Source organism: Bos indicus x Bos taurus, chromosome 13 (genome assembly GCF_003369695.1).
Source record: "Bos indicus x Bos taurus breed Angus x Brahman F1 hybrid chromosome 13, Bos_hybrid_MaternalHap_v2.0, whole genome shotgun sequence".
NCBI classification, from domain to species: Eukaryota; Metazoa; Chordata; class Mammalia; order Artiodactyla; family Bovidae; genus Bos; species Bos indicus x Bos taurus.
In genome coordinates, this window is record NC_040088.1 from 17263120 (window position 1) to 17383978 (window position 120859).

At 42.0% G+C, this 120859-nt stretch overlaps 2 protein-coding genes and 1 non-coding gene across 9 annotated transcripts; 1 reads left to right on the forward strand and 2 right to left on the reverse strand.

Annotated features, from left to right (window-relative positions):
* Positions 1-1970: 1970 nt before the first annotated feature.
* On the reverse strand, positions 1971-73011 carry RPN2 (ribophorin II). Of its 6 annotated transcripts, none has more exons than XM_027558592.1 (18): positions 72987-73011; positions 52184-52377; positions 42764-42859; positions 42064-42239; positions 37253-37328; positions 36104-36238; positions 33829-34005; positions 32259-32377; positions 31458-31563; positions 18963-19054; positions 17128-17242; positions 12992-13186; positions 11631-11717; positions 10036-10131; positions 8634-8709; positions 6641-6770; positions 5088-5135; positions 1973-2291 (listed from the first exon to the last, which is right to left on the reverse strand). In XM_027558592.1, the coding sequence occupies exons 1-18, from the start codon at positions 72994-72996 to the stop codon at positions 2279-2281; spliced, it is 1941 nt and encodes a 646-aa protein (XP_027414393.1). In that variant the 5' UTR covers positions 72997-73011; the 3' UTR covers positions 1973-2278. The 6 variants fall into 6 exon arrangements, with proteins under 6 accessions (XP_027414394.1, XP_027414395.1, XP_027414393.1 ...); XM_027558597.1 differs by lacking the exon at positions 72987-73011 and adding an exon at positions 56540-56645; XM_027558591.1 differs by lacking the exon at positions 72987-73011 and adding an exon at positions 56263-56556.
* Positions 44576-44706, reverse strand: LOC113903739. The gene has a single exon (XR_003514281.1). It is a non-coding gene; the product is annotated as a small nucleolar RNA SNORA38 (small nucleolar RNA).
* On the forward strand, positions 54858-96627 carry MROH8 (maestro heat like repeat family member 8). 2 transcript variants are annotated; one of them, XM_027558598.1, is made up of 13 exons: positions 54858-56409; positions 61540-61661; positions 63932-64077; positions 67695-67817; positions 75257-75336; positions 76104-76248; positions 77071-77166; positions 81080-81184; positions 86063-86198; positions 88046-88164; positions 90796-90948; positions 92614-92774; positions 96480-96627. In XM_027558598.1, the coding sequence occupies exons 1-13, from the start codon at positions 56123-56125 to the stop codon at positions 96625-96627; spliced, it is 1821 nt and encodes a 606-aa protein (XP_027414399.1). In that variant the 5' UTR covers positions 54858-56122. The 2 variants fall into 2 exon arrangements, with proteins under 2 accessions (XP_027414399.1, XP_027414400.1); XM_027558599.1 differs by lacking the exon at positions 81080-81184.
* The last annotated feature ends 24232 nt before the right edge of the window (positions 96628-120859 follow it).

Here is a 120859-nt window from a genome sequence, read left to right on the forward strand (position 1 = left end):
TTCAGTGTGAAACTCCCAGGTGGGTGGGCTCTCCTGCTCTCCCCTCTTCCCCACCACTCTGAGCTGTTGAGGTCCCAGCATCCCTAAGTAGGGACACTAGGAGACACCCCTTGAACAGCAAGGAGATCCAACCAGTCCATCCTAAAGGAAATCAATCCTGAATATACATTGGAAGGGATGATGCTGAAGCTCCAATACTTTGGCCACCTGATGCAAAGAACTGACTCATTTGAAAAGACCCCGATGCTGGGAAAGACAGAGGGCAAGAGAAGGGGACAATAGATGGTTGGATGGCATCACTGATTCAAGGGACATGAGCCTGAGCAAACTCCAGGAGATAGTGAAGGACATGGAAACCTCGCGTGCTGCAGTCCTTGGGGTCGCAGAGAGTTGGACACAATTGAATGACGGAACAACAGCATGGGAAACCAACATCACTTTTTCCCATCAGAGTGGGCCTCCAAGTCATACGTCTACGGCAGCCAGGCAGGTGCCAATCCCATGAAGTTGGTAGGGGGAACAGGCCCAGGGTAGGTGGAACTGACACCATCTGGGGCTGGGTAGGGGTGGAGTGGGACTATGGCTGGCGGAGAGTGCAGGCCCCACTCAAAGGCAAGAGCTACTCAGCTGCAGCTGACTGTTGCCATTCAGAAATCAGGCCCAATGTTGCCAGCTCTGATTTTCCTTTTCCAGAGAATCCTAAACCCTAGACCTGGATTTTTATATGAATTTTCTCAATTTGTGAATGTTAGCAACTGACTCAATCAAAAAAAAAAATTATGGATCAAATAAAACATGGGTCACCAGTTTGCAACCTCTGGGAAAGGTGAAGTCACTTTTCCATCTTAGAGGCAGTCCTGTAACTGCCCATATGGGCCTCGCCCCCGCAGAATCCCATTCAGAATTAGCCCAGAGTTCCCGAATCACCTTTCCTCTCTCCCCAATCAAAACCCCCATTCCCTCACTGTAGCGAAGTCCAGCTAAGCTGGAAAGCAATCTGATTAAAGTCATTTCTCCCCCGACCCCAAACTCAGTAAATACTCTGAGGATTACCTGTATTTCAAAAGTTACCTTTTATTATGTTTGTTTATTTTTTTAGGCTGTGCCGAGTCTTCGATGCAGCTCGCAAACTTCTCCAGTTGCAATGCATGGGCTCAGAAGTTGCAGTGCTCGGGCTTAGTTGTGGTAATGTGGGCTCTTAGTTCCCCAACCAGGGATCGAACCCGGGCCCTCTGTACTGGGAGTGCACGGTCCCAACCACCGGACCACCAGGGAAGTCTCCTATTATTTTCAGTTAATGGAAGTAAAGGCAATGAGTCCAAGTGTGTAACTATGGGCCAGTTTGGATAGATGCCAAGCACTAGGCCAAGATTTCAGATGCATGAAACTCCTTCAGTCACGTGAGAAGGTACCGTCATTATCTTTTACAGAAGGAAAAAAAAGGCAACTTAGTGACATTAAGCCACTTGCCCAAAGTCCTTCACCCTGTGGTGAAGTAGGCTTGCCCAACACTCAAGTTTGCACACTTGGAATACACAATTCAATATTACTTTCCTAGGTGATACCATATGACCTCTGTGCAATGGTGGTCCTGGGTACAACTCCAAAGGGGCATTTCCAAGATGCGTGTGTCCCTCTCAGCACCTAAGATGGCTCATGGGCCCAGCCTTCTTTTACGATATTCCCTTCCCTTCCCCACTGCACGCCAAGACCAAACTTTCCAGAAGGCAAAAGCAGAGGGGCCTTTAGATATCAGCAGGGCATAGGTGGTACCCAGTGCTGGACACAAAGCAAGGATGCTGGCTTTTCTAGGCAATTCTCACTTCTGTTAGGAAAAGTGAGAAGGACGAATGTCAAAGGTCCTGGAGAATCACCTCGCCATCACGTCAAGCATACTTTCCAACTAAGGCCTCATGTCATGTGTCCTAGAGACCCCACCAGCCCCAAAGTACCAAAAAAACCCTCTCAGGTCTTTGTTCCTGTTATTCTCTTTATTCCATTAACAGATTAATTACAGATTTCAACTTTTCAATGCAACAAGTGGGTAAGCCAGAATATTCACAGCATCTTGCTGGGGCACCATGCCAAAGAAACCAAGTATCTGGGTGCCTGCTCTGTGCTGGGGATACAGAAAAACAAGCAAAGTATAACCACAATTTGGACTTTCTTCTTTTTAAATAAAGGGGTTTTTCATTCCTCTTTTCAAGCTGTGAATTGTCCTTAGCTTCTTTTATCAATATTCACTTCAGCCTTCAGAACTTCCTTCCTTTTTCTGGAACTAATGTGCTGTTCTGAAAGAAAATGGAGACAAACACAAAATTATCGATGGTTCCAACTCACTGTTACAGCTCTTAACTTGGTGACAACAGAGAAACCAAGGTCCTTTCCCACTATGAGATCCCATTTGTAAGGGAATAATCATTCCTCTATTAGTCCTATTTATTTATGTCCCACCTCATTTCATGAAAAATGAAAGACAGCTCAAACTAAAGCTGATGACAACTTAAATAAACAATGAAACACACCTGATGATACCTAAGTAAGCGTGATATGTGAAAACACAAGATGAGGTAATTAATTCCAGGCACACCTCTCACAGTGTAAGGCCAAAAGGACAGTGTACACTTCAACTAGAGGAAGGGTTTAAAGAATGCTCATCTTCAACTTCCCAGACTCTGGGTCCACCAAACAACACATGGCCCTCATGTAGCTTGGACAATGACATCCTGACCTTTTGGTACAGAAATCTGCACCATATTCCTGCCATGTGGTCATGTTCTTGTCAATGATCAGACTGGATGTCTAAACTTCACAGAAAAAAATTAAATCTACATCTCACTAAATCTCTTTAGCCTCCCCTAGACTTCAAGAAGTGACAGAGAAACACAAGAAGGACAATGATAATCTGGACAGATACTGTGCGACCAGAGGGTGAGAGCACCCAGGAGGTGATCTGGACGGTTCTGGTGACCAGAGGCGAGGGGCTCACACACATGCTCTCCTCACAGGCAGCTGTCCCCAGTGGTGAGGGCTGATGCGATGACAAGGAGGTCTTGCAGAATGGCATGCTCCAAACCCAGTAACCAACAGCCAAGGGGCACACACGCACAGGTGTGGAACTCGTCCTGAGTGCCTCTAATTCTGTGCCAACATTCAGAGGTTCCCAGGTGCCTCAAAATGTGTGTGTCCCAGGAATTCCCTGGTGGTACAGTGGTTAGGATTCCTCACTTTCACTACAGGGGGCATGGGTTCAATCCCTGGTCAGGGAACTAAGATCCCACAAGCCACATGGTTCAGCCAAAAAAAAAGTGTGTGCTCTGAAATATTTATGCAGAGAGGACAGTATAATTATGAAATAAGAACAGGTGAAAGCATGGTGACCCACAAGCCTCCACTGTGGCTGAGAAGCTAGCCCTCTATTATGCCTGATCAAGTAGATACCTGTCCTCAGATCAAAAACGCTTGGCTACCAGGGACTCTCCAATAAAAGACGAGGGCCCGACATGAGGAAGTCCCAGATGCCCAAATGATCAAGCGACTTTCCTCTTTCTCAGGAAGTATGGTTTGGGGCTAGCAGGGTCGGGGGTTAACTATCTAAAAGGGGGTTAACTATCTAAAAATCAAGAAAAACAAATCTAATCCAGTTAGTCTGAAAGAATTAAAGAGCTCAATATGCAGGACTAGTTCCGAAAGCAAATCTCAAAGAGAGCGACTATAATTCAGGACAAAACCAAATGGGTAACGCTGAGGAATGGGGCGGGAGGGGCAGACCACAAAGGGACATGGATGGAAGCTTGCTGGAGGGTGGAAACAAGTTTGTACCTTGGTTGAGATAGTATTTACTACAAGATTGTCTACGTTTTTCAAGATTCACAGAATTATACACTAAAAAGGGTGAACTTTACTGTATATGAATTAATACTGAAAAAAAACCCAAAACATGTGGTTGCTTTCTATGTTGAGAACGAGATGGTTCAGCTTCTGTTCACACATCAGTGCAAAGGCTCTACATTCTATGCTCTTGTGAATTTCTGTTTCCAGAGGAGTGAGAATTAGATGGCTCCATTGCTTTGGCAGCAAAAGCCATCTCCATGGCAAAGGACAAAGGGGGAACATGACCTGAAAACTCAAATACCCCCCCTCTCTTTGTTGTTCTAGTTCAGGGGTCAACACGTTGTGCCCCAGGGGCCAAATTAAGCCCAGCAGCCGTTTCTGTAAATAGCATCTCACTGGAGCACGGCCATGCTGGCTTGTTCACGTGGACTGGGCTGTCCTCACACTATGGTGGCAGAGTTCAGTAGCTGTAACAGAGACCGCACGGCCTACAAAGCCTCAACTACTACCTGGCTCTTTCTAGAAAACATCTGCCAATCCCTGGACTACAGGAGATGATTAGTGAAGCATCAGACATTCTCCTTTCACCTTGCCTCCACTCCATCCTCATCCGAGGACCTGACAAGACGGAGTATGGGTGGTACTTCACTGGGCATTTTAGCCACACAAGGAGCACCCCTGAACCATGTCCTGAGCTCTAGGAATGTGAGTTTGGATGCTGGCTTTGATCTGTGGCCATCAGTCTTTATAATTTAGTGTCTTACCAAACCCCACTGTTTGGCCCAACCAGGGGATAATACTACAAAAAGGCCTAGAACGGTGACCAGGTGTGCCGGGATTTTCCATGGGACCATCATTTAATGAATTTAGATGTCCTGAATGGGGGGTGGGAGGGGTCCCCTTTAAGAAGTACTAAAGTTAAATCAGTCTTTTCCTCAACTCTGCTCTCCTATGAACACAGAGAGGGGCTGTGTCTATGAAGTACCTGTGGGACATAAGTGAGGAGGAAGCCTTACAGTCAAAGCCAGGTCCAGGCTGCTGCGCTGCCAAGTTACCACCAGCTAGGCTAACTCAGGGGGCTTTGGCTTTTGCCCTGGTCCAGGAGGTGGGGAAATGGCCTCAGAATTCAGCTCTGGGGTAGGGGGGATGGGAAGGAAGAAGTGTGCTGAAAATAGGTAAGTAACTGACATGCATGGACGTGGGCAAGGTGGAAAAGGGGCCCTGCTCCTGGGTTGAGTGCCCCTCATCTTTACCGTAGTGTCCTATATTTTGCCAATCTACTGCTCTGCTCTGCAGCGATCCTGCCAAAGGAAAGAGGGTTTGAGAGTCAAGAAAGGACAGTGAGAAGAGAAATAAGCTGAGGAAAGAAATGGCAAACAACCAACCAAGAGCTTTCGTTAATGTCACCGCTTTCCCCAGGGGCAAAGCCTGATTCTAGAACTCATGAAGACAGCAACAGACAGCTGTAACTTTCTATATAGGATGGAGGGGGCATGAGAGCCATGGTCTTCCTCCCCAGAAAATGTACTCCATTTTATCTGTATTAGGAACTCCTGCTGAGTGGGATCTAAATCAAATGGTTTCCACCCCCATCTCCTCTCAATCTTGTTCGTCTTGTGTGAGCAAACTCCAGAAAAGAGAGCTCAGCAGAGGACAGCCTTTTGGCTCCCGGGGGCCTAGACGGGCTGCTCTGAGAAAACAGGGCTCTGCTGAGAGAAAACAGCTGAGCCCCTGGCTCTCTCTCAGATGCAGCACAGAGCTGCCAAGTTAGGGCTGCTGCAGGGGCTGAGAATTGAGCCAGCTGCCACTGCTGGTGCTCTGGGAAGCCCCAGCAGAATGCGGGCGACCCCGGGAGAGGCAGGGAGCACCCTGGGCCAGTATTCCTGGGGAGGCCCTCAGAACACTCACAATGGATATCTGGGCAGGAAGGAGACATGTGGCTCTCCCACCCATATGGTCTCTGAGAAAGCTGCTCTGTTGATCTGCCCAACTTAACCAGCAGCAGCACTGAGGGTACATTGAGGGTACTAAGATACATTCTTCTAGCAAGAGTCCTGGAGAGGAGAACGCAGGGCACGTCTGAAAATGTTAACTTCCAAAGGTGAAAGCAATTCTGACCTTTTCTTATTGACCTTTACGTGGTTGAAATCACCCAAGTTCTAATAAAGTCAAATCAATGAGAAACACCAATGTGACATTTAAATTTACTTCTAATTCAGGTTCGAAAGTCAAGCTGCCAGCTAGCCGCCATCACGTTGGGCCCTGACCCTTTGTGTGAATTGAAGTTGTCTGGTTCTCGGGGACATGATGTGGGCCCCCGTGCAGTGCTCCCTGCCAGGGGCCTCTGCCCGATGCTGTTTTTTGGAGGGGAAGAGCATGGACCTCATGCTTAGGAGGAAAAGCTCTGGAAGGCCGTTGGGGTTACAGAGGAGTCCCTCTCTGGGGCATGGGAGAAGCATGGAGAAGGATTCTCTGTGGTGGCAGAGGAGAAAATGGTTACACTGCTAGCACTTTAACTACAATCTTCTGCCACCTGTCCTGATCCACTTTAATCTTCACGAAGCAATTATTTTCTTCTCTCATTCTAATGTGTCAGGGCATAAACTGTTGTGGTTTTAATATATTTAAAGCTTACCATCACAACTGATTTAAAATGCTTCTGTTTCAGGCTGGATTGAGGTGTCACAATGGCCCCTCAGGATATGAACCTTTTCACCACATACTGTTGGTTCAAAGAGCTGGGTGGACAGAGCTGACAAAAATATTTCTAAACCACTCTGGGCCCCTGACCTGCCCCAAGCCTTACCTCTTGATTGCCTGCTGAGCCAGCATCCGATTGCCAGCCAGAAACGTCACGCTGCCTAAGATGGCCAGGTACTTCAGGGTCTGGAACATGTTGAGTTGTGTCCAGTAGACATACATGAGCCCCAGCATAGCTACAAGGACAGGCGTCGTGAGAACCAACTGAATAAAACAGTGACACTGCCCAGGGCAGAAGACAACCAGAAGCCAGTAACTGCGGAGCCCCAACAGGTTTGTATTTATAGACCAGCTGGTTTTATTCCTTTCCTCTGATGCCAGAAAATACGTAACTCAATATACTTGCTTCTCAGTCTTGACTACCAAGAAATTCGGAGGTAAGAACCAGATCTCAGTGATCTGATTCCACGTTTTTGCATCTCTGTTCTTAAATGACGGCTTTGCATTTGTTTTTTAAAATTGCTGTCAGGTTATATTGGGTTGGCCAAAAAGTTCATTCGGATTTTTCTGTACCATCGTCTAGAAAACCTCCAATGAACTTTTCGGCCAACCTAGTAATTTGGGATTCAGCTGATTTTTCAAATTCTGAATGAAAGCCCTCAGAATTAAAGAAATAAATCCTTTTCCTTTTTACTAAAAGTGAGAAATAGAAAAAAAAATTAAGGCTAATTTGCCATTGAAACTAGGAAGGAAGCAAGGAGGGCAGGAGGAGGGTTTAGCCCAAAGGGCTCAGGCCCAGGGATTCCCTGGTGGTCCAGTGGTTAAGACGTCACCTCCCAATGCAGGTGGAGCAGGCTTGATTCCTGATGCGGGAGCTAGGATCCCCACATGGCTAGTGGCCGAAAGACCAGTACACAAACAATGCAAGCAGTGTTATAACACATTCAATAAAGACTTTAAAAATGGTCTATATTAAAAAAAAAAAAAAGGAAAATATTACAAAAAAAAAGCAGCTCAGGTCTGGGCACTGAGAACCCTGGGTTCTGACCCAGCCTCTGCCCTTCACAGCCACTTTGTCTGAGCCGAAATTCTCTCACTCGTCAAACCAGGATCATAACTCCTGCCCTGGTCACCCCCATCAGGGTTGTGATGAGTCAAATGCGGGAATGTGCACAAAAAGCACTCTGGCACAAAAAGTCATGGCTCTAAACAAATTTATATTCAGGTTTTGTTTTCCCTGACCCAGGAGGACTATCACTCAAATTCAGTAACTGGGCTGGAGAGAAAGGTCATCCTGTCGATTTTGCCCAGAAGGATGATGGATGAACTACAGCAGGGCTTCTTAGCCATTTTTGAGGTCACGGACCATTGTTAGAATTTTGATCAAAGAGACAGACTCTTTTTCCCCAGGAAAACAGAGATACACATTTGCCTAGAGTTTCAAGTGGTTCATCTGCGGACCCCTAAGGAATCTGAACACTACAGAAATGTGGGAGGGCTCCTACAGAAGTCAAAGAAATCAGAAAAGAATATTGAGGTCTTGGTGAAATGCAGGGGCCACCAATCCAATAGTGTCGAAAAGTTTCTGAAACGCTTAACTAATTTGTGAATTTACTGTCTTGTAACGTTTAGGTCCTAAGTTCTCTAGGGGACAATGCAAGAGCGTGTTTGATTGTGGAAGGGACTGTTTTCTGTTACTCTCCGGACACAGCCGCCAGCAAATGTGAAGATCGATATGGTGGGGGAAGATAACCTTTGGAAACTGCATTAATGCTCTCCATCCAGGAAGATGGCTCAACGTAAAGATGCGATAAGTGAGTAATCTCTGGAAATGAACAGAGCTATTAACTGAGGGTGAAATGGTCTGCCAATGGCAGCCTCATACAATGAAACCCGATATAATGACAGCTGTTCTAAGCTGATGGGCCAAATAGGTTTATCATCATATTAACCGTTGTAAAAGGCCAGGAGGAAGAGGGAAATGTTATGCTATTAAGTCATTATAGTTAATAGGTTGTGGGTCTACTTAACAGGGTTTTGGCGTGGGCAGGCGAAATGTCAAAGGAGGTTAAACGGAATTAGCAGCCTGGGGCGCTTACCAGCATGTCCCAGGTGAAAGACAATTGTGCTGGGAGCAAAAGTGAAGTTGGAGACATTGGCACCAATCCGGATCCACTGAAAGATGGGGAGAAATAAATTAAGAAGACATTAGAATGTGAAAGGGAGGCAACCCACACTGTGCCATGCTAATCCAAAAAACAGCCCTAAGGGCTTCAAAATTCATACATACTTGAAGGACAGGGAATTTGTCCAAGTGACAACCACCCTATTGTGAGTCCTAAGGAAAAAAGGCATTCCAACACCTGTTCGCAAAAGTGCTTGAAAATCATTTTTAACGACGGCAAACTTTTCTATTTTAAAACAGGTGAAGCCATGGAACGGAAAGGTCCAAAACTGTATTGATGATAAAGTGATGACACCCCTGCTAATGTCTCTAAGTTTTGGTAAGATAAACCCACTGGCAGCTGGGAGGAGGTGTGCTCACTGTGGGTTCTTTGCCTTTTGAAATTCTGATTACTCAAAATAACAGGTGCCTAGGGTTGGTTTCTGAAAGCTTGTGGCATGCCTTTCAGATTTTGACCAAGCAATAATTCTTTTATTAAAATCAGAGGATTAGGAACATCGACAATTTTCCAAAAGTAAAATCTAATGAGTTTTCTATATGGTTCTCAAAATTCTCTGAACTTGGAGGATCTGCATCTACGTTTATAGATTCTAAAGAGACAAGGGGAAAAAGAGATAATTAAAAAAAAATATTCAAATAGCATGTTAAAATGGTAAAAATGTCCTTTCTCTATACTCCCTAAAAGGCCTTCTCCTTAGAGGTGACCAACACCAATAGTTAATGCCTTTTTAAGGTTTTTAAACATAGAAGATGATACCAAACACCCTATCCTACCACTTGCCTTCTTCACTCAATAGGACATTCTTAACAACCTTGGCATATCCGTTGACAAGTACATAAATTTATCCATTGTTTTAGTGAGCTGCATATTATTCCATTGTGTGGATGTACCATAATTTATTTAACACTTGCTTTTATGAGGACTTTAGGTTGTTTATAGTTTTGTGCTCCAAACAGTGTTGAAATGCACAGCCTCTGTACTCATTTTTTCTACAGCTATCAGCATCAGGTCTTGCTTTTTTCACACTTGGCTTCATCTGAACATTTGTACGGAGCATCCGTGTCCATATTTTGACCATTTATAATGGCTACCAGGTACTTTATCATGCCCCTTGTTAAGGGATCAGTTTTTTTGGCAGGTCCGCTATGGTAGGTAGTTTTATTTATTCTAAACTTTTTGGACCATCGGTTCAGGTCACAGCTGCTGGACCCCTTTGGAGCTGTGCTGAGGCCAGAGCACAGTCTCCTTTGGAACGGCTACATCTGTGGAGTCTGGCACCAGACACACGCTGCCCATGCTAATTACAGCAACTCACCAGAGCAAAGAGCAGGAGCAGGGGCGAGAGGATCAGCGCGGTGAATGTATTGGACACCACTGTGGGGGGCCTCTTCTCAGGCTCGCGGAACAGGTGCTGCCAAAAGAAGACACACCAGGAATATTCTACCATGTGTTCTTCCCAGCGGGGCTGCCATGTATACCAGGAGCCAAAACCCCAATGACAGTCAAGAGGAGGAAATGCCTTCCAGAGGCTGAGCCTTCCTGGCCATGAGCACCCCGTTAGCCTTTTCCCTCTTCCCAACACTGGCTTCTGCTCCCACTGGTCTCCTTCCAGGGACATCATACCAGTCCCAGCTCACAAATGGCAAAGTCTCTTTTCCCCTCCAAAACTCACTGCCATTTAGAGGCTAGAGGATGTAACCTATCAAGCAGCATCCACCTGGTAACAAAAATGGTACCCAAGCATCTGGATGACTAGGGTGACACATCCCAGGCAGGACGCTGGATTTCACAATGTTTCTGAGTTCCCAGGGTGGTGTCATCATATTTTGCTGACTTAAGTTAGCTAACTGCTGTATTAACGATTTTAAATTTTGAAATTTTCTTGCTTGCCAATGTCCAGTCAACCCAGCTCCATGACAAGGCAGCTCCATGTGAGACTCCTATTCCCAAATTTTTAACCTCAGCTCCTCTTTGCTGTCACTGTCACGAAGGGACTTCTAATATGGCCCGTGGCAGCTGCTGCTGCCTACCCCACCCTACAAAATCAGTTAGCACCCTTTGTCATCATGGTTATACGTTCCAGTGTTTAACTGCATTCCACATTCTTAAATGATGCTATAGCAACATCAGGAAGAATTTTAAAAATACTACTACTACTCTACCTTTTGGGCCCTTGGCTTTTTTCTAAGTGGAGTAAGAGTCAGTAGTCTGCTTGGAACACTTCACCATTATTTCAGATTGTGAGTTTCCCTGTTACTGCAGTATAATCATTTCTGAGGACTCCAAAACAGTACACTGAGTGGATCCACTCAGTTTCCTTAACCAGGGCTCCAACTGTTTAACAATTATTGTGTTCATTTTGTACACTGCTTTAGAAACTTTTCAAAGCTATTCTTTCCTTATCTGGGAACTATTTTGAGCCTCACAACAGTCCCATGGACTGGGCTGGGCAGGGATTTCTAATATTTGTGTGCAAGGAAGGTGAATCCCGGGAGAGAGGAAGGGCTGGCCTAGGGGGTGAAAGCCCTATGCTCCAGCTGAGTTGGCCACCTGTGGGCTCCATCGGCCCTGGTCTATGCAGGAACACAGAGGAGCAAAGCCAGACCCATCTGTGCTGTGGCATCAAGCAGTGATCTGAGGAATGAACCTCCTGCATGTTTAGGAAAAACAGACATAGGTTCTGATTTTGTCTCTAGTTATCTGCTTTCTGGGAACTGGCCGGCAGGCAATCTGAGCCTGTTTTTTTAAGCTCCAGGATGGGGCTGACATTTGCCCTGCCTGATCCACAGGGTGGCAAAGACCAAGCTACAACGTATCATCTAAACCACAGCCAGTGCCTGGGGCTCTGCTGCCCTCTCTCATGTGTCCATTTCTCCTCTGTGTTTAGCGAAGAAGCCCTTTGGGATGTACCTGAATTTCCTGTTTGGGGGTGAAAATGTTCTTGGACAGGACAGTTGACGGAACATCATCTTCAGGGAACCTGATGACCACATCAGCCTAAAACAATAAAAGCAGTGATGAAAGGCCCAGGGGCAGAGAAAGGGGTGAAACTCATCAGCAGGACAGTATCTCCCAACTCCCATCCAGGACTGTGACTGAAAGGAGCTCCAAGCAGTCCAATCACTTCTGAGTCATTAGCCAACAAATTGAGGCAGTAAAAATTTCAAGAACAAAATAAGTATTTGTTGAAAATGCTTTTTAGAGCAAGAGTTCCAATTTTCTACTGGTCTGGTGAGCCCCACAGGGCTGTTTAATACAAAAATCCCAGTTGGTACTCAGGCTGTTACAGTAGCAATCAGAAACTGCTCCTGGGGAAGTATAATTTAGTCTCAGACAAAGAAAAAAAAGAAAAAGAAATGAAAAAGTGCTCTCATACAAAAACAGCCCAAAATCCGAGAAGAAAAGGAGCTTTGACTACAATAAGAAAATGCAGCTGCCCCTTTGTCTTGCACAGGGAGCCACCCATCATTCAAGGCCTGGCATCTGGCCTCTGCTACCTTCCCCACCTCACCACCTCCTGCCCTTGACCAGATTCAGGTGCTCCAGCAAAGCGGACCCACTCGTATCTCACTGAAAGCACCTCAAACTTTCCTGGAGGCTGTCCCCCAGTGATCATCCAACAGCCCCTCGGATACAATCCTGAAAAAGCCCTGCAACTCTTCAACCCTGGCTCAAATGTCATGTCTTTTAAGAAGCCTCCTCTTATCCCACCAGCCCAAAGTGAGTTATGTACGTGAAATGCACTATGCAAACTATGAACACACCATGCAGCTGAAGGGTATTAGTTTATCCTGGTTATCCTAGATGGTTATTAGAATATCCTGCAATTCATTAGTCCACACCATAATGAATTGGAACTGGATTTCAAACCTCAGGCTCCTCTCCAGCCTACCCTGCAAGGGCACACTGTACCTCAAAAGCTAGAGACTTTATCTCTTATATCTGTGTATTCCCTGCAGTGTTTTGCCTGTAATATGAAAACCTTCTTCAAGTACAACTTTTAAAGAAATCTGCTAGAACCCATTAGGGCAAATCGATATACTTCATTCATTCACTCAGTCACTATTTATGAAGCCCCTATGACATGCCAGCCAGGCCATGTGCACGCCCCTAAGACTACCAATGGGACGAGCATGATGTGTACTTATTTATGGCCCTCTGGGTGGCATGGGAGAGGCCTGGGTACAAAGCCCACGCCCTGGAGAGGGGCCATCTTTGTCTGACTGTGGCATAGCCACTCCTGTCTGGGTGAAGTTAAAGGAGGCACATACCACATTCCACAGGATTGGGTTCTTCAAAGTTGCATCTCCGATGATCAAGTAGAGTGTGTAGGTGCCAGATGCAGAGTCAAATTCGAGCTTTCTCTCGGAGGTGTCCAGTTCAAACTTGTACACATTCTTGCTGTCCGGCTCTGCAACAAACACCACTTCCTGGCCAGTCTTCTGGTTGTGGAGTCGGACAAATGTCTGGATGGAATAATAACACAACTTTTCATCTGATGATTTCAAAACTCCCTCTGGGCCCAGATCCCTGAGGCAGTAGGCTGTCAGCTCTTCTGTCCCAGTGGGAGTTCTGAGGTCAGCCAGCCCCACCCTGCTTATAGCTCCGAGATCAGACAGTACTTTTTGCAAGTACAAGAAATTTAACTTAGGGGTCCGGCCAAATCTCAACGACTTGTAGGCCGAATGCCCAGTTTGTGAATGATTTAAGCCCTTTGCTGAGGCTGTAATTTCCTCTTCCTGCCAGCCTTTTGCTGCCCAATTAACTTCTTCACTAGAGGGTGAAAAGAAGGGAAATGAGGTGAAACTGTAAGAAGCCCATTTTCAATTTCCTAGTGCCTCCAGCTAAAGATTTAGGAGAGGAGGCATGGGGATGGATAGCAAGGCAGAGTTCTCATCATGCAGGGCAGCCCAGTGTCAGAGAGAACCCAGGCTTGAAGACAATCAGATATGATTTCACTACTTAAGAGCTGTTATTTAACCTCCTTGAGCCTTGATTTCTTCATCTTTAAGACAGATTTAACTTCTACATGTGTTGTATCCGTATGAAGACTCACAGTAAAGTACGCAATGCATTTAGCGTAGGACCTGCTATACACTATCTAGTCAACAAACATTTATCAATATGATGATACAAGTCTAATCACATAATCCCCCAATGGTATAAGAAAATAAGGTTTCTGCACATAAGATGCAGCAAAACTTAATACACTCAGCTTTGCTTTCAGAAGTTTCCAAATAAAGAATTCAACAAAGCCGGTAGATTGGTTCCATTTTACAGATCATAAGGCATGGAGGATTAAATGAGTTGCCGTGGTCACACAGGTAGTGCTGAATCCACAGGAAAAAAATCTAAATCTCATTCATTACTCTACACCTGGGCAACAGACAACAACCATCAAAGTATTTAGGGAAAGAGACCCAGAGTTGTGAAGCCTCCTGGTTCCTGCAATTGTGGCCAAGAATGGGATTTAGGAGCCTGGATGCATGATCTTCCTCCTGTCACAGCCAAGCACAGGCAAGCAGCCAGGCTCACCCGCAAAATGCCATCTCTACCTAGGAGGTCTGTAAGCCAGGCTTTCTAGGATCTTGGATAAGACAAGTCTTCAGTTAAAGTTTTACTTCCTCACTAGCTCTTCCTGCACTAATCCTAATCCCACCAATTTTGTTTTGTATAATGACTTCTCTTCATATTCCTTCTTCTCTTGGGCTTTCATTGGCAAGTGTCATTTTGAGAAGGGCCTGGGAGATGCTACGGAGTTGAAGCAATAGTCATGGCTAAGTGGGGCTGACCCAGCTCTCTGGAGACTGGGGGTGGAGGGGAGAGAAGTTGAGAAGGGCAGGGATGGTGGTGCCGGGGCAACCACTCTGGGCCTGGGCACGAGTGCAGCAGCTGCAGCAACGAGAAACAGAAAGCCAAAAGGTTTCCAAGTAAATCCACTCAGCTCCACGGTCTGTTTTGATGCTGCCTCTCTGTGTGGATTAAGTCTGCTAGCTCCAACTCAAGGACTACTACTAGAAAGCACCTAAGCCACGGCCACTAGGGCCCAGGTTCTTTCCTGTTTTTCCACACTCAAAGTATTTCTGGGATTTCCCTTTACAATACAACCATGGATGAAGCCGTGCACAGAACAGTTATTCTCAACCAAGTGGGAAGACAGAGGTAGGAAAGGAGGGAGTCTAAGAGAACAAAAGCTATATCAGATTCTCTGGGAAAAAGATATGGTTTGAGAATCTTTTCAATAATAATCATTATTTTACATATGGAAGACAGAAATGAAGCCTATTGCTTTCACCATACTTAGTAGGCACAAGTTAAAAAGTGCTGTTTTTGGACTTCCCTGTTGGTCTACTGGTTAAGACTCTGAACTTCCGGGGGGAGAGGGGCTCCAAAAAAGGAAAAAACTGCTAGTTTTCAGATTCTTACAAAATAGAAAATCTGTTTTGGCCAGAGCAAAACATACTTTGGTTACACTGCCAAAGTTTTCCTTTTTTCAAAATTATTTCAATATATGTTTTTATTATAGTCAGAAAGAAGAAAGAAAAAAGCTTCAATTAAATGCTAATCTGCCTTAAATATCTTTCGTACACTAGCTAATCTCTCTAAAAGAAGGCTCAGGGTTACTTACACACACACACACACACACACACACACACACACACACACACAGAGAAGTCGCTCAGTCATGTCCGACTCTTTGCGACCCCATGGATTGTAGCCCACCAGGCTCCTCGGTCCATGGGATTTTTCAGGCATGAATACTGGAGTGGGTTGCCATTTCCTTCTCCATGAGCAAAAGAAGCCAGACACAAAAGACAGTATACTAAATGATTTCATTTACATGAAGGACAAACATAGGCAAAACAAATGTAGGATGATAGAAACCAGAGAGTGGTTGCCTTTGGGGTGGGAGAAATTGGACAGAAAGCAGATGAGAGAATTTTTGGGGCTGATAGAAATCCATTATATCTTATTTCTGGTGGTGGTTGCACAAACTGTATTAACTATACTTAAGTAAGAATACTTAAAATCTGTTATTTTATTGTCTGTAATTATACCTCAATTTAAAAAAAGACATTCTAGGATAAAAGAGCATGGTATGTTTATAGGTGCAAATGACTAAGATACTCAGGGCTGATGGTTGCTTCTTTTATTTAATTTTAGCCTAGAAACCAAGAGTTCAAACCCCTGTCCCCGTGATAAATTATTCCTGTGTTTTAATCCACAGCAATGAAAGAGTTATTTATTAAAGCCCTTTCTCATCATTATATGTGTCATATAGGGGACAGGGGTTGAAAACATCAAAATTAATGAAATAAATTTTATCTCAAGTGGAATAACTCAGGACATGTAAAAAAAAAAAATGATCAGCAGCATGTGAGAAAGGACATGGCAGCTGGTTTTAAAAACTTTGGCTGGTGGAATAAGAACAATTTGAGTGGGGAGGATTACTCAAGTAAGCCTCTGTACTCTATTCCTTCTACCTCCAAGTTATACTCAGTAAGTTTTACCCCCCAAAAAAAATTAATAAAAAATGATTGGTATCTGAAAAACAAATCCTGGGACCACACATTATATTATGATATAAAGAACTTAATTCATGAACCTTTCTTTTGAATCATGATTTACTTCTACAGGCAAGGCACTGTGTCTCCTGCAACTCATCTTTATATCCTTAGAAGAATCTAGGCCAGGATCTTGAAATTAATGGATCTGCATAATCATTTACTGACTTGAATTAATAAATAAATGTACTGACTAATTAGTTAGAATTTAAGTCCCAATTACACGTTCTTGTAATGGGAAATTTACCAAAATTATTTTACAATATCTTCATATAAAATGTTTGAACCAGCAATGATCTCATTTGGTAATTTATGAGAAGTATATTTAAAAGGAGTACATGAAATGATATAGAAGTCCAACTCACCCCAGCTTAAAAATACAAGCATACTGTAACTATCTTCCTGGGTTTTTGAAAAAACTTATTTAAAAAGTACAATTGCTAAAAATATAAAAAACAAAAAAACCCACCAAGTCAAGTTTTGGTCTCTGTTTGGATCTCTAAATGATTATAAGAGCGCGAGTATACTATTTTGCACTGAACACCACACTGGCAAGATCAGAAAAGCTGTGAGATGAGAAGGAAACTGTTATTCCAGTGATGGAACCTCCTCTCCTGAGTATCACTCTGCCAGCAGCTGAGACTTCAGAGGATTCTCACTATGAAAATCAGCAGTCCTTAGAGTGTCACAGGGGAGAACCTGATAGACCGTGAGGGTTCAGAGTGAAGACCTGAAAGCAGGAATTCAGAATTTTCTTGACTCTGTGTTAAATACCACATCCACACAACTATCGTGTACAGCAAGGTTTCATGCTAAGAGAACTGTCTGGGCTTTTTCCTGACCTGGTGAGGGGTGAGTTCAGCGCCAGTGTTCACATCTACCAGCTGGAAGAATAAGGCAAAGTTCTGGTGGCTGTCCGCAATGAATGTGCCCTTGGCTTTGGCTGGGTAGGTCACCCTGAAAGAGACATTTATATGGTAAGTCTTCAGAGAGGATCTCTGAGAACAGAGGGAAGGAGACCAACTTTGCTTCGCTGCCTAATTTTCTCTCTCCCAACTCTGTCTCTCAGTTCTAACACTTCTGTGGTCAAAAGAATGGAGAACTGTCTATGGCCCGAGGGCAAATGGGACTGATAAAGCTAAGATGGAGAAAAGCACAGAATCAACTTCCATCAGGGTCTGGGGAAAATGCTATGTGTGAGTCTCCAGGCTTTCACTTCAAGGATCTAAGGATTCAACCAAGCCAGACACCAGAGAGACTCACATGCCCTGCTGGAGGCTCCCGGGCGAACTGGAAAGCTGGGCTAGCAGAACCACAAAGATTAAAAAAAAAAAAAATTAACAGGATGGACATTAGCAGCCTACGTGAGCATGGTTGGGAAACCAGGAGGTGGGAGATGCAAAAGAATGAGGGCTATTGACAGCTTTTTCTTTTTTTAATGCTGCATTTTTTTTTTCCTTTCACACTGTTTCAACTATTTTTCTGCCTGAAATTGAGCTTTAAAAAGTCATTTTCTCCAAAGGCAGGAGTGATGAGAAAACTTTTCTCAGCTATCCCCTGAGATTTTAGGTTAAGATGGCCGGAGGATAAAAAAACAATCCCAATGGTTATAGAGCTCACAACTGGCTATATTTCCTGCTTATTTACTTATGAGTAATACCAACTCTTTATCTATATAGAGCATTAAACTCTGGAAAGCACTCTTACAGACATCATTCCAGTGGGTTCTCAATAGTGCTCTCATTTCTAATGTCACTATAAAAATATACAAGCCAGAGACAGAAAGCCTAGCCCTTTCACATGACTTAAAAGGAGTAAATGCCTGGATTCTAGTCTCTGGCTAACATCCCATTTTCAAAATGACCTTGAGGGTCCCCCTCCTTTTTGTGATATCTACAGCCACCCCAGTTGAGTAAATTTGGGGTCTGAATTCTACCCAGAGGTCTAGATGGGCATTCTACCAAGGATCTGGAAGAGAACTAAGAAGTGGGCTTCATACAATGTTCCAGACGAACTCTGATCAGTTACTAATGGTGACCTAGAAGTGTGTGCTAAAAAAGATGCTAAGTTCCACAATCACCAATGTTATGACTGATCAGTGATCTCCATGGACTGGAGGAAAGCAATCCCAGCCCTAGCGCTGGGTACCTGCCATCTCATCTCTAAGGACCTATGAGACATACAACTGATTTCAGACCCACTGTGGGCCACAGAGTGTGGCCATGAGGACCCTAAAACCAAGTTCAAGATTGTGAGGAAAAACAGATAACACCAGAAAATAAATTAATACACTGCTTCCTCCATCAATAAAGTTTTTTTTTTAATTATCATCTGAACTAAATAGTGTGCTTGGGAATAAATCTGATGCAGACTTACATTCTGAGGCGAGCTCCTTCCCAACTTGTGGACTGTTAATAGTTTGTATAATGTATACAATATACATACAATACAATAGTTTGTTCAGGGACTGATTGCCAATATAGACAAACCCCAAGTTTGTCTGGATGCCAAGCGGCACCCTTGGTGCGGTCCCAGAAGAATAACAGCCACTTTAATTTGGAGTACAAGCTGGGTCACTGCTGACATGGAAAAGATGGCTGGAGGGCCTCAGGGCCTTGGCATTGTCCTCCCAGCTCAAGCCTGGGTTCTCCCTGGACCCGGGAGGCATCCCACCTACCGTGTTGTTTTGGGGGCGATGCTCTGATCCTTATCCACAGTGGAGAGATCGACATTTGTGATGCCAACTTCAGTGGAAATCTTGACTCTGAGCTAAGGTGAAACACGGAAGAAAATCGCCAGGTCAACTGGTGAATATACGAGTAATCAACATACATATCCAGCGTTTTCTCTTACTGGTGAGTCAAGGCAGGAAAAAATCCTAGGACAGGAATCTCCAATAATTTTAGTAAAACTGACCCAACCAGGTAGTATTTCCATCTCTTCAATCCAGAGGCCTAAAAGTAACTCCTTGATTCTTATCCCATCTTCCATTCTTTGGCTTTGGATGAATGGTATATATTAAAAAAGAAATGAAAAGAAACAAAGTGGATCTTTTCACAGGTACTTTAAAAAAAATAAGGGGGTAAAAAGTCCTTAAGTAGTAACCTTCAAATAGTTTAAATTAACAAGTACTCAATTCTAAGCCACTGAGATTTGGAATTTGTTACAAGCATAACCAATCCCTCTTGACTCTTTCAGTGTTTAAATTCTATACATTCCTTATAAACATTTTCACAAAGAGGAGCTAGCCAATGCTATTAAACAAGAAATTTTTTTAAAAATTAGATTCAAATAAATGTAAATTTCCAAAAGAGAAAACACGCTAAAAGTCTACTCAGGGGAACTTTTTTATTTAAAATTTTTATTTAAAATCAAAGTTAGAATGTGCAAATTATGCAATACCAAAGCACTTCTAATCTGTAAACATATCTATGAGACTTTCAAATATTTGAAAAACTTGAATGTAATGCTTAAGGTAATCCTTGCCAAATCCACTGGTTTACAGCCTAAGTCAGGATGAAGGAACAGAGAGAGAAGTCTGGGCAAATAACTGAAGCAAAGCTTCAGCATTTTTCTCAAACACATTATGAAGGTGTGACAGCCTCAAATCAAGGGCAAAGAAGAAAAATTAAAAAGGGATAAAGATAGCTATCAAGTAATTCTTTTTAACAGCCTCTCTCCTGCCTCTATAATAACTATTTTGTGACAATAACCTCAATTATCAGGTTGAATAGGGGGTGTTCTGTTTTGCTCAAAAAGAAAAAAAAGAAAGCCCTAATAAAAGATTTATTACCAAAGGCCATAAGGATATTATTATCTCCTACTTTTGAATACAAAGCCACCTATTGGCAGAACTATGTTTAGCATCATAGTCTGTCACTGAATCTAGGCAACAGGGTGAATTATGGTAGGGGGAGGGGAACCGCTGGTCTTCAAGTTGAATAAACCATCAAGGAGAGAGCTACAGCAATCAGAGCAGAAAAAGAAATAAAAGGAATCCAAATTGGAAAAGAAGAAGTAAAACTCTCACTATTTGCAGATGACATGATCCTCTACATAGAAAACCCTAAAGACTCCACCAGAAAATTACTAGAACTGATCAATGATTATAGTAAAGTTGCAGGATATAAAATCAACACACAGAAATCCCTTGCATTCCTATACACTAATAATGAGAAAACAGAAAGAGAAATTAAGGAAACAATTCCATTCACCATTGCAACGAAAAGAATAAAATACTTAGGAATATATCTACCTAAAGAAACTAAAGACCTATATATAGAAAACTATAAAACACTGGTGAAAGAAATCAAAGAGGACACTAATAGATGGAGAAATATACCATGTTCATGGATTGGAAGAATCAATATAGTGAAAATGAGTATACTACCCAAAGCAATTTATAGATTCAATGCAATCCCTATCAAGTTACCAACAGTATTCTTCACAGAGCTAGAACAAATAATTTTACAATTTGTATGGAAATACAAAAAACCTCGAATAGCCAAAGCGATCTTGAGAAAGAAAAATGGAACTGGAGGAATCAACTTACCTGACTTCAGGCTCTACTACAAAGCCACAGTTATCAAGACAGTATGGTACTGGCACAAAGACAGAAATATAGATCAATGGAACAAAATAGAAAGCCCAGAGATAAATCCACACACATATGGACACCTTATCTTTGACAAAGGAGGCAAGAATATACAGTGGATTAAAGACAATCTCTTTAACAAGTGGTGCTGGGAAATCTGGTCAACCACTTGTAAAAGAATGAAACTAGAACACTTTCTAACACCATATACAAAAATAAACTCAAAATGGATTAAAGATCTCAACGTAAGACCAGAAACTATAAAACTCCTAGAGGAGAACATAGGCAAAACACTCTCTGACATACATCACAGCAGGATCCTCTATGACCCACCTCCCAGAATATTGGAAATAAAAGCAAAAATAAACAAATGGGACCTAATTAAACTTAAAAGCTTCTGCACATCAAAGGAAACTATTAGCAAGGTGAAAAGACAGCCTTCAGAATGGGAGAAAATAATAGCAAATGAAGCAACCGACAAACAACTAATCTCAAAAATATACAAGCAACTCCTACAGCTCAACTCCAGAAAAATAAATGACCCAATCAAAAAATGGGCCAAAGATCTAAATAGACATTTCTCCAAAGAAGACATACAGATGGCTAACAAACACATGAAAAGATGCTCAACATCACTCATTATCAGAGAAATGCAAATCAAAACCACTATGAGGTACCATTTCACACCAGTCAGAATGGCTGCGATCCAAAAGTCTACAAATAATAAATGCTGGAGAGGGTGTGGAGAAAAGGGAACCCTCTTACACTGTTGGTGGGAATGCAAACTAGTACAGCCACTATGGAGAACAGTGTGGAGATTCCTTAAAAAACTGGAAATAGAACTGCCTTATGATCCAGCAATCCCACTGCTGGGCATACACACTGAGGAAACCAGAAGGGAAAGAGACACGTGTACCCCAATGTTCATTGCAGCACTGTTTATAATAGCCAGGACATGGAAGCAACCTAGATGTCCATCAGCAGATGAATGGATAAGAAAGCTGTGGTACATATACACAATGGAGTATTACTCAGCCATTAAAAAGAATACATTTGAATCAGTTCTAATGAGGTGGATGAAACTGGAGCCTATTATACAGAGTGAAGTAAGCCAGAAGGAAAAACATAAATACAGTATACTAACGCATATATATGGAATTTAGAAAGATGGTAACGATAACCCTGTGTACGAGACAGCAAAAGAGACACTGATGTATAGAACAGTCTTATGGACTCTGTGGGAGAGGGAGAGGGTGGGAAGATTTGGGAGAATGGCATTGAAACATGTGAAATATCATGTATGAAACGAGATGCCAGTCCAGGTTCAGTGCACGATGCTGGATGCTTGGGGCTGGTGCGCTGGGACGGCCCAGGGGGATGGTATGGGGAGGGGGGAGGGAGGAGGGTTCAGGATGGGGAGCACGTGTATACCTGAAATTAAAAAAAAAAAAATAGAATCCTCTACTTTGGCCCTTGGGTGCTCTGCTGAGCAAACAGCTTCACAACTCATACAGGGCTCACAACCAGAGCCAACTTTGCTATTACAAAGCTCAATCCAGAGAGGCACTGACAGGACTTCCATTTGGAGAAAACCTGGAGTGGAAGGCTCAAGCAAAGTAGTCAAGAGCTTTGCTTAGCAATGCACCCCACTGAGATCACTTCCCCACAACCCCCCAGAGCATCTGGAGCACCCAGGTGCAGGGACAGAGACAGCGAGATGCACTTCCTATCCTAGAGGGAAGCATACAGGCAAAGCTAAATTACAACGGAGCAGGCTGCTGCCTTGGTGGAGGGAGGGACAAAGTGATACAGAAGCACAGCAGGAGGATCAGGGACCCAAGTCAGCAGCGCTTGGATGGGGAGGGAAATGGGTAGCAGGAGGGCTTAGGCAGGCCTCCAGTTTAGGGAGAGGCAGGACCTGAGCAACCACTCCATGCTATAATCTGTTTTCATAGGTAATTACTTTGCAATCTTCATCAACATCAACTAGATAATTCCCTCTTCACTTCTCACTCTCTTACGGACTCATTTAATCTGTAAATGTGCTTTTAAAATCATCATCTCACCTAAATGTCCATAAACAGGAGACTAGTTAAATAAATAATGGGATATTCACGTACACTTTGAATTACTCTGGAGCAATTAAAGAGAACACGGTAGGTATCTATGGACAGATAGGAGATATATCTCCTACTTTTGAATACACAATCACCGATTGGCAGAATTATATTTAACATCACCTGTCACTGAGTTCTGGCCACCGGTTGAATTATGGCAGGGGAGCGTGGAGGTGGGGAGTAGTGGGAGGCCATGAAGCTGAACAGACCCCAAGGGGTAAGCTGGGAGGCTCTACTTTGTAACAAAAGCAAAGAATGTAACTTTATAGAATGATTGTTTTTGTGTAAATAAGAAAGAATGTGCATACATTCAATGATATGGGCATTCTTCTTTTTCAAAGTAAATACAGTTAACTGTTACTAAAGGAGAGGGACTGGATCAAAGGAATGAGAGAAGGCTTTTATATTTCATTACATACTTTCTTACACTTTGAATTTTTAAACTACATGCATAGTCCACTATTTTTTTTTTTAAATAGGGCTTACCTGAGCAATGACACTGTGTGACAAATACTTTCTTCTTTATAAACAGTTTTGTATTAAAAAGTACCACCCAATAAATACAATTAAAAAAAATTGCTCTCCCTTTCAACAGATGGATAAATACAAACAGATGTTTAAAGATATGTATAAGGTTCCTCAATGTATCCTAATTATAGTGATAAAGAAGCCATCAACTTGCGGGTTTTTACTTAGAATCCTGACTATAAGCTTTCAATAATAACATGGTCACTAAGGCCTGCTAATCAAGATTCAACTGTGTGTTCGTTCGGAAGACTTAAAAGCATTCACAGCAGAGACATGGAATAATGAGGGCAGACTGCAGTGAGCTCCAGTCCTTCTGGGATCGCTCTCAGCCCTAATTTTAAAAGGCCCCCCAAGTTACAGCTTCCTGTGCTGCACAGAAACCATAGGGCTGCTCTTAAATAGGGAACAATTTGAAACAAGTCCTTCTGCCCCTAAAATCTTAACTGCAAATGGGTCTCTGGAAACATTTAAAAGAAAAGCTTTTTTATGCTACTCTCTTAGAGCAAACTGAGAAATAAAAATCACGGTAACTTTTTTCAAAGCCCTGTTGTAAAGAGTTCAGAGGAGGATCCCTGTCGATTAGCTGCTCCTTCTCCTTCCTTCAAACTAACACTGCAGGATTCATTTTTTTTATAATAGGAAAGGGACTTGTTTAGCCACTTTAAATGCCACTAAGCCTGCTTTACAGTGAATCAACCAGTCCTTCCTTTGCCTGTGCTGCACGCCACATACACCTCAAAGTTTTAATGCCAGGAAATGCAGTCTTTCTGCTGAGAGTAATAGCCTCCCTGTTTAGCTCATTACTGTCAAAAATAATGGTGCATTAGGGGCAATTAATGCTAATGACAGCTTCTAAAACCCATGCTTCCCCTGACAGCAAGTCTAATGTCAATGAGTGCTATTACAGGCCTTCCACACCAAACCACTCTTAATGCACTCTGACCAATGTCAAGCATCTCTCAGGAGAGTAAACAGGACCTGCTGACCCGCTCTGAGGTTCTAAGTGTGACTACTACTGAAATTACAAAGTAAAGTTGCATATGTGACAGAGCATGCACGTGCGTGCACACACACACACACACACACATGCATAAAGCTTAATAAAATGAAGAGGAAGAGAGGAGATTTGTAAGACTTAATCACTGAAAAGAAAAAGGACAGCAGTGGCCTCAATGGGAGCTTATTATCTTTGCACGAGTAACAGAGCTATAAGGCATTTCTGCTATTCTGTACTTATTTAATTTTTCCAGCAACCACAGAAATACTTGCACAAACACCAAATTTGATGTTACAAAAGGTCAAGCTGTTCCAACAATCAAGATAGTTAGGTACTGGTATAAGGATAAAAGTATAGATTAATGGAATAGAACCGCAAGTCTAGAAATTAACTTTATATTTACAGTCAATTGGTTTTTGACAAGGATGCCAAGACAAATCAACAGAGAAAGAACAGTCTTTTCAACAAACGGTGCTGGAACAACTGCTCATTTACATGTAAAAGGATGCTGGATCCCTACCTCACACCACACAGAAAAATTAATTAAAAATGGATCAGAAACTTAAATGTAAAAGCTAAAATTATAAAATTCTTATAAGAAAACATAGGAGTAAATCTTCATGATCTTGGATAAGGCAACAGTTGATTAGATATGGCACTTAAGTCAGTGCTTCTTTCAGTGAAAGAAACAATTAAAAATATTGGGGCTATTAAAATTAAAACCTTTTGCGCATCAGAAGACAACATTGAGAAAGGGAAAAGACAGCCTACAGATGGTGAGAAGATATCTGCGAATCATATGTCTGACAAAGAACCTGTATTAAGAATATACACAGAACTCATAGCTCAGGAATATAAAAAGACAGTGGAGTAACAAAAGGAAATAAGAGCTATATAGATCCAGTTCAGTTCCGTCGCTCAGTCGTGTCCAACTCTTTGCGACCCCATGAATCACAGCACGCCAGGCCTCCCTGTCCATCACCAACTCCTGGAGTTCACTCAGACTCACGTCCATCGAGTCAGTGATGCCATCCGGCCATCTCATCCTCTGTCGTCCCCTTCTCCTCCTGCCCTCAATCCCTCCCAGCATCAGAGTCTTTTCCAATGAGTAGGAAGGAAGAAATAAAAAGACAAATTTTTAATGGGGAAAAGATCTGAATAGACATTTCTCCAAAAAAGATATACAAATAACCAATTAGCACATAAAAAGATGTTCAACATCATTAGATATCAGAAAAATGCAAATCAAATCATAAGATACCACTTCACACCCACCTAGGAGGGTCAAAATGAAAAAGACAGAAAATAACACGAGTTGGTGAGGATGCAGAGAAATTGGAATGCTTATACATTATTGGTGGGAATGTAAAGTGGTACAGCTTCTTTGAGAAACAGTGCCCGTTCCTCAAGAAGTTAAACGTACAGTTATCACATGACTCAGTACTTCCATTCCTAGGCATAAACCTAGAAGAATTGAAAACAGGTGTTCAAAAAAACCTGTAGATGAACATTAACAGCAGCATCATTTATAATATCCAAAACGTGGAAATTTCCCCACATGTCCATCAACTGATGAACGGATTAAAAAATGCAGTATATCCACACAAGGGACTATTCAATTATTTAGCCATTAAAAGGAATAAAGTACTGATACATGCTACACCATGAATGAACCTTAAAAATATTTTGCTAAGTTAAAAACACAAGAAGCAAGATATTGTATTATTCCAGTTATATGAAATGTCCCAGACAGGCAAACCACAGAAATACAAAGTAGATCAGTAATTGCCAGGACAGAGAGGAGGATATATTCTTATAGAACAAGGAGTGTCTACAAATAGACACAGGGTTGCTTTTTGGGGTGACAAAAATGCTGTGGAATTAGATGGTACTGATAGCCACACAACTCTAGACATACTAAAGATGCTGAATTATACACTCCTAAAGGGTAATTTTCTGGTATATCCTCAATAAAACTTGTTTCAAAGAAAAAAGAAAGCTGCTTTGTACAGAATAAAAGGCTCACCCCTAAAAAGATGAATTACCACAGTTCTAAGGGTCTTGGAATGCGGGAAAACATCTTTAATCTTCAGACCACTCCATCCTTTTCTTCTCTTAAGTGGTCTGAGATGGAAGCTAAGCACTGAAAAAACAAGAGTTGGTCTCTGCCCATAGGGAGCACCCAGCTCAATGAAAAAGCAAAACTTACAAGCAAACAATGGTAATACAATGCAGTAAAAACAATTATGGACACAATATAAAATACCATAGCAACAAAAATAAGCCAAGTAGACTGAAGCCCTAAATATAAGGGGAAAATAACTTAAAAACTCTTGGAAGAAAATACTAGAAAATACTTTTTGGATCTTGGAGCAATGTAGAATTTTTTAAAGACACAAAAAATACAAACAATCTAGGGGGGAAAAAAAGACTTTTAAATTAGGCTTCACTGAAATTAATTTCTGGGCATCAAAAGATGCCATAAAGCAACACTAAGGAATTATATCTGATGCTTATAACTAAGGATTTACTAATACATACTGCTTCAGAATATATGCAGCACCTAAAAAGAAAATCAGTAACTAAAAGACTAACAAACCAAAAGAAAAAGACAAAAGATACATGGCAATTCAGACAAGAAACCTAAATGGCCAATAAACACAAGAAAATATGCTCAATCTTACAAGTAACCAAAGACAAACATTAAAACAACAACATACCAGTTCATATTTAACAGATTATCAAAACTCATCATACCAGGTACTGATAAGAATATGAAGAAAACAGCAATTTGGCAAAACATAAGAAAGCTGCAAGATGAACATATCCTATGATCCCACAACTTCACTCCAGATAAATAAAACATGCATGAAAAAATGTACTAAGATGTTCACAGCAGCACTGTCTGTACCAGTGAAAGTCTAAGTGCCCAACAACAGAAAATGAATTAATAAATCCAATGCATTCATAAAAGGAAGACAATTTTATGAAAATTATTTATATTTATGCATAGCTCTAAGTTTGACATGCATAAATATGGCTGTCATAAAATTAATATTGAATGAAAACAAGCAAATTGCAAAAGGATGCATATAATGAAGCATATAAATCTGGGGAAGATGCAAATCAATGCACTATACTGCTTAAAATGTAAAAACTGGCGTTGGAATATACACTTCAAATGTGGGCAAAGAGGAAAGAAAAAGTGAAGAATATACAGAGAGCTTAAGTTCAATCTATAGGGTTTTATTACTTACCAAAATAAAACAAAATGAAGGAGAGGGGTTTCCCTGGTGGTCCAGTGGTAAAGAATCCACCCGCCAATGCAGGAAACACAGGTTCGATCCCTGCTCCAGGAAGATCCCGCATGCAACCAAGCTGTGCGCCACAGTTCCTGAACCTGTGCTCCTGAGCCCAGGAGCTACAACTACTGAGCCCATGTGCAGCAACTACTGAAACCCAGGTGCCCTAGAGCCCATGCTCCACAAGAGAAGCCACCGCAGTGAGAAGCCTGCCTACCACAGCTCGACGGTATCCCACTCTCTGCGACTAGAGAAAGCCTACACACAGCAATACATACCCAGCACAGCCAAAAATAAAATAAATAAACAAAACAAAGGAGAAAATATAGCAAAATGTTTGGGTTTGAGGGAGACAAATAGCTGGTAGGTATATACCAATGACACTATTCTCTATTCTTCTCTATTTTTGAAATAGTCTAAACTGAAAAAATAAAAATAAAATTCTAAGGGAGCACTGAAGGAGCAACATTTGAATTAGACCTTACAGGATGAGTACTTCAGCAAGGGAGGGGAAGAACATTCCCCATGGAGGAAACAGATGCCCAAGTGCATGTGCAGGTGGAGTATAGATGAGGACCAGTATGCAGTCAACAGCAGCTAGAGCTGAGCGGATGAGGATGTAACCACAATGAAGGATGCCCATGTGCCTTGCGTGGGGGCCTTCAAAAGGCACACCGAGGCGTCTAGACCTTATTCATATGCAATAGGGAACCAAAGAAATGTTTAACCACAGGAACACTGTGATTTTTATTATTCTACTGGTGTTTATGGCGCTTATGAAGTGGAAGGGGGCAGAGACGGAAGACAATGAAACTTGCTGGAAACTACCTACCTATTTACTTGGGATCTACCCAAGTGGGACCAAAGAACAAAGGAATCACGGAAAAGCCATTGAAAGGTGGACTCAACAGGGCTTGGTGACTGACTGAAGTCAGAAGTGGAAAGGAAGAGAGAGATTAAGAATGGCCGTGATGCATGGGTATGGCACTTAAATTGGGTATATCAGTATCAAGATTGTACAGGCAGAAGGAAGGTTTCAAGCAAAAAAAAAAAAAAGTTTGCCTTTCAATGAGTTCAGCTACAAATAACAAAAATAAGGCAGGAAACTAAAAGTGAAAGAATCTGACTTTTAAAGGTTAAGGCTACAGTCCATGGGTCGCTATGAGTTGGACACGACTGAGCGACTTCACTTTCACTTTTTCACTTTCATGCATTGGAGAAGGAAATGGCAACCCACTCCAGTGTTCTTGCCTGGAGAATCCCAGGGACGGGGGAGCCTGGTGGGGTGCCATCTATGGGGTCGCACAGAGTCAGACATGACTGAAGCAACTTAGCAGCAGCCGCAGCAGCACACACTACAATACTTTCTATCCAAATCTGTGTTAGTGAATGAACTAGGATCAGATGTCTCCTGCCTAAAAGGGTCAGACATGAGGGAGAGAAAAGGCAGAGCGATTAGAGTTCCAGAAAACATCCTCCTTTCTACCGAACTTTTAATCTAAATGCTGAATCTATGTTAAGTAATGGCCCGCTTTTAAAAAGGTCAAACTTTCTAGCTTTGTGTCCTTTCATTAAAGAAAAGTGACACAAGGCCAACCGGAGGAGCTCTCCAAAGGCTGAATCTGGGATAAAATGAGCAAAAAATAAATGATGACAGTAATGGATTATAAAATATACAGTAAAATAAGAATCCATGAGTAACTAAATACAGGGAGAGGTGGACAGCGTTTTCTTACAGTGAAATTCCAAGTAATAAATGTAGACGGAATGAAAGAGAAAAATCACCTTTTGGCATACACCATATTAATAACTCTTGTAGGCAAAATCGTCAGGGTATGTACAGTCTCAAAATATCACTATCTACAGTCTCAAAATATCACTTCAGCAGACACTTAATTACAAAGCAGAAAAAACAGCAACTTTACAATAGAGAAACCTAGTAGATGCCACCTTAACCAGGAGATGAAGGTTAACATCACCAGCAATGAGACACACCAACAGCATATACTTCCTAACAGGACACACTGGGAAGGAACATTGCTTTTAGAGTATTTTTGCATGACCTGAATTTAATTATGAGGAAACAGCAGACAAACCCAAAGTAAGGAACACTGTACAAACTAACTGGCCAGTACTTTTCAAAAGTGTCAAGGTCACAAAAGACAAAATACCCTAACTGGAGGAGGGTAAAGGGTCATGGCAACTGAAGGAATATGTGATCCCAGGTTGAATCTGGGACCAGAAAAGGGACATTAGTAAGATACCTAGTGGAATCTGAATTAAGTCTACACAGATCAGTTAATAGTATTGTATTAGTGTTAATTTTCACATATTGAAATTATATTAGTTATATCAAGTATACATTTGGGGCAGCTGGATAAGGGGTATACAGGAATTCTGCATACCATTTTCGCAATTTAAGACAGAAATGATTTCAAAATGAGAAAGTTTAATTAACAAAGTCAGTGGAAAATGACATCTGAATAGTGAAGAAAACAGCTGTCGCAAATAGATATATGTAACTACTGAAAAGGCACTGTAACACCACAAGTTCCCCTGACCCAACAGAAGGTGGGACAGTGTGGCCAAGGAGATGCAACAAAGACAGTGGCAGAAACATGAAGAAATGACAGCTCCACGGACAAAGTAATACTATGAAGAGGCCGGCAGGTACAGCCGCACACAGGCCTCAGCCTCTGAGCTAGCTCAATACTCACCAGGGCACGTAACTACACCAGCACTGTGGAAGGGATTCACCAAGCACAGACAGGCTAGAGGTTTTGGACAAATTACTTTACCCCTCATCAGTGAAAGGAAAAGGACTCCACGCATCTGTTAGGACTGTTGTAAGAATAAAATAATACAAGCAAAAGCACAGAGAACTGTGCTGTGTATGTCACATGCTTTCATGCTGATGACCCTCAGGCAGAATCAGAAAGGTTAAACCGTGTCTCATAGTTCAAGAAAGTAGGAAAATGTGTAATTCATCTTCAATAAACTTTTATCCAAAAAGATAAAAATGAAAACCACAGTGCCTGGAGGGGCAAACGTCAATTAGCTGAGAAAACCACTAACGTGAAATAACTCCTTCTCACAAAGCATCAGATAAATGAGGCAGAGCTTTCCACCCTTAAAACCACTTGGATCTTCAACACAACTCAAGACAGCTAAACATCTGAAACACAGTTCATTAGGAAGGATTACCGATTTTCTTTGGTATTTCACCCAGACAGCCTCGCTGTGCTGCTACAGGTCACTTGATGCTTTTGGTCCCCTTAATTAGCACCAAGCGCATCTGTAAATCTATCAAGGCCAACCATAGAAAACATCAAGAATATTTATATCTCAGGGGAATTAGGGATGATTTTAATTTTCTCTACTTCCTAAATTTTATGTTAAGAGAGTAAGGCTAAGTTACAATGCAAAATGAATAACTGACAAATCCAGCTGCCTATGATCAAGTTCTTGGCTGAGTCTGTCAAAGAGCATAGTTCAGACCGACCTCTCTTAACATATTCATTTTAACTGGGTCATAAGAGAGGTCAACACATGTAAATGGTTAATGCCATGTGCCTGTATGGTCATTTCCTTGGGTGTATTAACACGGCAATGGGGATGACAAGAAAGCACTTACCTCTACAGTATTTGCAATGTAACGGTTGTCACCTTCAACTTTGACAGAGAAGTCATAATAACCACTGGAAAATTTGACATTCATGAAGTTTAGCTCAAAAACATCCCTGTTAGGAACGACAGTGGGGTTAGCAACAACTTGCACAGGAAAATCACAAACGGACACAACAAACAGGCTGCAAAGTGCAGCATTCCAGGGATGCACCACTTTTTTTTACTTTTCCACTTCCCACCCATCTTGGGCCACCTCCTGTTCAATCACGTATTATTATGAGGGGCAAACTTCAAAACCACCTAAAATGACCTTCTCTTTCAAGTCTCTAAAGTCTTCTTTTTCTATTCCCTACCCACCCCTCCTCCCAGCTCCTAAAAATCCCACCTTCTTCAGGTAAGTCTTCCACAATTACATTTTTTTTTTTAAAGTGGAAATGTTCAAAGAGATTGGTGTAGGGTAGTATAATTGTAGGTAATTTTCTGCATTAATTCTACTTTCCTGTGCTTTTTGAATTTCCTAAAAAGGGCATATCTTACTTTAACTTACTAATTCAAAACTTAAAAGTTTCCTACAAAAACTAACCCTTAATTTTTTTTTTAATTACCTAACAATAACACGCAGCCATTGAAGATAAGACTACGGAAGTATATTAAGCCTATGGGGGAAATGTTCCTGACACATTGTTATTAATAAAGCATAATCCTAAATGTAGGTAACTTTGCTTTTATGATCTGGGTTATATTGGCTGCAGGCTAACTTTCCAAAACAAGTATGTCAGCGCTCTGCAGAGATGTGCTCAGGACTTACCCGATGAGGGTGAATGATGTCTTCTGAAGGACTGTAGCTCTGGAAGCAACAGATTTCGCATGTTCTAGTTTAACAGTAGCCTGAGTCAAAGGCTGGGACAGAACGTTGGTGACCTGCAACTGGAAATACATTTCAAAATTATCTGTAGCCACAGAAGCTGAGGGGGTACAGATTTTTGCTTCTAGGGGTGGAAGCTTTATCCACAGGGAGTGAGCTCTGCTGAGGGAGAATCATTTCATTTCAAGAACAGTCTCTAACCTGTGGCCTACTATCTCTGAAGGATCAAACAGAGGAAAACACAATTAGTTTGGAATGACATAGATTACAGAATGTTAGGGGTGGGGGAGATCTTAAAGATGATTTTACCCAATGATCTCATTTTTCAGGTAAGGAAACCAAAGTCTAGGGAAAGACAATGACTGGCTTCAGATCACACAGTTAACATTTCCTTCTCTCTGATCCCCTGATCTTCCCACTCTACTGCTCTACTATAGTACTTAAAAAAGAAAAATTATTAGCAAGAAAAATACTTTATGACGGTATGGGCAATGAGAAAACTGAAGAAATATGGATAATGTTAGTAACAGTCATTTGTTAAAAGTCGACTATTTGCCAGACACCAGGCTAAGCACTTGTATCTATCCTACCACCAATCATCTGAGACAGCTGGTATAATCTTCACTTTACAGATGAAGAAACTGAGGCCACAAGAGGATATGGGGCAACTGAAGGCCACACAGCTAAGGACTGAAACCCCAGGCTATCTAGCTTCAAAAGCCAGTACTGTTTCTACTTTGCTTTCTTAGCTCCCCTGATTCATGGTGAACTATATTACCCAGGTGAGTTCTCACCCCAGTCTTTGCTGAGGGGAGGTGACACTTAAGTAGGAGCACAAGAGGCAACTCGAGTCTGGGGCACTTCTCCTGGAGAGTATCTGAAGGGCCCTGCAAAGCACAAGAACTGATGGGACAGGTGGACAGTCCTATGTGAACGCGTGTATTTAGATATCAACAAGATGCTAATTTCTTATGCAGATTTTAGCTGCTCACTGGTTTCCAAACAATAGCAACAAATGCCTCATTGGAATGGAAACTCTTAAGTTGTGTGCATTTTGTTCTGCTCAGACAGTTAACATACACAACAGTCCTTGCTTACTGCTGAGGGGACGGAGTGCTATGTTATGAAGAAGTGGAAAGATACACTGTCGGCTCCAAGGAATAAGAGACCTGACACTGATCCTAACAATGTTAAAGAAAGCTACCTTAAAATAATGGATTTAGAAAGTCTGGGTATAGGAAAATACATTTTAAGAAGTAAGACTTCTCTATACATCTGGACTTATGAATCCATAAATGCAGTTTTCCAGCACTTCATTGAAAGCTGTACTACTTCAAATACTCAAAAAAAAAAAAAATCCTGTGACTAGTTCACTGAGTCCCCATTTGCTCATTTAAGAGATTATGTCCTATCTCCAATGATAATGGGGGTTACCACTGGCTGTGTAGATTTCTGGAAGCCCAACACTGGAAATGGCGATCAGAGCAGCACTCTGGGGACATGGAAGTCATACCCGCAGGATAGCCTGTTCCTGAGTGTAGGAAGGAGAGCCCTCGGGCACAACCACAACGGGCACATGGTAGCGATTCTCAGAGAGCGCAGCGGCAGCAGAGGCCACACTGAAGGCTTCAGAGAGTGACTCAAAGTTCTTCTTGCTGAAGATGGCGTTCATGAGCTGGATGACCTGATCCTGCAAGAAAAGGCGAACACAGCTTGAGATCTTCCTCAGTCAGGCAGTGGGGACAGCCACCCATCCCTGTCCACCAGGGCTCAGTCATTCCTCCTCTGTTTCCAAGTGTTCACATGAGAAGTCATTCAGCCACTAACCAATTTGGTAGGGGTGGGGGAAGCAAATATTCTGCATTTAAGCGTAAAACTTGAATTTGGTTGGTTTTTTGAATCTTCTAGTACAAATTGAAAGGGATGCATTTCTTTGTCAACCATTTACGAATGCTTGCTGTACAAATGTAAGGAACTTCTAGACAACTACTGAGATATAAAAGTTACTATATTATACCTATCGCAGTACCCATTTGTTCCAAGTCTATGTGTGCCAGGCACTGTTACAGGTGTATTAACTCAGATCATGACAAACAGCCTGAGAAGACTGCTCTCAATCCTTTCCAAATAAGGAAACTGAGGCTAAAGGAAGTTAATTAACTCTTACAAGTTAAGACAGAAAGAAAAAGAGAAGGACCAAAATTCACATGTAGGTCTGTTTGTCTCCGAAGTCCTTTCATAATAAAATATGTCCTTTCCTGTTTCCCCTCACCCTCCCAGCTTAGCTCCCCTCCTACCCAACCCACCTCCACACAGGATGCTGGGACTAAGTAGGTGTTTACAAGACCAAACTGCACAGCCAAAATGTACATTAGAAAGAAACTAAAATAACCCTCCATTAAGAACTAATGGGCTGCTTAGAGAAGAGGACTGAAAGCAATTTTTTAAAAAAGTAGAACCTAAAAGGCATTATTAAAATTCTAGAGGTTGTTTGCTTAAGAGGAAACATTTTCCATTTCAATCAGTTTTGTTTTTTAAAATCTACCATCTAACAAAAGAGCTCCCCTTGTTCCCGACAGTGTTATTCACAGTCGACATGAAATAATTTTCTTTAATTGTACCAATTACATTTTCCATCACTAAGCTGTTGACATGTTAAAATGGGGGACTGTTCACCAGAATGGTTATATCAAAAGCAGTAACAGCAAAATTATCCCAGCCAAATATCTGGTTGGTAGAAGTCTGGGAATAAAGCAAAACAAAGTTTAAGTTGTTTAATGCAGAATATCACCAATTCATCAACTGCACTGTGTACAGGAAAATCTCTAAATGATTTGTACCATAAGACCCACGTTCTTGCACTTTCACCTATAATGGAAATTTAATAAGGGTGTGGTGTCTCTAGACCTCTAAAAACTTAGGATGAAGGAGAAGACAACATAAAAATGCTAACACATGACTAAATTATCAGATCATAGCCTCCAGAGAAAATACAAAATTAACTCAAATTACTCGAGAAAGGTAATTATTTACTGTTTAGTTGAAACTCGGCACACAACTCACAATGCATTCCTAACACACAAAAGAAGTGGAAATTCTAACTGGGGACCCAAATCTTTCCTCCTCAAATTAAAACAGCAGCAGCTTGTATTTGAAGTCCTTGAGATCAAGGGTTGGTCACCTTCTTACAAACAAGGGGTATCAAGAGGGTCCCAATCTCAAGACTTCCCACACACATTTCCACTAAAGGTTCCTTCAGGTTAACAAGCTCCTTTTGAAAAAAGAAAGAAAAGAATTAACTCTTGGTGGATGTCTGGTAGACACATGCCTCTCAGTGAACTATGTCAATCAGTACAGATTAGCTCTGATTGAGCCACTGCCGAGGGTCAGAGGGAGAGAGAACAGGCAATTCTGACATATAGGGTGCTTCTCAAGAGAAAAAGGATATGCACGGGCCACCAGCGTGGAAAGAATTCATGAGACAAACACTTAGGAGTGCTGGGGAGGACAGGGAGGGGGACAGAGAAAAATGCACTTGGCCTCTGCATCACTGTCTCATGACAAAACCATATTCCATTTAAAACAAGTGTAGCAATTTGCTTTCATGCCTGTCCCACTGACAACCAATTTCTCAAGAACAGGCTTCACATTTTTCTTTCTCATTTCCATGCCTAAGCCAAGATAGCCCAAAGCTAACCAAATAGCCCTCTCTGAAAGGCTATCGTTAGGAGATAATGTCAAGGATGCCTTTGAGTTTCATGTCAGAGAACTGTGATGTAGGAAGGCACCTCCTTAATGGATGGCTCCGTCCCCACATGGTCCATAAGCTTGTAGGTGGCAGCCACAAACAATGCCGTCGTTTCCAGTCCTTCTTCAAACTGGAGATACACACCTCCCAGTTCATCCAGGCGAGCAACAAGGTCCTGTCATGACAAAAACAGAAGCTGGTTGGAAGTCAGGGGATAAAACAGAGGTAAGATGGACAAACCACCGTCACCCCAGTGCAGACAAGGTTTTGGGAAATGTCAGTCTGTAGACCACTTCAGTCTCTCAGTGCTTTCTCAACAAAGGTGCTTAGGCGGAAAGCGAAGTACAGCATACAGGCATCTGAAGAGAACGGTATCTTCTGCAGCTCTGAGAGTGCTCCTTCCCCAACCCCTTCAACTTATGCCCAAGCCCAGGAGTCAGGCCACTCAAGGCACCAACTGCTCTGGGCAGAAGGCCAGTGGGCCAGGCTGCGGTGTAGCTGGGAAGCACTGTGACATGGATGGATTCGAAGGCCATCTGTTTGGATACAAGCTCTAGAGCTAAGCCTTTCTCCTCCTTAATCAATGCTCTAAAGGATGGAGAGAGACATACTGCTCTCCGGGGGAACATGATGAGGCAGCTAACGTGCCTGTGGGGCAACCCAGTGACAACACTGTCAGACTGCCTGTCATCACTGGCTTTTCGGTCCATGGGAGCAGGCTCTGAGCAGCGGGAGGGCCTGGGCAAAGGATGGAAGAAGAGCAAAAACCACAGCGACCACTTGCTGAGTGTCTGTACTAGGCACTTTAGAACTCCACTTGTTCCTAACTACCACCATGTAGGCAAATTGAGGCTCAGGCATTAATAATTTGAGGTAACAAAGTAGTAAGTAAAAAAAAAAACAAAAAAAATGAATTTCAGATTTGTTATGTTCTAAAATCTGTGGACTATGAGACCATACCTACCAAAGTAGGATGAAGTAGTTTGTTGTCTCACTGATGGTGTAACTATACTTGCCTAACCAATACTCCCTATGAAATACTGCTCCGATACAAAGAACAGAAGTGTGCCAGGGATATGAAAAGAAAGGTAACTGGCTGTAACAAATGATTCATGTTTATCTGCAAGACTCTTCTAATGGGTTTCAAAGACAGGAACTGGGAGATTCCCTTGGCAAAATAAATTTGTACCTCAATCTCCTCCACGATGCTTCTCAGGTCAGCCTGCTGGGACAGGTAGGAGGCCGTCTGTAGAGCCTGGACTGTTCTGGAATGTAAAGAGTAGAACCCCAATGAATGGCAAGTCTCTATGCACCCCTTCCTGTATCGGGGTATCTGTAAAAATATCCTGCTCTTGTTCTTTAGAAATGTGACAGTCTCGGGCCTGAAGGAGCTGGTTTACAGTCTATGTAAATGGGAATCTAATGGGGATTGTATGTACATTACATACAATCTATGTAATGTAAATCTAAATATATGGGAAAGAGGCAACAAAGACCATCACATTACAAGGAGTTCCCTGATGGTCTAGTGGTTAGGACTCAGTGCTCTCATCGCTGGGATCCCAGGTTCAATGATTGGTTGGGGAACTAAATCCCATAAGCCATGTAGTACAGCCAAAAAAATAGACCATTACTATCACAAAGTTCACTACAGCTAGAGAGAAGGCAATCTGGGCAACAGGATCCACAAAAGTACTGAAGGCAGAGAGAAGAGATGGAGCACCAGTGAACCCCCTTCTGAACCTCCGTTTGGTTCCTAATGGCATTGCACAGAGAACACTAGACGAAGACTTCATTAGCTCTAGAAGAGATACACTCTGAGATAGAATGGGATTCAATTCAACCAAGGTACACTGGGCATCCCCATGTCACATGAGGTACTGTGCCAGGCAGAGGCTAGCTACCTGTTAACTTTCTACTTTTCTTACTCCAAGACCAAAGAAACTTTGTGGAATGTACATATGTAGGTTGCTGGTAGAATCTGGAGCAACTTTTCTGAAACCAGATGAATGCAGCAGAAACAGGAAGCATTTGGTAAACATACAGCTAACACTTGTGCTGTTGTCATCCAGCTAGGAAACCTGAGAGCTGCTCGTCCTTGAGGCATTAAATAAGGTGAAAGGAATAAAAGATCTGGTTCTCAAACCAGAGTCTATTCTTTTTTTTTTCTTTTCTATTTCTATTATCATTTACTTCTGACTATAAAAGTACATATTTGTCAAAAATTCACACAGATTACTAAAGAAAGTTAAATTTCTTTAGGTTATTTAAGAAAGTTAAAATTCTTGTAATGCCTACCCCTAAAAGATAACTGCTCTCTAATTTATCTTTAACTTAATAGACTGTACACACTTTTCCATGAGTACATATAAATGTATTTCATCCTTATTAACAATGACAAAGTATTATATTGCTTAGATGAACCATAATTTACTCACTTAATCTTCAACTATGCACTTGTATGTTTTACTAGGTCATACAGTGCTGTAACTGTTAACCCTTATCCATGATTGTATATGTATATATACATTTTAATTCACTGAAGTGAAATTCACATGAAATTAGCCATTTGAAATTAGCCATACTAAATTCAGAGACATTTAGTATGTTTCACAATGTTGTATAATCACCACCTCTATATAGTCTTAAAGCATTCCCATCAGTCCAAAATATTAATAAAACCCTATATCCATTAAACAGTTTCATTCCATTTCCCATCCCCCACTCTCCCTGCCCCCTGGCCCTGGCAATCTGTGTTCTGTCTCTATGGATTTACCTATTCTGGATATTTCATATAAATGGAGTCATACAAATGTGACCTTTTGTGTTTAGCTTCTTTCATTTAGCATAATGTTTTCAAGGCTTGTCCACTCTTAACACAATCAGCACTTCATTCTTAAGGTGCGATGTAGTATGTACGTCCGACAAAGGTTTGCATAGTCAAAGCTTGCGATTTTTCCAGTGACTACTGGAAAACTATTGTATGGATGTGACAGCTGAGCGCCAAAGAATTGATGCTTTCAAACTGTGGTGCTGGAGAAGACTCTTGAGAGCCCACGGGAATGCAAGGAAATCAAACCAGTCAATCCTAAAGGAAATCAACCCTGAATATTCATTGCAAAGACTGATGCTGAAGCTAAAGCTCCAACACTTTGGCTACTTGACGTGAAGAGCCAATTCACTGGAAAAGACTCTGATGCTGGGAAAGACTGAGGGCAGGAGGAGAGGGGGGTGACAGAAGAAGAGATGTTTGGGTTGCATCACGGACTCAATGGACATGAGTTTGAGCAAACTCCAGGAGTTGGTGATGGACAGGGAAGCCTGGCATGCTGGGGTCACAAAGAGTTGGGCACAACTTAGTGAACAACAAACAACAAGTTAAGTATGTCCATGTAAGATATTTTATTAGGTTCTATTCTCTTAACGTGGGTAACTAAGAATGGAAATGGTGCTTTTAGAAGTGGAATGGAGAGAGCTGAGGACCCCTGGTGGTTAAGCTGATGCTGCTCAACCCTAGAAAGGTTCTCTAATTCTCAAGAGATGACCAGGCCTTTGTGTAAAAACACCATTTATCAAGTCAGTATTTTGGGGGATGTAGAGAGAGAATTTGTCTGCTTTCGTTGTGATTATAACAATTTAGATTCCCTCCATGGAAAAAAAATTCCATTAAGGTGGCAAGCTGGAAAACACAGGGGTCAGAACTCATGGAGATGCTTGTTAGAATGCACTTGAGAAAATGAAACCTGAATTTCCAAACAAGACAGAAATTCCACATCTGCCTACAATAAACACTGAGCCCAGAAAAGACTGCTAGGAGAGCCTAGAAAGAACTTTTCAATTAAGATATCATTTTTCTCTTCTTCAGAACAAGACAGCATCACGCTGGTAACAACCTCAGAAGTTTTCAGAATGAAATTAATCCACTTAGCTTAATCCAAAAGCCATTAATCATTGGCTTTATTTATTCCCCAGTCAGCAACTTCTCTCCCTCTGGAGCACTATATGCAAACACTAAGAAAGCAGATCCTGTCTTACTAATATACTGTTGATGATTCAAAGACACTGGGTTATGAGAGACCACAACAGCATCTTTTTAGATTGTTCACTCAAGCTTACAAATGTTCTTTTCCTGTTCTAGACAAGTTTATGAACATTCATTTCCTACAATAAGTTCAATTAAATGTAGAAGGCCCATTTAGAAAAGTCTTAATTTATATCAGATTTCCTAAAACAGGGCAATTGAGTAGTAATATTATATAAGGCATTCTGCCAGTTTGATCTTCACAATAACCCTATGAGACAGATATCATTCTCCCTGTTTAACATACGAAAACACTGAGGTTTAGGGAGGTTAAACAGCCTGCTCATGGTCACAAAGTATAAGAGGCTGGACTTGAACATTTCTCTCACATCCCAAGCGTGTGGTCTTCCTATCTGAAGTTTTTCAAGAGGAGAGAACAGAAATATAAAAGTATAGTTTTGAACTTAACTCTTTCTTGGGCACCTACCATGGTACCAGGCTCTCTGAGCACTACAAATAAAGCTAAAAAATTACAATACAATCAAGTAACCAGCTCCCTAAGAAAGGGACCTGAGAAGGAAATGCTCTAGCGAGCACGAACTCCATGTGGCCCATGCCCACTAAGACCAGGCACTGCACTAAGCTCTTGACAAGAACCATCTTACTGAACCTTGATATTTGTTCTGTGATGTTAGGATTATTGATCTCATTTACAGATGAGGCTCAGAGAGGTTAGTAACTTGCCCAAAGTCACACAGCAAGAAACAGAGCTAGTATTCAAACTCAAGTCTAACAGACCCCAAACTGGATATACTTTCCTTGTACTTCTTTCTGTTATGGAGTTTAGAGGAGGGAGATTTTCCCTTTTGCTTAGAGGGCAATGGAAAGATATTTCTGTAGAAGGTAGCATCTGAGTGAGGCACTGACAAATGAATTCATGACAGGAGACACAGTGGTGATAAGTCCTGTGACCTGAAACCAGAGCACCACAAGGGCCAAGCACTGGGCAAAGTGTGCACAAAATGTCATTCCTAGGAAAAGCCCCAGCCCCCAAGTCACTGATTACTGACCACGTGAAAATGAGTAGGATGTGAGAGTGACAAAGAGAAAGGCAACTGACTGTGAACCTGCTCTTAACAAAGCTTCAACTTTAGAAACATTTCAGTTCTTAGCAAAAGCAAAAGCAAAAGCAAACCAAACACTGGGAGACAACTGAACTACTCTGCAGTAGGGCACTGCGTCGCTAATGTCTTGCTGACGATAAACAGGAGTCCAGGTACTCCAATCCCTCTCAGGGTTGCAATTAAATGGGGGGCACGCAGAAAATGAAATACATGTATACTGTGCTTAATGAGGAGTTTCAGGATCAAAGGGGGGGAAAAACTACGTGCAACTTGTAAGCTTAGTAAACATCCTGAAGTCAGTTACAATACACGTACAATAAATGTATAACAAACAGGAAAGTTGCTCAGTGTTCCTTCCTAGTGGGTGCTTCTCCCTCACCCGAGCCTTTTGCAGACGAGCAGGGTTAGATCCCTAGGATACTCTCCCCTCTGAGCCCCTACTCCCCCGCTGGGTGCTGTCACCCACAGCTCTAAGGGACCCCATGAGCCCTCCTCCATGGCAGAGTCTCCACCATCACACCGTGGCCTGGCCAAGCCTCAGCACGAGACACACATGGCTCCCTGGCCTCCCTCTCCCTTGGTCACTCCTACCCTTGCTTCAGCCCTAACCTCAAATGCAATCGTGTCTCTGTAGCAGCACACTTATGTTCTGACTCAGTATTTGCCCTGGCCAGGGCAGCTACAGGAGACCATGTCTTGGGGAGCTGCACAAGGACATGGACCTTAGTACAACACGATGTCTGCAGTGCCGACAGAGCACCTGGAGCACAGCAGGTGCCCAGACAACACCTGTGGAACCAGCGGATGAAGCCTCTCGGGGAGGCAGCCTGAGAAGCGCTTGAGATGCAGACTTACGCTAGCACGGTCTCCTCCTTGCTGAGACGGGCAGTAAGGGCACCGAGCGCTTCCTGGGAAGCCAAGGGGAGGCCAAAGCCACTGAGGGCTGCCACTGCATGGTAGATCTGGGCCACCGAAGAGTCTTCGCTCACAGCTGCCAGTAGCAGGTCTTTGGTCTCATTTGAAATAGAGATCTAAGAAAGGATAGGCAGACACAGAGTTTAGAACAGGTGAGGGCCGCCTGCGGCAGGCAGAGCAATTACCACAGTCATATCACCCACTTGGTCCTCGATCACTGTCTTCAACATCTCAGAAGCCAGAATTAAATATCTGGGAAACCTCAGCACAACACTTCTGAAAATATTCTGGCAAGTTACTAGCCTACTGATAGGGTTCTCCTGTGATCAAAAAAATAGATTTCTAGAAATGTGGCGTTTTCACTTTAAACATTTTGAAATGTTAAAGGGAGACTATAAGAAAAAAAGCAGGACTTCCCAGAAGAGAGGCAACTCAAGGAAGAAATTACTTAAAAATTCACAAAAAGTGAAAACTTGGGAAACATAAACCAAGTCCATCTCTTTAAGAAAAAAAAAAAAAACCCACAAGAATGGAATTCCAATAGTCTCCCTGCTAAAAAAAAAGTCTCACGTGACCACCTGTCTTCAAAAAAGGACTTGACAGTTTAAAGTAAACACAAACGTGAAGAAGCTGGACTCACCTCACACCCTGAGAGGGCCTGGCTGGACTGAGCGGCGTAGAAAAGGGAATCCACGTTGCTGGGATCAAGGTTTGATTTAATGAAGGTGCACGCTTTCTAAACAGAGGGAAAATCAATGGTAAGTGGTGATACACACGATGAGTGGGTCAAGTGTACGCAAGACTGAGCGACTGACCTGGACTGAACTGAACCACAGCCCCAGCTCAGGGGAAACAGCCCCTGAGAAAAGACCTCCAGGAAGCGCTTTCCCCCCAGGCCTGGAAGTAAGAGTTCACAGGATGCGGGGAAGCGAGCCTCTTTTGGGGAAGAAGAGGCAGCAAACCAGCGTGTGTTTGCAAGCCTTTCTTTGGAAGGACCGTGTTAGCTTCTACAAGGGGAGAGCTCCAGAACTGCTCAGAGGCCCGATATTGCAGAATCACGGCCGAGATTCTGCTCTGCCCTTTGCGAGCCTTGCCAAGACATTCCTAGCTTCTAGCGTTACTGCCCAGGAAGGAGCAGGCTGCGGGAGTGTGTGAGACATGACTGGCGCCTTACTGGCCTCAGGGCCGCTACTGCCTTTCCTTTCGACCTAGGACCCAGGCCTACTTGGAAAAGGGTTAGGGTCTGGTTGTTTCCAAACTGCCAAGGGCTACAGCAATGAGAGCTCTGTCAAAGGTAAGGGAAGAGCAATTGGATGGATTCTCAAGATGTTGCTTGGTCGCACTTTTTTGAATGATGAATAAAATTCTGAGCAATCTATGATGGCTTAAAGAACCAGCTACACAAGATTTCAGTTTTTAAACAGATATTTTTCACAGGAAGCTATATTACTCCCAAATGCTAACTTCATAGAAAGAGCAACTCTAGGGCTTCCCTGGTGGCTCAGTTGGTAAAGTATCTGCTTGCAAAGCAGAAGACCTGGGTTTGATTCCTGGGTTGCGAAGACCCCCACCTGGAGAAGGGAATGGCTACCCACACCAGTATTCTTGCCTAGAGAATCCCATGAACAGAGGAGCCTGGTGGGCTACAGTGCATGGGGTCACAAAGAGCTAGACACGACTAAGCAACTAAGCATACACACACACAGTCCTTCTGAAGCTGGAAGTAAGGAAAGGAAAGGTGGTCACTCCCACTGACACCTGCTCTGGCATAACCTGTGCAGGGTGTTTATGATGCTCTTCCTCTTAATGAACATGAGGACCCTGTGGCAGGTATTATCATCCCCAGTGAACAGAGTAAGAAACTGAGGTTCAGCATTGGTAGGTAACCTCATGAAGGTTACAAAGCTAATAAATGGCAATGTCTTCACTCAGATGTCTCCAAAGCTAAGTCAGGTTCAACACATCTAAAAAGGATGTGAAGAAGAAAACAATCTATTCAAGAAATCCTTTCAGCAGAATGTGGGTAATTGCTGTGTGCTTTGTCGCCATCTGGTGCTTTAACAATAGAACAACATCCAAAGCCCCAAATGACTATGGTCATTGTTAGCACTTTTTGAGCACTTAAAATGAGGCAAGCAGTGTTGACAAGTGCTGTATAAGCATTTCTCCTTTAGTAAGAGGATCTATGCACTAGGTCCTCCTATTACCTGAATTTTACAGATAAGAAAACTGGGGCATAAGGTCACTCAGCTCTTAATGAAGGAACTGGAATTCAGACCCAGGCAGCCTGGCTCCAGTCTGAGCTATACAACCTTTCTAGGGACTACAAAAACGACCTATTCCTGTGTGAAGCCAGCATCATGCCTACTATACTTGCTTTGCAGAGACAGATCTACCAGCTGTCTGTGATTTCAAAGCTCAAAATGTCAGCAGCTTGTTTTTGCTTTTTTTCCTATGTGGGATGGTCGATCTTGAGCCTGCAGGAAGGAAGCTGGCCCCAGATTTCTCCAAATCCACATTTGTTTGCCTCCAATTCTTACGTGTCTAAAGACAGGAAACCACAGACACGCCTTTGTAGGAGGGTCATGCACGCTCCATTCTCTTTGACTCCATGAACCACAGCCTGTCAGGCCCCTCTTGGGGAAAATTCCATGAATATGGAGGCAAGAATACTGGAGTGGGTTGCCATTTCCTCCTCCAGGGGATCTTCCCAATTCAGGGATCGAACCTGCATCTCCTGCATTGGCAGGCAGATTCTTTACCAAGGAGTCACCTGGGAAGCCCTACATATACAGTACTTGACACTGAAATGAAAGATGTTCATTCTTCATTAACACCTAAAATCAACTCTTATTCCACACTCCACTGTTCCCAGAGCTGTGCTCTCCTCTCATACTTACTCAACCCCATTCCTCTGTTTTCCTGTTGAATCTGTTATGACAAAATAACCAAAATCTCCCCTAATGATCTATCTATGACAGCAACCAACTCAGTGGATCTAACAGAACTGAGGGAATTCTCCCTACTCACTGAAAGCAACGACAGCTGAGCAGGACACACCCCACTACATGGAAGTGGCAGTAACAGAGACTCTTTCTCAATTGGTTTATTTAATGTGCATCTCTAATAAGGAAATCCACCAGCTCCTAAACGTCCATACAACTCCCTTCCTTCCACAGCTTACAATGTACACATCACACCCTCACCACAGCATGTTTCGTAAGTGATTAGAAGAATGAAATATGTGATTAAGCCATTTATTTTCTGATTAAGAGGCACATTTAGAAAGTTTTCATTTCTATTACGCTAAAGTTTACAATTCATTCATTCAACAAATATTTGTGGAACACCTTTTGTTCAGTAGGCATTAAGCAATGCGGATGGCAGTTTGATAAAAAAAATAAAACATCCATGTACATGAACTACCACTATTACATAATAGTACCATTAAGAGCTAATACTGATTACACACGTATTACCTGCCATCACCATGCTAACCACCCTACATCCATCAGCTGTGAGCTGTACTGTAACTATCTCCATGTTACAGATGAGAAAACAAAGATTCTGAAAGGTTCGGTAAGCAGCACAGGTCCCTCGGTGGTGCGGTAAGTCAAGATCTTGAAGCCAACCACTGAATTAGGAACAAAAAGCCACAGCTAACTGTACAATTTGGAGAAGGAAATGGCAACCCACTCCAGTATTCTTGCCTGGAGAATCCCATGGACAGAGAAGCCTGGCAGGCTACAGTCCATGGGGTCCCAAGAGTAGGACACGACTTAGCGACTAAACCACCACCACCACCAATCACACAATTAGCTGTGGTGTTGCAGAAGACTCTCAAGAGTCCCTTGGACTGCAAGGAGATCAAACCACTCAATCCTAAAGGAAATCAGTCCTGAATTATTCACTGGAAGGACTAATGCTAAAGCTGAAACTCCAATACTTTGGCCACCTGATGGGAAGAACTGACTCATTTGAAAAGACCCTGATGCTGGGAAAGATTGAAGGCAGGAGGAGAAGGGGATGACAGAGAATGAGACAGCTGGATGGCATCACTGACTCGATGGACTTGAGTTTTAGCAAGCTCTGGCAGTTGGTGATGGACAGGGAAGCCTAGTGTGCTGCAGTCCATGAAATCGCAAAGAGTCGGACATGACTAAGCAAATGAACTGAATCACACAATTACCCCCGAATCACAGTGCACTGCAGCTGTCTGGATGGCTTTAGCCTATACCTTCAGCCTGGGCCAACATCCACTCGAACTTGTGACATCAGCAGAGAACACCCGCAGGGGCAAGAGTTCAATCTAAATCCACAGGCAGCTCCAAATCATGAGACAGATTAAAACGTAGCGTTCTGGGCTTCCCTGGTGGTCTGGTGGTTAGGAATTTGCCTGTCAGTGCAGGGACTTGTTGGGTTCAATCCCTGGTCTGGGAGGAAGGATCCTACATGCCGCAGGGCAACTGGGCCTGTGCACCACAACTACTGAGCCTGCACCCTAGAGTCCGTGAACTACAACTACTGAAGCCCACTTGCCTACAGCCTGCGCTCCACAAGAGAAGCCACCGCAACGAGAGGCCTGCACACCACAGCTAGAGAAAACCCGCATGCAGCAACAAAGACCCAGCACAGCCAAAAAATATAGAAATAAATCTTTAAAAAAAAAAGATATCATTCAAGTTAGAGTAAGACCACCCCACTCTTCCAGGAGGCCCCTGGACTGAATGCTATGGTCCCACAAATGTTTGAAATCCATTAGTAGAAACCTCTCATCTGCATTCAAATCCAAAATGTAAAATTAACCTAATAATCCCCATTTTCTCTCCTATACCTGATGGTACAAAACCTCTGCTGGTCAAGATTGCTCCTCTCTATGCCTCTCAACTGCTCTCTCTCTTCCCAGGCTCTTTACAGACACCATGGGCTGTCCATACAGTATCTACACCAGCCCCGTCTGAACTCTCATGAATAAATTATCAAAAGCAAAATTATAAAAGCAAACGTTTTAAAATATTAATTATAACAATAGTTAACAATCAAAGGGCCTTTCATGGGCCTGTTACCTATCAGGCATAACATGATTTCACATTATCTTTTCAATGATCCCAGGAGAAAGGCATCATAACTCCCATTTTACCGAGATGGAGCCAAGATCAAAAGCTTGGGCTAACGACTCTGCTGCTTGTGCACTTTCTTTTGAGTAAAACTAATTTTATCAGGCGGTACCTTGACCTAGAGGGTTTACAACAACATGAGGAAAGTTAGTTTCAACAGTCACACACAGAAATACCAGGCAGGAACAAATAATAGCTATCAGGAAGATATCTGAATTTCTGAAAAAGTGCAGCTCTCATACAGCAGGGATTAGCAAATTTTCTACAAAGGGTCAGAGAATAAATAGGCTTTGGGGGCCAGATATCTCCCTTTAGTAATTACTCAACTTTACTGTTAAAGTGTAAAAGTAGCCATAAGCAATATACAAATGATGGGTCTAGTTATGTTCCAGTAAACTTTTATTTACAGTAACAGACTTCAAGCTGGATTTGACCCTAGGAGCCATTATTCAGATGATGGTTGGCAGACACAGGGCAATTTTCTAACCCTTTCTGAACTTATGTTTTCTCCTCTATTATAGGAAAATGTTTCTGACCATATGGAATTAAGAACTGGAAAATTCTTAAAGAGATGGGAATACCAAACCACCTGACCTGCCTCTTGAGAACTCTGTATGCAGGTGAGGAAGAAACAATTAGAACTGGACATGGAACAACAGACTGGTTCCAAATAGGAAAAGGAGTACGTGAAGGCTGTATATTGTCACCCTGCTTATTTAACTTCTATGCAGAGTACATTATGAGAAACGCAGGGCTGGAAGAAGCACAAGCTGGAATCAAGATTGCCGGGAGAAATATCAATAACCTCAGATATGCAGATGACACCACCCTTATGGCAGAAAGTGAAGAAGAACTAAAGAGCCTCTTGATGAAAGTGAAAGAGGAGAGTGAAAAAGTTGGCTTAAAACTCAACATTCAGAAAACTTTAAGATCATGGCATCTGGTCCAATCACTTCATGGGAAATAGATGGGGAAACAGTGGAAAGTGGCAGACTTTACTTTTTTGGGTTCCAGAATCACTGCAGATGGTGACTGCAGCCAAGAAATTAAAAGACACTTGCTCCATGGAAGAAAAGTTATGACCAACCTAGACAGCATCTTAAAAAACAGAGACATCACTTTGCCAACAAAGGTCCGTCTAGTCAAGGCTATGGTTTTTCCAGTAGTCATGTATGGATGTGAGAGTTGGACTACAAAGAAAGCTGAGCACCAAAGAATTGATGCTTTTGAACTGTGTGTGATGTTGAAGACTCTGGAGAGTCCCTTGGACTGCAAGGAGATCCAACCAGTCCATCCTAAAGGAAATCAGTCCTGAATATTCATTGGAAGGACTGATGGTGAAGCTGAAACTCCAATACTTTGGCCACCTGATGGGAAGAACTGACTCATCCAAAAAAGACCCTGACGCTGGGAAAGATTGAAGGTGGGAGGAGAAAGGGACGACAGAGGATGAGATGATAGGATGGCATCACCGACTCGATGGACATGAGTTTGAGTAAACTCCGGGACTTGGTGATGGACAGGGAGGCCTGGCGTGATGCAGTCCATGGGGTCACAAAGAGTCGGACACCACTGAGCGACTGAACTAAACTGAGAATTAACAACACTCAAGATAACATGTCCAGTGTATCTGGCATATATCAGATATTCAATAGATAGTAGCAATTACTGATTCTAGTCCCAGCCAGGAAAGATAAACCAAGGACATCAGAAATTCTCAAAGACTACCAGTTCACAAAAACACACACATACAGAAACATTCTGGCCCACTGGCAAAAATGGAACATTTTAAGCATCAAAAAAAAAAAAAAAAAATTGCAATGGACTCCAAGACATCAACTGGGACTACCTATTTTGACCAGGACGGAATCGAAATATTAAACTGCCACATATAACTATAAAACTGAACAAAATGAGATGTTGAGACACCAGACAGCACAAGGCTGTGATCCTTGAAAAAAAGTAAGAAGTATGACAGTAGTACAAATGATGGGAGTTTGAAGAGAAATATTTTGTTATAAGGTCCTTTCCTTACTCATGATGCAGCAAAATAATTCAAAATATACTGTAATAAGTTAAGATGCATATTACAGGGACTTGCCTGGTGGTCCAGTGGTTGAGAATCCACCTGCCAATGCAGGGGACATGGGTTCGATCCCTGGTCCAGAAGATTCCATATGCCACAGAACAACCAAGCCCAGGCCACAAATACTAAGCCTAGAGCCCATGAGCTGCAGCTATTGAAACCTGTGCTCCCTAGAGCCTGTGCTCACCAGTAAGAGAAGCCTCCACAACGAGAAGCCTGTCCACCACGGCTCGAGTAGCCCCCATATGCCACAACTAGAGAAAGCCCACACGCAGCAACCAAGACCCAGTACAGCCAATTAAATATTAAGTTTTTTAAAAAAAGATGTTTATTACAATCTCTAGATCAACTGCTAAAATGCTAAGTAAGCAAAAAGTCAATAAAAGAGATAAACTATTTTAAAAAAAAAGATTCAAACTAAGAAAGGAAAGGAAGAGGAAAGGATGGATAGACAAATAGAAAATAACAAAATGGTAGACTTAAATCCAACAGCATAGTTACAAAAAATATAAATGAACTAAATCCCCAACTAAGAGACTGAGATTATCAGAACAGATGAAAAAACAAATCCCTGCTATATACTGTGTACAAGAGATAGACTAGTGTTACAACACGTGAATCTAATTTTATCATAACTAAAAATGAAACAATCAGGTATCATGCATCCACTAATAGGAAGTACACAGCACTGCCTACAAACTGACTCTGAATATAAATAAGCCTCAAGAATTATCTGTTTATAAGAATCCAAGAGTTAAGAAAAGATGTTCAAAAACAACATGAGGATATAATCAATCAAAGGCAGAATGTGGAAAATTCTCCAGGACAAGTTGACAAGTAAAAGATGGGGGCAGAGGGAGACTGTTAGAGATACAATGGATGTGAGAGTCCAGGAGGATGCCAAGACAGGCCTTGGCAAAGGGAGTGAGCCGCTAACTGGACACGTTGCTGCTGCTAAGTCGCTTCAGTCGTGTCCAACTCTGTGCTACCCCATAGACGGCAGCCCACCAGGCTTCCCGTCCCTGAGATTCTCCAGGCAAGAACACTGGAGTGGGTTGCCATTTCCTTCTCCAATGCATGAAAGTGAAAAGTCAAAGTGAAGTCGCTCAGTCGTGTCCGACTCTATCGACCCCATGGACTGCAGCCCACCAGGCTCCTCCATCCACGGGATTTTCCAGGCAAAAGTACTGGAGTGGGGTTACCGCTCCCTAAATTGCAGTGTCCTCTGAAGATTACATTGCCCTGATCTGTTGAATCCAGGCATGGCTACCAGACTTGCTTTAGGCAAAGAAATGAGAAAGAAAAAACAAGTGGCAAGTATCTCTTCTGAAGAGAAGTTGTAAAAGTTATGCTTTCATCTCTACAACAGTCCAGAAAGAGACTACTCCATCAGGCTAAATCTTAGCCTGAAGAATATGAAGCAAAGCCCCAGCTGACTGTTGATGGCCATATTATAATACAAGTGAAAAATAAACTTTAGTCATAAACCATTTAAATGTGGGGCCATTTCCATGCTAGTATAAGAAAGGCAGCATTCTAAAGATGTCATTGTCAGATTTCCATCCATTGATTATATATTTGAACACTAACCTAAGAATTGCTATGAAGGGATTTTTTTAGGTGTAATTACAGCCCCAAAACAGCAGACCTTAAAATTTAGAGATTTTCCAGGTAGGCCTGACCTAAAAGGTAAGCCCTTTTAATTGCAGAGAGTTTTCTCCAACTGGTAGCAGAAGAGGAGGTCAGAGAGATTTGAAGAGCAAGGACTCAACATGCCATGACTCACCTAAGTGGGGACAGGGCAAGATGAAAAGAAAGGAGATGGTCGTGAGGAGTGGACAGCAGCCCTTGGCTTGACAGCGAGAAAATGGGGACCTCAGACCCACGACCACAAGAAACTGGATTCTGCCAACAACCTGAAGAGCCTACGGTTAGAGCCAAGCCTGGCCAATATCTTCAAAGGGACCTATGAGACACTAAGCAGACAGCTCTGCCAAGCCTGTCTGGACTTCTGACCTACAGAACTATCCATTCATAAATGAGTGTTGTTTTAAATCCCTAAGTTCACAGTAATTTGTTACACAACTATAGGAAACTGAGACACAAGGCTTATGTGAGAAACCTGGCCCTGATTCCCTACCCTAGGCTGTCCATGTTGCTGTAATAAATAAAATGTAAATTCACAATTTAAGACTTTTCCTAAATCCAGGAAAGGTTTCAGTCATGATGCATTTTTCCTCATCAAAGATCCAAAAAATATATCAGAATTGCCTGATGCTGTAACTGTCAGTGTTTAATAAAAGTGAATGCTCCCCATCTTGAATTCCTTTAATATTTATTAGCCACACACACGGGGCACTTAACAAGTATACCCCTCACTGTAAGTGAAGTGAAATGAAATGGAAGTCACTCAGTCGTGTCCGACTCTTTGCCACCCATGGACTGTTGCCCGTGAGACTCCTCTGCCCATGGGATTCTCCAGGCAAGAACACTGGAGTCGGTTGCCATTCCTTTCTCCAGGGGATCCTCCCCACCCAGAGATCAAACTGCGATCTCCATAATTCTTTACCGTCTGAGCTACCAGGAAACCCCAGCCTCACCGTAAAAGTTTCAATAAAAGCTACAGAAAGTTCCTAAAGGATTTATGACTTGGTCTTCTTTATACTTTACTAAACACCCGGCATGGTACTAACATACATTAGTCATTCAGGAGAAAAAAGAGGATCTGTCAGATTGATATAAATAGTTATGATATTGGCTTAGCCTTGGGTATTCTCAAATAAGCAAGAGTTAGGTTTGAAGTAAACAAAAGGAAGACAGTGAGGGAATGAGGCCACCAGGGCAAAAGTGATCTCACCTTTACATCTGGCACCTGGGCACCAAGGCTGCTGAGTCCCACGATGGAGTAGAAAGCAGACTCCAAACTTGTGAAAGGGCGGTCCAGAGAGGCTTTCAGTCTCTCCACGTCATGCTTGGTGAGGTAGTGAGTAGGCGTCAAAGCCTGGGTGCTGGCTATGATTGTCAGGGCCAACAGGAAGACAGTGCTTGAACCTTGGGGGGAAATGATTGTTAAATAAATACACTCCACACTATTCAAACTTTTATACACAGTTCCAATGATGAGGCGCACCAAGGTCTGGGAACCAAGTCATGTAAGGAAGGGTGAGGAAATGGGAGGTTCCACCTGGGGAACCGCTGGGCACAGTCTTCAACTATTTGAATGACAGTTCTCCCAGCAGCTTCTGGGCATCTAAAGCAAGGGGCTCATCATGCCATTCCTGTCTCAGGTATGTTTGTAGCTCCAATGCCTCCTAGGACAAATCCAAACCCGAGTCCTCACGTGGCCTTGCCTGTTTCCCAGTGGGACCTCTTCCCCCATTCTTTCATCTGTGGCTCTCTGCCCTCCTCTCCGTTCCTCTAACGAGTCGTGTTCTTTCCTACCCAGCTCTTTGGCATGTCTTCTCCTGCTTAATTTCAACTTTCAGATTTCAGGTCAAGTATCTCTTCCTTTGGAGAAGGCAATGGCACCCCACTCCAGTAGTCTTGCCTGGAAAATCCCATGGACGGAGGAGCCTGGTAGGCTGCAATCCATGGGGTCGCTAAGAGTCAGACATGACTGAGCGACTTCACTTTGACTTTTCACTTTCATGCATTGGAGAAGGAAATGGCAACCCACTCCAGTGTTCTTGCATGGAGAATCCCGGGGACGGGGGAGCCTGGTGGGCTGCCATCTATGGGATCGCACAGAGTCAGACACGACTGAAGCAACATAGCAGCAGCAGCATCTCTTCCTTAAGAAGCCCCCCAGCAGCCTTCCTCTGGATGGGGTCCCAGTTCTATGGTGAAACACAAGGTGTCTGGGGCCAGGTTTAAATCTCAGCTCTGTCACTTTTTAGCCAGGTGGCCATGGCAGTTACAATGTGACCAGTCTGTGCCTCAGTTTCCTCAAGTGGGATAATACCAGTATCTACCTCAGGGTTGTTAGGATTACATGCATTAAGTTAGAGTATCTTAGTGGCATGTATATAAATAAGGGTTACATAAATGTTAACTACTCCTTCTTTTACATTATTGTTGTTGTTTCTATATTTCTCAAAGCAACTTACAATTCTATGTAGTATTTTTTACAACTAAATTTAGTAATGTCTGATTCCTCTGCTAAACTATAAGCTCCACGAGGATAGGCTGTTGCTTTTATTCATCCCAGTATTTCCAAGCCTTGCACATGGTAGTACTGAACTAATATTTGCTGAATAAATGGGAAAAAAAAAAATCAGTCCTCATCTATTATGCCCCAGGGGACAGAGGGAAATGCCAGGAGTCGAACATTTCTACTTTTCATTGGAATAAAATCCTTTCAAACAGGCAGCTTCATGAACAGTCTGCCTTCCAACAATAATCACAAGGTTAACATTTATAATTAATTCCCCTTTGCCTATATCGTCTACTTCAGTTTGAACTAGAACCCCTTAAGAAAGGTATTTTACAAATAAGAAAGACAACCAGAACAGCCTTTAGACACAGCCAATCTTGGACTCATATCCAGGTCCATCTAGAGTTCTCACTCCACTATTTTTGGGAGAATGTTGATGAAGGGATGCCTACATTAGAGATATGAGTGTTCGTGCTACTTAAGCCCTGGTGTGTATTAAATAACCTAAAGAATGTGAAAGCTCTTTAAAAAAACTAGAAAGAGATCTGTAATGTGGATCATCATTCATCAAATGTTTCTGAATAACTACTATGTACCAAGAACTATCTTTGGTGTTAATACAACATGAAACGGAACAAAAATCCCTAACCTCATGGAACTTACACTCTACTGGGAAAAGACATGACACAAAAAAACTAAGAAACATTATTCATCATCTTAGAAGGTGAAAAGTGCTGTGGAGAAAAATAAAGAACATAAGGGATATCTGGGAAGAGCTGCAACTTTAAACATGGCAGCCTCTGAAGGCCTAACTAAGAAATAGAGATATTATGTATAAACCTGAGGGAAAAGAGGGAGAAAGTCATGAAGATATCCAGAGGGAAACTATCCCAAGAAGAAAAGCAAGTACAGAGACCCGTCTGCACTAGCCAGGAGGACATGGCTGGAGAGGATTAAGCAAGGGGTGAGAAGTAGGACAAGGTGACAGACACAGCAAAGGTCAAACCCGGACGACCCTATGGGCACTCTGGCTTTCATTGAGAAAATTTTGAGCAGAGGAGTGATCTGTTTTACATTTTAACAGGAACTTTGTGTTGAGAACAAACAATACTGTGCTGAGATTACAGAGGAGCAAGGATAGAACCGGAGAAGGCAATGGCACCCTACTCCAGTACTCTTGCTTGGAAAATCCCATGGAAGGAGGAGCCTGTTAGGCTGCAATCCATGGGGTCGCTAAGAGTTGGACACAACTGAGTGACTTCACTTTTACTTTTCACTTTCATGCACTGGAGAAGGCAATGGCAACCCACTCCAGTGTTCTTGCCTGGAGAATCCCTGGGACTCGGGAGCCTGGTGGGCTGCCGTCTATGGGGTCGCACAGAGTCGGACACGACTGAAGTGACTTAGCATAGCATAAGGATAGAAAAAGAGACACCAGTCAGGAGACCACAGCCATACCTCAAGAAAAAAGATGGTGGTGGTCTAAACCAGGGGACCAACTGGTTGGAGTCTGGCTAGAACTCAATTAGAATTGCTGATACGTGTAAAGATGTAAAAGAGGGATCCAGATACTAATGCTGACCCAGTGCCTTGAATACATGCATGTACTCAGTACATTAAGACCTAGAAACTATGACCAGCATTTTCCCAGCTAGACTGCAAGTTCCTCTAACATAGCACTTGTGCTAGTGTCCTGATATTCCCACCTCATATCAACGATATTAATGATATTACATCTTTGGGGACTGTAATCTGAGCACTTAACACGTGCCTGGTATGCCCACACAATACAAAAGAACTCTGTGTGCCTTTAGTCATTAAATCCTCACAATACCCTAGTCTGTGCACTTTACAGACAAAGAAACTGAGTCTCAGAAATAGTTACCTGCCCTAAGACAGGTTAACTAGTTGAGAATCAAACTGCAGGAACTCTGTTATCTTCAACCTGTCAAATAATGGAGCAGTGAGCCCACAGATTTATTCATTGTTACCTTGGGCAAGTTACCTGTCTTCTCTGAGATTCCGTCTGTCAAGTGGAAATAATAAAATAGTACACATTTCCCAAGTTGCTGTGAGACTACACGAGGTTGCATCCTGCAGTGTCCTCTCAATACCTGGCAATATAGTTCAGTTTACTGAGTGCTTACTGATTGCCGCGCACTGTTCTACACTATGCAGGGAGATGGTCTATTTAACTCCCATTGTAATTTACGAGACTAACCTATTTAACAGATGAGAAACTGAGGTGCAGAGGAGTTAAGTAACTTGCACAGGGTCACTTTACGAAAACGTGGCAGACTGCAAGTTTGTACCCGGAGAAATCTTAACTTCAGAACTCACGCTCGTAAGTTCTCAAAGAGGTGTGATTTTCTAACCCCTTTCACTGAACAGGAAACTATGGTCCAAAGGACGATTTAGCCAAAAGCTCACTCTTAGGCCACCTGGCCCGGAAGCCGGCGCGAGTCAAATGAATGGGTGAAGCCAGACCGCGGGTTTCCGCGGCTGCGGTTCCCGACTGGGTCTCGGGGGGACCCGTAGCCCGCGCCGTACCGACCGCCACCCTCTCCTCCACTCGCCCGCAGTCCCAACTGCTGGCCAGGCCAGCCCCCCCTCAGACGCCGGACCCCCAAAGAGCCCGAGCTCATGCCCCTGCCCCGCAGGGGAAGAGGAACCCTCCTGGCCGGCCCCCGAATGGCCAGCACTAGCCCCTCGCGGGCGACGGCCCACTCGCCAAGGCGTGTGGGCCGCGGGACCCCCTTGTCAAGCCCTGCGCAACGCCTCACCCGGCAGCGCCATTCCTCCGAGCAGGTCCCACCAGGGCCCGAGCCGCAGGCGGACTTCCGCTCGAAAAGGTGGCTCCAAAAGGGCTCCGGAGGGGACGCCGGGAACTCGCGGCAGACCCCGTGTGCTGGGATGGGCTCCAGGCACAGGTCAGTCCCCGCCGTTCCGCTGGGCAGGGCGGCGCTCACCAGCTGCACAGTGTTGAGCACGCAGTGCGCCACGGCCCGCGCGTACAGGTCCGCTTCCTCCCCCCCGCGCCCCGGCCCACTTGGAACCGACCTCCTTGCAACGGTCCCATTCCGGAAGGCACCGGCAGGCGGTTGGACAAGGCCTCAGGGGTGGGCCCGAGACGGGGCCTCCTGTGATTGGTCGGTCGCAGTGTCACTCAGTCGTCTCTCTGCAACCCGGCCGATTTTAAAGGAATGGAAAGGGTCCGGTGGAAAAGGGCCGGCAACATTTGAGCGGTTTGCGGGTTTTTTTTTTTTTTTAAATAAGAAAATTATGGCAGCTTTCCCTGAAGATTGTTTCGGTTGTTAGTAACTGACTTATAAGTTACTTTTAAACCGATCTGCATACTTTTGTGTGAGGAGAATATAAATCCCAATGGAAGTGACTCGTCTAAGAATTTATTAATTAGGTAACTCAGATTATTCAACGTTTACGGGATAGCCAGACAGCGTACTAAACGCTCCATATACTTTGTTTCATTCACTGCTCATCCCCAGTCTGTGAGATATGTACTATTAATATTTCCATTTTATAGAGAAGAAAATTTAAAAATGTTAACCGGGACAGTCTGACTATAATCTGCTTTTAACTGTTACGAACACAAAGTATTCACAATGCGATATAACTTTTACAATCATTAGTGTCCTGGATATTACCATCTATTACTGTCCCAAACAAGGAAGAGTCAGTTCTTTCTCTGTTTGGTCGTGTGCTACTGTATGGTATACTAGCGATTAAATATGTGGATATTTTAATTTGAATTTAATTAAAATTAAAAATTCAGTTTGTCATTTGTATTAGCCATATTTCAAACATTCAGTGGCCCCATGTGGCTGGTGGAGATGATACTGAACTGTGCACAATTATAGAGCATATAGAACATTTCCATTGTCACAGAATATTCTAATGGACAGCACTGATCTAGAATATATAAAAAACTCCTCCAACTCAATACTAAGACAACCAGTGGTGTGCTGAAGCCTCATACTGGCTTGTGAGAGTCAACTGTTAATTTTCTCAGAAATTTTGATAAACCTCAAAGTCCTACTGGGATGTTGGCAATTGGATCTCTGGTGCCTTTTTTTAAATTGCCAAATTTGAAATAGTCAAATTGTCTAGTCAAAGCTATGGTTTTTCCAGTAGTCGTGTATGGATGTGAGAGTTGGACTATAAAGAAAGCTGAGCACTGAAGAATTAATGTTTTTGAACTATGGTGTTGGAGAAGACTCTCCAGAGTCCCTTGGACTGACTGCAAGGAGAGCAAACCAGTCAATCCTAAAGGAAATCAGTCCTGAATATTCATTGAAAGGACTGATGCTGAAGCTGAAACTCCAATACTTTGGCCACCTGCTGCCAAGAATTGACTCATTGGAAAAGACCCTGATGCTGGGAAGGATTGAAGACAGGAGGAGAAGGGGACAGCAGAGGATGAGATGGTTAGATGGCATCACTGACTCGATAGACATGAGTTTGAGCAAGCTCCAGGAGTTGGTGATGGACAGAGTAGCCTGGTGTGCTGCAGTCCATGGGGTTGCAAAGAGTAGAACTCGACAGAGCGACTGAACTGAACTGAAAAGTCCTACTGTATAGCACAGGGAACTGTATTCAGTATCCTATAATAAACCAATGAAAAAGAATGAGAAAAAATATATTTTCTGTATATATCTATATATTCTCTCACGTTGGTGTACACCAGAAACTAACGCAGCATTGTAAATCAACTATATGTGCATACATGCTAAGTTGCTTCAGTCATGTCCAACTCTTTGTGACCCCATTGACTGTAGCTCTCCAGGCTTTTCTGTCAATGGGGCCCTCCAGGGTAGAATACTGGAGTGGGTTGCCATGCCCTCCTCCAGGGGATCTTCCTGACCCAGGGATGGAACCTGAGGTTCTTATGCCTATGCCTCCTGCATTGTCAAGATGTGTTCTTTACTACTAGTGCCACCTGGGAAGCCCATAAATCAACTATGCTGCAGCTGTTGCTAAGTCGCTTCAGTCATGTGCGACTCTGTGCAACCCCATAGACGGCAGCCCACCAGGCTCCCCCGTCCCTGGGATTCTCCAGGCAAGAACACTGGAGTGGGTTGCCATTTCCTTCTCCAATGCACGAAAGTGAAAAATGAAAGTGAAGTCGCTCAGTCCAACTCTTTGTGACCCCATGGACTGCAGCCTACCAGGCTCTTCCGCCCACAGGATTTTCCAGGCAAGAGTACTGGAGTGGGTTGCCATTGCCTTCTCCCTAAATCAACTATGAAGGGAAGGGAAAGTCACTCAGTCATGTCCGACTCTTTGCGACCCCATGGACTGTAGCCTACCAGGCTTCTCAGTCCATGGGATTTTCCAGGCAAGAGTACTGGAGTGGGTTGCCATTTCCTTCTCCAGCGAATCTTCCCAACCCAAGGATCAAACCCAGGTCTCCCGCATTGTAGGCAGACACTTTACCCACTGAGCCACCAGGGAAGCCACCTAAGTAAAAAATATATAAGTGAGGGGAATTTTGCAAATTGGTTGTTAAATATTAGAAGAATTAAATTATATATACTTAAAATGAAATAAAGTATATTAAAAACAAAATTCATCATTTCCTAATTATTTTCCTTTATTTTACCATTGTCTGTGCTTTTGTGGTAGCTTGTATCTACTGTATATGAATGGTGGAAATATTATATCATGCTGTGCTACTACACATCTCTTTCCAGTAACATTGGTAGCTTGATTTGGCTGCAAATGGAATATTTGTACCATAGAGTCAGCAAATGCTACAAACCAGGGCTTAACTTATTGCTTTGTTATTGAGTAAATTTAATGTTGGAGATAATGTTAATCGAGATTAAACTTAAAAATATATCTCATCTGTAGATTTTACATTATAAATAGCACAGAAACTTGAAAATATTTGTGTTGTGTTTGAAAATTATTATCTAATTCAGAAAATAAGTCACTTTTAAAGTTTCAGTTACATGTTTATTGTTGTTAGAGTCCCTTGGACTGCAAGGAGATCCAACCAGGCCATTCTGAAGGAGATCAGCCCTGGGATTTCTTTGGAAGGAATGATGCTAAAGCTGAAACTCCAGTACTTTGGCCACCTCATGCGAAGAGTTGACTCATTGGAAAAGACTCTGATGCCGGGAGGGATTAGGGGCAGGAGGAGAAGGGGATGACAGAGGATGAGATGGCTGGATGGCATCACTGACTCGATGGACGTGAGTCTGAGTGAACTCCGGGAGTTGGTGATGGACAGGGAGGCCTGGTGTGCTGCGATTCATGGGGTCGAAAAGAGTCAGACTGAGTGACTGAACTGAACTGAACTGAAGTCATGTCCCACTCTTTTCAGCCCCTTGGACTTCAGCACGCCAGGCTCCCTGTCCTCTATTATCTCCTGGAGTTTGCTTAAATTCATTTCCATTGAGTCAGTGATGCTATCTAACCATCTCACCCTCTTCCGCCTCCTGCTCCTTTTGCCTTCAATCTTTCCCAGCATCAGGGTCTTTTCCAATGAGTTAGTTCTTCGCATCAGGTGGCCAAAGTATTGGAGCTTCAGCATTGGTCCTTCCAATGAATATTTAAGACATTTTAGTAGAAGGATAATGATGATACAATATCATTAATAAGTGAATGATAGATGATACTGTGAGATAAGAAAAAGTATGAAAGGGTAAAGGGGGCTGAAAGAGGGGCAGTGTTCTGCCTCAGTCTCTTTTATCAGTGGAGTAGTATCTTTTACCTATCCATTCACTTCTCATGAGGCTGACAATGTGTTAGGTACTGAGGATGAAACCACAGAAATATGTTTCAGGGGCTCCAAAGAGCCCCAGTTCTTTATGTCTCAACACAGAAAGAATTGACTGAGAGGCAATGTTATAGATAAGAAGTGATTTATTAGAATAGGATGCTTGTGAGGTTTACAAGCAGATGGGCAGGAGGGTGCAGGGCTCAGAACATACTGCCCTATAGTTTTATACTCAAAGGAAATGTGGGGAGGGGGAGAAGACCACCTTCTCCCTCATTCTTTAGTGGACATCGAGCTTCCATCATCAGCTCCTCCTTTTCCTCTGTATCAGGTGGGGGAGTTTTCTCATCTCTACATGTTCAAACTGGGACTGTCATGGTACAGTGAAAATGAGCAAAAAGATGGTAACGAACACCATAAATGGTAAATCATCTCAGGTTTCAGTATAATGTCACCTTATCCCTTTTTTAGTGTGTGCAGAGGAGCATGAAATAGGAATCATTAACTCATTGACCTCATTGGACAGGATGTGGGTCTCATTCCCCTATTGTTTTCTTGTGCATGGGTATACCTCATGCTTCTATTGCACAGGTTTCTGGTGGTGGTTGTTTTTTTTTTTTTTGCCGTGCTGCATCTTCGATGCAGGGTGTGGGCTTTCTTTAGTTGCTACGCATGGGGGCTCCTCTAGCTGCAGTCAGTGGGCTTCTCGTGCTGGGTTGCAAGGGCTTCTCTAGTTGCAACACATGTGCTTAGTTGCCCCGCAGCATGTAGGAACTTAGTTCCCAGACCAGGGATGGAACCTGCATCCCCTGCATTGGAAGGTGGATTCTTAACCACTGGACCACCAGGAAAGTTCCCTGCTGCACAGTTTTGTTGCTCAGCTTTGTTCTTGGTTTTGTCGTAAGTAAACCTGCTTTCTAGAGTGACTGTTAACTTAGGGGTCTCCCATACTTTTTCCATTACTTATGATTCTTTAGTGGGATTACCTATTTAATCACCTACTTTGTCCCTTTACTCTGCCCATATCAAATATACAACTGTGACCACATCAACAAGATTTCTTCCCTCGTGGAGTTTATAGTCTGATGGGAGATGGTCAGTAAACAAACACACATAAACTTGATAATTGTAGGTAATAATTAAATACTATGCAAGAAATGAACAAATAAATATGAGACTGGGTAGGGAGAAGCTACTTAATGTAGATTGGTGATCAATAAATGCCTCTCTGAGAAGGGGACATTTAAACTTTCACTTGAGTGATGAGACAGAAGCCGTCCTGAAAAACTAATTTTTCCAATCCCCTCTTCATTCCTAGGATCTGTGGTCGAGAAGAAATAGTGATGCCTTATGCTTCTGACAGTGATTCAGGAAGTGTGGATTTGCAGCTGGGCAACTTAGAGGATATTAAAAAGCAACCAAGTAGCCTTGAACTTACAGGTGAAATGGGGGAAAGATAAAGGAGTGGGGCTGGGAACAGGGAATCTCTTGTTGAGTGACGTTTCAGGATGACCAGCTGTCAACTAGATTTTGACAGCGAATTTGGTCCCTGACTTTAGGACCTTGGAATGTGATTGGCAAAATGAGATGATATATTATTCTAGGTATATAGAAATCTAAACTTGGTCCTGAAACATCATCCTAAAGGCTTGTACAGAGTCTAAGTGCTAGAAGGATTCTGAGAAGGGAGAGGTAGATGTGGATGGTTGCTGGATTGGGTTACAGCATAACTATCTTTCATTTATACTACAAACATTTTTTGAGGACCAGTTGCTGGGCATACAACAATGAACAGGGCCAATGTGATCCCTGCCCTCATAGGATTTACATTATAGTGCTTTTTGAAAATGACCCCCAAAAAGTAAACAGACAACAAACAAAGTAATTACAAATTGTAGTAAGCACTATGAAAAAGTTGAACAGCTACAGTGTGTTTGAGGAACTACATTAATTCACTTGTACATTCATTCAACAAATATTTATTGAAGCCCTATTGTTCTCTCAACACTGATCTAGCTATAGAACAGTGTACTTATAAACAAATGATTGGAGCTCAGTATAATGTGTGTGATTAAGGGTTGGGGAGGAAGTAATGAGCAGACAGAGAAAGGTTTATTAGCAGCTCAGAGGATACTTAGCCAAAATGGGCAAAGGGGATTCAGGAAAGGGATCCTGGAGTTGAGCTCTGATGGATGAGTAGGGGTTAGCTAGGCAAAGAGAGGAAGGGAAGGTGGGGAGAGGAAGAAGAAACAAGCAGGCAGAAGGAAAGCCTGTGCAAAGATCATGGGTGAACAGGAACATAGGCTTCCAATGGACGACAGACACATGGCAGGAAGTGGGAGAAATGTACAGAAGACAGTAGTCATGGAAACCACTAAGTGAACAAAAGTAGAGAAACCCTCAGCTGATAGGTGTGTTAGGGAGGAACTAGGAAGGCTATTTACCCAATAGGAATAAGAAATTTGGTATCAGAAATGGAGGAAGCAAGGATATAAAACGACCTGAATCTAGGAAGGCCCAAAGGAAAACGCTATGTTCCTCACTGGCAATAAAATTATTGTATTTCCTCAATTATAAGATATACATTGTCACATTGTATAATTTCTAATCATGATATATTTATTTTATAATCACTGTAATTGGTATCAGAGTGTTCCTTTTTTCCTGCAAAGTTTATTAAACAGAATTGGTGTATTTTATAATCTTAAAAACTACATGAACAGGAAAATGATGCCAGCAGAATCCTTGTCACTCGATAAAGAAGGTTGTTATCATCCCCATTTTGGAAATGTAGAAATAGGCCCAGAGAAACTAAGGTTGCATAAAGTCAGAAAGCTAGAAGAGGCAGAACCAGGATGTGAGCCTAGGCAGACTCTGGAACCTGTGCTGTTAAAGTATTAGGTTGGCCCAAAAGTTCGTTCAGATGTTTCCATAAGATGGTATGGAAAAACCCAAACTAGCTTTTTGGCCAACCCACTATATCTCAGGTCAAGAAGGAGATACCTCAAGCACTTACTCAGCCACCTGCTCCACTTGGAAAGAGATCATCAGCACAAGAGGCCACTATATTTTAAGCTCTAGTCACTGCAGGCTCAAAGACTTTTGGATTTACAGAAGAATATCTACCATTGAAGTGCTTACTGTGGGCCACATACTGAGAAAGTCTTCTGTATGTACTACCTCACTCAGTCTCCAACAATAACCCTGTTTTATTGGTGAGGAATCTAAGCTTCTAAGAGACAGACTAATTTAATGAATGTCATATAGCTAGTAAGTGGTGGATCCAGGATTCAAACTAGTCTCAGACTTAGAAAAACCCATGCTCTTATAACCCTCAGCTCAGCCTTAAAGGTGTTTGTAGTTTAGGAGGGCCTTGGAGAACATTGGAGGCCGTTGGAGAAGGAAATGGCAACCCACTCTAGTACTCTTGCCTGGAGAATCCCATGGACAAAGGAGCCTGGTAGGCTACAGTCCATGGGGTCACAAAGAGTCGGACACGACTGAGCGACTTCACTCACTCACTGGAGAACATTGGATTTGTAATTGAGAAAACAGACTCAGGAGGGGAAGAGACTTGTCCCGGGTTGCAGAGGAAATAGGAAGGGTGAGAACAGGACCTATCTATCTTGATGTCCAGGGGTCCTCCCCACTAAACCGTGTGACTTCACACAGTACAGAGGCACCATCCAATGTCTTTCTTTCGGCGTTAGACTCGGACATCTCGGAAATCCCCGGACTCCCCAGGGAATCCCTCACAGACACCTCCAGACACCTGACCCACCAAGGCCCCCTCGGTGAAGTCGTTGTCGAGCAGCTGATCCAATCCATCCAGAAGTTTTTTAATGGTGAACTAAAGGTACGAACAAGCAATCTTCCAAGGTATTCCAATTATTCATCTACCAAATATCTTAAAATTTTTTATATAAAACATTTATACTACAGAGTATAAAATTGATTAAATGTATACTGTCAACTGGAAAAAAAAAAAAAAGCATAACCTGCAAATGAAGAGTTCGGCTTTTTCGGAGGTGTTACTAAGGACTAAAGGGCTTCCCTGGTGGCTCAGATGGTAAAGAGTCTGCCTGCAATGTGAGAGACCCAGGTTAGATCCCTGGGTTGGGAAATGCCCTAGAGAAGAGAATGGCAACCCACTCTAGTATTCTTACCTGGAGAATTCCATGGACAAAGGAGCCTGGCGGGCTACAGTCCCTGGGCTCACAAAGAGTCGGATAGGACTGAGTGGCTAACACTAAGGACTGGAATGACAGTCTTTCAGATAGCTCTGAGGGACTGTTGGTAAGAGAGGAGTCAGGATAAAAAGGAGTTTTGATGGGGAAAAAAAACTATGTAGTGAAAGCACCAAAAGATGGACTGCTAATTACAAAAGCAGACATTTCCAATTAATCATTTTAGTGCGTGTGAGAAGGTACGGAGCAGCTCCAATGGCTGATGGCTTGACAGGCACAGCACCGTTTGTTCACTCAAATGGCAGGTGGCATTCTTTATCCACAATACTTTTACATTTATTTTTTGTATTTATAATAAATATATTTACATATTCTTCTACATTATTTTTATGTTTATAGTAATTTTAAATTTCGTATAAAAACAAAGAAAACTGTAATAAAAGGTATAGGTTAATCTTCCCTAATCCTCTCAAGATTTAAGTTATCTTAGTTCTCCTTCTACAGAGAAGGCAATGGCACCCCACTCCAGTACTCTTGCCTGGAAAATCCCATGAATGGAGGAGCCTGGTAGGCTGCAGTCCATGGGGTTGCGAAGAGTCGGACACGACTGAGCAACTTCACTTTCACTTTTCACTTTCATGCATTGGAGAAGGAAATGGCAACCCACTCCAGTGTTCTTGCCTGGAGAATCCCAGGGACAGGGGAGCCTGGTGGGCTGCCATCTATGGGGTCGCACAGAGTCGAAAACGACTGAAGTGACTTAGCAGTTTTCCTCCTAAGATAATTTCTGTTAACATTTTGGTGTATGTATTTTCAGACTTTTTCTTGTGCGTACAAATACATGTAATTATAGAAAAGCACGCATCAGAGATAGTGGGAGAAAAAAGAAATTTCTTGGTCAGTAACTATAGATCTGTATTATCCTACTTAATAATGCAGTATTCATTATTTAAGTGAAACATTCATTCATTCTGTGGGAGCATATAACAAAAGAATTTGTCTTGACCTGGGGGTAAATGGAGGCATTCCTGAGGAAGTAACCTTTCAGCTCAAGTCTAAGGAATGAATAGGAGAAAGTAGGAGAAGTTAAAATTGGAGGATTGATCTCTGAGTTGGGAGGATCCTCCGGAGGAGGACAGGGCAACCCACTCCAGAACCCTTGCCTGGAGAATCCCATGGGCAGAGGAGCCTGGTGGGCCACAGTCCATGGGGTTGCAGAGAGTCGGACACGACTGAAGTGACAGCACACACGCACGCACGTTCCAGAAATAGGAAATGAAACATTTAACAGCTTTGTGGCAGAAAGGGTCAGAGAATGTCTGATGAACTCAGAGAAGCCTGGCACATCTAAAGCAGTGTCCAAGGTCTCTGTCTTTTGCAAACAGACACTTGGGTTACTTCCATGTTCGTGTGTGCTCAGCTGTGTCTGACTCCTTTCGACCCTGTGGACTGCAGCCCACCAGGTTCCTCTGTCCATGGAATTCTCCAGGCAAGAGTCCCGGGTGGGTTGCCATTTCCTACTCCAAGGGAGCTTTTCGGCCCATGGATTGAACTCATGTCTCTTGCATCTTCTGCATTGGCAGGCAGACTCTTTACCACTGTGCCATCTATCTAACTGTGAATAATGCTGCAGTGAATATGGGAGTGTAGATACCTCTCTGAGATCCAGTTTTCATTTCCCTTGAATATATGTGCACAGATGTTTGGGGTTTGTGAAAATTCAACAAGTTTTATATTTTCTCTATGTATAATGCCAGTAAAAAAAATTTTTTTAAGACTTAAAGCCAGAGTGTTGGTCTTCACTTTTGACTTTGACTTTGCTTTATACTTCACGTCAGTAGGGCTTTCTAAAGGATTTCTTTGTAATTAATAAAGTGCTTGGATTGCTGCAGTGAATTGGAAAAAAAAAAAAAAAGCCCATTCCCTGCCCTGACCTAAATCCACAGCGTCAGGGTAATAGATGAGTAAGAAGGCAACTTTATCACAGTATCACAAATACCATGTTAGCAATATATACGTGTGGTTTATGGATACACTTAGAAGGGTACTTAACCCAACTTCAGGAGAGAATGCATGATCTAAGTCTTAAAGCATATATATAGATTTCAGTCAGTAAACAAAAAGTGTAGACAATTGAGAAGGCGGAAAGGCCCAAAAGCAAGAAAGAGCAGCATGAAACTTAACTGGGCTAAAACTCAGTATGCTACCAGGCAAGGTGGAAGATGAAATGGCAGAAGTTAGCTGTGGTCACTTTGAGAAGGGCCTTAACTTTAATGGGTGCTGTTGAAAAGAGTTTCAGTAGACAGTGAGTTACCTGATCAAATTTGCATTTTATGACATGAAACTGGTCATAGCTGGGTGAATAGACTAGAAGGGGACAAAACTGGAGCAGAGTAACCCAATGTAGGCTTGTTCTACTAATCCAGGTGATAGAAAATCAGGCCATTGCTATATATTGCTACTTATTGCCACTTGCTGTCCAAAGGGCTTATACCAATTTATACCATCTACATGCAGGGGAGAAAAGACGGGAAGAGATTTTCTCATGATACATAGAATTATTGGTGTCTTTTGCTTTCTTCTTAATACCCTATTTTTTCAAAGTTTGTATGATAGATATTGCTTTTATAATCAGAAAAGGAAATAATACAAAAGATTTTATTCTTCAAATCAGAACTTGTATTTTCATAGAAAACAAAGACTCAAAATAATGAATTTTTAATGACATCAGGAGAGCTGGACGTAACAGTGTTAGAGGTCGCCTTTAAGAAACAGTAAACAGGGAGGGCTTCCCTGGGGGCTCAGACAGTAAAGAATCTGCCTGCAATGTGGGAGACCTGGGTTCGATTCCTGGGTTGGGAAGAGCCCCTGGAGGAGGGCATGGCAACCCACTTCAGTATTCTTGCTTGGAGAATCCCCATGGACAGAGGAACCTGGCAGGTCTGTCCATGGGGTTGCAAAGAGTCAGACATGACTGAGCAACTAAGCACACAGCACACAAACAGGGAAGGTAGGTGGAGATGCAGACTAAAGGTGCATAGAGCCATCATGGAGTACTTAGGAAAATCTAGCTGAGAGGGAAAATGAAGACCCAAACTCAGGCAGGGCCACTGGACAAGGAATGTTATTCCTCTGTAACTTCTTTATTCCTTGTAATAAAATGCTAATCTTGGGTTGAATGAGATGTCATTTAAAACATTCCAAGAAGCTTTTCAAAAGCCTTTTACAATTATCAAATGAGATTATAATGTAGAGTTGCGTTTTTATCATTTTCCCACAAACTCAGAGTGAACTTGAGAAGCTGACAGCCCTGAGATCTTTGTCTTCTCTCAGCCGAACTTTACCTTCTGATGAAACCACAGAATCATTCATTCACAGCCACATAGCAGACATTGTGCATCTGCTAAGTGTAAGTATTCTGACCTTATCCCAGATTATTGTCACCATGCAAATTCTATGACAACAAAATTTTTAGTGGCTGCATCTATGTTATCAATTCCCTCAACTTCTTTTTCATATTAGTATTTCTGCATAGAGGAGAAATACCCAAGGTACTCCACTAAGATAATCAGCCTTGAAAACCAATTAAAAGAGCAGCAGTAAGGGAAGGAACAGCATTTAAATAAGCGAGCAGTAGTTCTGAGGCAGATTCTATAATCAAATGCCTAGTTCAGTGCCACTTCTGCCTCTTTCTAGCTGTGAGACTTCGGGAAAGTACTGCACTTCTCCGTGCCTTAGTATTCTCATCTATTAAATGAGAATAGCTGTATCTATTGGAGTGGCCAAAAATTTTGTTTGGATTTTTCCATACGATGTTATGAAGTTTTTGGCCAACCCAGTACTTTACATAGCTACTGAGAGCATTAAATAAATAAATGCTGGCCACAGAACACAGTACCTAACACATATTTTGCATTTGAGAAACATGGTGGTATCCTTTTTATTGTTGTCCTGTTTTTATTTAGCTCTAGCCATACTCTGCCACTAACTCATTCATGCATTGCCTTGCTAAGTACTTGACAGTTCCAGACAGTATCCTAGGAACTGAGGCCACAAAGATATAATCTCTGTTCCTGCAGCTAATCAAGTGTCACAGAGACTATAACAAAAGTTTAAATAAGTCTAGTAAGGGCACAGAGGAGTAAGTGAGTGGTCTGTTCCATGTCAAAGGATCCAGATGCACTTAGACAAGCACTTAACTTTAAAAAAATTTTTTTAATTGAAGGAAAATTGCTTTACAGAATTTTGTGATTTTCTGTCATACATCAACAAGAATCAGCCATAGGTACACCTGTAGGTGCACAGATTTGTAAGGCTGATTAGATTGATGATTAGTTTTCAGAACTGAAGGCTAACCTGCTAACGGGTGTGTTAAGTGGTAGGCGTGGTAAAGAATCCACCTTTCAGTTCAGGAGACACAGGAGACATGGGTTCAATCCCTGGGTTGAGAAGGTCCCCTGGAGAAGGAGATGGCAACCCACTCCAGTATTCTTGCTTGAGAAATCCCATGGACAGAGGATCCTGGCAGGCTACAGTCCATGGGGAACCAAAGGGCCAGACACAACTGAGTGAGTGAGGCCATAGGCACGCCAGACTATATCAAAGATCTTCTGTACCCAGAACATTGTGGTGCTGGTTATTCCTTGCCCTTCAAGAGTTTACAGTTTGGAAGTGACTACACCTCATAAGTAGGTTGAGAAAAATTCCAAGTAATACATTATGTAGAACAGAATGATATGATGCAGATTTAAGGGTGAGTGAAGGTTTTTACTTGGCTCTGCTCCATGCAAAGAGAGTTATATGCAGCCATAGGACTCAGCCAAAATGGCATGATTCCACAGTCCCACGTCTACAAAAATTGGCAGCAGTGGGTTGACACATAGTTCAACCAGTCAGCTCAGAAGATCCACAAGCTGAATCCACAAGCACGCTGAATTTCCCCATGCTTTGCACCTGAACCTGTCCAGCCAGTAGCAAAATACCTACTGTCAGGCATCAACCCAAGTTTGAGCTGGCAAGGGGTTCAGCCTCGAAGAGTTAAGGAGAGTCAATGTCCACCAGAAAACTCCAGGGGTCAGTACATCATTGTTCAAGACCATGTGCAGGAGCTAAAAGAGTGTTGCTTCCAACAACCAAGAGGAGAGGCAGCTCTGAGAAGAAAACCAGGGTCATTCTAAAGAAAGAGGTTTATGGGATTTGCCAGTCTTTCTCTTGATCCATGACAAAGCATGGCTTTTCAGTATCCAAATAAAAAGAGCAAAGGAAGCTGAGAGTAGAATATGGAAAAGAAGGGGGAAAAGAATCTGTTACAGTACTTCACCAGAGAAGATTTACAAATAAGCACATGAAAACATGCTCCATCACTGTGATTAGGAAAAAGCAAATTACAACCACAAGAGGGACTTCCCTGGAGGTCCAGTGGCTAAGATGCCACATTCCTAATGTAGGGTGCTTCGGTTCAATCCCTGTTCAGGGAACTAGATCCCACAAGCTGCAACTAAGAGTCTACATGCCGCAACTGAGACCCAGCACAGCCAAATAAAGAAATAATACACATTTAAAAAAAAAAACACAATGATATGCAACTTTATACCAACTAGACTGGCTAAAATGAAAAGAAAGGTGATACCAAATGTTAGTGAGGAGGATGTGGCACAACTAAGACTCCCATGTACCCCACAGCCATTTTGGAAAACTGGCAGTTTCTTAAAAAGTTAAACATATACTTACTATATGACCCAGCAATTCCATTCCTGGGTAAAATGAAGCATATGTCCATACAATGACTTGTACGCCAGTGTTTTATAGCAGCTCTATTTGTAGAAACTAAACACTGGAGACAACCCAAAGATCCATCAACAGGTGAGTGGATCAACCAGTTTTGGTATATCCATACAATGGAATACTACTCAGCAACGAAAATGGATGAACTGTTAATATATTGTACAGCTTGGATGAATCTCAAAATAATTATACTAAGTGAAGGAAGCCAGATAGAGAATATACTCTGTGATTCCATTTACATGAAATTCTGGAAAATTAAGATTATCTATAGTGATATCACATCAGTGCTTTCCTGGAGGTGGGAGTAGAGTGGGGACAGGCAGGAGGGAGAATTTACAAGGTAGCACAAGAGAACTTTTGGGAGTGATCCATATCCTGATTGTGGTGTTGATTCCATGCATACATACCTATGTTCAGAATCATTAAACTATACACTTTAAATATGTACAGTTTATTGTATGTCTGTTACTTCAAAATCAAAAAAGATGTAAACAATATGTGGAGAACTTTAATAGAAAAGAGAAGAACTGCAGTGACAATTGGGATATAAAGTAATGACAAGATTTGAGTGAAATTGATCCAGATAGATCTCCTGAGCTAATCTTAAAAGGAAGTGATAAATAGGGTTGAAAGAAAGAACCAGTGAGTAGGGACTTTGAGGGGTAAATTGGGATCTGGCTACGTGAAGTAGTAATTCTGAGTTATGGCAGAATTATTCATAACCCTGGGGGCTTCTCTCCTGGGATGCAGGCTAACTTGCCTCATAGGCATTTGGGATCTTAGTTCTCCCACCCGTGTCCCCTGCATTGCAAGGTGGATTCCTAACCAGTGGATAACCAGAAACGTCCTCCTGTTGCAGAATTTTAAAGTAGCTGGACTTGTCCATAATGCCTCTTAGTTTTCCTCTGGCAGCTTGGGACTCCACCCTAATTCTGCCTTGAGGTCCTCCACAAAACCCTACTACTAGGTCATCTGGTAAAGGGTATACTCAACATTGAAAAAGCACTGTGTTACTTGAGCAGCAAGGTAAGAAATGGGTGAGAATGATGTTTTAGGAAGACTCTTCTATGATATGAATAATGCATGCTGAAGGAGTATGGAGGACAGGCAGTTCACAAGACTGAACTAATAAGAAAATAATCTGTCCTGTTGTCCAAGTGAGAGTTTGAGCTCCCTGAAGCAGAAGGATGGAGAAGAAAGGGACCTGTTTTAGGAATTAAAGGACATAGTTTCTAGTTCTAGTTCTGTCAAGCACAACCTTTGTGATTTTAGACAAACCACTTTGCTTCTCTGAACCTCTAGCTCCACTTGGAAAATGGAGATAGTAATATCTGTATGGCTTTCATTAAGACCTTTGAAACAAATGTCTCATTTTGTTAAGATTGGTTAAGATTCTTCTTGAGGCGAGCAATGAAGATCAACTCTGGCTCACTTATGTTAAAAACAAAGGGATGGGGACTTCCCTGGTGGTCCAGTGGCCTCCCCTTCCCAATGCAAGGAGCCCGGGTTCAACCTGGTCAGGGAACTGGATCCCACATGCCACAACTAAGAGTTCTCATGCCACAACAAAGACCTGGCACAGCCAAATGATTACATATAGAATTAAAACCAACAAAGGACGCCGGAATATCTCGCTTAGAGCCTAAGGAAGATGTTTACCTATCAAGCCTCCAAAAAAGCCCATTCCAGGACACCTCCAGGAGTCTCAAAGGCAGGGAATGCTCTGCCATCACTATGACCCTAACCTCTCGCAGCTCCCAATCTGTCCGTGTCGGTCAGTCCTTAATTCCACAATCCGAGGGAGAGAGTCTGCTTGGCCCAGGCTGGGTCTCTTCTCCACTCCTGCATCAATCGGGCGTGTCAGGGGGCAGCATGGTATCATGATGCCATGACTTCTGGGCATCCCTCCCTCCCTGTGTATTAGAGGCAGCTCCCAGAGAAAGGGTGAGTGCTATGATTTGGATAGTCACCCTGGGAGGTCCCTGCTACACAAATACTTTACAATCAAAAAGCCTCTCAGCTTCTGATTCCACATAGTGGTTAGCATAATTGTGAATATATAATAAGCCATTCATACCTTACTGATTTAAAAAAACAAAAGACATACTGGGTGAAGTAAGTTAGAGAAAGACAAAAGATACAATATCACTTATATGTGGAATCTATAAAAGAATACAGATTAACTTATTTAAAAAACAGAAGTAGAATCGCAGATACAGAAAACAAACTTATGGTATCAGAGGGTAAAAGGGAAGAGAGATAAATTGGAAAATTGAGGTTGACATATATAACTATATAAAATAGATAACTATTAAGAACCTACTGAGGGAATTCTACTCAATACTCTGTAATGAGCTTTATGGGAAAAGGAGTGGAGATATATGTGTGTGTGTGTGTGTGTGTATAACTGATTCACTTTGCTGTAAACCTGAAACTAACACAACACTATAAATCAACTATTCTCCAATAAAAAAAGTTTTTTTAAAGATTATTCTGACAGAAGTGGTCAGGTATATTGAAATCAGAACTGCAGGCCTGGAGTTTTAGCTAAAAAGCACTGCCTTCATCCATGTGGGAGTGGCTACAGGAATATGTAGGAATATGGGTACCGGGATGGAGAGTCAGAATCTGTGCAAAGCAGGAAGGGGCTATCACTGTGACAGATTGGACATGGGAAGTAAAGAGAGGAAAAAAACCACAAATTGTCTCTCTTACGAGCCTGGGAAAGGATGCTGTCCTCAGTAATTGGAGGCAGAGAAGTGCTGTCCTTTGCATGGGAGAATGATGAGCTCACCTCTTAACATCCAAATGCCAGGCTGTCCCTGTGACCTTAGTGATGATGCTCTTGAGAGACGTAGATCGGAGTGAGTAGAGGCCGACTGTCAGCCTGAAGGCCAAGTCTGATGCTTTGTTCCTTCCAGACTGTGAACCATACAAATAAGTAAGAAAGCTCCATGAGGAAATCAGAAAGAACAAGTAGTCCATCTGCAAGATCTGACCAGAGTTGGAAAGTGAGACGAGAAAAGAGAAAGAGATAACTCAGAGAAGGGCACAAAAAAGAGCCCAGGCATGTTTGTTGAGCACTGCCTCCTGGGCACCATCCTAAGTTCTAAATGAGATCTTTTGGGTGGCAGGCAAGAGAAACCTAAAAGGGAAGATCTATTCTTAGGATCACTGCATGCTGCCTAGAATCCTGTAATAGGAAGAGCATCTTGCTCCAGAAAGGAAATGAAACCGCACACACACAAAAAAATTTCCTCATGCCCAGTGCGAACATTCCACCTCTTTCCTCCTTTGTGTGCATTTCCATCTCCCTCCGTCTCCCTCCTCCTTCCCTTTCCTCTCCCCCCTCCCACTTCTTTCCTGCCAAAATTTGCTCTTTTGATTACCCAATCCATAGGGCAGTGCTCCCAAATTTTTAGTTTTCTCCTTTCATAGACCAGCCAGACAGAGATTGAGGCTCCTTGTCTCAGTTCAGCATTCCTAAGAGAGAGAATATAGTGAGTTGACCTTGTGGTGTGTACTCCTAGACAGACGAGTTGTGGTTAATGGAAGAAAATGACTTAGCAGAAACATGGCTGTGTGCGGACTTCCCTGGTGGTCCAGAGGCTGAGACTCCACGCTTCCAATGCAAGGGACACAGTTGGATCCCTGGTCAGGGAACTAGACCCCACATGTCACAACTAAGGATCCTGCATGCTGCAACTAAAGATCTTGCGTGACACAATGAAGATCGAAAATCATGCTTGAGGCAGCTAAGACCTGGCACAGCCGAATACATGAATATTAAAGAAACGTGGCTGTGGAACACCCACTGTTGATGGCCGAAGGCAGTTGCCAGAGAGGCTGGGTAGACGGTCCCATAAGGAGGCCCCTACATCCGTTCACATCTGCTCTTCAGCTCAACTCCCTGAGAAAGAGCTCATCTTCTCCATCTGGATAAGGAAACTCAGGCACAGGAAAGTTTAATATGACACACAGGGTCACAGAGAGCAAGAGAGTCAGAACCAGTGCTCAAACCCAGGTGTATCAGCTCCAGAGCCTCTTTTTTCCTACCACTCTGCAGGTTTATTCAGTAGTGCAAAGCTGCTTTCCCTCTGCCAGTTTGGAATCCGTGAAGTTATTTGTTTTCCAGAACAAGCAACTTAGAATAAGATTAGGCACTAGACTAGAGATGGCTGGCTTAGTAGCAAGAAGAGTTAGGAAGCCTAAACTGGAAATAATCACTGCTGCTGCTGCTGCTGCTAAGTTGCTTCAGTTGTGTCCGACTCTGTGCGACCCCATAGATGGCAACCTACCAGACTCCCCTGTCCCGGGGATTCTCCAGGCAAGAACACTGGACTGGGTTGCCATTTTCTTCTCCAATGCGTGAAAGTGAAAACTGAAAGTGAAGTCGCTCAGTCGTGTCCGACTCTTAGCGACCCCATGGACTGCAGCCTTCCAGGCTCCACTGTCCATGGGATTTTCCAGGCAAGAGTTCTGGAGTGGGTTGCCATTGCCTTCTCTGCACAGTTACTGAGGGCTACTGAATATTATGGGCTTCCCAGTTGGCTCAGTGGGTAAAGAATCCACCTGCAACGCGGGAGATGTGGGTTTGATCGCAGGGTTGGGAAGATCCCCTGGAGGAGGGCATGGCAACCCACTCCAGTATTCTTGCCTGGAAAATCCCATGGACAGAGATCCCTGACGGGCTACAGTCCGTAGGGTTGCAAAGAGTTCGACAGACTGAATCGACTGAGCACACATGCACTGAGTATTATGAATTAGCTCATTTAATTCTCACAACCAACTTATGAAGATAAATAGTACTGTTACCTTGTTTTGCAGATAAGGAAACTGAGGTACAGGCAGGTATCCACTCAAACAGCTAGTAAGAGGCAAAGCCAGGCCTCAGAGACTAAACTCCTAGCCTGGCCACAGTCCTGCTGCCAGCCCGGTGGAACCCAGGAGCAGGCCCGCCAGAGGACCTGCCGTGGTTATTCCAGGCCGTCCACGTCTCCTGCCATCTGGCCTAATGGCTCTGCCTGTTCTCGAATCTCTAAAGTTCTTTCCCTCTCACTGCAGACACTGGTAGAGGAGGAGCCCCTGCAGTCTCTCTTCAGCCCTGTGCTCCAGGAGGTCTTTATCACCATCACTGACTTCAGGTGAGGCCCGCATGCCCCCTATGCATGCATCTTGCTTCCTCATTCAGGGCCAGTGCCAGAGCCAACAGACGTGCTTCCTATTTTTAACTCCTGAAAACTATTTAGAAAGAGAAGGGGAAGTCAGATCCATGTTTCTGTGTAAGAAGTTGGCTTTCGTGTGTGCTCCCATCTGTATCTCAAAGACCCACTAGAACCTCTATGGAGCTCAGTTGTGTCCAGAGTATATTCAGTATAAAGGTATTCCCATATATGCTTCATGACAGCAGAAGTCCATGGCCTGAGAAATTTGGAAGGGCTGTCTGCTATTTACCTCTCTTAGAGATTAGTACGGCACATTAACTGATTAAAGGTCCCAAGAAGTCCTGTAGTTAAAAGGTTTTTAAACTTGGGTCCGCCTACCAGTCCCCAAACTCAAAACCAAAAACTAACAAGCATTCAGCACAACACACTTTGGAAAATTGTGGTTTGTTGTATCAGACTGTAGCTGGCTTCCTTCTGTGGTTGAACTAAAGGAAAGCCTGAGGAGTCACTCTTGTGGGTTGGGGAGGGAAAGGAAGGGACCAGGTTGGAGGCTCTGAGCCTGAAACTCCTCCTCTTAACCTTTGCGAGGTTTGTCCAGACAGACTGACAAGTGTGCCGTTGGTCTCCTCCATTAGAATGATATACCAAGCAGTTTCTCCTTCTCTTTGGGGTCACTTGGATTCCTGCTTATCAACATCAAATCAGATTCTTCCCAGCTAGTTATTCCCAAACTGTCTTTTTTTTAGTTGCCAAGATGTCTACTTGCTGTTTGGTTCTGAAGATCGAGCTGACCTGTTCAGTCTTGTCACCAAAAGTGTAATCGCTCTGCCCTCTATCAAGACCCTTATCCATCCGCAGGAAATCATGCCAGGTGGATCCTGCAATTCAGAGGTAACTCACACCTTGCCAGAGTAACTCACCAGCCACAGGGTCAGCTGATCTTGGCTTTTTGAAAGTACATTCGATTTTTTGGAACTCACCAAAAACTATTTAAGCAAAGTCTGGTGAATAAAATGGGTGGCGCAGCCAGGTGGCGCAGTTGGCAAAGAATCTGCTTGCCAGTGCAGGAGACGAATAAAATAGGTTGTTAAATAGTTTTGTTTTTTTTTAATCCCACTTTATTTTGTTTTCTTCCCTTCATTCCTTCTTTTCCTGCACTTGGCTTTACAATAAGACGGGAACGTTCATATGCCTAGTTTTTCAATAACATGGGAAAACCAAATGAACTTGTTGGCCAGCCCTATGCATCAGGTGCCAGAGAGAGGCTTCCTGATGAGGTGACAGTTGCAGAGAGGGCATGTCAACATCTCTGTAAGAAAAGCTTTCAAGCAGAGAAAAGAGGAAGGGAAGGGCCAAGGCTGGATTTCCTTCTGCATCTGGTAAACTGGAAGGTGAAGCAGTTGCCAAAGGGGACTTTGTTCTCTGGGTTTTAAGGTATCAGAAAGGCTCACAAGTCAAGCTTTAAAAGTATGTTGATAACCTGTAAGTAGTTCTCACATGTAGTGAGAATCAGTTAACTGGGTTCCTGGTAAGGCTGAGATGTCCATTTGAAATGAAGATTTATTGTTTCACCTCGAGTCACATACTGCCTGTGAGTGCTTTACACAAAGGTCCTTTACCTTTGAGTAAGGTCTAAGATAACCAGGAGAGCCTTAAAGTGTGCAGTGTGGGAGAGCTTCCCGCGGGGTCCTCACTAACCCTGTGCCTTTGCAGTATCTCTACAGGCGGACGTTCCAGGCGTTCGTTGAGATGCTCCAGAGTTTGGTGATAAAAGACCGACATTTGGAAAATCTTGACATCATTTTTAAGGTAAACAAGATATCAGGAGAGAATGGGTAACTATTCCTATTAACTGGTGAAAGTGGAAGGAAAAAATTTGGAAAGGTTAAGTTTTAGGAGGCAACATAATAGGCGAGTATGGGCTTCCCTGGTGGCTCAGACGGTAAAGAATCTGCCTGCAATTCAAGAGACACAGGTTTGATCTCTGGGTCAGGAAGATCCCCTGGAGTAGAAAATGGCAACCCACTCCAGTATTCTTAGCTGGAAAATTCCACAGGCAGAAGAGTCTGGAGGGCTACAGTCCATGGGGTCGAAAATAGTCAGACGCAACTGAGGAACTAACACTTTCACTTACTGTAATAGGTGAGTATCAGCTCTGCATGTTGAGTCAGACTTGGGTTCAAATTCTGACTCTCTGCCATTCATTGGTTACATACATTCAGCAAGGAATTTAATCTTGCAGTCTTCACCTTTTTAAAATACTTATCTATGTATTTATGGCTGCACTGGGTCTTGTTCTTCGAAAGCACAGGCTTCTTCCAGTTGTGGTGAGCGGGTCTGCTCTGCAGTGCATGGGCTGCTCATTGAGGTGGCTTCTCTATTTGCGAAGCACAGGCTCTAGGTACATGGACTCAATAGTTGTGGCACACGGGCCTAGTTGCCTCAAGGCATGTCAGATCTTCCAGGATCAAACCTGTCCCCTGTGTTGGCAGGCGGGTTCTTAACCACTGGACCACCAAGGAGGTCTGTCTTCTCACCTTTAAATGGAGATAATAATTACTATGAGTATTGAATAAATGGCCTTCAAAAATGGTTTAAATGCTTGCTATAATTATTCCTTAAATTATTTTTGCTCATTACTATAGAAGGGCTTCAATCAGTGATCAAGAGAAGAGAGTCAGCCTCGTGAAGGAGTAAATAGGCAGCTGCCTACCAGGCAAGGTTGTTCATAGCCACCTGCCATCACCTGTACCCGTTCCAGTAGCTGCCATTCCACCAATAGAGTGTTACTCATTGGAGTGCATTCACTGCAGTTCAAGCGTCTTACTCTCTTTCTTCTTTTTAAGGTGCAGCTATTCTAGAAAGGGATACCCTTTAAATTATTATTAATCATTTGTGCCTTTATGCAAATGGATACTAATCTTTGCCACAACAGACCTTAATGTTATTTTTCATGCTTGTGCTCAGTCACGTCCAACTCTTTGTGACTCTATGGACCGTACCTGTCAGGCTCCTCTATCCATGGGATTTTTCCAGCAAGAATACTAGAGTGAGTCACCATCTCCTCCTCCAAGGGATCTTGCCAACCCAGGGCTTGATCCAGTCTCCTACGTCTCCAGCATTGGCAGGCGGGTTCTTTAGCACTGAGCCACCTGGGAAGCCAGACGTTATTTCTCATCCTCCTTCTATTTATACATCAACACTCCAGCCACGTTGGGTTTCTCTCATTTACCTGGTTGTGCCTTGTACCTTCCTGCCTTCCTAGCTTAATTCAAGCCATTTCTTCTACCTGAAATGCCACTCTTTCTGTGAAGTTCCTCCTCCATGAATCCTTCCCTGACTGTTTCAGGCAGATACAATTTCCCATTCTCAGTTCAGTTCAGTTCAGTTGCTCAGTCGTGTCCAACTCTTTGTGACCCCATGGATTGAAGCACGCCAGGCCTCCCTGTCCATCGCCAATTCCTGGAGTTTACTCAAACTCATGTCCATTGAGTCAGCGATGCCATCCAACCATCTCATCCTCTGTTGTCCCCTTCTCCTCCTGCCTTCAATCGTTCCCAGGATCAGGGTCTTTTCAAATGAGTCAGTTCTTCGCACCAGGTGGCCAAAGTATTGGAGTTTCACCTTTACCATCAGTCCTTCCAATGGACACCCAGGACTGATCTCCTTTAGGAAGGACTGGTTGGATTTCCTTGCAGTCCAAGGGACTCTCAAGAGTCTTCTCCAATACCATAGTTCAAAAGCATCAATTCTTCAGTGTTCATCCTTCTTTATAGTTCAACTCTCACATCCATACGTGACCACTGGAAAAACCATAGCTTTGACTAGACAGACCTTTGTTGGCAAAGTAATGTCTCTGCTTTTTAATATGCTGTCTAGGTTGGTCATAACTTTTCTTCCAAGGAGCAAACATCTTTTAACTTCACAGCTGCAGTCACCATCTTCAGTGATTTTGGGGCTCAAAAAATAAGGTCTGTCACTGTTTCCTTATCTATTTGCCATGAAGTGATGGGACCAGATGCCATGATCTTAGTTCTCTGAATGTTGAGTTTTAAGCCAGCTTTTTCACTCTCTTCTTTCACTTTCATCAAGAGGCTCTTTGGTTCTTCTTCACTTTCTGCCATAAGGGTGGTATCATCTGCATGTCTGAGGCTATTGATATTTCTGCCGGCAATCTTGATTCCAGCTTGTGCTTCATCCAGCCCAGTGTTTCTCATGGTGTACTCTGTATAGAAGTTAAATAAGCAGAGTGACAATATACAACCTTGACATACTCCTTTCCCTATTTAGAACCGGTCTGTTGTTCCATGTCCAGTTCTAACTGTCGCTTCCTGACCTCCATACAGATTTCTCAAGAGGCAGGTCAGGTGGTCTGGTATTCCCATCTCTTGAAGAATTTTCCAGTTTGTTGTGATCCACACAGTCAAAGGCTTTAGCATAGTCAATAAAGCAGAAGTAGATGTTTTTCTGGAACTCTCTTGCTTTTTCAATGATCCAACAGATGTTGGCAATTTAATCTCTGGTTCCTCTGCCTTTTCTAAAACCAGCTTGAACATCTGGAAGTTCACAGTTCATGTACTGTTGAAGCCTGGCTTGGAGAATTTTGAGCATTACTTTAGTAGCGTGTGAGATGAGTGTAAATGTATGGTAGTTTGAGCATTCTTTGGCATTGCCTTTCTTTGGGATTGGAATGAAAACTGACCTCTTCCAGTCCTGTGGCCACTGCTGAGTTTTCCAAATTTGCTGACATATTGAGTGCAACACTTTCACAGCATCATCTTATAGGATTTGAAATAGCTCAACTGGCATTCCTTCACCTCCACTAGCTTTGTTCATAGTGATGCTTCCTAAGGCCCACTTGACTTCACATTCCAGGATGTCTGGCTCTAGGTTGGTGATTCAGGCAGATGCAATTTCCCATCCTCAAAGCTCCTTAATAGCAGCACATCATTGCTTTTCTTTCTTTCTTAAATAGATTTCATAAGGCTAAAAACATACAGAAGTAGAGAATAAATAATTGAGGAAAGTTGGATGAAGAGAAAATCAAGTCTAGAATATAAGCACCAGTGGAAGCTGGACCACCTGACTCCCTAGGTCTTTGTGGTGGTTTGTCATCCCACTACTTTCATTTGCAACCAGAACTGGTTTGTCATTTAAGAAAATGTTTTCAGACGTGGTAGTGACACGTGGCAGACTTCCCAGAAGGCACAGTGTTAGGCCGGTGCAAGAGAGACAGGAGATGAGGGTTCAGTTCGTGGGACGATCTCATAGAGCAGGAAATGGCAATCCACTCCAGTATTCTTGTCTGGAAAGTTCCACGACCTGAGGAGTCTGGCAGGCCACAGTCCATGGAGTCGCACGGAGTTGGACATGACTTAGCGACTGAGCGTGCATGCACAGAGTTATATGTGAGACTTTTCCCTCCACACTTCTTCTAAAAGAATATGGTGTTATCATAGATCTTCCTGATAAACCATTTTTTTAAATGTAAAAAGTTAGTTTCAAGTTTTCCATTTATACTCTGTAAAAGCAAATTGAATGCCTCCTGTTATGCATAAATATCTTAAGTGATAAGATTTTCTAGGATGATAATAGAAAACCAGTTCTATCAGAAAGTCTTTGAGTACCTATTAGAGAAATTAAACAATGTTAGTAAAATATGAGCTCGTGACTTTTGGGTTATTTTCCTAGATCAAGCTGCTTAACCATTTATTTTTCACAGCACATGGATCCCTGGTTACGGTCAGACAAAGACCATGAACGGGAACGGGCCACAGCCAGCATGACTCAAGTTCTGAAGTGTTTATTCAAACATCTCAGCCTGCAAGTAAGTTGACCTCCAGTTGAAGATGAAGGACCCAGAGCTATCCTTTGAACTGCCCAGTTCCCCTCCTGTTTATGGCTCTCCAGACTGGTGCCTTCTTGATGCTCATGTAAGAACATTTGGCATTATTCACTTATCTGCTCCTCTCCCGTAAGTGAGCAGCTTGAGGCCAGGTACTGTGTTTAGTAATCTTGCATACCCAAGGGGATGCACAAGAGTTTGAAGCAGTAAAGTGTAGCAGGCAAATATAAGTATGTAAGTCAATTTAAAGATCTCCCAGCATCTCAGAGAAAATGGTTGTACAATACCTCCTCTCTTTTCCCTTTTGCATTCTCACTTTCCAGTTGTTCTGAATTCTCTCCCATAATTCCTAAAAAGAATTCCCTAAACTCAGATCCTCTTTCCTGATCTGTTCCTTTTTGTCATCTACAAAATCTCTTTCTTCTTTCCTCAGTAGATCTTCTCCACACTGGAGTCTCTTCTGTTCTCCATCCACCATTTCTCCAATCTGCATAGTAAGGCCCAGGAATTGGAAGAGAAGCTGGGGGAGAGTCGGAATAGTAGGTCTTTATGAGAATTCCTCAGAGAACTTAGCATTCATGTGACTATTCTAACAGTCAAAAGGACAGTGTGCCACTACCTTTCTCATTTCTCCCTTTGAAAACACATCCAAACTTGCCACCTCCTTACTGAAGCTCAGCCCCTCAAATGATGGAACTTCCCTGGTTCTCTGTTTGGTCGATGAGAGCACATGACTTCTGGCTCACTGACCACCTTATTATTCTGTGCTCACTGGCTACCCTATTGTCTGACCACATGCATGCTTCTTCCTCAAACTCTAATTTTGGCTGCAGACTAAAGACAAGAGTTTCAAATGACTTCTTCCTATGCATAATCTCCCTCTAGGCTCGGCGGAACCTCCTCAGCATTTTCTTCCTGGCAAGAATTGCCAACGTAAGGGTGCTTAACTTAGGTGCCTGAGGGGTCTGTGAACGTCCGGAAAGTTCTATGCAGAATTTTGTGTGGTGCAGTCTCCTGAACTTTTCTGAGGAAGGTTCACTGTTTGTGTCCGCAGTGCCAGCCCCAGTGCCTTATCCATAAGTGCTATGGTCATAACCAGTACCTGGCACATAATGGATACTCAGTGTTTGTTGATTGAAAGAATGAACATATTATCAGAGAATGAAAGATCTTACACAATTTGCATATGTGTTTCTCTGTTTAGTGTACATAGGTTGTAGAAGCTGTTGTTTCCACTATCTCAATGTATTTTTCTGAAAAGCCACAGTGGAAATTTCTTTCTGCCTCAATCCTAGGAACAGTCGTGCTGCCTCTGTATGGCTATTTGCTTCTTGCTTCATGGACAGTGTGAATCCTATTAGGTGCGTTCCTCTGTGTGAAGCCTGAGAAAGTTTGAAGCCTAGCTCTGCGGCCTAGTTTGAGTAAAAGATGATCCTGCATTCTGCATGCTAACAAAACCCTTAACTTCATTTATCTTTTCTGCCTTCATTTTTTTTTAATTGGTTCCACTTGCTTCATTATTTATTTTAAATTATATTTCTTTTTCTGGTAGGTTTTGACCAGCTACTTGACTTTTTTTCCATAATATGGTAAAGTATCTATAAATAAAAATTTTAAATATTGTCAGTTGGTATATCTCAACTTTGTATCTGACTTTTTCAACTTAGCAAACTAGCACATATTCCTGAAAAAAGGGAAGAGTGAAAGTTAGTCACTCAGTTGTGTCTGACTGTTATTCCATGGAGTGCAGACTGCCACACTTCTCTGTCCATGGAATTCTCCAAGCAAGAGTTCTGGAGAGGGGTGCCGTTTCCTTCTCCAGAGGATCTGCCTGACCCAGGGATTGAATCTTCATTGCAGGAAGATTCTTTACCATTTAAACCACCAAGGCTAATTTATTCCCAACTTATTATAAATTCTTGGGATACTTGTTTCCTAATGGTTGTATTCATAATTCTTGTTGTTGTTCAGTCAATCTGTTGTGTCTGACTCTTTGCGACCCCATGAACTACAGCATGCCAGGCTTCCCTGTGCTTCACCCTCTCCCAGAGCTTGATCAAACTCATGTCCAATGAGTAGGTGATGCCATTCAACCATCTCATCCTCTGTCATCCCCTTCTTCTTCTGCCTTCATTATTTCCTAGCATCAGAGTCTTTTGTAATAAGTCAGCTCTTCACATCAGGTAGCCACGGTATTGGAGTTTCAGCTTCAGCATCAGTCCTTCCGATGAATATTCAGGACTGATTTCCTTTAGTATTGACTGGTTGGATCTCCTTGCTGTCCAGAGGACTCTCAAGAGTCTTCTCCAACACCACAGTTCAAAAGCATCAATCTTTCAGTGTGCAGCCTTCTTTATGGTCCAACTCTTACAGCCGTACATGACCACAGGAAAAACCATAGCTTTGACTACATGGACCTTTGTTGGCAAAGTAGTGTCTCTGCTTTTTAATATGCTGTCTAGGTTGGTCATAACTTTTCTTCCAAGGAGCAAGCATCTTTTAATTTCATGGCTGCAATCACCATCTGCAGTGATTTGGGAGCCGAAGAAAGTAAAGCCTATCACTGTTTCCATTGTTTCCCCATCTATTTGCCATCAAGTGATGGCACCAGATGCCATGATTTTTGTTTTTTGAATGTTAAGTTTCAAGCCAGCTTTTTCACTCTCTTCTTTCACTTTCATCAAGGGCTCTTTAGTTCCTCTTTGCTTTCTGCCATAAGGGTGGTGTCATCTGCATATCTGAGGTTATTGATATTTCTGCCAGCAATCTTGATTCAAGCTTGTGCTTCATCCAGCCAAGCATTTCACATGATGTATTCTGCATCATAACTTAAGTAAGCAGAGTGACAATATACAGCATTGACGTACTCCTTTCCCTATTTGGAACCAGTCTGTTGTTCCATGTCCAGTTCTAACTGTTGCTTCCTGACCTCCACACAGATTTCTCAAGAGGCAGGTCAGGTGGTCTGGTATTCCCATCTCTTGAAGAATTTTCCAGTTTGTTGTGATCCACACAGTCAAAGGCTTTGGCATAGTCAGTAAAGTAGAAATAGATGTTTTTCTGGAACTCTTTTGCTTTTTCGATGATCTAACAGATGTTGGCAATTTGATCTCTGGTTCCTCTGCCTTTTCTAAAACCAGCTTGAACATCTGGAAGTTCACAGTTCATGTACTGTTGAAGCCTGGCTTGGAGAATTTTGAGCATTACTTTAGTAGCGTGTGAGATGAGTGTAAATGTATGGTAGTTTGAGCATTCTTTGGCATTGCCTTTCTTTGGGATTAGAATGAAAACTGACCTCTTCCAGTCCTGTGGCCACTGCTGAGTTTTCCAAATTTGCTGGCGTATTGAGTGCAGTACTTTCACAGCACCATCTTTTAGGATTTGAAATAGCTCAACTGGAATTCCATCACCTCCACTAGCTTTGTTCATAGTGATGCTTCCTAAGGCCCACTTGACTTCGCATTCCAGGATGTCTGGCTCTAGGTGAGTGATCATACCATCGTGATTATCTGGATCGTGAAGATCTTTTTTGTATGGTTCTTCTGTGTATTCTTGCCACCTCTTCTTAATATCTTCTGCTTCTGTTAGGTCCATACCATTTCTGTCCTTTATTGTGCCCATCTTTGCATGAAATGTTCCCTTGGTATCTCTAATTTTCTTGAAGAGAAAATTATTGTTTTCCTCTATTTCTTTGCATTCATCACTGGGGAAGGCTTTCTTATCTCTCCTTGCTATTCTTTGGAACTCTGCATTCAGATGAGTATATCTTTCCTTTTTTCCTTTGCCTTTTCACAGTTATTTGTAAGGCCTCTTCAGACAACCATTTTGCCTTTTTGCTTTTCTTTTTCTTGGGGGTGGTTTTGATCACCGCCTCCTGTACAATGTTATACATCTCCATCCATATTTCTTCATGCACTCTATCAGATCTAATCCCTTGAATCTATTTGTCACTTCCACTGTATAACTATAAGGGATTTGATTTAGGTCATACCTGATGGCCTAGTCATTTTACCTACTTTCTTCAATTTAAGTCTGAATTTGGCAAAAAGGAGTTCCTGATCTGGGCCACAGTCAGCTCCCCATCTTGTTTTTACTGACCATATAGAGCTTCTCCATCTTTGGCTGCAAAGAATACAATCAGTCGGATTTCAGTGTTCACCATCTGGTGATGTTCATGTGTGGAGTCGTCTCTTGTGTTGTTGGAAGAGGGTGTTTGCTATGACCAATGTGTTCCCTCTGACAAAATGTGGTCCACTGGAGAAGGGAATGGCAAACCACTTCAGCATTCTTGTCTTGAGAACCCCATGAACAGTATAGTTCTTATTGCTATTGGCAATTATTTTGAATATGTGGTCTTTAAAAACCATACTAGAGGGACTTCTCGGCGGTCCAGTGATTGAGCCCACCTTCCAGTGCAGGGGACACTGATTCCATCCCCAGTTGGGGAACTGTGATACCACATGTCCCAGGGCAACTAAGCCTGTAAGCCGCAACTACTGACCCAGAGAGCCACAACTAGGGAGAAGCCTGTACACCACAACAGAAGATCCCACACGCCACAACTAAGACCCAGTGCAACCAAAAATAAATAAATATTTAAAAAGAAAAAAGTAGTAAAAACAGTGCTAGAATGAACATCTTTAAACACAAAGGATTTTTCAGGTTGCTTACTTAAATTAGAATTTATCCAATGTAATAGCATCTGCTGGATATATTGTATCTACACATGTAGATAGAACACTGGATAGAACACTGGCCCTTCTCTCAAGCAGGAGGTTCCAGAATTATTTCCACAGTTGAAATCTGAGGCACCAAATGCACATGCAGTCTAATGGTATTTTTCTTTTGCTTCCTAATCAGCTTCCAGTGCAATTCCAAAGACTTGGACACCTGGTGGCTCTGATGGCTCTGCTGTGTGGGGACCCACTGAAAGAGGTGGCCGAGGAGGCTGCGGAGGGCATGCACTACCTGCTGCACATCACCCTGAGGCTGAAGTGTAAGGCACTGCTGGAGGCAGTGAGGCCCTGAGTCAGTTCTCCAGCACAGCACAAAAAGCACCAGGCCTCCTTGGGCACTCACTGCCCACATTCTAGAAAGACTTTTACCCTGGTTCATAGAGAGAAGGGTAGCCTGTCCCTAGGCAAAGATAGAGCCACACTGACTTAATAATTAGAAGGATAACACTGGGTCAGACCCATCAGTGTCAGCCATGTGCATGCCCATGGAGTTGGAGCAGAAAACATGTGGCCCTGTGGAAAAGCTGGAGTAGTTAGTTTAGTTGCAAGTAGAAGAAGTTCTTGCCATCCCTTGGGCCTGCCTTTATGTGTTTATCCCAGAAACGTTTACTAAGTCCTTACTCAGATCTAACAGTAACCAGAAAATATGTGGTCCGATCCTTATGTGGGCTTCACAGGGGGCGCAGTGGTAAAGAATCTGCCTGCCAATGTAGGAGATGCAAGAGACATGGGTTTGATCTCCAGGTTGGGAAGATCCCTTGGAGAAGGAAATGGCAACCCACTCCAGTATTTCCGCCCAGAAAATGCCATGGACAGAGGAGCCTGGTGGGCTACGGTCTGTGGGGTTGCAAAGAGTCGGATACAACTAAGCGCACACACACACACAATCCTTAGATGTAACACATGATCTAGTGGGGGCATCAGAGAATCAGGGGGTCAACAAATAACTCTTCTTATAAACACTTGACTGCTATGAAGGGAGATTACAGAGGCCATGAGTAAGGATCAAATCTAGTTGTGGGGTTCAGAAACGGCCTCTCTGAAGATAACCTAAAAAATAACATTTAGTCAGGTGAAGTGATAAGAAGAGTGTATTAGGCAGAAGGAACAGCGTGAGCAAGGACACTCAGCAAATATGAACGTGGGGAATTTGAATAACAAAGAGAGGGCCATGGTGGTCAAGGAGTGAATCACCGATCCCCACAGTTGGAAGAAACTTCAGAAGATATCTAACCCAGACTTCCCCAGTGCTGAGTCTGAGTCTGTTCTATCCCTACCCAGCAGTTGCCCAGCCTGGCCTTGCTTATACCAAGGACAGCATAGTGCTCTACTTCCCAAAGCAGCAGTCTCATTTCCGAGCAGCTCTGAGTATGAGCTTTGTCTCCCGAGACGTATAGCCATGGGAACACAGCTGGTTGTTCATTCAGCAAATATTTATGAAGCACTTCTTGTTCGAGGGATGCATTGGTGAGTAAGACAGGCAAGGTCCCATCCCACAAAGAGCTTATAGTTGGAGAAACAGTATCCTCAACCACGGGCTCAAATACTTCCTATAGATCAACCATGGGCTCAGATACTTTCTAGAGATAAATTTCCAGTGAAGATGAGCCACAGTAAAACACGAGGAAAACAAAACACTGTTAGGGCATCTTGGCAGACTCAGTATCAGCAAAACTAGACACATAGACAGTTCTGATTGCAGAACTATCAAACTCAGTACAAAACTGTGTAAATTTTTGTCGGGACCTAAGCTTCATAGGAAGGAAGACTCCTCAAAAGTCTTCACCAATGGGGAAATAAATGGTTTAACTTGCCTCGTTTGTATTCCCAAATCACTCAAAAGCTCTTACAAAGAGCTCTTCTTTTTTCTTTCAGCTGTTTTTATATATTGCTTTTCCACAGAAGAGAAGCGAATCAGATTAACATACATTCCTTCCCCCATTTTTTTGGGAGGGGGTGTAAAAAGTAAAAATGAGCATTTTTACTCAAGTGAAATAGACAAAAATAAGACTGGGGATCTACTTCAACCTGAAGATCAACCAGACTTGCAAAATCAAGAAAAAGGAAATAAGTCAGAAAGTATTAATATGTTACATTATTTTCTCAGGTATCACTTACGACAAGAAAAATCGCCAATGCTTGAAAAGAGCAGTGAAAAAATGCCGAGAACTCCTAGAACTCTACAATGTTAAACAGTTCTATAGTTGTCCCTTCAGAATTGCCCAGGTAATCAGAATGACTAAAATTTTAAAGACAGCTTGAAATGTTGGAGAGGATGGGAAACAACCAGAAGTCTCATACATTTATTCATGGGAATGTGAAATGATAAAATCACTTTGGGAAAAGGTCTGTTAATTTCTTATAAAACTAAACATACAAGATTGCCCAGAGAATATAGTTTGGAGATGAGGTAATGGCCATAACTGTTACACACTTTGCCCTGTGAGTTTAAGGGATTTAGATCAGACCGTCAGTGAGGCCAGTATCACTGTGTGGACATTTTTTCAGACCAGCTCTGTGCCTGTTTGCTCTCCTAACCCCACCCAACCCCTTGCAAATGTAAATCCTTGTCACGAAAAGAGACCTCAAGAGGGTGAATTTGAGGGACTTCCCTGGTGGTCCAAGGGTTAAGACCACCTTCCAATGCAAGGAGTGCAGATTTGATCCCTGGTTGGGGAGGTAAGGTCCCCTATGCCTTGTGGCCAAAAAACCAAAACATAAAACAGAAGCAATATTGTAACAAGTTCAATAAAGACTTAAAAGAAAACTCTAATTTTAAAAAAATGGGTGTAATTGATCCAAATACAACTATTAAAAAGCCATACACTTCTTTGTTAATGTAATTATCCAATACTCCACAAATACTAAACATCTTCTAGGTATCAGGGTCTTCCCTGGTGGCTCGGTGGTAAAGAGCCCACCTGCCAATGCAGGAGACCTGGGTTGGGAATATTCCCTGCAGAGGAAATGGCAACCCACTCCAGAATTCTCGCCTGGGAAATACCATGGACAGAGGAGCCTGGTGGGCTGCAGACCATGGGGTCACAAAAGAGTCGGACACAACTGAGAGACTAGGCAACAATAGGTGATACACAGAAAAAAAGCCTACAGATCTTATTCATGTTTGGTCTAAGGAATCAGGTAAATTGTCTTTACGTCAATTTCCTCATCTGTATATGAGGATCTGTAAAAATTAGGATAAGTCAGTTGTTATGAGAGTCAAATGAGATACAGTACAGAAAATGCTTTGCTTAGTGCCAATCACTTGGTAAGTGCCTAGTAGATTATACCTATTATAATTATGTGGAGGACTTTATTCACTGTCACGTACAAACTGTGGAAAATTCTTCAAGAGATGGGAATACCAGACCACCTGACCTGCCTCTTGAGAAATCTTTATGCAGGTCAAGAAGCAACAGTTAGAACTGGACATGGAACAACAGACTGGTTCCAAATGGGGAAATGAGTATGTCAAGGCTGCACATTGTCACCCTGCTTATTTAACTTATATGCAGAGGACATCATGCGAAATGCCTGGCTAGATGAAGCACAAACTAGAATCAAGATTGCCGAGAGAAATATCAATAATGTGCAGATGACACCACCCTTCTGGCAGAAAGTGAAGAAGAACTAAAGAGCCTCTTGATGAAAGTGAAAGAGGAGAGTGAAAAAGTTGGCTTTTAAAACTCAACATTCAGAAAACTAAGATCACAGCATCCGGTCCCATCACTTCATGGCAAATAGATGGGGAAACAATGGAAACAGTGACAGATTTTATTTTGGGGGGCTCCAAAATCACTGCAGATGGTGACTGAAGCCATGAAACTAAAAGAAGCTTGCTCCTTGGAAGAAAAGTTATGATCAACCTAGACAGCATATTAAAAAGCAAGAGACATTACTTTGCCAACAAAAGTCCGTCTAGTCAAAGCTATGGTTTTTCCAGTGGTCATGTATGGATGTGAGAGTTGGACTATAAAGAAAGCTGAGCACCAAAGAATTGATGGTTTTGAACTATGGTATTGGAGAAGACTCTTGAGAGTCCCTTGTACTGCAAGGAGATCCAACCAGTTCATCCTAAAGGGAATCAGTCCTGAATATTCATTGGAAGGACAGATGGTAAAGGTGAAACTCCAATACTTTGGCCACCTGACTTGAAAAACTGACTCACTGGAAAAGACCCTGATGCTGGGAAAGATTGAAGGCAGGAGGAGAAGGGGACGACAGAGGATGAGATGGTTGGATGGCACTGCTGACTCGATGGACATGAGTTTGAGTGAGTTAAGATCTGGGAGCCGGTGATGGACAGGGAAGCCTGGCGTGCTACATGGGAATCACAAAGAGCCAGACACAACTGAGCAACTGAACTGAACTGAACGTATAGTGAGAAGCAGAATGACACATTATTTTAATAAATCATCTCCAAATTATTTTAGCTAGGCTTGTGTCCCTGTCAGCCATAGAGCATTAGGGCCTTTCCTTAATTCTTATTTCTGTAAAAGTATCATATGTCACTCTTTCTGAGTATCTCAGTAATCAAGCTTTTTTATCTTTGGCCATGATCCCTAGCTTGCAGGATCTTGGTTCCTCAACCAGGAATCAAACACGTGCTCCCTGCAGTGGAAGCACAGAGTCCTAACCACCCGACTGTCAGGGAAGTCAGTACAAGCTTCTTTCTAAAAGTCAGAGTTGTAAGAAACCATGCACAGTCCCTCGGGACACTGGTTTGCTTCCAGTTTTTCACTTCTGTAAACAGTCTTTGTGTGCTTCTCTGATTGTTGACTTAGAATTGTTCCTTGTTCAGGACTCTTCCTGTTAAACCATCCATCTCGAAAGTTCATTTTCCCTAAATCATCTCAGGTCTTCGAAGTTTTTCTCAATTCCAACGAGCTCTACCAGTTTGTGATGGCTACACTGGATGGCCTGAAAAACCTGAAACATCCCCACACGCAGCGGTCAGCGGGGGAATTGCTGAAAGCATTGGTGAAGAATGCACAGTCCCGGTTTGAGAAGGTAAACCACTCAGGGGACATTTCCCGAGTTTAAAATGCAGGCAGAGCCCTGTCCCCACCTGCAGATGCTAAGGTCTCTCCTGCTGTTCCTATTCAGCAGAATACAACTGAGAACAACCACTGAAGGGACCATGGCCAAAGCCTTAGTCTATTTAGTTAATGCGGAAAAATCATGCATTCAACAAGCATATACAGCCACTGTGTATGCAGCTAGGGATGGCAGGTTTTGTTTTGTTTTTTTAATCTGAGGTATGGCCCCTGTTTTCCAAAAGATTGTATTTTTTTTTTTTTTAATATAATTAACATACACGAGAATGGTAACTCCAGTTTAGATCCTCATTCGGGTTAGTTAAAGGTACCAAAATTTAAAAAACCAAGCCATCAGTGATCCTAGAGGGAGGCTAACTTAGTAAATTTAAAATCAAGAGAGTTTATTTTAATGAAATTGGTACATGAAGAAATAACAGTATGGTTATATCATCTAAAATGTGGAAGGACATACTGGAAGAAATAAAATGGATTAAAGTAGTTGTCTCTGGAGTATGGACCTGGGGAATAGGCCAGAGAGAGCCTTGAATACCACTGGACTTTTAAAATTGTGTGCATGTTGCACTTTGATAAAAATAAAAATAATTTTAAAATGATGAAAACCCATTTTTTAATCTATTAGCAAAGATACAAAAAGATCAGTACTATTTTGGAAGATGGTGAAATGGGCATTTGTATCTTTTGGGTGCTTTCAGCTGTGAAAAAAAATATTTGTGAGAAGCTTATACAAAGGGTTTATCACCTCATATATTAAGAAGTCTGGAAGTAAGGTATATTTTCTAGGATGGGTCCAGCAACTCAACAGCTTTATAAGAGAGCCAGGAGTTTTTCCATCATTCCCACTTAATCTGTTCATATATTCATAAGTAAGACAGCCACCACAATTTCCAACTCTCTAAGCAGTTAAGACTACCCAGCAAAGAAGAGAGAGGTTGCTTGCCTTTAATCAGAGAGAAAAATCTTTCCCAGAAGCCCCCAGCTGGTTTTCCTCCATGTTCATTGGTCAGAATGCCATCACATGCCCATCCTCAAACCGTTTCTGGCAGCTGGTGGTAAGAATGGCTATTTTATATAAGGCTACTAAGGACTGCCTTTTGAAAAGCTGACATTTTCACAGAGACCTTGAGCCACAAGACTAGGAGCAGGAAGAGCAGTCAAAGCAGAGAAATGGATCAAGCCTAGTGGCTCTTGTTTCCTTTACCTGAATATGATAAACTTCTGCAGGAGGAAGGCAGCTATGACTCCCCTGCCATTCTCAGAGCCAGAGTGGGGAAAAACCAGCCTCCTTCCAGCTTTTATTAGTTTGTCTTATTATAAAACCAATACATAATATTTAAGGAAAAATTAGAAAAAATATATAAGCAAAAATGTAAATATCCCATCACTCAAAGACACATTAATATGTTTAGATATATGTTTTTCCAAATCTTTTTATGTGCATATACATTCATACAGGTATACTTTTAGTAGTTTTGATAATAATAAACTTTTTGAAAAATAATAAACATTCGGTATTAAAAGTTGCCCCCAGGACCTCTTCAAAATAACTACAGTATGCTCAGTAACTATCAGTGTCCCACAGCAGTAAGGTCTTAAGCGATTTCTTTCCCTTCTTCAGGTGCCAGAAATTATGGGCGTTATCTGTGCCCTGCTCTCCACAAGCAGCCAGCCTAATGTTCGCCAACAAATCACAAATATTGTGAGTTTGCTTATGTCCAGGCCCAAGTACACAGATACAGTGATCGATCACCTTCTGTGTCACCCAGTACCATATGACAGGTAACGGAATTGGTACAGCCTCTGGATTAAGTAGGGGTGTGTGCTACACCTCTGAGTACTGTGGAGCAGGGTTGCCCTCAAAAATCTAAGGATGTTCTTGTTGAAATATGATATAGACAGATGTCTTCAGGGTAAATCAGAACATAATGCCTAAAATAAGGAAACAATCCAGAATGAAGAACATTTTACAAGAGAGTTGGACTGAACTCTTCAAAAAAATTATCATGAAAGAAAATAATTGTGCCAAAGGCACTGTTCTAGATAAAAAGACACTAAAGTGTCATAACCAAATGCAATAAATGACTTTGATTGGATTCTGAAAGAAAAGCAAAAGCTATAAAAGAAAATTTTCAAGAGATTTAAATATATATACTAATTACTAAATTAATGTAATCTTAGTTGTGAAATAGTAATATGTATAAAATTTCCTTATTCTTAAGAGACAGATAATTTAAGGGAGATTTAGGGGTGAATGTCATGATATCTGCAATACATTTGAGAAAAATTTAGCCAAAAATGAATATATATATAAAAAATAAAGTATAAATATATATATAATAAAGTATAAGTATATACATAAATAAGAATAGAATCACAGAGAGGAACAAAGAAGAAGCTTTTTTATGACTAGTGGTTTTGAGTTGGAGGCAAGGCACCCTGGAAGTTCCAGGAAATGCTTTATGGGGAAGGCAATGAGGCATTCAGGCCCTATCCCACTTTAACCAGAGCAGCCCTTCTATTTATCTGCTTTATATACTGTGATTTTGGGTAATTACTATTTTGAAAGAAAGATTTCTTAGCTTTTTAAAAAATTGAAGTATATTTGATTTACAGTATTATGTTAGTTTCGGGTACACAGCAAAGTGATTCAGTGTTTGTATTCACATTTTTTCTAGATTCTTTTCAGATTCTTTTCCATTATAGATTGTTACAAGATATTGAATATATTAATAGTTCCTTGTGCTATACAGTCAGTCCTTGTTGTTTAACTATTTTATATATGGTGCTGTGTAACTGTTAATTCCAAACTCCTAATTTATCCCTCCCCCCCGACTTTTCCCTTTGGTAACCATAAATTGTTTTCTATGTCTGTGAGTCTGTTTCTATTTTATTAAAAAGTTCATTTGTATCAGTTTTTTAGAGTCCGTATGTAAGTGATACTATATGATGTTTGTCTTTGTCTGGCTTACTACACATAGTATGATAATTTCTAGGTCCATCCATGTTGCTGCAAATGGCAATATTTTATTCATTTTTATGGCTGACTAATATTCCATTGTGTATATACCACATCTTTATCAGTTCATTTGTTGATAGACACTTAAGTTGCTTCCATGTCTTGACTACTGTAAGTAGTGCCACTATAAACATTGGTATGCATATGTTTCTGAATTAGAGTTTTTATCTTTTTCAGATATACACTCAGGAGTAAAATTGCTGAATCATATGGCAAATCTATTTGTAGTTTTTTAAGGAACTTCCATACTGTTTTCCATAGTGACTGCACCAGTTTACATTCCCACCAACAGTGAAGGAGGGTTCACTTTTCTCTACACCCTCTCCAGCATTTATTATTTGTAAACTTTTGATGATGGCCATTCTGACTAGTAGGTGTGAGATAATATCTCATTGTAGTTTTGATTTGCATTTCTCTGATAATTAGCAATATTGAACATCTTTTCATGTGCCTGTTGGCCATCCATATGTCTTCTTTGAAATGACTATTTAGGTCTTCTGCCCATCTTTTGATTGGATTGTTTGTTTCTATACTGAGCCGTATGACCTGTTCAAATAATATGTTTTGGAAATTAAGCACTTATCAGTTGCATTGTTTGTAAATATATTGTCCTAGTCTGTAGATTGTCTTTTTGTTTTATTTATGGTTTCCTTTGCTGTGCAAAATTTTTAGGTTTGATTAGGTCTCATTCATGTATTTTTGCTTTTATTTCTTTTGCCTTGGGAGACTGATCTAAGAGAATATTGCTACGATTTATGTCAGAAAATGTTTTGCCTATGTTCTCTTCTAGGAGTTTTATGATCTAGGAGTTTAATGTCTTATATTGAAGTCTTTAAGCCATTTTGAGTTTATTTTTGTGTATGGTATGAGGGAGTGTTCTAATTTCATTGATTTACATGCAGGTTTCCCAGCACCACTTGCTGAAGATTTCTCAGCTTTAAACTTTGAAAATTGTTTCAAAACTGGTTTCAATGAATGAGTTTCATATAATGTCTTGGTGCAGTGTTAATGTTTTCTGCAAGCTGAGAGAAAGTTTAGTTGCTCAGTCGTGTCCGACTGTTTGCAATCCCATGGACTGTAGCCTACCAGGCTCCTCCATCCTTGGGATTTTCCAGGCAAAAGTACTGGAGTCCGTTGCCATTTCCTTCTCCAGAGGATCTTCCTGACCTAGAGATTGAACCAGGGTTTCCCACACTATAGGCAGACGCTTTACTGTCTGAGCCATTACCCCACTGTATCAAATAAAGGAGAACTTTTTTTTAACTTGTTTTGCACTTATTTTTTGCAGCATTTATTCCCGGGCCATAAGTTTTTGTTTCTTCAGTTTCTCCTGGGATATCTTTTTCTTCCGTGCAACCTCCTCTTCTGGTTTAGGAACAATCTGTTCTTTTTCAATAAGGATCATCTCAATGTGGCAGGAAGAGCTCATGTAGGGGTTGATCCAACCGTGAGCTCTATAAGTCCTCCACCGCATTTTGGGACTTTGTTCACCTGGATGTGCTCAATGACCAGAGAATCTACATCTAAGCCCGTAAGTTCAGCATTACTCTGCATTTTTGAGCATGTACAGTAAAAATTCAGCACTGTTTTTGGGTCACCGACCCTGCGTCCAGCCCCACTGTTTGGCCTGTGCACACCTACCAGCTCAGCCGTTGTAACGACGGAATGGCACACATTGCTTCTTTAAAGTGATATCCTTCAGATATTTGGTGGCTTTTTGGATATGCATATCCTTCATGGCCTGGACAGTTCCACGAGTGTTCTTAAAGTGAACACGAAGATTTTAACCTCTTGATTTGCATGATTTTGTGGAGTTTTCTGGGTCGAGTGAATAGCGCACCATTTTTAGAGGTCACCTCAGGCCACTTACCGGAAAAGGAATAAAGGAGAACTTTTACTCATCCAGAAGAAAAATGAGTTAATACAGATTGTTTAATGGTCTTAATTTTGTGTATGTCTCTGAAACATTGTTTTTAAATCTTTACTACTTGCTTCAGCTTACCTATTAATACACTAGATTCTTATGTAAAATATATGATTTGGTATAAAGTATTAACTATATTCAGTTGATTTAAATGTAATTTTAGCATTATTATATTTTTTTGTGCTTGTTCTAGTTCTTGGAAAACTATTGCTTTAAGTCAAGTGAGAACTGTAGACTCTGTTAGAAATGAAAATGACGTAGGAAACTTAGAGTACAGAGTATGAGATAGGAAAGTTGTGAGATTGAAAAGATATGTTAGGACCAGTTTGTGAATGGTCTTAATGTCCATGCTGAGGTTGTGGGAACTTGAGTCTATGAAACCTTGGGAGTTACTGTTGTGGAATCAGATGGCAATTCTGAAGAATCGAGCCTCAGAGAGGAAAACCTCTTATAGATTGGATTCCAGATGGATTCTGGGAAGCTCATGATCATGGTTGGCCTAGGATAAGCCATTCTTCTGAACCCTCTTCCTCTGGATTTCTAGGCATCTGGCTGAGTTGTGGAGAACTCTGGAGGTGGAGCTGCCCAAAACGACCTGGATTCTCTGGAGACTCCTGAGGAAGCTGCAGAAATGCCATGATTCTGACTCCCAGGACAAGATGGCCTATGTGGCTGTTGCTGTAAGCCCTTGAGCTTTGCCCCTCCAACTTTAGCCCACCATGGCCCTCCTGGATAATTGGCCCAGCACCATCTGGAGAGTGTTCCTTTTGGTTCCTCTCAAAGTTTGTTTCCCTCATCCATTTATAAATCCACCAGTGTCACCACCAAGGGATGGATGTGGAGGAGGCTGAGATGAGTGAAGGAGTCAGTATGGTTTCATCTGTTTTAAGCATTCTTTTTCTCATCTTTTAAAAAATGCATATCATCATAGTCAAGAGAGTACAAACATTTCAAAGAATATAGAAGAATATAAAATAGAAACCAAAGGTCCTCCTTTGAAAAATTGTTGTTATTTTTTAATTTTTTTTGGCCACACCTCGCAGATGTAGGATCTTAGTTATCTGACCAGAGATCGAACACACACCTCCTGCATGAAAGGGCAGAGTCTTAACCACTGGACCACCAGGGATATCTCCCAAAGGCCCACCTTGAGCAGACGTTGGCAAACTTTTTCTGTCAAGGACCAGGTGGTAAATATTTTAGGTTTTTCAGGTCACATATAGTCTCCAGTCTTCACCACATATTTTTGGATATATTTTTAAATAATCCCTTAAAAATCAATAAACTATCTTAGCTCATGGCTATACCATGTCCCTAAAAATGAGCTTTCTGCAAGTGTTTATAATGTATAAACTTCTTGTATATGTACTTGGCATACTTTTTCCCTCTATATTTTTCCTTTTAAATAATTTTTTTTTAGAGCAGTTTTAGGCTCACAGCAGAACTGAGCAGAAAAGTACAGAGAGTTCCTATATATTCCCTGCCCCTCTGCATACACAGCCTCCACCATATCCATGTCTATTTTATTTCATTTTATTAACAATGTATTAATTTCTACTATATATAGGAAGGTGATTCAGTTATTCATATATATATATGCATATTCTTTTTCATATTCTTTTCCATTATGGTTTATCACAGGATATCAAATATAGTTCCCTATGCTATACAGTAGGGCATTATTGTTTATCCATCCTGTATATAATAGTTTATATTATTAAAGCAAACTCCAAACTAATTTTAATCCACCCCTCTTCCACCCCACTTCACGACTACTTTTTACTTTATTTTATTCCCTACCAGTTTACAATTCTGCTTTCTCTGACCTAAGTTATTATCATACTTTTTTTTTTAGCTTTCAGAATTACTTTGAAGTCTCTAATCTGCTACTGTCTTCTCTCTTATGCTCTCTGTTCTTGTGGGTTTATGCCTTTTAAAAAATCCCTAAAATGTCCTTTTAGTGCAGTTTTAGGTGTTAGAGCAGATAAAGGTATACATTTAATCTGATTAGTCTATAAAATTCTGTATGTATATTAATAACATCACAGTACATACCATTTGATGATCTGCTGTTTTTCATTTAATCATACACAAACTACTTTCTATATCAATATGTAGGGCTCTCTGTTATCCTTTTCATAGCTGCATAGTAACTGGTTTTAATTACCTTTTTAAAAATAGGTAATACATGACGCAGAACCATTTATTTCATTATTGTTTCCTATTAGTGAACATTTGACACTTTTCAAACTTTTGTCGTGAAAACAGTGCTATAGCAAACTTAATCATGCTTGCATCAGTTTTGTTATACATACCAAATTATTTTCTTAGGATAAAGTCCATTGAAGGGGAATTTCTGGGCCAAATGGTGGGCTCATTTAAACTTCTGGTACTGTTCCCAAATGACCCTCTAGAACACTGCCCTCCTGTCATCATGTGTGAGCACGGCCTTGCCACACCGAGCATTGTTGTCTAGCTGCTAGGTGAAAAAGGAACGTATTCTAATTACAGTTCCGTCACTGGCAAGGTTCAACATTTATGTATGTTTTTCAGTTGGTCATTTATGTTTCTTCTTTCTTCATGTCCTACACACCCGTGCTTCTCAGTTTTAATACACATGCAAACCACCATCACCTAAGGATCTAATTGAAGTAGACATTCTGGGCTGGAGGAGGGGTGCTTGCGCGTCTCCACTTCTAATCAGCTCCAGGTGACGCCAGTGCTCCTGGTCGGTGGCCTACACTTCCCACACTTTGAGTAGCAGGCCTTTTCACTTGTTCCTCCTGACATATATGGGCATTGTGTATATTAAAACTATAGCATTTCTGCAAATTATCTGTCATCCGATTTTGTTTATGAACAGTCTTTTTTTTTGCCCGGGCTTTAAATTTGTATGTGGTCAAATATGCGAATGGTTTCCTTATAGTTTCCTTCTGGTTTTCAGGATGCCCCTCACTGTGGCAACTTTTAGTGACAACTTCACTCCTATCCCAGTACCCTGTCACTTGCTGTTCTGCCTGTGATTTAGTAGAACCAGAAAGCATGTCCTGGAACAAGCAGAAGTAAAACGAAAGCAAGACTTTAGGATTAGCAGGTGTTCAGCTCCACTGTGTGCTTTTCTCCACAGGTGACAGATGCCCTTTATGAGGTGTTTGTGGGGAACAGACTCCGGGCAGCTACGTTCCGGCTCTTCCCTCAGCTTCTCATGACACTGCTCGTCCAGGTTCACCACGCCATCGGCCTCACCATGTCTGACGTTGCCATCCCCAGTGGCCTGTACCCAGAACAGGAAGTGTCTTCAGAGGTCACCCCCTTGTGGTACTGTCCACTGTGACTTTGTTGACCAGGAATCATTCTGTGCTCTCACTGGTTCTCTTTGGTCTTACTGGTGACGTCCGACTCATTGAGACTCCATGGACTGAAGCCCATGAGGCTCCTCTGTCCATGAAATTTTCCAGGCCAGAATACTGGAATGGGTAGCTGTACCCTTCACCAGGGGATCTTCCCAACCCAGAGATTGAACCCAGGTCTCCTGCATTGCAGGCAAATTCTTTACCATCTGAGCCAAGGAATACTTGGAAGCCCAAGAATATTGGAGTGGGTAGCCTATCCCTTCTCCAACGGATCTTTCCTACTTAGGAATCAAACTGGGGTCTCCTGCATTGCAGGCAGATTCTTTACCAGCTGAGCTACCACGGAAGCCCAGTCTTATTGGTGTCAAGGCAAATTTGGCTATCTGAGTTCATATGCCCTGCAAAATAATGGATGACAGCATGCCAGCCCTTTCTTGATAAATCAGGTAGCGACAGAGACAAGCGAGACAGCCTTAAACCTACCTCTAAGACCATACTGATCCGAAGCTGAGCATTTTCTTATTTCTGCTTCATGTATAGGGAGGTATTTTTAAATTCTCCTTTAGGGTCTCAATAGAAATTTCTCAGTATTTCTGGGGCACATGGATTTCTTTCTGAGGAAGTGCTCTAATATGGAATATTTAAGAATGCCTGACTAAGAGGCAGAAGAACTTGAGTTCTGATTCTCATTCATTTTTTGTTTAAGTATTTATTTTAGGTTCTGCTGGGTCTTTGTTGCCGCACGCAGTCTTTCTTTTGTTGCAGCAAGTTGGGGGCTACTCTCTAGTTGCTTCTCCTTGCCGTGGCTTCTCACTGTGCAACATGGGCTCTAGGTGCATGGGCTCAGTAGTTGTGGTAGCCCGAGTGCAAGGCTCCATGGTTGTGATGCACAGGCTTAGTTGCCCTGCTGCATGTGAAGGCTTCCTGGAGCAGGGATCAAATCCGTGTCCTCTGCATTGGCAGGCGGAGTCTTAACTACTGGACCACGAGGGAAGTCCTGATTCTCATTCCTTTAAATAACTCTGTACTCTGGGCGAATCTTTCTGTTGTTCTGTGCCTGTTTTCTTATCTGTAAGTGAGCTCAGGCTAGGTATTCTCCAAGGACCTTTCCAGCTTCAAGATTCTCTGATATTATGTCCAAAATACTAGTTTGATAAGTAGTTTTCAAAAGCAATGGAGTAAATTTAAGGGAGGTATAAATTCTATCTAAATAAAGCTGTAAAGGAAAAAGCAGTGAATCTCAGTTTAGCATCCTACATCATTTGTTTTAGCATAGACTTCTTTCCATTCTCCCAGGGAAACACAATTTTATTGGATTTCTTTATGCTTAGAGTTTGTGTGAAAGGCCTTTCAAGTATTAGAGCACTGAGAATCTTTAGGAAAATCTAGAAAGAAGAGAATTAGAGTCCAGCAGCTATCAATACATGGCCTTCCTCGGTGAGAGCAGGTGATTTTATGCTCTTCAGTTGGAGGGACCGGTACTATATTCACTTGTACTATTTTTCTTGGATTAGCTTCGCCATACAGGCTACAAAGACTCTACTCCTCAGAACATTCTGCTGGCAGGAATTCAACATCATGGAAAAGAATAAAGGATGGACCCTTCTGGAAGGAAAAGATTGCCATCTTCAGGGAGTATCCCTCCTTGCCAAGTAAGACTTCCTTGCCATGCATCCCTGCTCTAAATCAGCTGTGTTTTAAGGTAATTTTTCCCCCCTTTTAGTTATCAGAGCCACCAAAGTTGAATAACCTTCTCATCCCAGAATGGACAAATGCCCATAATTCCAGCAAATTTTTCAGCCCTGCCTTACCCTCGGGAGGAGAAGGGGGCGACAGAGGATGAAATGGTTGGATGGCATCACCGACTCGATGGACATGAGTTTGAGTAAACTCTGGGAGTTGGTAATGGACAGGGAAGCCTGGCATACTGCTGTCCATGGGGTTGCAAAGAGTCGGACACAACTGAGTGACTGAACTGAACTGAACTTACCCTCTCGTGCACCTGAAGCTGAGGAAAAACTTGAGAGCCCCCTCACCCCCAATCCCTGCCCTGGGAACATTGCTCTCTGAGTAAGAGCATTTCTGAGAGATGTTCTGTGTTCTGTCTTGCAGTGCATTGCTGGAGAGAAATCATCTCCTTGCACATAAGGTCATGTACCTGTTAGTGCCTTTTCTTAACCGAGGGAACGATAAACATAAGCTCACATCGGCAGGCTTTTTTGTGGAGGTAGGACTTCTTCAGAGGCTGTATGTATTCAGGAAGCCTATAAGGGAGCTGTACCAGCCTTCCTAGGCCATGTCCAACTGAGTGACCAACTAGGGTCCGATTCAGACATAGGATAGAAATGGTCCAAATTTAACCTTATTGAAGTTCTCTGTCCACATATTCAGTGTTCCTTAGGTCCCTGCAGTGGAAGCATCATCCTGTAATGTATGTGCTGTAGAGTAGAAGTTTCAAAGGAAAATAGGTGTTTCGGAGTTGGTAGGAAGCTGGCTCCCCTCATGAAAAAGGGCTAAAAGGTAACTTCTTTGGCCACTTTCTGGGTTCTTTCAGCTTCTTCAGAGTCCAGTGGCTCGGAGATTTCCCAGCATATACTGTGTTGCCCGCTTGAAAGACTGGCTACTTCTTGAAAATAATCCCTTTAAAATTCTTGCCCTGAGGGGACTGTGCTATCTTACCAGACAGGAGGAAATGGTAAGACCACCAATTCTATTTTTTTAATTAATTTTAAAAATTATTTATTTTTAGTGGAAGGATAATGGCTACACAATATTGCATTGGTTTCTGCCATACATCAACATGAATCAGCCACAGGTATACATATGTACATAAGTTCTTTTGCCTTCTCTACTTATCAGTCCTGCCAATACTGAGAGATGGCATCAGGCCCTCTTTAATTCTCTGTTCTGGGCTGGCCAGAACAATCAACAACTCAACAAACACCAGGGACAGAGCACAGGTGGGAAGCCCTACTCTGGTAACAAAGGAAGTGCCATCGGGAGGGGTGGTGATTCACTGTTTTGGGCACACAGAGGGAAGACATCAAGAGCCTGCTGCCGTGCATCCTAGACCTTTTATGTGAATCCGACGAGAAGATTGTTTTGTTAGCCATTCAGATACTCCTGCAATTCGTCAGGACAATGGATTTCACCACCCTGACTGCCATGATGAAGACCCTCTTCTCCTTATTTGGTGATGTAAGATAAGGGGAGAGGAGAGACTTTCCTAGGGGGAAGGTAATTGGCATAACAGCAAACCGAGGTTGGGATAGTAATAACTCTATTTTAGATTGTACTTTTTTGTTAAGAGCACTTTCAAATCTCTTAAGACCCTTCTAGGTAACCCTGTGATGTTGGTAGGGCTGGTGTTACTGTTTTTCAGATTAAAAACTGAGGCATAGAGACTTGCCAAGGTACTCCCCTGCTTCCTGGGATGAAGAAGGAGTTTCTATAAGAAAAGACATTGTCTTTTCTTTCAAGGAACAATCAGGACTGGGTCAGGATAGTGGACTATACTTATGTCTCCATCCCAGATCCCAAAGATTTGTTAAAAAAAATACGCAGGGAGACTTCCCTGGCTGTCTAGTGGTTAAGACCCTACGCTTCCACTGCAGGAGGCGTGGGTTTCATCCCTGGTCAGGGAACTAAGATCCTGCATGCTAAGTGGCCCAGCTAAAAATAAAAGAGAAATAAATGTGGCCCAATGAACCACATTCTGAAGAGTCAAATATGCCAAGGCTGGAATTTTTAATTTCAGCAAAACAGCATGTGATATGTATGTGCTAAGTCACTTCAGTCGTGTCCAGCTCTTTGTGACCCCATGGACTGTAGCCAGCCAGGCTCCTCTGTCCATAGGATTCTCCAGGCAAGAATACTGGAGCGGGTTGCCATGCCCTCCTCTGGGGGGATCTTCCCAACCCTGAGACAAAGCAGCATCTCTTACATCTCCTGCATTGGCAGGCAGGTCCTTTACCAATAGCACCACCTGGGAAGCCCAGCCTGAGTGGATGGTTAATACTAGGAGCAGATACAAGTGGTGAGGACTCATTCCTGGAGTGAGAGAATGAGCCATGCAAAGCAGCAAGTGTGACTGTCTCCACATATATTTGGTTTCTTGCCCTCAGCTACCAACATCTAAATATCCTCCTGTTAGGACTGGCATTTCAGCCGACCTAGAGCTCTTATAAGTTAAGCATGAACACATTCAGTGAGTTGCTTCCCTTTGAACATCCTTCATAGGTAAGACCGGATGTTCATCGTTTCTCCATGACCCTCTTTGGAGCCTCCATAAAGTCTGTGAAATACGCAGATAAGAAGGGTGTAGAGAGCCAAGTCCTGGACAGCTTGGTCCCACTTCTTCTGTATTCTCAGGATGAGAATGATGCAATTGCTACGGTAATGCCTACTGTTAACTTCTTTCAGCCCTGAATAAGTTCAAATCCAGAGTCAACTCTGCAAACAGGCCCTCATTTCTTTGAGGGCATGGACTTTGTGGTATCATCTTTATTCCCCATTTCCTCTGGCACGGGCTTCCTTTCAAGTATTTTACCTAAGTGAATTGTGTGAAAAATCTTACTCCTTATTTCTGTGTAGCAAATCATGATCCTATGTGGGTGAAAATCATGTATTATTATACCTTTCTGTAGCCCCTCCAATATTCAGCCTAGCCCAGAACTCTCAACACACTGCCCAATTCAAGAGACTCTTTCTGTTAATGATGATCACAGTCTGTTGTCTTTTCTTTTTAATTCAAGAACAGCCTTGTGGCCTTGAGACAAATAGACTAATGTTGAGGCTAAATCAGGAACAGAGAAGCTTCTCTGAAATCTGGAGATATCTTTGAAATCTCCTTAATCTCCCAGAGGTTCCTCTATAAGAATTGTGGGAGGGATGGCATCATCTTTAGTACTCTCCCATACCTCAGAAGCTGGTCTTTTTCAAGGTCCTGTGACCACCAGTTACAGCCAACCAGAGAAGTGGGTTTAGGCTGCAAGGAGTCTGGGAAAATGCTGGAGCTCCCACCCACCTATAGTCTTCCTTACAGAAAGATTCAGAAACAGGACTAAAGATTACGGTGGGCCTTGGCACCTTGTTATGGGGGAAGTGTTATGGCCTTGTAGCCATAAATACAAAATACTTCAGACCTCAGTGAAGTATAGGTCAGAGCCTCCCAACCAAGTGATGGCAAAGTGTGCCCCATAGAGGTCACAGACATGGGACAGACAGTACTGATCCCTGACCCCCACCCTGCACCCCAGCCAGCTTTTGGTGATCAGGCAAAGCCTAGAGCAGTCAAGACTTATTTTCCTTCAGACTTTGAACACCTTCTAGCCAGCTTGTCAAGGCTCCTCAGAAGGTGGCCTCAGCAAAGGGGAGGGATCCAGCCTAAGGTTAGGAATCACTGGCACTGACGACATAATTTAAAACATCAATACACCTACCACCTAGGCTGAGAAATAAAACTGGAAAAAATCACGCAAAATCTCAAATTTTGTTATCATTTCTGAGGTATTATTTTTCATGTTTTAAAACTTTATCTGAAAAAAGTTTTATACCTTAAAAAACTTTGTTCATATCATTTGTAAATCCTTTCAGCAATTTGCTTTTTCTTTGTTTAACATATTTAGAAGATTTATTCATGTTATATAGCCCTAATTCACTTATCACTGCTATATAGAATTCTGTCTTGTAACTGCAACTTATCCCATTCTTTTATTCCTAGACATTTAGATTACTTTTATTTTTTCCTTATTATAATGCTGCAGTGAGCATTTTGGTAAACTTCTTTGTGTAAATGTCTCAGAGTTTCCTGAGGGCATCAACCCAGAAGTGAAATATCTGGGTATCTTTAACTTTTTACTAGACACTTACAATTCATAACAAAGTAACTGAACTAATGTGCATTCCATCTGTCCCCAGAGGAATTTTAATGGCCCAGATGTCTAGTGGAACTGGGACCAAACACTTGCTTGGAGACTTACCAGGGGTGTTATATGGTGCATGGGGGCCTTCTGAGGGCAGTGTGTAAAGAAGAAGACCACTTGCTAATTTTGCTCAAGTATCAGGATCAAGACAGGATCAATACTTTCCAAAGTTTCTTCCAAGCTAGAGATTTACAAGGACTGTGAGATGGGGAGCTACTTTCCTATGCGTAGTGACAGGAGAATAACCTAGGAGCAGCGAGTAGGCATGGGAGCCCTCTCTCTAGAAGCATGGGGTAGTGGGACTCCTGCCCAAATCTCTGATCTGGGTATTACACTTGATGTTAGTAGCTCTCACTTATGCCCTCGACCAGTGGTTTCTCCATTTTCCCCAGAACCCTGCAGATTTTATGGGTTCTCTGTAGAGACTGTTTGGGAAAGTTGAAGGAAGGCACCTTGCCCTCACTTCAAACAAGATAATTTTGAGTTTATCATATTAGACTTTAGCATTTTATTTGAAGAAAGGTAATCTCAGCTAAAACATGTTTGAAAATGCTGATCTCTGATCATCCTTTTCACAGGAGAGCAGGCAAGTGCTAACTATATGTGCCCGGTTCCTGAAGTGGAAGCTGCCCCAAGCAGTGTACTGCAAAGATCCCTGGTTCATCAACCCTAGTGATGTTGCAACAATCTGCAAGTTCTTTGTATGTGAGCAATAATGGCTTTGGTAACTCCTTAATATGTTGACATGCTTATTTTTTTTCAGACATAGTTTTTAATGAAGGAATATGACATAAAGGAAACATTTCCCATCCTTCTCACATCAGCACTTGATATCTATGACCAATCTTGTTCTACGAATCCATTTTTCTGTAGTTTCCTCCCAAATGAATCAAAATTCATTTTCTCTTACCACCCTTCCTCACCAAAAAAGCCTAGTGAACTCTTGGGAACTCCACTAACCTGACTTAGGGGCTGCAGAGTCAGGGTAATAGTACATACTCAAAAACTACTTATGGGGTGAATGGAAATGGGGTTATGTTTGGCCTTTGCAATGATCTTTAATCCTTTCTTTGGATATAGTGAATTATTTTACCCTCCATCAGAGCATCAGCCCAAGCAAGGGCTGACGTGCTGTTGTAAGCCTTGCAACACAATGGCGGCATGCCACTGGCTCTGAGAGGCCCCAGATGGCATCCTTTCTCTTTACAAACTTGAGAGAGGCTACTGTGACTCATCTTAGGGGCAGGCTTGAGCCAGAGCAGCCCAAGGAGGCCCATCCATGGTTTTCTAGACAACTGAGTCTAGAACCACTGGTATCTTATTATGAAGACTCCATGACTGACTCTTCCCAGGGATCTTCCATATGTGTAGCCATTGAGGACCCAGTAGGGCCTCCTCTGATCAGACTTACTGGCCTAGGAAGCCACACAGTGCCCTTGTGTAAGGCTTTCCACGCAGGATTATCTCTCTGACCTGCGATCAAACCTATCACAGATGCACTAATGACAGTTATTTTTGAAGCAAGAAATTCAATGCTGTTGGTTGATGAGACCACATATTGTCCATGTTAAATCATAAGTTCTATAAAGAGCAAAATCCTGTCCTCTTCCTGTCCCTGAGGTGCCTGGTAAGAGATCCACTGAGGAGTGAATTCATTCATCCAATAAGCATAACACGCTAAATGTGCAACAGGCCGCAGAGAACCCAGAAACATGCCCAAGATGAAAACTTGTAAGGGGAGCTTACAAGCTAGTGAAGGAGATTAAACCTCTGTGAAACACTGAATGGAAATGCAAGGTGGAAAATGATGTGTTGCCAAGACAGAAGGACCTGCAAAATACTCAAGAGTACAGGGTTAGGTCAGGAAGGTAAGAGCTGTCAGGGAAGAGCTATTAGGAAGGCAGAGCTCAAGACTGAGCTTAGAGACCCTAGAAGACTTACATACAGAAAAGAAACGACAGATTAGAGGCAGTGCAGGCACAGTATGTGGGTGTGAACGAGGTATATTCAGAGGATTTAACATTGCCAAGGGCCTCGTTATTGTGGCATAATTCACTGAGCAACTGAAGTTATTTCAACCACTATACTCTGTATGTATATCTGACACAGTCCCTATGTAGTGAGGCCGATAAAATAGTGCTGCTACTTCACTCCTTCATACTCTTTTTTTTCCCCCAACTTAGGGAAAAAAATGCAAGGGGAAGGTCAACATTTTAGCCCAAACATTGATGTTCTCCAAGAATGCAAAACTTCCTATCAGAAGAGCAGCAGTCTTATTTGTAGGTACAGAGAAAATCCTTTCATTTCTACAGTCACTTTTATCCTGTGCTTTCCCAAATTGCGTTTTTGGTGTCCCCATTCTTTATGAAGATGACCTTGAAAATACTTCTTTGGAGAAGGGGGCTATGTTATCTATAGGTAACCATCAGGCACTTGGAGGAATTCAGTTTTTAGAAAATCTAATTATCAGAAAGTCAGTTGTGCCAGCTTTGTAAAACCAGATCTAGATCACAGACTCACAGACTTTATCCTGCATTTAGGGCTCTTATCGAGGTACGTGGATCACAGCGAACTCGGGACGAAGGGTACTGACAGGATAGAGGATGGTAAGTGGTAAACACTTGGACTTGGGGTACCACGTGTTTGGAAGGTACCTGAGGCAGGCTCTGTGGTAGAGATGAGACTGGGAACCAGAGAGCTTGACTTTTGTTATTAAAAAAAAAAGCCCTTGGAGGCTTCAACCAAATGACAGTCTCCTTCCAGGCCAGTTCCTTCTTTAGGAAAAGACATGACCCTATTTGTCTTGGAAACTAGCTTTGATGAATGTCTCAGGGGCAATTTCTGAATTTCATCTGTCAGAAAATAAATTATGTAGAAATATTATCTTAGTAAGTTCTGATGACACCTCATGAGTACTACATAAATTGACTGCCGCCCTCTTTTCTGTAAGTGGCTATTGTCCTGTAACGTGAGGGGACTTGCTAATAGAGAAGTTTTATAGTCCTGTAAGGCAGTTGTCATGTAAGTGGATTTCTACAGTTGTACAGCTTTAGGGATTTGTCACTCAGAGAATATTTATTTTCATTTAATAAATAGTCCTACAATCAGAAAGTGCCATGAAATGCTAAGTCTCACTATTCAGAAGCATGTACTTTGAGAACCAAATTAAAGTCCTGAACAATTCATTGCTTTTAAAACAAAAATATGTAACTTGTAATAGAGCCAGAAGCTGAAACTTATTTAAGAAAGATCATGCCACTTTTCTCTATGGTGCTCTACTTCCCCATAGATATCAAAAGCAAAAATGAAAAAGAAAAGTCATGTAGTTATTTTATTCTATGAGATGAGATATCACATGTTCAATTCTGGTCAATTAAAAGGAAATTATTTTCTAATCTAAAACGCTGGGGAACCAAAGTTCTTTTTCCATTCCAAATTTATTTCTCGAATATAAAAAAATGTATCTGTACAGATGATTTAAGATATGTGTGTGTGTGTGTGTGTGTGCGCACGCGCATGCTTAGTTGCTCAGTCATATCTGACTCTTTGCAACCCGGTGGACTGTAGCCCACCAGGCTCCTGTGTCCATTGAGTTTTCTAGCCAGGAATACTGGAGTGGGTTGCCATTCCTACTCCAAGGAATCTTTCTGACCCAGGGATCAAACCCACATCTCCTGTATCTCCGGCATTGACTGATGGATTCTTTACCAATGGGTCACCTGGGAAGCCCAAAGATATGTATAGGGTTGGCCAAGAAGTTCATTGAAGTTTTCCTATTACATATGGAAAAACCCAAATGAACGTTTTGGCCAACCCAAAGTGTAGATTATATATATATACATCAGAAAGAACCTTATTAAATTGCCATTTTGTAAGGCAAAAACAGTCAAATATCTGCAATCTCCCTTGGTTAAATCTAATGGAATAATCCCACCCTCTTTCTTCCCTTACAATGGCTTATCTGTCTTAGAAACAGGGTAGAACATCCTAGCACTCTTTTTTGGACAAGTTTATGTCATTTATCACAGTTAATTTTAAGCTAAATTTGAACAAAAAAATAACAAAAGTTTAAATATGAATTGAGATGAATTTCATGACAAAAATAAGTTTCAGTTCCTTTGGATTCCAAAATTGATGACTGCTCTTTCATATGTTCTGTGGAACACATAGATCTTCATGCAAGAACTATAAAAAACTAGTTAAATATTCCATTTTTAAAATAAGCATAATGAATTTAAAGACTAAACTACTACTTAAATAAAAGCTCCAAACTATGAAAAGGTCCTGAGTATTTTTGAAGTCTTGGAGAATTAGAAATTAAAAAGAGACCATTTTTCTTTTTTCTTTTTTGGATTTGCCATGCCATAAGTGGGATCTTAGTTGCTTGACCAGGGATCCAACCTGTGTGCCCTGCAATGGAAGCGTGGAATCCTAACCACTGGACCACCAGGAAGTCCTCACCTTTTTCTAATATGATTCAAACACATATCCATAAAGTAAAATGATAGATATTTCTACGTAAAATTTTAAAAAACCAACTTTGAAAAATAAAGAAGCAGACAAAACTGAAAAATAGGAAATAATGTGGGAGGAGTATATTTACATTAGGATAAATGGTTAATATCCTTAAAACACGTCACTACTTCTGCCAAAGAAAAGTGGCAAGCAATGTGAATAAGTAGTTCATAGAAAACCAATAGCCAATAAATATATGAAAAATATTACTAGTAATCAAAAGTTTGTGAAATAAAACAATGATGAGATGACAGTATGTGTTTTTCTTTCAAAATGGCAAAGATTACTAGTTAATACTGAGTGTTGATGTGTTAAGGGAAAACTGATGTTATCATACACTGGTATAAGCATAACTTTTTATAACATACTCTTTAAAAAATTTTGTTTGATGTGCTGAGTCTTAGTTGAGGCATGCAGGATCTTCAGTTGTAGCATGTGAGCTCTTAGTTGCAGCATGTGGGATCTAGTTCCCTGACCAGGGATTGAACCCAGGCATCTTGCATTGGGAGCGTGGAGTCTTAGCCACTGGACCACCAAGGAAGTTCCTGAGTATAATTTGATACAACTTTTTTATAGGGAAGTTTGGCAGTATGTATCAAAACCCTTTATTTTTATTTATTTACTAAAAATTTTTTTATTTACATGGCTGTGCTGGGCCTTAGTTGTGGCATTCAGGATCTTTAGTTACGACATGCGAACTCTGAGCTGCAGCATGTGGAATCTTTAGTTGCAGCATGTGGGATCTAGTTCCCTGACCAGGGATTGAACCCGGGCCCCCTGCACTGGCAGCACGGAGTCTTAGCCACTGGACCACCAGGGAAGTCCCTATCAAAACCCTTTAAATAAACATACACACTGACTTGTTGATTCCACCTCTAGGAAATTAAACTATGAAAGTTAGCAAAAATTGTTACAGGAATGTTCATTTAAGTGTTATTTAAAATGGGAAAAATAGGAAGCATCTAAGATTTAAAAAAATAGGAAATTAGTTAAGTAGAGTTTATCCATATTGTAGAATCATATATTTGGCCAGGAAAAATATTGTAGGAAAATGTTTAAATGACTTAGATAAATGATGATGCAATATTACTAAATAAAATAAGCAATGATTAGATAATATGTATATTATGGTTCCATCTGGACAAAAAACAGAAACATACCAGTGTAAATGAATGAATGGAAATAGACCAAAAAAGTTAACGGTGGTTTTCTCTGACAGGAGGATTTTAAGTGACTTTGATTTTCTTCTAGTGCTTGCTGCTAAGTTGCTTCAGTCGTGTCCAACTCTGTGTGACCCCATAGACGGCAGCCCACCAGGCTCCCCTGTCCCTGGGATTCTCCAGGCAAGAACACTGGAGTGGGTTGCCATTTCCTTCTCCAATGCATGAAAGTGAAAAGTGAAAGTGAAGTCGCTCAGTAGTGTCCGACCCTCAGCGACCCCATGGACTGCAGCCTTCCAGGCTCCACTGTCCATTGGATTTTCCAGGCAAGAGTACTGGAGTGGGTGCCATCGCTTTCTCCGTCTTCTAGTGCTTACATACATGTATTGTCTAAATTTTCCACACAATGAACATGTATTTCCTTTGCAATAAGAAAACATACACTAAAAATTTTAAAGAAAAATTAAAAGGAAATAATGATTTATTTAAAGACTTTTGCTCCTTGGGAAAAAAGCTATGACCAACCTAGACAGCATATTAAAAAGCAGAGACGTTACTTTGCCAACAAAGGTTCGTCTAGTCAAAGCTATGGTTTTTCCAGTAGTCATGTATGGATGTGAGTTGGACTATAAAGAAATCTGAGTGCCAAAGAATTGATGCCTTTGAACTGTGGTATTGGAGAAGACTCTTGAGAGTCCTTTGGACTGCAAGGAGATCCAACCAGTTCATCCTAAAGGAAATCAGTCCTGAATATTCATTGGAAGGACTGATGCTGAAGTTGAAACTCCAATACTTTGGCCACCTGATGCAAAGAACTGACTCACTGGAAAAGACCCTGATGAAAGATTGAAGGCAGGAGGAGAAGGGTTGACAGAGGACAAGATGGTTGGATGGCATCACCGACTCAATGGACATGAGTTTGAGCAAGCTCCAGGAGTTGGAGATGGACAGGGAAGCCTGGCATGCTGCAGTCCATGGGGTTGCAAAGAGTCGGACACGACTGAGTGACCGAACTGAACTGAATGATTTAAGAGTAACCTCAAAGACCAACGGGGCTTTCTTGGTGGCTCAGCGGGTAAAGAATCTACCTGCGATGCAGGAGACCCGGGTTTGATCCCTGGGTTGGGAAGATCCCCTAGGAGAAGGGAATGGCTACCCACTCCAGTATTCTGGCCTGGAGAATTCCGTGGACTGTATAGTCCATGAGGTTGCAAAGAGTCGGGCATGACTGATCAACTTTCACTTTCCAGGACCAACACAGGAACTCACAAATTAACAGTGTTATATGTGGTCTGCCAGGTCCATATAACTTGAACTTGGATTACTTGGCAGTTTGATTATTGTAAAGGAGTAAAATATTTGGCAACTCAGAAACAAGTTAAGTTTTGTAAGTGAAAACTGGAATTGATCCACAAGTATACAGACTTTCACACAGAGGTTTGGAAAAAGTTAGGTCTCCGTCTCAGCTGTTCTGGGCATACTGGGTCCTTTGTGTCTGACCAGTGATCGTTTCCATAGATCTTCACCTGCGATTTGTTTTCTTACCACTTAGATCTGAAAAAACTGCTGCATGACCCTGAGCCATCTCTTCGCATCATCGCCTCCCAGGCTCTATTCCGAATCCAGAAGGCGGGGGCTGAACTACATTCCAGGCAGACACTGTTTGGGCTGAGGAAGCTCATAGGTTGTTTGCCTTTCTAGAAGCCCAAGGCAAGCAACACTAGGTAAAAAAAAAAAAACAAAAAAACGAATCCCTTCAGAAGCCCTAGAAGCACCTGGTGCTCCATTAGCAAGAAACTTCCTCCACCCACTTAATCACCTCACAACATACTTTTTTTTGCTGTCAAAACCTTTAAGGAATGGCAATATAGAAGACAGAGCAGCTTCTGGTGTACCTTTGCAGAAACAGTGAAAATCTACTGAGATTCTGAGGCATGCCAGAACACCCATAAAGTTCTAGTCTTGATAAACAGGTTGAGGAAAGCTTCGAGAGATTTTCAGTGTTCATATTGCAGTGTTGGTAGTGTTGGCTCTTTTATCAAAGCTCAATCTGCTTGTCAACCATCTTAAAGTAATGACCAGTTCTTATAATTTGATGCTAGTGATGTATTTTTTTATAAAACTCCTTATGGCCTTTCTTCTTCCTCTTTCTCTTAAAAACAAGCAAGAAGCAGTTTCTGAAGTGGTGTAATACTAAAGTATCTGATATATGTAAAGTTTCCACTCCTTACTTTCCCTCTCTTATTTTCCTGATTCCTCTCCTACAATAGCTATCAGATCCTCAAATGGTTCTAGGATGGGAACTGTCATTTGTTGAGGACCACTGTCTGTTTTAACCTTTAACCACAGATGGAGAAAATTTTCTTACAAGTAGACATTTTCTGAGAAAGAGATTTGTTTTTACTGAGTGAATACTTTGATAAGCTGCATGTGGAAGGTTGGGACTAGATTAGAGATGGTCTCTCATGGGCTAATTCCCAGGCTCTTGTTTGAGGAACCTAAGTGGAGAGCAGAGCTCAGTTATTTAAGGCAATGGAGAGGCATCCTGGAGGTGGGATGGAAAAAGAGAAAGGAAATGAGGCAACTGGCATATGAAGAAGAGATACATCCAATGGTGGATTGCATAAAGTTGTATGAATCCCTACTCCATCCCACATTCACCCCATCCCTCTGCCAAGACATCTTTAGGAATACGTTTCTCCATGATTCATTGTAAGTTGGATATATTTTGAGGGATGTGACAGCCAAGGGTGGCTTCAAGAGCAAGATTCCTACTCAAGAGAGGTCTTCATATTTGGGACTAGCAGACAGGAGTTTTGAGCTAAAAGGCAGGCTCCAGCTGCCTATGGACTAACTGTTCACCCTCAAGCAGAGCTAAGAGTACACCTTGAGGGTGGCCATTGGATGCCAGCTTCAATGCATTGAGCACATTGGAGTTACGTGCACCCCTTACTGCTTTTTCTTTGGTCTCACTACGTGCCACCAGCTCCACTCCCCTTTCAAACTATCCATTTTGTCAATCACACAATGAAGATAACCTCAGATATGCAGATGACACCACCCTTATGGCAGAAAGTGAAGAACTCAAAAGCCTCTTGATGAAAGTGAAAGTGGAGAGTGAAAAAGTTGGCTTAAAGCTCAACATTCAGAAAACGAAGATCATGGCATCCGGTCCCATCACTTCATGGGAAATAGATGGGGAAACAGTGGAAACAGTGTCAGACTTTATTTTTCTGGGCTCCAAAATCACTACAGATGGTGACTGCAGCCATGAAATTAAAAGATACTTACTCCTTGGAAGGAAAGTTATGACCAACCTAGACAGCATATTCAAAAGCAGAGACATTACTTTGCCAACAAAGGTTCGTCTAGTCAAGGCTATGGTTTTTCCTGTGGTCATGTATGGATGTGAGAGTTGGACTGTGAAGAAGGCTGAGCACTGAAGATTTGATGCTTTTGAACTGTGCTGTTGGAGAAGACTCTTGAGAGTCCCTTGGACTGCAAGGAGATCCAACCAGTCCTTCCTAAAGGAGATCAGCCCTGGGATTTCTTTGGAAGGAATGATGCTAACGCTGAAACTCCAGTACTTTGGCCACCTCATGCGAAGAGTTGACTCATTGCAAAAGACTCTGATGCTGGGAGGGATTGGGGGCAAGAGGAGAAGGGGACGACAGAGGATGAGATGGCTGAATGGCATCATGGACTCGATGGACGTGAGTCTGAGTGAACTCTGGGAGTTGGTGATGGACAGGAAGGCCTGGCGTGCTGCGATTCATGGGGTCGCAAAGAGTCGGGCATGACTGAGCGACTGATCTGATCTGATCTGATCTGAATGCATATTGAGTGCTTACAATAAACCAGAATCTAAGTACATTGTATGGTTAACTCTTTTAATCCTCATTACCACTCCATGTATTATTATCTCCATTTGGCAGATGGGGAAGCTAAGGGACAGAACATGAAGGTGACTTGCCCAAGGTCACACAATTAGTAAATTCACAAACTCAAGTTCTGGCTCGAAAACCCACATCCTTGGCCAGTCTGCTCTGCTCCTCTCCAGTGTGCTGTTTCCCTTCACTGTGAATAAAGATTTCCTCTATAGTTCATCTGTTGTTGAATTCATGCCTGAAATTCATGTAATCAAACAAATGTTGTGAAATGTTATTGAGCCTCAGATTACAAAGTTTGAACACTTCTTACCTAAAAGTTAGTGCATCTTATTTTTGCCCCCCCAATGGGATCGAATGCACATGCTACAGTGTAAGGAGTGGAGTTAGAGCAAAAAGTGGTGATTATTCTTGAATATTTTCTGAGTCCTTGGTTTAATCTCATGAGCTATCTGTGTCTCACTGCAGGGAACAGATCTTTTAGATTTAGGAAGCAGTTTAGACCTCCAGTGACATATAAGAGGTTGAGTGAATCCTTCCTCTACACTCACATTTACCCTAGAGTTGCCCTCCAGGTGGTATTTTATTGCCTGAGTAATGCCACTAACAGGGAGTAGCAAGCCCAACAATGCTTATTCTATTTTATTTATGTTTATTGTGTTAAAATCCACAGAGAGAAGTATCCATTAAGAGAGGACTTCGCTTCACTCAACTACCTCAGTGGTTTGGGAAGGGCTGAAGAAGCACTTAATAGTGATTGTATGAACAAGTCTATTTATTCTAAATATCTCCATTACTTTTACATAAGGCTCTCTTCATAGATAGGTTTATGTTTTTATGGAATTTTAAAAATATACAAAATAAATATTTCTGGACACTTAATTTGTTGTAATATGTTGCATACATATTAAAAAGTTCCATACAATTAAATATCATTTTGACTTTATTTTCATCATATACTTTTCAAATGTACTGTTTGTTATCCATTACTAGCCCAACTGTGTCTTTATTATTTTATATTTTGCCTTTTTTAAAACTTTGAGTATCACTTTTCCTCCTTATACTGAGATATGTATTCTTTCTTCTTCTTATTGAAGTCTTTCAGCCAACTAAACCAAACCTACTAAATGCTGAATTTAAGCTCAGAATATGTATTAGTTGATCTTAGGAAATCACTTTTATGGCAAGAGGGGCACAACACTAAGAAGGAAAAGAATTTCTAGGCAGTTCATGTGTTGTGACCTTAAAACTAAAGAAGTTGGTATTTCCAAGGACGTTTCCACTGCAATAGTCTTGGTGATTTTTTTAATACTTATTTTTGTATATTTATTTTTCTATATTTATGTGGCTACACTGGATCCCACAGTGTTGCAGCATGTGGTTTTTTAGTTGCAGCCTTCAAGATCTAATTTCCTGACGAGGGACTGAAACCGGGCTCGCTGAACTGCCCCTGGACCACCAGGGAAGTGCTGTCTTGGTGATTTCTAAAGAGTTTTTGTATTGTATTACTGTCCAGATTATCATTTTAGGTCAAGACCCCTTAGAATTTATAAGTCTGGCCAACCAATTACATTGCATTTTAGTATTTTAATATGAAAAAATTTTTTTCAAACAGGTTTTAGGCCAAACACATTTCTACAACTTCCTTTGTGGTAACCTATTTTAGAGCTTTAAATAGTCTTGTCATGTTTGGGGTTTTTTTGTGTTTTTTTTTTTTTAAGATTTCTAAGCCAAAATTTCTGGCAGTCATTTCCATCTCCTGCATTATTAATACAAATAATAGAAATTTTTATTAAAATAATTGAAAATCTTTTTAAATTATAAAAGGATTTTCTAACTCAGACCTTCAAAGCTTTTCTTATTTGACAGTTAATGAAACTGCCACAGCATCATGGCTGCTAAAGAACCTGTTAAGATGTTTGAAATATTAGTATCATACCACCACCTAGGTCTTATCACTGCCAAAAGTGAAATAAAAGCATGAAGCAGACATTATTAAAGTAGTCTTGTGTTGAAACAAAATCAGTAAATGATTGAATCTGAAAATAATCTCAAGATATTCATCTCTGCATCTGATTCTTTATATGAAAGCCCCAACCTCAGTGTACTTCTTTAAACTCAGGATATTAAGTCAGTTGGGGTTATTTGAAGTTAAAATACAGTATTTTTCAAAAATTCAGAAAACTGTTTAGTCTTATTACAGATTAAAGTGGTAATGCATGTGTGTTCCTGTATCAGTCATGCTAAATCACTTCAGTCGTGTCCAACTCCTTGTGACCCTTTGGACAGTAGCCTGCCAGGCTCCCCTGTCCATGGGATTTTTCAAGCAAGAATACTGGAGCAGGTTGCCATTTCCTCCTCCAGGGGCTCTTCCTGACCCAGGGATTGAACCTGAGTCTCCTGTGTCTTCTGCATTGCAGATGGATTCTTTAGGCTTGAGAAGGTAATATTTGAGCAAAGACTTGAAGGAAGTGAGGGAGGTGGTTAGGCACATCTAGGGAAAGAACATTCTGGGCAGAGGAAATAGCCATTTCTAAGTCCTAAGGCTCCAGGGTCCCCTAGGCTAGTCAAGGAACCACAAGAAGGCCACTATGACCAGGGTGGGGTAAGAAAGCTGAGAGGAGCAAATGAAGACACAGGGAAGTGAAGTGACAGACCATGACAAAGAGTTGGGCTTCACTCTGAATGACATGGGGAGTCACTGAAGCATTTTCAAACTTGTGGATTTTTGCCAGTTTCAGAGTGTTTTTTTTTAATGGCTTTTCAGTGGCTTAAGTTTACATTTTCTCTTATTAGAAAAGTTGAGCATCTTTTCATGTCTAAATGCCATCTATATTTCCTTTACCTAGACTGTATTCACCCAAGAAGGAAATGGCAACCCACTCCAGTACTCTTGCCTGGAGAATCCCATGGATGGAGGAGCCTGGTGGGCTGCAGTCCTGGGGTTGCTCAGAGTCGGACACGACTGAACTACTTCACTTTCACTTTCATGAACTGGAGAAGGAAATGGCAACCCACTCCAGTGTTCTTGCCTGGAGAATGCCAAGGATGGGGAAGCCTGGTGGGATACTGTCTATGGGGTCACATAGAGTCGGACACGACTGAAGCAACATAGCAGCAGCAGCAGCAGACTGTATTCAAGTCCTTCCCCCATTTTGAGATTTGTCTTTTTCACATTGATTCATATGAGTTTTTTACACTCAAGAAATTAGCCTTTGGTCTGTTACTTTAGTTACAAATTCACTTAACACCTTAAATAGTCTATAGTCACCTGGATTTTGCATTCTTGTGTTGCATTTCAAACTTTAGACCTTGGCAAAGATATTGCAATTTTATATGAAAATTAATTCATGATTCTTCACCCCTGTGTTAAATCATATATACAGAAAAATCATTTCTGAAATAAAATGTTAAGAAGTTCCTAGAAGCAGTTTTTAATTAACTGTTTATCCATAAAAACAAGTAGTAAAAAAAGTATTTTAAGTATCACTGTATACATATGTGATGGTCTATTTATTTTATAGCATACATTTTCTTTATTTAGTTTTGGGCATAAGTTCAAAGTTTAAGATACAAAAAGATAACACACTAAAAGTAACTTTGTTCTCAGCTCACCACTTTCAAATTTCTCTTCCCTTAAGCAACTACTGCTCCCACTTTCTCATGTATCTTTCCAGATATTTTATACAGATGCACAAACTCTGTTTGCTCTAAGTGAACACATTCCCAACCTCAGTTAATCTACATTTAAGAATCAGTAATACTGATCGAGACATGACACGCATGTGGAAAGAAAGTGGATCAGAGTTGATTGTAAAGCATCCACCTGTTTCTGATGCAGTAGAAAAGCAGTCGAGGAAACAGTAGTTATTCTTGTTCTTTGTATAGAACTTTCATGTTATTTTTTTTACCTTGAAGTGATTGTGTAATTTAGATATTATTGTTATCGCCATTTTACAGATGAGGAAACAGACTCAGAGAGGTTAAAGCCAGAGAGCACAGAATCAGTAGGTGATAGTGCTAGGACTTAGACTCAAGACTCTTGATTCCAATTCTCTGAACTTTCTTCAGTAGCTCCATAGGTAATAGCCTTAGCTGTTTTGAAGAAGAAAGAAAAATATCAACTTCCCTAAATCGAATGAGGAAATTGAAACGAGGCAGAAAGCAATAGGGATAGTCTTGCTGAGACTATTTGCTATTGCCATCTCTGGGTGTAACATACATCTCTCTCATATGGCTTAATTTTTCCAACAAGACCTTCTCCTTAAAAGGCTTATACCTGGGGTGGGTTTTCACTAATGTTCAGTTTTCCAACTTTTCTGGGAATGCAATGGAGCAGGAGTTACCAAAGTATGTATAGATTGAGGAAAATAAAGTGATCCTAAGTTTTGGTTCTAGTAGAATGAAGTCAAGAAGGCAATGGCACCCCACTCCAGTACTCTTGCCTGGAAAATCCCATGGAAGGAGGAACCTGGTAGGCTGCAGTCCATGGGGTCGCTGAGAGTCAGACGCGACTGAGGGACTTCACTTTCACTTTTCACTTTCATGCATTGGAGAAGGAAATGGCAACCCACTCCAGTGTTCTTGCCTGGAGAACCCCAGGAGCCTGGTGGGCTGTGGTCTGTGGGGTTGCACAGAGTCGGAAACGACTGAAGCGACTTAGCAGCAGCAACAGAATGAAGTCAATGTCAGGACAGTCTCTTAGAGGAAAACTTAAAAGAAAATGCTGTTCTGAAATTTCTTCTCATGACTGAACTGAGTGCCCAGGACACAGGTTTTGGTGGAGAAACCCTTAGAATGAACATTTTTAAGTTAAATTGGGCTTTTCAGTTTTTAGTTTCCTTATCTAAAGTCTGAAAGAGGTAGATAAAACATAAATTGTCCTTGTGAGCAGGGCAGGCTCTAATTTCTCTCTAAGGATCCAGCTAAAGGACCATCAATTTAGCTTTTTCTTTGAGGAACAACAGTTAAGAATGACAAGGTCAGGCCTTGCCCCTCCCCCACAACTATTAACTGCTTTTTTTTGTCTGTTAAAAGGTTAGGAGGTGAGTAGATTTTCCTAAGAGGGGCATGTGCCAACTAAGTAGTTGCTTAGGGCAGACTATCCCTGTTGCTTAGAGCAAAGCTGGGGGACAAAAAAATTTTGGAGGGGAAAGAATTACAAAATGAAATGGTCATGTTGGGGAAAATAATCAGAACTTTGTTGTACTTTCTTACACTTATTTTGGGGTTTAGAATTGTTTATATTTTGAATTATATTTGGGAGGTTGTAGATCCTAATCTTTTTAGTCTTGGAGCCTCTAAAGGTCTGAATCAGGCTCTTGACACATGCTCCAGGGAACTCTGAAATTTTAAATCCACAACTGGGAGGCTGCTAATCATACAGGTACTATGGGATTAAAATATAAACAACCTTCATGACGTATCTGGATCAGAAATGGAGAGTAAATCTATCTCACCACCCATAATTCATTTTCTAGTCAAAGAAGCTCAATTGAGTGTTAACACAGCAGGCCATTGGATAATAACGAAAAAAAAAGAACCAACATGTACCCTGAGAAAAAAGCAGGGAGAGCATATTGACAAAAGGGAAGAGAGAAAAAAAAAAAAAAACATGAAGGTGAGGCTGGATCAATGCTTACCTACCTAAATTTGATTCAACTGGTAATAGTGAAGCCCTGAAGAGTCTTGAGAAAGAGACATGATACAAATGCTGCTTGAGAAAGACTGGACTAGTAAGTAAACATAAGATGGATTGGAAGAGAAAATATAACATGTTGAAAGACAACTAGAAATCTGGTGGAGGAGGAATCCACAAGATTTTGTGATTAGGTGTAGGGGATGAAGGAGCAGGAGAGTCAGTGATAACAAAAAGGACAGCATGGGCTGGGTTTTTTTTTTGGTGAGTTTGGCAGTCCTGTTTATTGAAAACCAATGACACAGGTAACAGTCCAAAAGAGGGGAGTAGGGGGAGAGTACAGTTTAAATCTGCTTTATTTCATAAGGGAAAGAAGGGAACTCAAGAGTATTTTCCTTTTCCTTTTATCTTGACCTCATTTCCAAAGCTTGTACTTCCTAATAGTTC

What these genes read in the sequence shown, in the direction of transcription:
- MROH8 (XM_027558598.1), top strand. Translation starts at nt 56,123, where the DNA reads ATGCCCCTGCCCCGCAGGGGAAGAGGAACCCTCCTGGCCGGCCCCCGA. An exon ending in AAGTAGCCTTGAACTTACAG is followed by an intron (nt 61,662 to 63,931) that starts GTGAAATGGGGG and finishes TTTCGGCGTTAG; the next exon opens with ACTCGGACATCTCGGAAATC. An exon ending in CACAGTCCCGGTTTGAGAAG is followed by an intron (nt 90,949 to 92,613) that starts GTAAACCACTCA and finishes TCCCTTCTTCAG; the next exon opens with GTGCCAGAAATTATGGGCGT.
- RPN2 (XM_027558597.1), bottom strand. An exon ending in AAGGAGGAGACCGTGCTAGC is followed by an intron (nt 37,329 to 42,063) that starts GTAAGTCTGCAT and finishes TTTACATTCCAG; the next exon opens with AACAGTCCAGGCTCTACAGA. An exon ending in ATCGCCCCCAAAACAACACG is followed by an intron (nt 17,243 to 18,962) that starts GTAGGTGGGATG and finishes TGTCTCTTTCAG; the next exon opens with GGTGACCTACCCAGCCAAAG.